The sequence below is a fragment of the Capricornis sumatraensis genome, chromosome 8, assembly GCF_032405125.1.
Source record: "Capricornis sumatraensis isolate serow.1 chromosome 8, serow.2, whole genome shotgun sequence".
Lineage (NCBI taxonomy): Eukaryota > Metazoa > Chordata > Mammalia > Artiodactyla > Bovidae > Capricornis > Capricornis sumatraensis.
The window spans coordinates 92,113,808-92,221,901 of record NC_091076.1 but is presented as its reverse complement, the minus strand read 5'-3'; the positions used below and the strand labels follow the sequence as shown (position 1 = coordinate 92,221,901).

General features: G+C 50.5%; 6 protein-coding genes across 11 annotated transcripts; 4 read left to right on the top strand and 2 right to left on the bottom strand.

Annotated features, from left to right (window-relative positions):
- Positions 1 to 4,749: 4,749 nt before the first annotated feature.
- On the top strand, positions 4,750 to 47,263 carry ACLY (ATP citrate lyase). 3 transcript variants are annotated; one of them, XM_068978278.1, is made up of 30 exons: positions 4,750 to 4,851; positions 5,408 to 5,439; positions 9,405 to 9,591; positions 10,772 to 10,894; positions 12,735 to 12,797; positions 13,231 to 13,421; positions 13,883 to 13,962; positions 14,949 to 15,079; positions 15,854 to 15,972; positions 16,761 to 16,897; positions 17,578 to 17,639; positions 19,653 to 19,770; positions 21,677 to 21,831; positions 22,301 to 22,391; positions 23,395 to 23,424; positions 26,578 to 26,719; positions 27,003 to 27,171; positions 28,853 to 28,957; positions 29,829 to 30,025; positions 33,014 to 33,095; positions 33,554 to 33,664; positions 38,867 to 38,994; positions 39,569 to 39,662; positions 41,541 to 41,695; positions 42,977 to 43,127; positions 43,323 to 43,466; positions 44,971 to 45,084; positions 45,447 to 45,529; positions 45,787 to 45,863; positions 46,361 to 47,263. In XM_068978278.1, exons 1-30 carry the CDS (start codon positions 4,750 to 4,752, stop codon positions 46,453 to 46,455), a joined length of 3,468 nt encoding a protein of 1,155 aa, XP_068834379.1. In that variant the 3' UTR covers positions 46,456 to 47,263. The 3 variants fall into 3 exon arrangements, with proteins under 3 accessions (XP_068834379.1, XP_068834380.1, XP_068834382.1); XM_068978279.1 differs by lacking the exon at positions 23,395 to 23,424; XM_068978281.1 differs by lacking the exon at positions 5,408 to 5,439 and having other exon boundaries at positions 4,769 to 4,887; positions 9,410 to 9,591.
- A 1,493-nt stretch (positions 47,264 to 48,756) lies between these two features.
- On the top strand, positions 48,757 to 55,512 carry KLHL11 (kelch like family member 11). The gene is made up of 2 exons (XM_068979085.1): positions 48,757 to 49,301; positions 53,896 to 55,512. Exons 1-2 carry the CDS (start codon positions 48,757 to 48,759, stop codon positions 55,475 to 55,477), a joined length of 2,127 nt encoding a protein of 708 aa, XP_068835186.1. The 3' UTR covers positions 55,478 to 55,512.
- A 4,145-nt stretch (positions 55,513 to 59,657) lies between these two features.
- KLHL10 (kelch like family member 10) lies at positions 59,658 to 72,393 on the bottom strand. Its single transcript, XM_068976012.1, has 5 exons — positions 72,200 to 72,393; positions 62,692 to 63,181; positions 60,681 to 61,298; positions 60,243 to 60,392; positions 59,658 to 60,032 (listed from the first exon to the last, which is right to left on the bottom strand). The coding sequence occupies exons 1-5, from the start codon at positions 72,391 to 72,393 to the stop codon at positions 59,658 to 59,660; spliced, it is 1,827 nt and encodes a 608-aa protein (XP_068832113.1).
- A 993-nt stretch (positions 72,394 to 73,386) lies between these two features.
- NT5C3B (5'-nucleotidase, cytosolic IIIB) lies at positions 73,387 to 84,037 on the top strand. Of its 3 annotated transcripts, none has more exons than XM_068976015.1 (11): positions 73,387 to 73,431; positions 73,655 to 73,748; positions 74,335 to 74,404; positions 74,491 to 74,537; positions 76,890 to 76,975; positions 77,480 to 77,569; positions 78,569 to 78,731; positions 79,854 to 80,054; positions 80,882 to 81,551; positions 81,641 to 81,726; positions 83,857 to 84,037. In XM_068976015.1, the coding sequence occupies exons 1-9, from the start codon at positions 73,415 to 73,417 to the stop codon at positions 81,014 to 81,016; spliced, it is 903 nt and encodes a 300-aa protein (XP_068832116.1). In that variant the 5' UTR covers positions 73,387 to 73,414; the 3' UTR covers positions 81,017 to 81,551; positions 81,641 to 81,726; positions 83,857 to 84,037. The 3 variants fall into 3 exon arrangements, with proteins under 3 accessions (XP_068832116.1, XP_068832115.1, XP_068832117.1); XM_068976016.1 differs by having other exon boundaries at positions 73,415 to 73,426; positions 73,650 to 73,748; XM_068976014.1 differs by lacking the exons at positions 81,641 to 81,726; positions 83,857 to 84,037 and having other exon boundaries at positions 79,854 to 81,011.
- On the bottom strand, positions 83,060 to 91,033 carry FKBP10 (FKBP prolyl isomerase 10). Of its 2 annotated transcripts, none has more exons than XM_068976010.1 (10): positions 90,731 to 91,033; positions 88,004 to 88,149; positions 87,496 to 87,685; positions 87,236 to 87,381; positions 86,303 to 86,492; positions 86,037 to 86,182; positions 85,273 to 85,465; positions 84,779 to 84,921; positions 84,372 to 84,535; positions 83,060 to 84,059 (listed from the first exon to the last, which is right to left on the bottom strand). In XM_068976010.1, the coding sequence occupies exons 1-10, from the start codon at positions 90,976 to 90,978 to the stop codon at positions 83,874 to 83,876; spliced, it is 1,752 nt and encodes a 583-aa protein (XP_068832111.1). In that variant the 5' UTR covers positions 90,979 to 91,033; the 3' UTR covers positions 83,060 to 83,873. The 2 variants fall into 2 exon arrangements, with proteins under 2 accessions (XP_068832111.1, XP_068832112.1); XM_068976011.1 differs by having other exon boundaries at positions 84,779 to 84,899; positions 85,251 to 85,462.
- Positions 91,034 to 92,151: 1,118 nt separating this feature from the next.
- On the top strand, positions 92,152 to 98,822 carry P3H4 (prolyl 3-hydroxylase family member 4 (inactive)). Its single transcript, XM_068978369.1, has 8 exons — positions 92,152 to 92,628; positions 92,760 to 92,912; positions 93,044 to 93,215; positions 94,153 to 94,281; positions 95,128 to 95,273; positions 96,113 to 96,196; positions 97,996 to 98,140; positions 98,442 to 98,822. The coding sequence occupies exons 1-8, from the start codon at positions 92,152 to 92,154 to the stop codon at positions 98,462 to 98,464; spliced, it is 1,329 nt and encodes a 442-aa protein (XP_068834470.1). The 3' UTR covers positions 98,465 to 98,822.
- Positions 98,823 to 108,094: the final 9,272 nt, after the last annotated feature.

The following is a 108,094-nucleotide window of genomic DNA, read 5'->3' as shown; positions in this document are numbered from 1 at the left end:
GATCCCAAATGCTACAATGAAGAGCGAAGATCCAGGGTGCCACAACTAAGACCCAGCACAGCCAAATAAACAAATTAAAAAAAAAAAAAAAAAGATTGGTGTCAGGGTAGAGACTGTGGCCCTGATGGAACTTGACAGCTCTTATCTGTACATCATGACCTCTGCTTCTACCTACCCTTTACATTCCCAAAACAGAACATGACAAAGAGAGACAAGAGGGAAAAATGATGAATCCGCTCAGAGATAAGGCAAAACATGGCAAGTAAAGGCTGAAGGTGAGTGATCTGTTAGGGAGAAGTTGTACAGGTTCTGTCTTGGAAAAGGAAGTGGTCAACTGCCTTCTTGGGAGAAAGTTTCCTGAAAGAAGAGGGAATGTCACAGAAAAACACCTGGTAGGGAGGAAGTGGCAGCAGTTTTTTAGACAGGGTGACGGCTTCCCTGGTGGCTCAGACTGTAAAGAATCTGCCTGCAATGTGGGAGACCTGGGTTTGATCCCTGGGTTGGGAAGATCCCCTGGAGGAGGGCATGGCAACCCACTCCAGGATTCTTGCCTGGAGAATCACATGAACAGAGGAGCCTGGCGGGCTACAGTCCATGGGGTCAAAAAGAGTAGGATACAACTGAGCGACTAAGCACATAGAGGGTGGTAAATTTGAGGATGACTAGAAAGAGGCCAGCCACGAATCAGTTGGTCTGGCTGGGAAATATTTCCTGAGCACAGATGCTGGCTCTGGTGGACCCTCCCTGGGGCACTTCCCCAGAGCACACTGGCCCTTGGTTCCAGCTGTTGTGGGGAAAAAAATGAGTGTTGCAGGAGTGAGAACTCCGCCTGGTTCTCCAGAGGGAGGAGAACAATGGGTCTCTGTGTTCAGAGACCCACGGCTGTCGTGTGATAGAAGTGGGTTAGAACCCCAGGCTCTCATAGACCCTCCTCCTGGCTTCATCTTCTCCTTCCTCCCCGCTACTGTTCCCCTACGATTCCTTTCCTTCCTTCACATAGTCAATCCAGCTGATATTCGGTCATGCATACAGTGAGTGCCTAATATGGGCCTAGCTCCCTGTGAGGCACAGGGGATGGCATAATGAACAGGCACACAGCTGAGTCTTGAGGCACATCAGCCAATGGGGAGATGCACTGGATCGGATTATCTTTCCCTCCTCTTCACCTGAAGCGGTGGTAGGGGACTGGGTTTCCCATAGTAGGTGCTCAATAAATATTAGCTAAAATGGATTAAAATCCAGGGAGGAGTCATTAGGCAGTCTAAAGCTTCTCTTTTTGTTTTTTTTTTTTTTTTTGGCTGTCCTGGGTCTTCACTGTGGCATGGGGACTTCTCTAGTTGGGGTGCCAGGGCTCCTCTTGTTATGGGTTCCAGAGAGTGCAGGCTTAGTAGTTGCCAAGCGTGGGCCTCTCTAGTTCGGGCTTAGCTGCCTTGTGGCATGTGGAATTTTAGTTTACCAGGATCTAAACCGAGTCCCCTGTATTGGAAGGCAGATTCTCAACCACTGAACCACCAAGGAAGTCTCCAGACTAAAGCTTCTGAAACTGAGAGAGGATGCCCAAAGCCTAGGCACAAAGATGGTGAGGCAGGCGGTAAATGCCTCCTCCCCCTGCCCCCAGCATAAAACAATTGGAGATTCATTCCTTGTGGACCAAAACTTTAATACAAGAATAGCAGGACAATTAAGGGAGGAGGCTGAGCCCTGCCCAGACCACGTATTTCTCATTCCCGAAGTCAGGAGACCTCCCTGACCACAGGTGCTCAGAAAGGATCCTTGGGAATCAAAGGAGGAGTGATGTCAAGGGATGCTCTACCCATAAGTCTTTGCGGTAGAATCCGTCTTGGCTAAGAGATGTGTGCACACATGGAAGGACACTGAGATATAACAAATATGGACTGTGAACCAGGAAAATCAAAATGATTGGCCAAGGGAAAACTGGAAGAATTGCCCCATTTAAGTGATTTAAACTGCCATAATGGTGCAACACAGGGACTCTTCCACTGAGTCTGCTGGTGTGCCTACCAACACATACTATACTTGCTTCATTACTTTCTGTCTTCATGGAAATTCTTTTCGTAAATCCAAAGGGCCAGGACCCTTGTCACTGACCACTAGTCTAGTGGCTAGGATCTGGTTCTTTCACTGCTGCGACCCAACCCCAACCTCTGGTTGGGAACCCAAGCCTTGCTCCAAGCTGTTGCAGCCTGAAGCCATCAACAGTACCCAGAGACAGGGACCTGTCCTCTGCCAAGCTGAGGAGGGAGGTGATTCAAATAGGAAAATCAGAAGAGTTTAAAGCTTTTAAGTCAGAGAACAGAAAGGTAAGAATAGGGGGTCCAAATTGATTCATTTGAGGCAGAGGAGCCTCTGTGGTGGCATGGTGGGGTAATGAGGGAGTCTGGGGAGTGTTGGGGGTCTGCAATGGGCCCACTGAGGGAACTGAAGAACCTCCATGATTGGCTCATGGATCCCCTGGTCAGCACCTTTCCTCTCCCACTCCTTGGATAGTAACTTTCTTGTTGTTTTGCCCAGGATTAGTCAAAACCTGGGTCCAGCAACATCGAGATGGGGAACTTAATCACTCAGCAAATACTTATTGACTAGGTGCATGCATGCTAAGTTGCTTCAGTCATGTCTGGGTCTTTGGGACACTATGGACGGTAGCCTGCCAGGCTTCTCTGTCCTTGGGATTTTGCAGGCAAGAATACTGGAGTGGGTTGCCATGCCCTCCTCCAGGGGATCTTCCTGACCCAGGGATTGAACCCGCATCTATTACATCTCCTGCCTTGGCAAGAGGGTTCTTTACCACTAACACCACCTGGCAAGCCTATTGATTAGATACTAGGCCCTATTGAAAGTGCTGGAGAGAGGCCAGAAAATACATACATCTGCAATATATTGAAGGATAAATTGTTAGAAATGGAATTGCTGGGGTTGTGGACATGTGCATTTAAAAATTTTCTCAATATTGTCAAATCGATGTACAAAGTTTATTACAGTCTGAATGCCTGTTTCTGGATGTGTAATTTTTTATTTTATTTTATTGAAGTATGGTTGATTTGCAAAGTGTTAATTTCTGCTTACAACAAAGTGATTGTTATACATATGTATTATTTTTTTTTACAGTCTTTTCCATTATGGCTTATCACAGGATATTGAATATAGTACCCTGTGATATACAGTAGGACCTTGTTTTTTGGTTGGTTGTATCTCTCTAACCAGGGGGATAATTGCTACACAGTGGATTCTCCCTGACTTCAGTCTTCCCATTAGCCCACAAAGATCCTGAGTTGCTGTCCGCTAAGGCCAGAAAAGGAGTACCTTCACAAGAGGTGTTTTCCTTAGCTCTGGAGAGGTGATCCTTCTCCAAGATGGGTGCTATTTGGGGAGATTCTGAGTAGGGGTGGAATTCATTCCATGTAGTAGTGGAAGGCTCTCTATGACCAACAGGAGAGAGGAGCTGAGGAAATGCTGTTTCGAAAAGATGCCTGTGAGGGATCGGACCAGAAACTGACATCATCAGGGATCGCTTTGTTCAGGCATGGCCAACAAGTGTAGCTTCCCTGTTCCTGGCTGTGACTGGACTGGGGGGAGAGGGATTTGACGAGGTTTTTGTGTACAGCAATGTGGTAACATTGTTACAGTGTGACCCCAGCGCATGGCAGGAACACAGACATGTGGTCTGTTTGCACACTGCGCTGACCCTTTCACCTGAGCTGCTCAGTGCATGATCCTCCTTCCTGGAGCTAGACAGCTGTTAGGGTCAGGGAGCAGCTCCAGAGACCTAGAGGACTGGGATGGACATAGGAAAGCTCCAGGATGTCTCAGCAGTAAATCTATGTCTTGGTTTCTAGGACTGTCTGATTTAAAACATTCTGTCCCACAAGTTCACCAATACCTGTCAGACCGGGTGTCCCAGATTTTGATTTGGAAAATGCACTGTTTCCCCGGTAATGGAGAAGGGGAAGACAGCAGTTCATTCATTCCTCTTGTCTAAGCGTGAGATAGTGGGGGCGGGGCGGGGAGCCCGAGCAGCAGAGATGGCCCCAGCCTTGCGCTAGAATCTCTCTGCTCTGTGCGCCCAGGTGAGTGGATGAGTGGTGGTGACTGACGCAAGGTGGTGACTGACCCCTTAGAGCCCCACCTGCTCACGCGGTCCTCCGCCCTATCCCACTCACAGTGGGAGGTCTCATCTATTAGTCTCTGCTCTCGGCCTCGCTCCACCAGCTTCAGGAAGAGGGTCCACGTACAAATGGGCAAGCAGTCTTGCAAAAAGCAGGTCTAAGCATCTAGGTTCGATGTGGCCGATTTCAAGCTGCCAGGATACGGACGTCAGTTTCTCCCAAAGCGAGATGGGAAGGAGACTCTGGGTCCCCAAGGCTGCGATACAGCCCATTCGGCCAACACCCCAGCCCCCACTCCCCAACACCCCATCGCAGCGGCTCTAGGCCCACCTCCTAAGCGATCAGGCCATGGCCCCCAGCCTCGTATGTTCTCCTCCCAGCGTAGCCCGGCCCATCTCCCCACCAGAGGCCCCGCCCCCGACCCCTCCCTGGCTCGGCAGGCTCCGGAGAGGCGGTGCCCGCCAGCCGTCCAGGACAGACGCACCAGCGGGACTACAAGTCCCAGCAAACTCTGGGGTCTGGCCTCGGGGGCGGGGCTATATCAGCCAGCGAATTGGGAGGAGCTCTGGGGCTCAGGCTAGGGAATGCGTGTGGCCAATAGCCCGGCGGCTCGCGCTGTGTGCCGATGGGGGCGGGGAGAAGCCCGCCAGCGCCCGGACAAAAGCCAGGTCCCCGGCGACTGCGGGAGGCTGGAGCGCTCCTGGCAGTGGGCGGTGACTTGGGGCCTGTAGCCTGAACGCCGCGCACAGACTTTCTCGGAGAGGTGAGTGGCGGATGGCTGTTTTCGCGAGATGGACCCCACCTGGTCCAGGAGCTTCCTGCTTCCCTCCCCCAACCCGGAACCGCCTCCCTCGAAGCCGGCTTGGGGCTCACGCGCGCTCCCTGCACCTGCTTGGAGTTTGGGGGGTCTTAGTTTTAGGTTAGCCTTCGCTGGGATCCCGGCCGGTGGCCTCGTGTCGCCCTCCCCTCCCCCGCCCCAACTCCTCCACATTCTAGTTCCCGGAGTTTGCACAAGGCTGGCCGCCGTTGTTGCTTGCCTTCCCTCCGCCGTATTACATCGCCCCCAACTGCCTCCCCTCATCCCCACCCCGGGACTAGTCGCCGAGCCTCATCGGGCTTTCTGTGGCCACTTCTTGCCCCGATCTGGGTCCCTCCACCCCCGCCATCGGATGCCGGTCAAAGGAGGTAGAGCGGTGACTAGTCTCCCCACTCCTACTCCTCACCAGTCGGTTCAGGCCCTCCCTTTTAGTTCTCTGGAGAGTCGACTGAGCCCCGCGCCAAAGTGGAAGGAGCGAGCAGGGCGCGCAGCCGCCGAGGATCGCATTGGCAGGGCCGCCCCAGGCCTCGCCACGAGGACCTATCCTTGGATGGACGGCGCAGGGAGGACCCTCCTCGCTCTGGGGGTGCCGTCAGGCCCAGCCGCTAAGCGACAGATGGTCGGGGTGCCCGTCTCTCTCCCCACCCTTGGCGTTGATGCCGAGCTTGGCCGAGACAAGGTCCTCCAGGGGCTGGAGGATGCTGCCGCCACCCTCCTGTCTGGCTTGGCAGAGGGCCAGTCCCAGCGCTTGCTGCCCTCTCCAACCTTGGCGGATAAAGGAGTTCTACCATTAGGTGGTCCTCCGGAGTCTGCCTGGAAAGAGGATTTTGCGGGGGGTGGGGGGTGGCGGGGAAGCAGTGCATAGCACTGTTCGGTCAACCAGCCCACTCCTCTCTCCACCCTTTAACTTTGCACTGTTTCAGCCAGCTCAGATCATTGGATTTCTGAAATTCTGAAATGATGGTTGAAGGACAGCTGGTAGACCCAGCTGCTCAGAGGGGTGTTTTCACTTTTTAAAGAGCTGTTGCTGCTGCTTCTTTTTTTCTTTTAATATTTAAAGAGCTGCTTAAACAGCGTGGAAGATGATAATGGGAACAGCTCTTGAGCTCAGCTGGGTGGTAGGTGTCTTCACCCCCATTCTCCACTATATTTGGTGCAGTAGAGGACCCTCAGAATTTTGTCCCTCTCTTTACTCCAGGGATTGCCTGGCCTTTCCAAAAAAAATAAAACAAAACCACTCCTGTGGATACTAACCTTAAAATAAGTGCTCTTTATCCTTCTCACAGAGACCCTACATAGCATCCCCAGTGGTTCCTCTCTACTGGCTGTGTCCCAGGGGTACAGTCCTGGGGAACAGACTCCTTTCATTCATCCCTCCCTGTGGGCTACTTCTGCCCTCCGTGGCTGCTGTGGATGAACTCAATTCTGGGTCACTTATCCTGTCTGCAGAAAAGACCCCATTCAGCTCAGAAGGGCCCTCCTTTCCATTGAGAGAATGTGTGTGTGTGTGTGTGTGTGTGTTCAGGTCCCCTGTCATGATTTTCCCCAAATTTACCTAGGTAACAGTTCCTGGGACCCCCAAAGTGGACCCCTAGGATCTTAGCTCTGTCCTGAAACCATCTCTGACCAGTCTGACAGCACATTCAGTTATTCAGTTACTGGGGAGGCAGCCCAAGACTCCGCAGTGGGGTGTGTGTGTGTGTGTTGTGTTCCCAGCCCAGACAGGTTTATACTTTAAGTGCTTTTGTCGCTTGAGCCACTGTTCTTAGCTGTGGGTCTCTGGGCTGTCAGATCATGGTCACAGGTCACCATCTTGAAGGGATAAGCAAAACTGGCTATGTGTACATTTTTCGGGGCTTTTCTTCTGGTGCTCAAAAGAGTCTGAGACCTCAAATAAGTTAAGATCCACTACCCTCAAGAGACTCCCCCGAATGATTAAACTTGTGATTTATTGCCACCCAGTCCACTCCCTGGCTTTGTGAGCCTTCTTACTCTGTCTTGGTAAATATGCAGAGGCCAGATTCTTTCCCTGTCTTTTTACTCTATCCTACAAATTCTCTGTCTTGGCCTTGAGAGGGCCTGCCCCATCTATGCCAAAGTGCTCTGGTGGCCAGTCTGTGTTTTGGTGAGCTGGCAAAGCTTTTCCATCCTGTGCCATTCCCCTGTTATCTGCTCTCCCATCCCTCTCCTGAGCACCAGACAGAGATGAGTTCTTGAATTTGAGATCTGAACCAAGGCTCATGGAAATTGTGATTTTTTTTTTTTTTTCAGTTGCAGGTCCCTTTTCTCATCCAGGTCCTTTCCAAAGTTGGGTCTTTGTATCCGGTGGGGGGGCGGTCGTTGTTCTGGGAGTGTCTCTCTGCTGGAGAGGCTTAGCCGGGGTTGAGGGGGCGGTGGGGGTGGGGGGGGCTTCCTTTCTCTTGGAATTTGTGATTAGCTTGTGAGCGACTGAACTGAACTGAACTGATGTGTCCTAACCACTGAGGGTGGTCAGCGGCTCCTCTCTCCTTTATCTGCTTGATCTGCCTTGGGTTGCACTCTGTTTGGGAGAGGGTAGGGGCGCATGTACCCATCTGATTTCAGGACCAGTTTTTCTGGTCTGAGTCAAGAAGGTTGGGAAATGGAGCTGGAGTGGGTGGGGGATGGAGGGGTATTGGGGCAGTGGGGCTGGTTGAGGCGTCTCCTTTGGAAACTCATATTGAGAAGGAGCCGGAAGTCATCCCAGGGGAAGGCGAGAAACGGGAACGTTTCCTTTGAGCCCCTTCCCAGCTACCCGCCTTTGGGCCAGACACCAGACTGAATGCACCCTTTGTGCCTTGCTGGAGGATAGCTTGGAGGCTCAGCCAGCCAGTCAAGCCAGGATTAGAACCTGAAGCCCAGCCTGGCGAATTGGAAAGGAGGTACAGAGTGGCCCTGGAAATTCTGGCCTTCCCTGAGCTGGAAATGGAGAGACCAACCTTCCTGAATATGTAAAGCAGCCAGCCCTTCAGCTCCACCCTCCTTTATTTACACTTGGCTTTTCTCTCCCAGTAAATTCAACAACCTCAATTCTGGATCTTTGTTGGAGAGACAGGAGTGACTTCCTGATCTGGCCAAGCTCTTGGCATGAATGACTTAGTTTCCTTGCCCTTCCTGTCTCCCCACCCTTTATCTTCCCAAATTGCTCCAGGCACTACCCCAAGGGAGAAGGGGTGTGTCAGGACAAAGTGACAGGGAGGGAAGGTGAAGTTGTCATCACAGACCCTTCTGTGAGGTGAACGAGGTGAACGGGGGAAATGGCCTGGCTCCTGGACAAGTGGTCTTTTCTCTCGGGCTGACTGTGGGATTTTCTGGGGACCAGGAGTGAGAGGGTTTGAGTTCAAGCCTCGGGACCCCTGCGTATTAATTAGGCTTCTTGGGCAAGTTGCCTTAACCCCTCTGAGCTTTTATTCCTCATCTAAGAAATAGGGCTGTGGGAACTTCCCTGGTGGTCCAGTGGTTGAGAATCTGTGCTTCCACTGCGGAGGGCATGGGTTTGATCTCTGGTTGAGGAACTAAGGTCCTGCGTGCCACGTGGTGTGGCCAAAAATAAAAATAAGAAATAGGACTCTCAATCTCCATGCACCTCCCAGGGCTCACCTACACGTGACCCAGGATGGCTTCTGCCTCTCTTCCCCCAGTTCTGGGTCGGTTAGAAGGGACCAGTATGGGTGGTTCCCAGAGAGGACTCTGTTTTGCTCTAAATGAGTAGCTGGATGACTCAGCGGGGTGGGTGGGATGCACTGAAGGTCACAGTTTCCCGCCCTGTGTCAGCTCTGAACTTGGGTGGGAGTCTGGTGTCCTGGGAGAAATGGGCTTTGACATAACTCTTCCTCTTCACTCCTGGGGGGGGTTGGTCCTGCGTGAGGCTAAATAGACTTGCTTACCCAGCCTTTGGGCTGGTGATGTATGTGAGTGTGTAAAATGAGTGAGTCTGAGTGTGTTGGAGACCAGACATGGAGGAGGGGTAGGGCCAATCTTACACTATTTAACTGTGTTCCCCGCAGGTCACAGAACTAGAGGGTGCATTTCAGGGTCTTTGTGCCCATCTCAGGTGGGACAGGCACTCAGGTTTGGGTCACATCCCTGCTATTCATGGTCTCCCCATCCAGCTTTCTTTGCTCCAGGGTGAATGTTTGTGAATGTGCTCTTGGGTGAGCTAGTTTGCCTGGAGAGTAGAGGCCATGAGTCCCCGGGGACGTAAATGCCACCTTTGTTTTTCTCCACCCTCTGTTCTCACCCATCATTTTCTAATCCGCTCTCTCTGTGGTCAGTGCTGTTTGAGATCTCCCTTCCATCCTTCCTTCTGGGGCAGCCCTCTTCTCCCTCTGGAGAAGCGCTGAGATCAGGTTTTATGGTCTGGGGGCAGCTGGGTGGGGGTCTGTGCCGCTGGAGAAGATAGCGCCTCCATCTCCCCGCCCCCTCTGACCAGCCCTTCTCTCCCCAACAGGTAGCACAGGGCCTTCTGTAGCCATGTCGGCCAAGGCGATTTCTGAGCAGACAGGCAAAGAACTCCTCTACAAGTACATCTGCACCACCTCAGCCATCCAGAACCGCTTCAAGTACGCCCGGGTCACCCCTGACACAGACTGGGCCCGCCTGTTGCAGGACCACCCGTGGCTGCTCAGCCAGGTGAGCCCTCCGCCCCACCAGACCCCTCCTCCAGGCCCAGATGTCCCCTCAGAACATGTGATGGCAGATGGCCTGCCTGGGTGGGCAGGGTGCAGGGGGCTGAGCGTGTTTTGTGTTCAGCCCTGTGTGCTGCACGCTGAGGTGCTGCGCCTGGACTGGAACTGGTCAGCTGGAGTCCGGGTGGCGGCTCTCTGGTTATTAACCACGTGGCCTGGGGCAAACCATTTCACCCTGTAAATTTAAGGACTAGCAATAATGCCTGGAAAGTCTTTGGTCTGCTGCCTGGCATTTGGTAAATGCTCAGTAAAAAGCACCTGCTCCATCAGGAATATGTCAGGGCCATGAGGAAATGCGAAGCTGTACTTTGTGTAGAATGGCTGATAGAACCCACCCGGAGTAGGGAATCCTCTCTGCAGATCCATTTAGACGTCTCTGGCAGGTCCCAGAGAACTAGGACCAGTGAGGGGCCGAGTGGGAGGGTGTTCAGGGATGCAGTTTTCCTTCTGCTGTGAGGCAGCCCAAACCCCGAACCACAAAGGGAGTTGGTAGACTTCCTGGTACCGGAGGTGTGTGAGCCGTGGCTAGGGGCTGCTTGTAGATCTGGTAGATGGGGCTCAAACGCAGGGATATCTTCACCAGATGTCTTCTGCGGTGCTTTGTCACCCCAGGGCTCTGTCTTTCTATTCTTTCTTTTTGGAATGTGGGTGCCAGTCCATATTCTGAGGTGTTGAATGAAGCTAAGATATCACATAGGGAGGGTAGGGAATCCTTTACTCATTCAGCAGGTATTCAGTGAGCACCTACTCTGTGCCAGACCCTATCCTGAGCCGGGACAGCTCTAGATTCCCGGTTGTCGAAGGTGTTGGCTGGGATAGGTGAAGGAAGCTTCTGGGAGCTGACCTTGAAGATGGGTGGAATTTACCCTGGGGGTGGGGTGAATTGGAAGCCACCCAGGCTATCCTGTGCTTTGGGGCCCTGGACTATTACCTCTTAACTCTTCCCTCTCCTTCTTTGCTCTAAATACAAACCCCTCTTGGAAATTCCCTGGTACTGCAGGGGTTAGGACTCCAGGCTCTCAATGCCAAGAGCCGGGGTTCAATTCCTGGTTGGAGAACTAGATCCCACAAGCCACATGGCTCAGCCAAAACACAAAACAAGCAAACCAACTCTCTTGTTCCAGAGCTTGGTGGTCAAGCCAGACCAGCTGATCAAACGGCGTGGAAAGCTGGGCCTAGTTGGGGTCAACCTCACTCTGGATGGAATCAAATCCTGGCTGAAGCCACGCCTGGGACAGGAGGCTACAGTGAGTCTGGGTGTAGGGTTGGGGTGGATGTGCTGTGGTAACAGAAGCAAACATGGTTGCTTCCAGATCTGCAACCCTATGGATCACCCCCACGACTGGTCCGATTGCAGCCTGGGGAGGGCAGGAGTCCTGCAGAGCTGGCTTATGTAGTAGGGCCAGATGGATGCTCATTCTGAGCTCCCCTGACAGGGAATGGTGAGATATGCTGTACAAGTAGAAGTATTACAGGCACTTCTGTGGTGGTCCAGTGGTTAAGAACCTGCCTTCCAATGCAGGGGATGAAGGTTCTATCCCTGGTCGGGGAAGTAAGATCCCATGTGCTACAGGGAAGCTGAGCCTGAGGAACCCGAGCCAGGCCGAAATAGTCTGTTCCTTTAACAACAGTCGTGGTGATGGGACTCTGAGACCTACTATGGGAACTCCTTTCTTTTCAATTACCAGAAAGGGTAGGGTAGCTCACCATGACCTGCATACATAAGAGGAACGATAAAGGAAAAAAAAAGAACTTGAAGGGAGATGCAGAATCATTTAGGCAGAAACGATCTTGGGCCAAGAATCTAGGAAGAGACAATTAATACTGAAGAGTCAATTCAGTTCTTGTCTTCTCCCAGTTTGTTGATTAATTTCAACTCTGTAGGTGAGAGTTGAAGTGAAATATGGCTTAGGAAGGCTAAGTAATGCCCAGAAATAAAATTGCATTTCTTTTTCTTCTCCCCAAGGGAGCTGGAGAACTGAAGGGAGGGAGTGGACCAAGGCTCGGCTTAAGCCGGGAAGCATTTGCTGTCCATACCTGGCTTTGTCCCATCTGGGGTGACTGTGGATCAGCGTTGAGCTGCTAACTTGGTCTCCCCAGAGTAGAATGAAGGTGGTGATGGAGCCATCTTCCTTTTTACCCGGGCTTCCTTAAATCAGCTCTTCTTGTTTAATTTCCCATTTCTGGCTCTCCTGGATGAAGAGGTATCCCTGAAGTTATACACGGGCTTGGGGGTGGAGGGATCTTGACCTTCATGCCCCTAGGCCTTTGGGGAGAGGACAGCAGGGTTGGGGGGCTGAGCAGTGTCCCCAGGGAGGTCCTTATGCTTCCTTCTTAGCTGGCTTTTGTCAGGGGGTGGGGGGAGACGCTGGGGACATCTGAGCTGGCAGCAGTGTCTGCCCGGGCAGGAGCGGCTCATTACCTCTGATGGATCACTGTCTGGTCCCTGACTCAGCAATGACGCACGCATGGGCGGGCGGGGGCTTCGGGACACGCAGGGAGGGAGGGTAAGGACTGTCTCGCCTCGGCTGCCGCCAGGGACCCACTCAAACTGATTAGCTCTGCAGGCCTGTTGTCGTCAGCAGGGAAAGTCTGTGCGGAAAAGTTTTCCCTGTCAAGCTCCTTTCTCTCTCCCTTCCCCAGCCTTGCGCCTGAGCCTGGGTCTCCCTGCCTGAGCTCTGGGATCGATAACCTTGATTTGTCCGAGCACGTGATCTGTGGGACAGCAGAGGGGTAGAGGCTCCAGATCGCTGCTTTGGGGGGCGGGGCCACATTACAGCTCATTTGTCACCCTCCAGAGGAGGTGGAAAAGAAAGTGTGAGACGTTTTAGAAGTGTCAAAGTGTGCTGGCACAAGGGCAGTGGGTGGAAGAGGGGGGTCTCATGCAGACTTCTTTAGTGTAAGGGTCTGTGACCCCATTGTCCTAGTTTCTGGAAAGATCTCTTTCTGGCAGGTGTTGTGGCAGTAGTGCTGGGGCCCCACCTCTGATGGATGGGTGAGGTGGAAGGAGCAGAGGGTCATCCCTCCTCTTTCCCCGCGAGCAAGGCGTGCCATCCGCCTGAGCTGTATCTCCTTCAATCTCCATAGGTTGGCAAGGCCACAGGCTTCCTCAAGAACTTCCTGATCGAACCCTTCGTCCCACACACTCAGGTATGTGTGAGGTGGCTCCCAGCTGGGTCTTTGCCCTCTGGGAGCATTGTGCCTGTTGATCCTAAAATGATGAAAGGAGAAATCAAGCTGCTGGAGAAAAGTCAGAGCAACCAAAGTCTCTGAAGCTGTGCTGTTAGTGTCTGAGGGTGGTGCCGAGCGGGGAGTTCAGAGATGAGGGGAAAGGCTTAATTTGCAGCAGAAAGGAACCAGTGCTGGCAACAGAGGGGACTTCCCAGTGCTGGAGTGAGCAGGACTTGAAGGGAGGACCTTTCCCCCAGAGCAGGTCACATTGGCCCAGGCAGGACTGTCAGGCAGCAAGGCAGTGGCCTCTTGTCCTTGAGGTCTCACCCGATAGGAGGTGTCTATGGGATTTTAGAAATGATACGACTGGGGCTGGGCCCCTCACCCATATGGTGCCCTCTTCCCTCGTAAGGAGGAGGAGTTCTACGTCTGCATCTATGCTACCCGAGAAGGGGACTATGTCCTGTTCCACCACGAGGGTGGGGTGGACGTGGGCGACGTGGATGCCAAAGCCCAGAAACTGCTCGTTGCCGTGGATGAGAAGCTGAATCCCGAGGACATCAAGAAACACCTGCTGGTCCACGCCCCCGAAGACAAGAAAGAGTTGAGTGAGAGGGATGGCAGAGCGGTGGTGGTATAGGGACGGGGCAGGCAGACAGCTCTGGGTACAGGGGGGCAAGCGGAGTGGTCTTCCCTGTCTGGGCACCGGCTGCCCGGCCCCAGCCTTTGGCTGGAAGATGGGGAGCAGCCAGCAGTCACAGCCCCTCCCTGTCCCCAGGAGGAATGCGGGGGCAGTGGGGAGCCTGGCTCAGACTGAAATGTCTGTCAGCATCCCTCACCTCCTTGCCCCCATCTGTCTGGCATGGGCCCCCCTCCTGCTCCATGCCTGACAACCTCTTTCCGCCTCAGTGGCTGAAGAGTGACATCCGGGGAGCAGAGTTTAGAGAGGAGAGGGAGGGGTCAGCAGAGTGGGTGTTGGGGAGTGGAGTTGTCAATAGCAGTGAGAGATGCTGCTGAGTCTGCTCCCTCGTGGACTGACAGTCCCTCTCTGCCTGCCCCTCTAGAATTCTGGCCAGCTTTATCTCCGGCCTCTTCAATTTCTATGAGGATCTGTACTTCACCTACCTCGAGATCAACCCCCTTGGTAACTATCTCTGCTGGGGTGGGCCCACACCCCCGCTTGCAGAGGGCAGTGCAGACAGGTGTGTGGGGGCAGAGGGATTCCCCAGGCTCCTGTTTCTGAGCTCTCAGGAGGCCATGATCATCCTTCTGTTTCACCAACTCCAGTTTCTTCTGTGATGGGGAAGTCCTGGTTATGGTTTGATTCTGTTCAGTGGCTCTTCCTGCCAGTAGATTAGGCTGTTCTCCCGGGAGCTGGGCTGCCCCTGCATCTGCCTGACCAGTCAGACCCTCCCTTCCTCTTGGTGCCTCGGAGGCCCCCTTCCCCTCCACCCACTCCAGGAGTTAGTCAATCATTGACCCCCCACAGCTGGAAACACCTTGGCGAAGGCTCTCCGGTTGTGCAAGAGGCAGGTGGTGTGGGCTGGCTCTGGCCAGAGCTTCTGAGGTCAGACTCCTGATTCAGATTCCAGCTGGGGGATGTAGCCCCTCTCGTGGACCAGATGGCTCTGTGCTAACTAAATTAGCTCAGTGGCCCTGGGTAAAGGGAAGTGGACTCCAGCGAGGCAGTAGTAAATGAATTCTGCTAGTTGGGGGCCCGGTGCACCCACAGCTCCCCTTCTTCCCACTTCTCTCTGGACCCTAGGGGACCCTGGGGTACCCACTCAGGGGCCTTAGACATTGTGCTTGAAACACTTTTTTTGTTTTTAAGTAGCAGAGTTGTGGATGGGTGAATGGGTAGTGCTTTAAAATTGCCATGGCAACCAAAACAGAGGTTTCCGCCCTAGTACCTACAGATCAGGGAGTGGGGATGGTCTTGTAGAATTTGTTTTTCCTTGAATGAGGGAAAAGCTGTGTCTCCATAAGAACCAATCTGGTTTGTCGTTGAGCTGGAGAGTCATGAGGCCTGGGGGCCTCATGGGGGTGGGTGTGGGAAAGCCTGGAGGGGGTTGGAGGTAGATGGTCACCTCTGCTGGAACCCATGTCCGATCGCCTCTTCTTTTCTTAAAGTTGTGACCAAAGATGGTGTCTACATCCTTGACTTGGCCGCCAAGGTGGATGCCACGGCCGACTACATCTGCAAAGTGAAGTGGGGTGACATAGAGTTCCCGCCCCCCTTCGGACGGGAGGCTTACCCAGAGGTAAGGCTGCTGTGGGGAGGAGACTGAGAGTGAGGGGGGCCCGGGCGGGGTGACTAATCTCAGATGAGCATTCTCCCCACCCCTTTGTGAGTTATATATTTGGCAGGAAAGGAAGGTCGAGCCATTTAATTTTCTTAAAACCCCAAAGGAGGTGGGGGTAGGAGAGAGCCAAACCTCTGAATCCTGGCCAGAAATCCTTTTAGACTCCTCTCTCAATCAACCTCCCTGGGCTCATAACTTGATTTGTTGTTTCACAGTAATTCCGAGTGGCTCCCCGTGATCCTGTCGGGAAGATAGTTGTCTTAGCCACTTGCTGAGAATTTTAATTGCTGCTTCCCACCCCATCCTCTGAGAGGTCCTCACAGCAGGATCAGGCGTGTGTGACAGAACCTAGGCCAGGGGAAGAGTCTGGGCTGGGGGTACGGATAGGGCCTGGCCAGCTGGGGGAGGGTGGGACGTAATGAGTTAAGCAGGGAGATGCTGGGGGTGGGGCCAGGGTAGAAGCAAGTGACTTAGCGGGACTTAAAATCAGAGAGAAAGGAGTTGGAAAGTTTGTTTCCAGGCAGTGACTGGCCGTAGATGGTTTTGGTACTTACAGACAGCATCCCATTTTGTCCCAGGCCCATGAGGCCCCACACAAACCCTTCTTCCGGACCCTGTGAGGACAACGGAGGCCCTTTTCCTACTGCTTCAGGGGAAAGGGAGGGGTCCTGGGGTCTGCAGCCTGGTGAAAGGGGTGCCCCCAGAGCCCACCTGTTGCTCTCTGGTCCCCAGGAAGCCTACATCGCAGATCTGGACGCCAAAAGCGGGGCAAGCTTGAAGCTGACTTTGCTGAATCCCAAGGGGAGAATCTGGACCATGGTGGCCGGAGGGGGTGCCTCTGTCGTGTACAGGTGACCGAAGGGGCTGCTGAGGGGCTGACGGTCGGGTCCCCCACAGGCTTCCCTCGTGTGGCCTGAATCAAGCCCCTCACCATGGAGCTTGACCCCCCTCTCCGGCACAGAGCAGGAACCCTCGGGGCATCCCAGAAAGGCCTACCCATGATGTCTCCAAAACTGTCTTCTTTGCTTCAAAGTTGAATTTTTAGTTTTAATTCTTACCATTAGTGATAATGTGCTCCATACAAAGGTGCCGCAGATAAGGGAAATGAGCCAGGTCGTGTCCCCACGCCTCGGCCTGGGGTGTCACCAGTGTGTCCCTCCAGGTGTTTTAGCGCCTGTATCAATAGTCATAGGCTTCCCTGGTGGCTCATCTGTGAAGAATCTGCCTGCAGTGCCGGAGTCGGGTTTGATCCCTGGGTCAGGAAACATCCCGTGGAGCACGGAACGGATACCCACTCCAGTATTCTTGGCTGGAAAATCCTGTGGGCAGAGGAGCCTGGCGGGCTACAGTCCATGAGGTCGCAAAGAGTCGGACACGACTTAGTGCCTAAACAACAGCAATAGTTATATTTTCACACTTCATAGAGATGTCACATAGGGCTGGCAGGGTGCTCCCCTAGGAGGGTCTGGTGCAGCACAGTTAACCTTCAAGTATGACTGGTGAGGGGCTTGAGGGTCTGAGGGCTGAGAGGTCGCTTCCAGAGGTGGCCTGGTCTCAAGACTTCAGGGGTTTCTGTGTGGCACCCCAGGCACCAGGCTGCTGCCTTTTGCTAGCACTGACTTACCTATCTCCCTGGCAGTGACACCATCTGCGACCTGGGGGGTGTCAACGAGCTGGCAAACTACGGGGAGTACTCGGGCGCCCCCAGCGAGCAACAGACCTATGACTACGCCAAGACGATCCTCTCCCTTATGACCCGCGAGAAGCACCCAGATGGTGAGACACACGAGCTCTTCCTTGGCCCGGCCCAGTGTCCTGGGGTGGGAAGAGCTTTGGCTGGGCTGGGAGGCACGAGGTTGTCCCAGTCCTTTGCAACCTGGGGCTCACCGTTTAACTTCTGGACCGAGGTTGCCCTGACTTTGCAGCAGGCAGTGTCAGCACCTGTCATTCCGGGGGCTCCAAGCAGGTGAGGAAGGGGTGGATACGTGAAGTCCTATGAGCAGGTGCACGGGAGGCAGCAGCGGAGGTAGTGGCAGCGACATGCTTTTGCTGACTGCTATAAATTCAGTTCTTTGTGGCCTGCTTACACGTTTACTCTTCAGGCTGTGTGGTTCCCAACTTCCCTTTACCACCTGTGCTGTGTTTTGGGACTACAGATACTGATTCCCCTTCCCATGAGCCAGACAGAGAGTCCCACCAGGGGTGTCCAGAAACCATGCTGGGTTTCTTGATGCCAGGTAGGAACGATGCAGAGATTCTGTGGGTTTGGATTAACCACCTGCTCGGTGGCGTAGGTGAGGGTTGAGCTGATGAAAGTAAGTCAAGAGAGACCAGCTTGCTCCCCACCTCTGCACTGGTATCTCCTAACAATTGGGGGTTCTCAGTTGGATTTCTGATACGATGCCTAGGTCTACCTTTCTAACCCTTTTTTGACTTCTCTCTTGCTCCAAATCCAGGCAAGATCCTCATCATCGGAGGCAGCATTGCAAACTTTACCAACGTGGCTGCCACATTCAAGGTAACCAGCTGCAGGGGAACGTGGCGGGTTGGGGGGAAGCAGGGAAGGGAAGTTTCTGTAAGAAGAGTTGGGACAGAAAAAGATCCCCAAGAGTTACCTAGGCCAGGGTGGGGGCGGTCTTGACCTAGGGATGCAGAAGACCCTGGGATGGATCTCTCTGAAGCTGTGTGTCTCTCTGGACAAGCAGCTGACCCTCTCTGAGCCGTGATTCTCCCATCTACAAATGTGAAGGTGAATTTCTGCCTTTTCTGTTTCAGTTCGTAAAGAACTGGCTTGATCGACCCCATTTCCAACATTCCGTTGTAAGACTGGGTTCTCTGCACCTCCTGGTGTTTTTTCTGCCAGTCATCTGCCCCTTCTCCAAACGGTTGGCATGACGAAGTGTTTGACGCCCTGGGGTGCAGGGCTTCTGCTTATCTAATCAGAGGCCAGTCGTCCTGGGTCTCTGTACGTAGGTCAGGGCCGTGGGCACCAGTTTAAAGAAAGTGTGACTGCCAGTAAGAAGAATGAGAGCTCACATGTCTCCAGACTCCTCCCCTTCAAGGTAGTTGCCTCAGGAGGCCACTTATTATCCCATACTGTCAGATGTTCAGGGCAGCTGTTCAAAAGAACGTCGGCCATCTGGTAGTTCCATATAAACTTGGAGAATAACACGTAGATTGAAACTTCCCTGGCAGTCCAGTGGCTTACGACTACATCCTCCCAATGCAAGGAGCCCGGGATCGATCCCTGGTTGGGGAACTAGATCCCCCATGCTGCAATAATGAAGATCAAAGATCCTTTGTGCCTCAACGAAGACCTGGCAAAGCAAAAAAAAGAAAAAATCAGAAGTGTATGTTACTTAAAAAAAGGAGAATGCCTAAATGAATGTCCGTCTTGGAAGTCTGAGCTATCAAGGGGTAGAGGACAAGGCCTTGTCAGTCTTACCTGAAACAGGTCCCTAATTGCACCTGATTCAACAAATAAATCTGACACAGCTGGATCTTGGCAGCTTTGTTTTAACTTCTAAGCAGCCCTGTCATAAAGGCAGTGCCAGTGATAAGGGCGATTATGTCTGGAGCAGGCGCCGTGTGTAGAGCTTCGCCATGAAATGCCACGAATGATGGAACTTAGACTCTCCCTTTGTCTGCCCAGACAAAACTGGTCCACACCTGGGCATGTGCCCACAGGTGCCCGTTGCAACAGCTGTTCCCAGGTCACTTAGAGAAGCTTTTGTAGAACTTTGCCAGTGAAGTAGACTTTGCCCTGATAACCCCAACAGCTCTTGCATAGGATCTTGGTGTAGAGCTTCCCCCAAAATTACAGTAAGAAAACAACAGCTGTAGATGGGGTGAGAGACCAGCAAAGCCCCACTGGCATCTGAGAACCAGTACTCAACACTGGCAATACTCTGGTCACCTGATGCAAAGAGCTGACTCATCCCTGATGCTGGGAAAGATTGAGGGCAGGAGAAGGGGGCGGTAGAGGGTGAGATGGTAATAGCATCACTGACTCAGTGGACATGAGTTTGAGCAAATTCCCAGAGATAGTGAAGGACTGGGAAGCTTGGCGTGCTGCAGCTCATGGGATCACAGAGTTGGACACGACTTAGTGACCGAACAACAGCAACATTGGAGGCCCGATACCCCATGCTCTGAGGGGTGTCACCCCGGGTGCCCCATGTTCTCACCTCAGCACCATCACCAGTGGTCACCAGTCCTGGGCCTTTGGGTTGCTTGCAGTAGTCCAGTTTACTCATGGAATTCTTGACTGCTGGGGTCTTTCTGTGCTTCATGAGAAGCAGCCCTGGGTTTTTTTGTTTTGTTTAGGGTTGCATAGCACAGCTAATGGAGTCTCAGTTCCCTGACCGGGGACTGAACCTGGGGCCCTGGCAGTGAAAGCGCTGAGTCCTAACAACTGGACCACCAGGAAACTCCCGGCAGCCCTGGGACATTTGTTTCCCATGGTTGTAAGTGCTTGCTTTCTTGCTGCCTTCTTTCTAAGCACTTGAGTGTTGTTCCTTGGTCCTTCTAGGGCATCGTGAGAGCAATTCGAGATTACCAGGGTCCCCTGAAGGAGCACGAGGTCACGATCTTTGTCCGAAGAGGTGGCCCCAACTATCAGGAGGGCTTACGGGTCATGGGAGAAGTCGGTAAGATGGGGGGATGTTTTCTGTCCCTCCTCGGGATTTCCTGAGCAGGTCAGTCTTCTAATTGTCTCCATGCTCCTCCCACCACCCGCCTCACTCCCCGGAGCTACAGCTGGCTTCCGCTGCATTTCTCTGCCCTCTGACACACGGCACCTGACCGAAACCGAAATTCAGGGTGGGCAGGAAAGCAGTTTATTCAGCTGTTCATTCAGCAATTGCCTGTGGAAGGCCTGCTCCACGCCCGGCGCTGTGCTGAGCACTGGGGTCACAGCCACACGCGACAGCTGAGTGGCTGCAGCCTCAGGCACGTGGCAGGACCAGTTGGGGAAGGGGTGGCCTCTGTGGGAAGGGACGGGGCTGTTTTAAATGAGGCAGTCAGAGAGCATTTGGCCAAAAAGGTGGCATTTGAGCAGAAATCTGAGGAGAAGAGGGAGCAGTTGGTGGTGGCTGTCTGCAGATGAAAGGGCAGGTCCCGAGGGCCTGAGGTGGGGCAAACTGAGGGGCCTGGGGCAGAGGTTGGAGGCAGAGAGGCTGAGGGAGAAGCCGTGCAGGGCTAGTACAGGTCCCGTGGGCGCTTGGCCGGGACCCTGGCAGCTGCTGGAAGACTTGAGCAGAGGTGCGACACCATTTGACTTAGGGTTGAGGGCTATTTAGGCTGCCAGGTGGAGATAGGGCCTTCAGGGCAGCCAGCTTGAAGCAAGGAGACCACCCAGGAGGCTGTGGCAGCTCCAGGACAGAGCAGGGGCCCCAGACTGAGGGGCGAGGGGAGGGAGACGGGTCAGTGTCCAGGCCTGGATGGAGGTAGGGGTCCAATAGTTGGTAAAACAGGAAGGAGTTGCCCCCTCGCTGAGCTGAGGGAAGCAAGGGCGTGGGTCCATTTTGGTTTCCTTTCTTCCTTCTCCATTTTGGGCGCCTCCTGCAGGCTCCAGAGACCTCAGACTCAGGGCTTTCAAGAACTGGGGTTCCACGTCTCATCAGTGAGGACTATGATTAGGTCTCTCTGAACTGACCTGATCAAACCAGCGGGCTTCGGTCTTGAGTGAAGCGCAGCCCTGGTGCCAAGAGCAGTTCTGTGAGGGGTCGGGGGTGAGGGGTCGGGGGGTGGGGGTGGAGGGGGATAGGGCGGGGGTTGGGGGCAGGTGACAAGACAGAGGGGAGGTGATGTGAGACGCTCCTGCTCAGTGAGCAGGCCCTCTGACTGAGAGACTGGACCTTTCTGCCTTCCCATTTTCCCCAATCTGGGATCCATGGCAAATATTGCAGCCACCTGGATCACTTGGAGTGGCATCAAGTCCTAATTCTCACCTAAAACTGAAGACCTGCTGTGGGCTCACAGCTTAGTGAATGCCACCCAGTCACTCCTGGGGCCTTAAACTCTGGGGATATTAAGACAAGTAAACAGCGGCTGGAACAAGATGCTGTCTGCCGGGGATCTCCAGGCAGGGCAGCGTGGAGGGGCACGGCTGTCAGATCAGGGAGGGCCTTACTCAGAAGGTGACACTTGAGCTGAGCTGAGTGGCAGCCAGGTGACAGCTCCGTGTGGAGGAAGGAGCAGGGCAGAGCCCTGGGGAGAGGAGAGGAGCCCAGGTGTTCGGGAACAGAGGCCAGGCCTGGGGGGTTGTGGTGCGGTGGCCACAGGTGACAGGCGGAGAAGGGGGAGGGCAGGCTCTCACAATAATGTGGTCAGTGGAGGGTGTCCATAAAGCTGCTTCATGCTCTTGCTGGCAGGTAATCTTTACAGAGATTTGTTTAGTGGTGGAGAAAATGACCACCAACTTGTCCTGGGATAATTGGGCTTGCACAGAAAGTGCCAGACACGGCCAGGGCTCAGAAGGGTCCTTGGCAGAGTCCTGCAGCCACGGGCACTTCTTAGGAGACTCAAGTGATGGATGCTTTTCCTTCCTCACAGGGAAGACCACTGGGATCCCCATTCACGTCTTCGGCACCGAGACTCACATGACGGCCATCGTGGGCATGGCCCTGGGCCATCGGCCCATCCCCAATCAGCCGCCCACAGCGGCCCACACCGCCAACTTCCTCCTCAACGCCAGCGGGAGCACTTCAGTAGGTGCCAGCCTTCCTCTGCTGCAAAGCCCGCAGAGTCATCTTTGTCGCCCCTCATACCCCATCCCATCCGGGGCCCAGTCCCCACCTTTTGCTTTTGGGGACCTTGGGGAGGTACAGGGAGAAGGCTGTATGTGGTTAGTCTCTGTATCTCTGCTGGGTTTTTTCCTGCCCTAGTCAAGGTGGTGGTGTGGAAAGATAGGGGATTTTAAAATCAGACCCGAGTTCAAATCCTGTGGAGGGAGGGACCTCAGCAGTTATCACCAAGAACCTCAGTTTGCTTGTCTATAGCTTGGGGACATTACTGATTCCTATCTCAGAGGGTAATTAGCATAGTACTTTTGAAAGCATCTTGTGGAGAACAAAGCTGTGTGTAGTTATTACCTGAGTTCTCTGGAGCCTTAAGGACCATTGGCTTTTTTCCCAGCTATTCTCTATGACCCTTACTCTCTCCCTTTTGTCCCCCCAGACTCCGGTCCCCAGCAGGACGGCATCTTTTTCTGAGTCCAGAACTGATGAGGTGGCCCCTGCCAAGAAGGCCAAGCCTGCCATGCCCCAAGGTAAGTCCAGCGTGGTTTTAGAACCCTCTGTTCCTTTCTGAGACCCCGCTGGGCCAGCAGAGGTGGACGGAAGCAGTTTGGGCTTTGCTGTGGGCGTGGCACATGGGATGGAAATGGGACACAAAGATGTGGTGGGCGGAGCCTGCTCTGCGAGCGGGGTCACTCATGCCCTCAGTTGTCTTCTCTGCCCCCTCCCACGGGGTGTGTGATCTGGGCTGGTGGGCTGCGGAGGAGTCAGAGTTTTAGGAGTACCAGGTCAGGGGAAGGTCCCGCAGGCCCTCCCCATGAGTGGACGGCAGGAGCCCAAAGCCCAGAGCCCAGGATGCCAGAAGACGCTTGTGCCCGCCTCCACCATCCTGGGTCTCACCTTCCTGGGAGCACACCGCAAGGGCACACGTCGTCTGCCCTCCCGTCTGGTTTGCCCGCTCGTCTCTCCCTCCTCTGATTCATCAGAGACCTGATCCCTGCCAGCCAGCCCTTGCCATCAGAACTAGGTGGCCCATGTCAGTTACCACTGGGTCTCCTCCTGGGATGGACAGAGTGTGCTTGACGTTTTATGAAATAGTGGCACTGGCTCCAGGCGCTCCCAATTGGAAGTCCTCAAAACGGCTGCTTTGTTCCCAGCACAGTGTCAGGTCCATCTTCTCAGCCTCATCATCTCATCGATGTCCCCTGCTTCCCGGGGACAAAACAGGATTAGGAGGGCGGGCCTGGGCCAGCTGTCCATCCAGAGGCCCTCGGCCTTTGGTATCCGGTGCACCCTCTGAGCCTCGGTGCTTTTGCTCCTCTCTCTGCGCCCGCTGGCTCTCCGCCCCTTCTTGGCTCCACTCTGCTGGTCGGGGCTCTCCCGTTGGCCGGGCCCCTGTCATGAACAGATGAGAGACGGTGAGGGTGGCAGCCCGGCGAGGCTCATCCACCAACCCCTTCCTGTTCCCACCCTCTCCCTCCAAAGCCTCCAGCCATCAACGGGTCACTCAGTCGCCTTGGTCATTTTCTTTGACAGATTCAGTCCCAAGTCCAAGACCCCTGCAAGGTAGGATGCCCCCAGCTCCGCGTGTGGCTTTCTAGTGGGTTACAGTCTTTACTCTGTGCTTCTGTCTCCCTGTCCCTGGTGGGTTGCGGTGTTGTCTGGTATCTTTTCTGTCCCTGCCTTGGTGTAGCCTGCCCCAAGTCCTGGTCTTCGCCCCATCCCTTCCCACCCCTGCTTTATTTCACGCCCCTGCTTTCCTTGCCATGGGGGTTGTCACCAGCTCATACATGGGAGGGAGTGGACAGTGCAGGAGGGGCAGGAGCCAGGCCCACGGCCTCAGAGAGGGGAGTGGAGCCCAGGAGGAGGCTGTGGAAACTGAAGAGGGCTTGGCGGAGCCAGCGGGCCAGGAGGGGAGCCACTGACCACCCGATTCTCTGCATCCCATGACGGCTTCATTTTCTTTTCCCACCTCAGTCTCACCACTGCTGACTGCATCCCAGAGCTCCCAGCACCTGGGACAAGTTCAGATTTCTCTGGGGTTTGGGAGGAAGACAGGCTGGAGAAGGAGAGAGAGACCCGGAAGGGTGCACAGTCGATCTGGACTGGGCTTTGTGTGTGTGTAAGGTCACTGTTTAGCAGGGATATGATGTGTGTGTGCTCACGCTCCCGTGCAGATGTGACTAGGTTCACTGAGGTGGATAGATGCATCAGTTCAAAGTGTCAGGTCTTCCATTTAACTTTTTGATATTCACAGCTGTGAAAAATCCGGGGAATGGTAGTCTCTTAAGGATGACCTGTGACTCCTTGCTAAGAGGAGGAAAGGGGTAACTAGGTGAGGTCAAGTAGCCCTTCCTCCCAGCCTCTGGCACCATTTGTTGTTTACGTACAAAACCAGACCTGAGGCTGAGCCCTGAATAGACTCAGTGAGAGCGCTCTTGGCCAGGATAGGGGTGGGGGTGGAGGGAGAAATGGGTTTGGTCTTATTGTCAGTCCTGAGCTATGTGGGAAAGGAGGGCAGGAGGTGGGGGCAGATTGGCCCAGGGCAGCGGAGCCAGTGGAGGAGCCTCGTGGGGGCTTAGCCCCAAAGCACAGGTTCTCTCTGGGGCCTCTGTGCTTCCAGCAGGCTGGGGATCGCCACCTTCAGCTTGTCTTCTCTGTGTGCTGAGTGCTCCAGTTCTGCCCTTTTCAAGCTAGGAGTGCACGTGGGTTGGTACAGATTCCAGACCTTGTCCTGGGATCCCCGGGAATTGGGAGCTGGGTGGGGCAGTGCTAGCTTATGTCCCTCCTCACTTGCACAGTTGAGCTGCATCTCAAGGTAGTATTTGTGTAATCCTGACTTTGATGCTAGATGACCTGCAGTTTCCATCATTTGGCATCTCTGGGCTTCAGTTTGCAGGAATTGGAAAGTGAGGGAACTGGACGAGGTGGCCTCAGTTGTTCTGTGATCTCTCATGTCTCACTGAACCCAGATGGATCCAGGGCACAGTAAATCCTGGGTGTTGGCACCATCAGGAGCCTTCTGTCATGAGAAGCTTATGGCTGTGATGGAAGAGGCGAGCCTGCATGGGGATGTGAATCCTCCATGCCTGGGGAAAGTGATCTCTAAATTTCATTAAAACAAGCTTATTTGGCTGCATCAGGTCCCAGTTGTGGCACCTGGGGTCTTCCTTGTGGCAGGCGGTATCTTGTGGCGCGCGGGCCCTGGTGTGGCGTTCGGGCTTATTGCTCCTCTGCATGTGGGATCTTAGTTCCCTGACCAGGGATCGAACCTGTGTCCCCTGCATTGCAAGGCGGATGCTTAACCACTGAACCACTAGGGAAGCTCCCTCTTAATTTAATCAGACCTTGAACTTGGTTAGCCAAGCCAGTGATAGTACAGCAGGTTAATTAATACTGAATGCCCCCTGAGCTTTCTGCATTATGTTTCTTGAGGGAGAGCTGAGGACCTCCCCTGAGGGCTACTTTCCTCCAGCTGAGAGCAGGAGGGTCAGGTGACCCGCCTGCTCTAGGTGACTGCCAGCTCCCAATCCCCTCTGCCCTTTCCTGGCCTCTGGTGAACCCCTCTAGGAGCAGGAAAGAGCCAGCTGGGAGGAGGCTGTGGGGAGAAGGTCGGGTGGAAGGCCGATGAGATAAGCCTACAACAAACCTCTTTCTTGCACCTGCACTGACCTAGAATCAAGAGGTTTAAATCCTGACATGAGCTGGCTTATGTCCAAGTTCACAGGTGGTAAGGATTGCTGGGCATCTGTTTGAAGTCTTCTAGTGAACAACAAGGTCCTACTGTATAGCACAGGGAACTATATTCAGTGTCCTGTGAGATATATATGTACTTGTGTGTGTGTGTGTGTGTGTATTTGTGTCACTTTGCTATACAGCAGAAATTAATACAGCATTGTAAATCAGCTGTGCTTCAATTAAAAAATAAAAAGTCCGCAGGACTTCTCTGGTGGTTCTGTGGTTAAGACTCCATGCTTCCACTGCAGGGAGCACAGATTCAATACTTGGACAAGGAACTAAGATCCTTCATGCTGAGCAGCATGGCCGAGCCTCCTGCCACCCCCACCTCCCCTGCCCCCACACCAAAGTTAGAAAAAAATGTATCTTTCAGTCACTCTGATTGGGAGAACTTAACTTTTTTTTTTCAGATGACTTTAAAAATAATTGATCAGGACTTCCCTGATGGTCCAGTGGTTAAGAATCTGCCTGCCAGTGCAGGGGATCCCTGGGCCAAGAACTAAGATCCTACATGCCCCGAGGCAGCTCAGGCCACGCATGGCAACTGCTGAGCCTGTGCCCTAGAGCCTATGCGCGATAAGGGAAACCATCACAATGAGAAGCCCATGCACCACAACGGAGAGTAGCTCCTGCAACTAGAGAAAGCCAGCACTCAGCAATGAAGACCTAGCACAGCCAAAAAAAAACTGATCAAGCCCTCATTTGCATATATACACCTTTCCTGTAGGAATTCTGCTGTCCATTCACTGTTGAGCCCTTTGCCAGCCAGGCAAGACTTCTCCGCTCTTTTCTCACTCTCTGCTACCTCTTTGCAGAACAAATCCAGGCGCATCGTCCCCCAGGTTGTCCGAGTTCCGTCCTCTTGCCTTCCTTTGCAGTTTTGATGAGTCACTCTCCCCGGACCTGGGGCGAGGAGGGGTCTGGCAGGGAGCCCCTAGGGGTGTGTGTACTGGGTGCACTCGCTGTGTCTCTGCCCACCAGGAAAGAGCGCCACCCTCTTCAGCCGCCACACCAAGGCCATTGTGTGGGGCATGCAGACCCGGGCTGTGCAGGGCATGCTGGACTTCGACTACGTCTGCTCCCGTGACGAGCCCTCGGTGGCTGCCATGGTCTACCCGTTCACGTGAGTCACTCAGGGCAGGGAGACTGGATGCAACCACCGAGTGGGAGGTCCTCATCGCGTCTCCTCTGACAGCAACACAGCTGGGGGGCCTTGGCTTATCCCCCCTTGCTGGGGAGGCGTCTGCCCATCTCAGATGGGGGCAGTTGATGTTTCTGGGGGATCTCTTTCCCATAAACTAAACTCTTTGAAGACGGCGACCCTGCCTTTTTACCCTCTGGGTGAAGTTCCTCCTGAGCCCGGGCAGGTTGACCATGTCCTTAGCCCTCCTCTGCCTTTTTCACAGCGGGGACCACAAACAGAAGTTTTACTGGGGTCACAAGGAGATCCTGATCCCCGTCTTCAAGAACATGGCTGATGCCATGAAGAAGCACCCGGAGGTAGACGTGCTAATCAACTTCGCCTCCCTGCGCTCAGCCTACGACAGCACCATGGAGACCATGAATTACACTCAGGTAGCTCACTGCGCCCTGGGGGTGGGAGGCCGGGCGAGTCCTGAATGGTGTCCACCGGAGACAAAGGCCTTGGGTCTCGGGACTGGCCAGTGATTTGGATGAAAGTGGTGGGAGACTTGATCTTCAGGAGGTGATGGGGTCTCTGAGGGTAGGCGGGCTGCTCACCTGGGCTGCCAGAGTGCAGGATCATCCATACCCACCAGGTGCTCTCCGTGCTGAGACTGGTTTTGAAAACAGGATCAAAAGCATTATTTTTATTGTAAGATTGTTACACATTTGTTGTCGAAAAAAATGCTGATAAGTAAGAAGAGGATAAATATCTCAAGATTAATTTCCCAGAAACACGGTTGCTGACTCTGTGTACATCCTTATCCATACCTTTTTCTGGATTTGAACAAATGGAATAACGTAACTGTTTTATAATCCATCTCTGTCAGTGATGCTTTCCACATCAGTATTTACCATTTTTGCTTTTTCAAGTCTCGGGATGAGCAGATATCTTTCATTGCTTCCCCACGTAGATGTCTAGAAGTCACACTGCTGCACCAGAATGTGCAGCTTTGAAAGCCTTTGATCCATCCTGCTTGCCAACACTGTTGATGTTGTTCAGTTGCTAAGTCGTGTCCGACTCTTTGTGACCCCATCGCCTACAGCATGCCAGGCCTCCCTGGCCAACACTGAATGCTTGGATTTAAAGAACATATATACGTGATAGAATGATAGGCATGCTATTTAATTTGCATAGCTTTGATTATTAACTAAAATGAGCTTTTGAAAATATGTGTTGGCCATTTGCACTCTATGATGTGGCCTCCCTTCTTTTTCTTCTATTGATGTGTTTATCTTTTTTGTTATTGATTTGTAAGAGCTCTTACAGATTAAGATAGTCATTTTTCTGTTTAAAATTATTGTCTGATACAGAACTGACTTGTTTCAGTTTATGACTAGAAAACATAAACTTGTTTTGATATCTAGGTGAAGCGAAAAAAAAACCCACAAAACATATCTGTTAAAAATGAGCAGCTTTTCTAGTCTGGAGTACAGATTGGTGAACTACAGCCCAAAGGGACAAACCCAGCCCCCTGCCTGTTGTTGTAAACAAAGTTTTATTGAAATACAGACAAGCTCATTCATTTACACATTGTCCATGGTAGCTTTTATGCTTCGAAGGCAAAATGTACTAGTTACCCCCGGAGACCGTATGACTAACAAACCCTCAAACACTGTCTTACACTTTATAGAAAAGGTTTGTGTGGGATCTTTCTCACTCAACCCCACCTGCTCTGGCTTTTCCCTTAGCCTACTCTCTGGTCCAAGTGTGGAAACAGCTTGTTTCCATCATGCGGCTTATTCCTATAGCTGGTTTATCATCAGGCACCTGGACAGATGGGGCTGAGTCATGTCAGTTTTTGGATGGGCGAGAATATAACAGCTTTGACTACAGCAAGTTTCCTGGAACCTTTGCTTCCGCTTGGTTACGGACTCACTGTGGTAGTAACCACTGGAGAGCAGTTTCAGGTGCCTCTCTTTTGGGGGAGGGTTGGACGACCAGAGGCTGGTGGGAAGAAGGAGGTGCATATTGTCGTGTTTACTCCTGGGAGAGGTCTGGGAGGTGGGTTCAGGAAAGGTTGCAGCCTTGTCGTCTCACGTGGTGAAACGATAACTGCCCCTCATGCTCTAGATCCGGACCATCGCCATCATAGCCGAAGGCATCCCTGAGGCCCTCACGAGGAAGCTGATCAAGAAGGCGGAGCAGAAGGGAGTGACCATCATTGGACCTGCCACCGTGAGTGTCCCTTCTGCTTCCGGGCTCTCAGAAAGCTCATTGTTGCCTCTTCTGTCTCCCGTCTGGTTTGAAAAGATTGAGAGTACCTGCTGAAAGTCAGTCTGTCCATTGCCAGTTTTTGCTTGCTTATTCTGACGGCTCCTGCAACCTGCAAAAGCCTACTTTCCCAATAAGCGATTGTACCCAGGCCCCAGCAGTGGAAGCGCTGTGTTCTAACCACTGGACCACCAGCGAGTTCCCTGTCCATTTTCAGTTAATTTTTTAAAGGGCTGTCGCCCCAGACCATATCCCCTTTATAGTTTCAAGGGACTAACAAGCTTTTTTTAAGTGTTTGTCCATCCTCATACAACCACCACAGCATGGTCTTTGATTATTCATTCCTGCAACTGTGAACCAAAGAGAAATCTACCTAGGGGCCTTATTCTTGACACAAAGCTTCCTGGTATAACAAAAAATGGCCCTGTGAATGTTTTTTGTTGTTTGTTTTTACTTAATTGTTATACTAAAAATTTGGTTGAAGCTAAGATTTTTGAGCTAAGCCAGGGACCTTTCTTCTCGGGGGTGGAGGGTGATCTTGAGCAGAGTACTCGCTTGCATTAGACACCTTTACTGGATGACATTGTCCTTTTGGAGCAAAAGAGGTTATTTAACCCTGAGTGTGCACATCTGTATCTGCAATTATAAGCCACCTCATGGCTCCTTTTTCCTGTGCAATGTCTCTTGAGGGGGAGAAGAACCTTCCTCAGCAGGAAACCACAGGTGCAGGTGCTGGCCAAGGTGGGCTGGGCGGGCGATCCTGGGCTGTGACTCGGCAGAGCTCTGTGGTCACTCAGCCTGCCCTCCTCCCTGACTGAAGTTCCCACCCTGGCAGGTTGGTGGCATCAAGCCTGGGTGCTTTAAGATCGGGAACACTGGCGGAATGCTGGACAACATCCTGGCCTCTAAGCTGTACCGCCCGGGCAGTGTGGCCTACGTCTCGCGTTCGGGAGGCATGTCCAACGAGCTCAACAATATCATCTCTCGAACCACGGATGGCGTCTACGAGGGCGTGGCCATTGGTGGGGACAGGTGACCTTTTTTAACTTTGTATTTTGTATTGGGATATAGCCAATGGTGGCTCAAATGGTAAAGAATCTGCCTGCAGTGCCAGAGACCCAGGTTCTATCTCTGATTTGGGAAGCTCACCTGGAAAAGAGAATGGATATCCACTCCAGTATTCTCACCTGGAGAATTCCATAGACAGAAGAACCTGGCAGGCTACAGTCCATGGGGTCACAAAGAGTTGGACATGACTGAGCAAGTAACACTTCCACTTTCATATCCAGTTAACAATGTTGTGATAGTTTCAGGTGAACATCAAAGGAACTCAGCCATACATATTCATGTATCCATTCTCCCCTAGACTCCTCTCCCATCTAGGCTGCCATATAACATTGAGCAGAGTTCATGTGCTATACAGTAGGTACTTGTTGGTTATCCATTTTAGACATAGATGTGTGTACATGACCATCCCAATTTCCCTAAAAAGATGTTTCAAAAGGGTTTTGGGCTTCAGGTGTAATTCTGTTGTCTGATTTGTAGCCCGAGGAAGACAGCAGAGGGCAGTGCTTAGCAGGCCCTATTCCGAAATCGGGCCCAAGGGGTTCGAATCCTAGTTTCTGTGTTTGGGGTAGCAGGGTTCGGGGATGGGGTGGCTGCTGCAATCCTGGGGAGGTTACCAGCCCTCCCTAGACCTCTATCAACCTTGTAGAGCAAATATATTCCCCACTGGGGCTTTTTGAAGTATTGGTGGTGGTGGTGGTTTAGTCTCTAAGTCATGTCCGAGTCTTGTGACCCCGTGGACTGTAGCCCGCCAGGCTCTTCTGTCCATGGGGATTCTCCAGGCAAGAATACTGAAGTGGGTTGCCATTTCCTTCTCCAGGGTTTAGAGGATTAAATGAGACTAATACAGGGCTTGATGCTTAGTAAATACTCGGTGTTAATTGCAGTTAGTAAGTATGAAAGGGAGGGGACTTCCCTGGTGGTCCAGTGGTTAGGATTCTAAGCTCTCACTGCCAAGGGCCCAGTTCAATCCCTGGAACTAAAATCCCACAAGCTATGCAGGGCAGCCAAATTTAAAAAAGAGGGAAAGAGAAAACTGTTCTTTTATTCATTAACAAATATGAGGGTAATTTTCTAGCGCAGTTTTCTGATTCTCTGCAGATACCCCCAACTCAGGGTCCTACAGTTCAATTAAATTCTGGACATTGTCTATCTGGAAATAGCATCATAGCATCGGATCCCATAGGTTTGGGGCTTGGTCCCCTAGGACTCTGCAAACTCCAGCCTCTGGTACTTCTGAACACTGGCTATAAATCAGTGGGGGATCGGAAGGGTGGTCCTGTGACTCCCTCCTCAGGTTTAATAATTTGCTAGAAAGGCTTGCAGAACTCAGGAAAAATTTACTCACAGGCTTCCTGGGTTATTACAAAAGTATGGAACGAGGTGGAAGAGGGTGATGGGTCATGGCATGGAGAGTACACGGAGCGTCTGTGCCTTCTCCGTTGAGCACATTGTACCAGCCTGCCAAGAGTTGCCTCATGAAGACAAAACACACTGCTATCCACCCCCGTGACTCAGAAAATGACAAAGGTTTTATGCGTGCTGGGTCAGGAACCAGTGCCAAAGACCAAATAGCAAAACAAAAGATGCTCTCAGTACCCTTGTCACTCAGATAGTGAGGGTTCTCAGAGCTCTGTGCCAGGAACTGGAAGCAGAGACATATATATATATATATTTTTTTTTTTTTTTTCTTACTATGTCTCAAATTGTGTTCTTATTATTTTCTGTTAGTAGGAACAATAATCAGTAGGTTATCAATTGAGTAATGTCTTAGAGCAATGCCTGGTACTTGTTACCATGATAAATGTTTGCTATTACTGTTTACTGTTATTACTACAGCTATTGTTTGGCCTAGAAACCAAAAGCTGTTAAGACTGAGTCACCTTGTCAACCCTCCTGGGCCTCCCAGATCATTCCGAATGGAACACCTGAGTGAGAAGGGACTTCCGCTGAGGTCTCTGGGGAGGTGGTCTTAGGACCCCTAGTCCCTTGGTACTCCTTGACAGAAGGCTCCAAGTCAGACAGGTCTGGGCGGTGCTACCAGTTATATTGTCCTCTTGGGATTTAATGCTCCTGAGTATATCAAAAGGACCTTGGAGATCTGAAGCCTACTTGGCCTTAAGTCCTTCTGCAAACTCATGTGACAGTAGAAAATTAAAATATTTTGGCCTGTACATAGACCTTCTAGCAATAGCCTAGGATGCAGCTTGGGATACAGTATTCATTATCTATTGCTGTGTTTCTTAAAAATCACTACCTCAAAACAAAGTGACTGCAGTGATAAACGTGTATCCTCATGGTTCCTGTGCTTTAGGAGCCAGGGCTTGGTTGGGAGGTTCTGGCAAGTGCAGGGGAGGTCTCTGTTGAGGTGGTCAGGTATGGGCAGGCTGCAGGTGCCCGGCAGATGGGCTTCTGCCCTGATGGCTGAGAATCCTTCCCCCAGCCACTACTCTTGGCTGCCTTCCCCCAAAATGAGTTAGTCAGGGGAGAGTGTTGAACGACCCAAATGCAGAAAGAGAGGCATGAATTTCCACCTTTTTAAAGGAACGTATGGACATATTGTATTTATTTATTTATTTTGGTCATGCTGCACAGCATGTGGAATCTTAGTTCCTCAACCAGGGATCAAATCTGTGTTCCCTGAAGTGGAAGCACAGAGTCTTGACCACTAGACCGCCTGGGAAGTCCCCGTGGACATATTTTACAATTACCTGCCATGTGCACCCTCCAGGTGTCTCTCACTGCCGTGGGAACGTCTCTGCGCGTATTAATTCCTCTTCTTCCCCTTCCCTTGTGTTCCATTTACTCCCTCCCCCCTCCCCGTTACTCCTGAGGCATCTCCAGACCCTCACTGAGCATCCACACCCACAAAAAACTCCAACCTGTTCTTAGTACACGTGTGTTTCCCACACCTGTACTCACACCTCACCTCACTGCACCTCCTGCTCTCACCAGGTACCCCGGCTCAACGTTTATGGATCACGTGTTACGTTATCAGGACACTCCAGGAGTCAAAATGATTGTGGTTCTCGGAGAGGTAAGTTTGTTTGGTTTTGTTTTTTTTTTTTTTTCTTTTTATAAAAGTCATGGGATTTTGGTTTTTAAGAAAGTCATGCATTTTGTTTATGTATAACTGAAAGTGACGGTCCCTGGCTGGCCCCAGTCTGTCCCTGGTGGGTGGAGTGGATAGCTGGAGTCAAAGAACCTCTCTGATATGTGCCCCTGATCAGATCTGGCCCTAAATTATCTCATACCCTTAGATCAGGAAGGGGGAGTTCTAGGAACTCTCCGAGGATACCCATCATCGTTTGAGAATACTTTGTGGCATCTCTCATCTCCATCTTTCACGCTGTTATTTGAGCAAAGCCCCTGTTCCCTCCTCTTCAAGTTGGAGCTCTGGGCTCCTGCCTGACTCAGGACAGATTTTCCTGCTGCTCTGGGAGCAGCTCAGCATGGATTCCACTGGCTCAGGGGCTTTTTCTTGTCGCCTGGCAGATAGGGGGCACGGAGGAGTATAAGATCTGCCGGGGCGTCACGGAGGGCCGCATCACCAAGCCCGTGGTCTGCTGGTGCATCGGGACCTGTGCAGCCATGTTCTCCTCCGAGGTAGGCCCGGGACTGGCCCCTGCTGGGCTGGGGTCCCAGGGAGGGCATCTCTGGGAAACCATGTGGGCCTCTTGGCAAGTGGCTGGTTTCGTCAATAAGCATGCGTTACCTGCTTGGTTACCGCAAGGGCCAGGTGGGCCCCTCCTCTCTAGAAGCTCAAGTCCAATTGCAAGAGACAAATTCATCCCCAGATTGAGGCCAGAGCAAGGCTTTGTGTCCCTCTTCAGAGTACGAGTACTGCCTGGATTAGTTGAGATGGCATCTAGAGAAGATGAAGTGCTCCTTAAGGGATGAGAAGGAGTTTTGCTGAGCAAAATGGGGGGGCGGGGAGGGAGAGGACATAACCTAGGCTCAGAGCTGGCGGGGAGCTGGTGAGAAGTCCTGTGTGGACAGGGATTGTAGAGGAAAGCCTCTGGATATGTTAATATGACCTGATAAATATGAAAGTGCCTGGGAGCAGAAGTCCAGCCTGTGGTGCATGTTAGAAGCCCTCTGAGCTCTCCCACTCCTGCCGGGTGGGACTGGCCAGACCTCAGCCCCTGGAGTCCAGCTTAGAGAATCCTCTGTCTTAAAGAAGGCCCACCCACTAATCATGAAACCAAGGAAACAACCGCTTGTCACCCATCAGTTCGTCAGCAGCTGAGTGTCAGACCTTGACCTCTGCTGTGTGTATATAAAGTAAAATTTGGTCATTAAGGCTTCCTGCAGCAGTGGTAATTCCTACACTTAAACCCTCAGTCCTTGGACTTCCCTGGTGGTCCAGTGGTTCAGAATCTATGCTACCACTGCAGGAGACACAGGTTCCGTCCTTAGATGGGAAACTGAGATCCCACACGCTGCGAGGTGCGGCCACCCTCGGTTCTTCCTTCCAGTAAGCCTGTCACACTACCCTTTCCCCTTAGGTTGACTGCCTTTCTCCTTCAGATTCCTGTCACCTCCAAATAGCACTGTTTGTCTGGATGTAAAATGTACCTCTCCTGTGAACTAGCAGCTCAGTTTCTGCTAATTTACTTGGTGGATGTGCGTGCAGAACTGTTTAGAAGTATGTGTACTTGGAGGATACTTGCTGCCATGTGGTGATGGCAAGACATGGAAACACCCAACACTGGATGGGAGGGGACTGTGTTGTGTCCTCATGGCATGACCATGTAATAGAACACTGAGTATAAGAACAAGGTGGATCTTGAGATGTCGATGTAGAAAGGGTTCATGTGGGATCCAAGAAGGGGCAAGTTGTGGCAGATGCTTACCGTAGGATCCACTTTGTGTAACTGTGAACTGGACGTGTGTGTATCTTTTTTCCGAATAAATGAAAGGGAAGGGAGCGGGTCATGTATCTTGCCCATCCTCCAGGGCTGAGCTCCACTTCCACAGGCCTTAGAGTTAGCTCCTGGTGGATCTGTATGACTGGGGCGAGTCGTTTCGCCTCTCTGTACCTCATTTTCCTGAGCTGTAGAAAGGAGATGATTCTGAGGGATTTCCCTGCTGGCCCAGTGGCTAAGACTCCATACTTCCACTGCAAAGGGGCAATAGGTTCGATACCTGTTCAGGGAACTAAGATCCCACATGCTGCCTGATGTGGCCATGAAAAAGAGGCGTTGCGGGGATGATTCGGGATTGCTGTGTGGCTAAGAAGGTAATTGTAAACTGATGTGGCCATGAAAAAGAGGCGTTGGGGGGATGATTCGGGATTGCTGTGTGGCTAAGTTAAGAAGGTAATTGTAAAGGTGTGGCACATACAGGTCTTAGCAAATACTGGTTTCCAGTCTTCAACACACCTGTTCCATGAAGCCGTTCCTTAGTCTGTTTCTTCGTGGCTGCTCTCCGTTCCACTAGAACTAGTTCTAGAACTCACACAATGCTACTTCCCAGCATCGGTCAGTCGTGTCCAACTCTCTGTGACCCCATGGACTGTAGCCTACCAGGCTCCTCTGTCCATGGGATTTTCCAGGCAATAGTACTGGAGTGGATTGCCATTTCCTTCCCCAGGGGATCTTCCCGACTCAGGGATTGAACCTGGGTCTCCCACATTGTAGACAGACGCTTTACCGTCTGAGCCACCAGGGAAGTCCGTTCCACTACAACATCTGAAAATAGTTCCTCCCACCCCTGCAGGCTTTCTGTTAATCAGCTCTGCTTTACGGCAGCCCCCAGCATGCTGAGGACCCCTCCAAGAAGGTGAGGACCCTGCTCATTTGTTTCTGGGCAGGTGCTCATCATCACCCTCGGGGTAGGGCAGGTTCTTGAAGTATTTTGCTTTTTTGGGGGGAGGGGGTTAAAAATGATTATTTTTGGCTGTCCTGGGTCTTCAGTACTGAAGGGCTTTTCCTCTAGTGGCGGTGTGTGGGCTTCTCACTGCGGGGGCTCCTCTTGTTGAGGAGCGCAGGCACTAGGGTGCGAGGGCTTCAGCAGCTGCAGCGCGTGGGCTCAGTAGTTGTGGCTTAGTTGCTCCACGGCATGTGGGAATCTTCTCGGATCAGGGATGGAACCCGTGTTTCCTGCAATGACAGGTGGATTCTTTACCCCTGAGCCGCCTGGGAAACCCTCAAGGTGTTTTATTTTTGCTTTTTATTCATTTTTTAAAAAAACTTTCTTTATGTAGTTTCAAGAATACACGAACATAGAGTAGTACCGTGATGGTCCAGCTAAGTGTTTTTTGATTCCTTGAACAGGTCTCATGACCTTGCAGAGCTCTCTGCCCCATAGAGGAGGTGAGATAGGTACACCACACAATATCCTCAGTTCAGTGCCTCGGGGAAATGGAACTGAGAACCGGGAGATGGGACTTCCCTGGTGGTACAGTGGATAGGAATCCGCCTGCCAGTGCAGCGGACACGAGTTCAATCCATCATCAGGAGAGATTCCCCATGTTGCAGAGCAACTAAGCTACAGCTGCTGAGCCTGTGCTCTTCAAAACAGAAGCCATGGCAATGAGAAGCCCGCGCATCTCAACTAGAGAGTAGCCCCCACTTGTCACAGCTAGAGAAAGCCCGCACAAAGCAACACAAGACCCAGGGCAGCCAAGAATAAATTAAAACATAGCAGGTATATTAAAAAAAGAAGAAGAATTGGGAGTAGAGATAAGAGGACAGTGGTAGGATGGCGGTGTCCCAAAACGCTGGTCCCATAGCTGCTGCTGCTGCTGCTGATTCGCTTAGTCATGTCCGACTCTATGTGACCCCATGGACTGTAGCCTGCCAGGCTCCTCTGTCCATGGGATTCTCCAGGCAGGAATGCTGGAGTGGGTTGCCATGCCCTCCTCCAGGGGATCTTCCTGATCCAAGGATTGAACCCGGGTCTCCTGCACTGCAGGTGGATTCTTAACTGCTGAGCCATCAGAGTCCTGTAGCGATGGTCCGCAAAACAAAACAAAAACCAATGAAAAGGAAGCTTCTATAAATTCTGAACATACTCAGATTTCATTATCTCCCTTTTAAAAGCTTTAGCTCTGAGAAATCTGAGTTAAACTTGCTTAACTTCTTTAAGTCTGGTGTTCGTTGAGTTTATGTGATTGCACAGTCTCTTCTTCACACCCTATCTACCCACGCAGATTAAGTTATGTACAGAAGGCCCTGGGACCTTGCTTTGAAGCATGTGTCTTCAAGCCTTGCTAACCAAAGAGTGGTTCTGGTTTACCTTTTTAACACTTCAGCTCTGGGACTTCCCTGGTAGTCCCAGTGGTTAAGACTTTGCACTTCCAATGCAGGGGCTGTGGGTTTGATCCCTGGTCAGGGAACTAAGACCCACGTGCCGTGCAGCACAGCCAAAAAAAAATGATGATAAAATTAAAAGAAGAAAACAACTTAGGCCACATTCATTGTCTGGTTTAAATGCTGCCACATACCGCCTGTGTGACCTTGGCAAGTTACTCTATTGCTCTGTGCTTCCACTTCCTTGTTGAGAGGAAACAGTTGTAGGTACCAAATGATGACATTTGTGAAGCTTTTAGAAAAGTGCCTGGAGGCAGTGTTCTTTGGGGCTTCCCTTGTAGCTCATTGTTTAAAGAGTCCGACTGCAATGCAAGAGCCTTGGGTTCAATCCCTGGGTTGGGAAGATCCCCTGGAGAAGGAAATGGCAACCCATGCTGGTATTCTTTCCTGGAGAATCCCATGGACAGAGGAGCCTGGCAGGCTACAGTCTATGGGGTCGCAAGAGTCCGAGTGAGACACGACTGAATGACTAAGCATGAGCCTACATATGAAGTGTTATTTAAACGGGGAAGATATGATTATCACACCTGCCCTGATAAGAGTTTTGCACCACATTTCATTAAGTTAATCTCTTTGATACAGTTACCACATAGCTCTTCTGATTGGTTTTTTTCTTCTCTCCCCATAACCAGCTCCCTACCCCATATTCCATTGGGTTTATAGTTTAATCTTAGTTCATGCTCAGGTGGACGGGGGCAATAGCTAATTAGCTCCCTTTGATTGTTGCTATGTGGGAATATAGGCCAAATGGTGCAAAATGTGGCTTTTCTTTTTAAAAAAGAGTGGCAATTTGGATTTTTACAGGAAATCTTCTGGGGTTCTGTTTTGTTTAGTAAGGGTACATACTTCATCCAAAGTACGTGCAGGACAGTCAGGTCACACTTACGAGCTCCGCAGCTTGGCAGGGTGTAACTTCTCACAGTTGCCCCAAACTGACTGCTACTCTGTGTCCCCTCATCTCCACCCCTACCCAGGAAGGGCCCCATGGGAAGCCAGAGGAAGGTGTTTGTGGAGCTGGACACCAGGCTCATATACTGGCTCCAGCGCCCCAGCTGTGTGACCTTGAGTAAGCTCTTGAACTTCTTGGTGCCTCAGACTCTCATCTGTGCCTGAGAGTCAGCCAGCGCACCTATTCAGTGAGCCTTCTGGGGGCCTGAAGTGATTCACGTAGAGCAAGGGTCCCCAGTCTCCAGGATCTGATGCCTGATGAGCTGAGGTGGAACTGATGTAATAATAATAGAAATAAAATGCACAGTGAATGTAATGCGCTTGAGTCATCCCGAGATTATCACCACCACGCCCCCTGCCCTGACACCCCCTGGTCTGTGGGAAAATTGTCTTCCACAAAACTGGCCCCTGGTGCCAGAAAGGTGGGGGACCGCTGACATAGAGCATTGAATGGGGTCTGGCCTGTAATCAGTGCCAACATCCTCAGGGGCCTTCTCTTAGGGGATTGACTGGCCTGCTAAAGCCGTTCTTCTTTGCATTCCAGGTCCAGTTTGGCCACGCTGGAGCTTGTGCCAATCAGGCTTCCGAAACTGCAGTTGCCAAGAACCAGGCCTTGAAGGAGGCCGGAGTGTTTGTGCCCCGGAGCTTCGATGAGCTTGGAGAAATCATCCAGTAAGTGGACCTGGGGAGGGTGGCACCTCCCTGCCCCTTTCCCAGTCCCTCGCCAGGGCAGCAGCCTTGCCTGAATACAGGTGTCCAATATGCCTGGTCTCTCTCAGGCATCTAAGGCAGCTCTTCAGATGGTCCAGAATCTTTCCTTTTTGGCTTTCTTTTTTTCTAACTTGTTTCTAAAAGCAGCAGTTACAGGCTGTTCAGACTGGGCTTAAAACATTCAGTTTCTGAGCCTACCTACTTGGTGGGCCATGAATGAGAGACAAGCGTAGGAACATTCATCCATTACATGAGCTGTTGTCTCTTCCTGTTCCTCCCCTCTGGCCTTCCTTGGCCTCCAGACTCAGCCTTCTCTAAGGTCCCGTTCAGAGGTAGTGGGGCCAGTCTTGGCTAGAACCTGTTTTCATTTAGTTTTTGGGAACCCACCTGGTAAGGGTAAGCTGCTGACAAGGGGGGATACGGGGCTGGGAATCTCTGGGGTTAGATGGACGAGCATTCGAGAGATGCCCTAGAAGAGCCCAGAAGAATGAAATCCACGTGGATGTCTCTTCTCCTCCGTTTTCCTGCCTCCCAGGTCCGTGTACGAGGATCTTGTGGCCAGAGGAGTCATTGTACCTGCTCAGGAGGTTCCGCCCCCCACGGTACCCATGGACTACTCTTGGGCCCGGGTAGGTGCCCCGCGTTGTCCCCAACCATGTGTGTGGCTGAGGTATGCTGGAGCTTGTGAGGTGGCCCCTTCTGACCAGCCAGAGAGACAGATGCAGGGCCCAGGAGGGGGCAAGGGCAGCGTGTACCTCCCACAGTGGTGTGGCCTAACCTGGAAACAGGGGCTGGGGACAGACAATGTCCTCTAGAGCTATCTGCACCTGCTAAGAGATTTCAGGCTACTAGTCTAAGGCAGGGACATAGATATAGAGCAAATTCTCTTATCTACAAGATCTCTTAGAAATCCATTTTTAAAAGACCAATAACCCATTAGAACAATGGGTAGGAGCTGTTCTTTCAACATGAAGAGTTGCTCAGCTTCACTCCTTATAAAAGAAACCAAAGTAGAAACTGCGATACCAGTTATCTCCTACAGGTCAGCCTGTAGGACCAAAAAAGACCAAAAAAAAAAATTCTCCGATATATTGTTTGTATGGGTGTGAAGAGGGTGGAGGGGCTTCCCTGGTGGTTCAGCGGTAAAGAATCTGCCAACAATGCAGGAGCCACAGGCGATGTGGGTTCAACCTTTGAGTCAGGAAGATCCCCTGGAGGAGGGCATGGCAACCCACTCCAGTATTCTTTGCCTGGACAGTCCCATGGACAGAGGAGCCTGGTGGGCTACCATCCATAGGGTTGCAAAGAGTTGGGCATGACTGAAGCGACTTGGCACGCACGATGAGGCTGGTACGTTGATTCGTTGGTGATGGGAGTAGCGTTGGCGTGACCTCTCTGAAAGGCACGTGGATAACATCAGTTCAGTATAACAGCACTCATACCGTATGACCCAGCAATTCCTTGTCTGGAAAGCTCCCTGAAGGAAATGCTTGCATGTACACATATGTTCAAGAATATTTTTTGAGCTGATGGTCATCGGTGGAGGAATGGCCGAATGTGGGGCTGTTATGAGGGGATACTCGACAGCAGTTAAACGGAATGAACTCGATCTATATATATGCTAACGTGTGTAGCACTCAGATTCATTGAATAAATAGTGCATTGTAGAACAGTGTTTCTATTATGAGTATGAAAAATGTAGGCATGCAAAATGATGTCTGTTCTCCATGTGTCCATGTGTGTACATAAAATCAGAGAAAGAAAGGTCCAGAAAAATGTTCACCAAACTAACAGACATGAAATCAGAAAACCAGGGTGGGTGGGGTGGAGGGCAAAGGCAACATGACTTCATCTGTTCTAGTGTCGATTTCTTGAAAGGAGAGTGTATTCTTGTTGCTTCTGTAATTAAAATATAATTAGAGGCATTACTTAAGTTCCGAAGGGATAACTAAAGAAACGGGCTTGGACAATTAGCTGGCACTGCCTGCCTTGTACCCCGACTTTGAAAACGGAAGATTCAGGACCTCACTGCTCTCCCTGTGGAAAAGGGCATGTTGAGGGGATTCTCCCACCTCCCCAGCCACGTGCCTCATTACATTTTGCTGGGGGACTAGCAGCTATGTGTAAAGTATTTAAAAATTGTCCCTTTGGAGTCATTCTTCCATTTCTTAGCCAGGTGACCTGGGGCTGGTTACTCTGTTGTGAGGTTAAAAGGAACTCCTGGATGCCAACAGCTAAGTGCCCTGCCTGAGTCCACAAACATTCAGTAAAGACAAGAAACAGGCCAGGCTGAGCAGATGCCATGGAGTGATTGCTCCTATTTTCTTGCCCCAAGTGATCTAGTCAAAGGGCTTTGTGATTCCTTCTCGGGAGGACTTTGAGAGTTGTTGCTTGGCCACCAGTATTTAAGACCTGGGACACTGGTTCTGGGCACAGATAGTGAGGACGTTCTGGGAGAATCGCTGGTCACCACAGCCCTGCTTGTCTCTGCCCCCATCTCTGCTCAGGAGTTGGGCTTGATCCGCAAACCTGCCTCGTTCATGACCAGCATCTGTGACGAGCGAGGACAGGAGCTTATCTACGCAGGCATGCCCATCACCGAGGTCTTCAAGGAGGAGATGGGCATTGGCGGGGTCCTCGGCCTCCTCTGGTTCCAGAAAAGGTGAGGCATGGAGGGCAGAAGAGGGTAGGGCCTTGTGATTCAGCGTTCATTTTCCTCCCCTGCCAAGGGAGTGGGAGTGGGCAGCTTTGGGGAACATGTCCAGGGCCAAGCTTTCTGGCCACAGATTAGTGGAAAGGTCAGAGGAAAGAGATACAGGTTCCTAAGTCTTCCAAGGATGGAAAGGCCAGCCTGAACCAACAGAAGTAGAAAGCAGTGACCTCATCAAGGATCTTGGATCAAGGATCTTTCCCTTGGGAACTTTTAAGGAAATGGGCCAGAGTTGAATGCAGGCCTGTTGAGAGAAAGGTCAGGGTTAGCACAGAAGGTCTGGATGCACCTAGTGGCTTAAAGAGTGCAGACCTGGTGGAGTTGCTCAACAGGCAGAAAGTACCTTATAGTGTGTCCTCTGAATCTGTGTCTTATCAGCTTGCATGGGGGGAAAAAATCAGCTTTCTCTGCAGCTCCCAAGCTCAGCCCTCCCCTGCGACTGACAGCTGGGCAAGGAGGCCAATGAATAGGTAGTCACAGAGCCCTGCCTTGGAGTGGTCCTGGGCAGAAAGCCAGGTGGAAATCTTGGTGTGTGTGCTGGTCTCACCTCCGAGAGATGGGTCTGGGTCCTGCCTTGAGCCCTTCCTGGGAAAAGTTCAAGGCTTGTAATACCTGACAGGTCTCACAGTGTGTGCTCTTGCGTCCCCACAGCTCCAGACTTGGAGGTATTTTGTTTTGTGGGGTTTCGTGTTTTTTTTTTTTTTTTTTTAATTGTGCTACACACTTTGTGGTATCTTAATTTCCCAATCTGGGATGGAACCTGCCCAAGCAGTGAAAGTGTGGAGTCCTAACCACTGGACCACCAGGGAACTCCCCAGACTTTGTTCTTAATCATCAGTGGGAGGTTGATCGCTGTGCACTGTGAAAGGGACCAGGGCCCTCACCTCCCCTGCCTGGCACGTGGAGAGTAGTAACTGCAAACACAGGTCCCACCCTGTCGCAGCAGCTCAGCTGAAAAAAACTGCCCAAAGAAGAGGTTTCAAGCCCTGCTTGCTAAGCTCAATTTTAAAAGCAGTATTTGATATCAGCAACATTCAGAGCCACTCAGGGATCAAAGAGTTCTGCCTTGGAGTTGTAAGACAGTGTTAGACCTGGATTGGGGGTTTGTTGCCCTTCTAGAGTTTGAGTGACTTGTTCAAGGAGACGGGAAACAGGAGGACCGTGGCCTTGTCAGTGTGTCTCCTGTTTTGTTCCAGTTCTCATGTCCCCTCCCCTGTCCTCGCCCTCCTCCAGGTTGCCCAAATACTCTTGCCAGTTCATAGAGATGTGCCTGATGGTGACAGCTGATCACGGGCCTGCCGTCTCTGGGGCTCATAACACCATCATCTGTGCTCGGGCCGGCAAGGACCTGGTCTCCAGCCTTACCTCGGGACTGCTCACCATCGTGAGTATTGTCATCCTAGGAGGTGAACAGCGGGGACTTTGGTTGGCATCATGCCACTTGGCTGCATTGCAGTCCTCGAGGGAGCCATGGTGTGTGAGACCCCATGCCGGGGGCTGTTGGGGGGAGCTCTGTATCATCCTGAGAAGCCGAAGGAGACTGACAGCTTGGAGTGACATGGGCTGGCTCCTCCCACAGGGCGACCGGTTCGGGGGTGCCCTGGATGCAGCAGCCAAGATGTTCAGCAAGGCCTTTGACAGTGGCATCATCCCCATGGAGTTCGTGAACAAGATGAAGAAGGAAGGAAAGCTTATCATGGGCATTGGTCACCGAGTGAAGTCGGTGAGTTGTCTTTCTCCTTCAGGCCCTGGGTCAGCGGGGTGTGGAGCACAGCCGGGCTCTTGGCTCCCAGCAGGCAAAAGCTTTGCTGACAGATGCCGACACTGAGCAGCTCTTTTTCCCATTCTAAAACAGATTGCCCCAAAACAGTGTCTATCATGTTCAGTTGTGGTGTGAAAATGTGATGAACTGGGACCTTGGTAACTTTAGCTTCCCAGGGACAGACATATCGGTCACTAGACAATGCTGCGGACTGGGGTAACAGCTCCAAAAATCTCAGTGGCTCCTGGGGCCAAGTTATGTTTAGAAATCAAAGAGAATGAGAGAAGAAGTGGCAGCTGCTTGGGCCCCCACAGGGACAGTTCAGGGTCCACGGCTCCACCGCTCCAGGAACCTCAGCGAGTTAGTCACTCTGCTGGCCTAAGTGGGGTGTATGACTCGGATTAATACAAGAGGATCCTGCGTTCATCCCGGCATCCCCATGCTGGGCCAGTGCAGAGTAAGTCCAGAGGTGGCTGGATGGCAAAGACTGAGCCGGAGACAGTGGTTTCTGCTGAGGGACATCCCATCTGGGCCTCGCAGAACTTGGGCCACCACCCCCAGCTCCCAGGCAGACGGCCCACGCACAGCACAGGGCACCTTGCCTAGCCAGCGTCGCGCCTGTGCTGCCATGCCATCTTTGGGTGCCTTCCTTCCTGGAGTCCATCCTGGCCTTGTGTGTCTTGGCCAAGGGAGGAGGTCACTGTGGTATTGGGACTTGGCACCCAGTCCGTCTCACGCCCCTGCTGATGGGACCGCCTAGTATGGGTCTCTGAACCGAGAGTTCATCTACACTCATTGCAGGTCCAGAGGGTTTCTTGGAATTTCAGGGGTGCTTTGCTGCCCCACTGCCAACATGTGCTTACTTAGTTAAAAACTAAGAACTCTGTAAAACTTGGTTACATCTTGACTAGGTTGCTGATGAGCAGTGTGGCTAGTGGCTTAGAACCTCAGACTTCCCGCTGAAAGGTGCATACTGCTTTTGGGGTTTTTTTTGTTTGTTGTTTGGTTTGGTTTTTGGCTGTGCTGCTCGGCCTGAGATTTTAGTTCCTCAACTGGGGATTGAAGCTGGGCTCCGGGCAGTGAAAGCGCAGAGTTCTAACCACTGGACCGCCAGGGAAGTCCTGCGCCCTGCTGCTTGACCCTGTAGGATCCATGGCTAATTTATTCAATATCTGCACATCTCGGGTGGTTTTGAGGCTCAAATAGGAGAGGACATCAGAAACCTTAAACCTCACAGCAGTGGATATGACACGTACAGCTGTGTCTACCTGTGACACAAGCAAGCACACGCCCCTTTTTTTGGCCTGTGTCATGCGAGGTCTTAGTTCCTCCACCAGGGATCAAACCCAGGCCCCTTGCAGTGGAAGTGCGGTGTCTTAACCACTGGACAACCAGGGAAGTCCCAGGAACATGTCTTGTAACAGCCATGTCAGAGTGGTTCCTCTAACTTTGGATCACTTCCTAGATCAACAATCCAGACATGCGCGTGCAGATTCTCAAAGATTATGTCAGACAGCACTTCCCTGCCACCCCCCTGCTCGACTACGCGCTGGAAGTAGAGAAGATTACCACCTCCAAGGTAAAAGAAAATGTTCCTAATTCCCAAATCAGGGTTTTGGGTGAATTTCTTGGAAAAAATGACTGCCAAGTCACAGTTTGATTGTGAGCTAAAATCAAACCCGGTTTTCTGAAAGATTTTTGTTTCTGTTGCTTAACTAAGTTGACACATACTCAGTGTCAACAAGAGTCCTCTGCTAGACCTTAGAAATCGAGACAGTCTCTCCTATAAACTGGGATGTGTTGGTGGGAGGTTTTAAAATAGCAGTCAGGAATTCATAGTAGTAGTTTTAGTAGTAATAGTGGAACATCATGCAGAACAAAAATGAGTAATAATGACAAATGCGTTGATTTTTTTTTTTTTTTTTTTTTTTGCCTTCCCAGAAACCAAACCTTATCCTGAATGTAGATGGTTTAATTGGAGTCGCATTTGTGGACATGCTTAGACACTGCGGGTCCTTCACTCGGTGAGCTTGCAGCTATTTTCTTCCTCCTAACGTTTATTGAGTTTTCTTGGTGATTCCTCCCAACTCCAAGAGCAATGCACGTTCATTAGAGAGCATTAAGAACTGCCTCTACGCCTACCACCCAGAACACCCTCCCTTTACTAATTAGAGTCCAAAGAGAGCTAGCTTCTCATTCCTGGGCAGAAATTATAGTGTCTGTGGGGAGGAGGGCAGTCATGTGAGCCACCTGAAAACTACAAGTGAATTGTGTGTTACAGGGAGGAAGCTGATGAATATATTGACATTGGAGCCCTCAACGGCATCTTTGTGCTGGGAAGGAGTATGGGCTTCATTGGTAAGTTAGTAGCAAGAGTCTGTTTGGTTTCGGTTTTTTGTTTGTTTGGTTTACCCCGTGGTTCAGGTATACCACTTACTTATGTGGCTAGTTTCTTTCTTTCTTAGGCTGTCCTGCACAGCTTGCAAGATCTTAGTTCCTCAAGCTGGGTCAAATCTCGGTCCTAACCACTGGACCACCAGGGAATTCCCCAGGCCAGTTTCTATCAGAGAGATGTCACATTGTTTTGATCATTGTTGCTAATTCTTCCTTTGCTAACTTCAGCTTTATCTTTGTTCCTTTTTTTCTTGGAAATGAGTTTGATTGCTAGCCTAGGAAAACAGAATGAGATCCAACAGTCCCTTTTACCAATGCAAACATCTACCTGTGGGAGGGACCTAGATGTACTTCCCCATTTTTGTGTGTATTAGTAAGATCTCCCTTCCTTGTCTTCTCTCCCTCACCAAAATTCAACACTCACCAGCTCTTAACAAAAAGATGCGTTTGCTCTGTTTTAGGACACTATCTTGATCAGAAGAGGCTGAAGCAGGGGCTCTACCGTCACCCATGGGATGATATTTCATATGTTCTTCCGGAACACATGAGCATGTAACAGCCAGGAACCCTATTACAATGAAGTGATGATGAGAACTCCTACCCTTGGGAAATAGCCACAGACATCCGGCACTGGCGCTTGCTTAAAGGATGGGCCTGGAGTATAAACAGCCCCCAGTGTACAGACATTGAAGACCAACATCCACAGGCTAACACTGTTCAGTCTACACAAAGAAGCTTAATATTTTTTTTTATAAGCATAGAAATAAGAACCCAGCCAATACTTGTGACATTTGCTCTGCTACCTGCTATATTTATTATATGGAAGCATCTAAGCACTGTCAGGATAGTGTTCTTCCTCATTGGAGGGTGTTACAAATGTTGCTTTCTTTTACTTTTTCCATTAGCTTAAAAAAAAAAGAAAAAGGTTTTCCCTTGAAGGAAGGGAATGATACTTTTAAGACCTCAAGATACTTTCCATTTAAAGGACCTCTACCCCTAATATCTTATTTTTTCTCTTTTCTTCCTCATATAACCTGAATAGCATTGTATTAATCTGATTTTTTTTTTAAGATCTTTTTGTATGTTGTGTGTTAGGAGTTTGTTTGGTATCTCCCTGTTGCAGACCAGCGTCTGCTTGTGTCAGGGGGAATGGGGCCACTGCGTCCTTAGCCATTGTTACAGAGTATGGGGAGTGGTCATTTAAAATGTAAACTTGTAACATACATATGTTTAAAATGGAAGCGCAAAGCAAAAAGCTGTGAAATGTTTTGTGTCTTATGTTCTCTGTATTTATGCACCTGACTTTTGTCTGTTATTGACTCTTCTCCAGCCAGTTTGCATCTGTAATCCACAAAGATTCCAGGCAGCTGCCACCTCAGTCTTTCCTCTGTATTATCATAGTTTGGTTTAAATAAACTCTATAGTAACACTGACTGCCATCTCATGTCATCCATATATTTTCATCTGCATTCCTTTGAAGTGTACTTACTAAGTTTTACTACATGGCAGTTTTAAAATGTTCATCCACGGACTTTGCTGATGGTACAGTAGATGGGTATCTGCCTGCCAGTGCTGCAGGAGACACAAGTTCAATCCCTGGTCTGGGAAGATTCCACATGCTGAGGAGCCCATGTCCTACAGCTACTGAACCCACGCTCCAGAGCCTGAGCCTGAGTGCCTGGAGCCTGTGTTCCGCAACAAGAAGCCACTACAGTGAGAAGCCCACGCTGCAACCAGGGAAGGCCCAAGTGCAGCAACAAAGATAGCTCGCAATCAAAAATAAATAAGATCTTAAAAAAAGTTCATACATCTCTTAAAGAAGAATCAAGGGAATTCCCCTGGCAGTCCAGTGTTTGGGACTGCCCAATCTCACTGCCAGCAACCCTGGGCTCTATCCCTGGTCCGGGAAGTAAGATCCAGCACGCCACCAGGTGCAGACAGATAAATAGATTTTAAAAAGATACTATCTTCAAAATAAACCCCAGTATCTTCTGTGAAATTGTGCCTCCCATTTCTCAGTGAATGGAAACCAAAGGTTTACTTAGATACTCAAGCCAAACACCTGGAAGGCATCCTTTCACTTCTCTGGTTGGCAAGTCCTGTGGATTTATCCTTTAAATAACTGATCTGTCCATATCGGGTCTGCTAACTCAGTGCCCTTTGTCCTAGTTTTGTCTCCTTACAGCCCACTCTCCAAGCAGCCCACTAGAGGTATTTTTAAAGGTGCATCTGATTAAGCCATTCCCTCGCCTGAAGCCTCAAAGTGGCTTTTATTCATCATTTAAACAAGTATGTATGGACCAGTAATTGTGGACCAAGCACTTTATAAAAACACCTGAAGGTTAAAAACCTCATTTAACCTTCACAGAGATCTGCCAAGTTAGTATCCCGTTTTTAAAAGAAAAATTAGTTCAAAGACAGTAAATTATTTGCTCACTCTCATCCACTTGACTGGGGCTCAGTCTCAAGTCTTTTTTCCATTTTTACTCGAAGGCCATTCTAAACCTTTAAATAAAAATCCAACGGTGCCACCCAAGACACTAATGGGTAAGGGTCTAAGGTGGTTTTTGTTGCACAAACGACCACGAAGAACACGCTGCTCTCTAGGAGGAGGAAAGAGCCATCGTCCAAATGGGCATGTGGATGGGAGGCCTCCGGGGAAGACAGTCATAACGGGAGCACAACAGTTGCCCCTTACCAGAGACAGACGCCGAAGGACACGCGCGGCGGCGCGTGCGCAGACCCAGCGGCGGCTGGCTCCGCCCCACGCCCACTCTTTATTCCCAGAATCCCTCTGTGTCGCACCAGAACGGCAGAATCGTTCGGGGACTGAGGAGTCGGGCGCGGCGACGTCAAGATGGCGGCTGCGGCTGTGGCGGCGGCGGCAGCGGCAGCGGCGGCAGCATCTCTGCAGGTGCTGGAGATGGAGAGCATGGAGACAGCCGCCGCCGGCTCCGCGGGGCTAGCCGCCGAAGTCAGAGGTAGCGGCACGGTGGACTTCGGGCCTGGGCCTGGTTTGTCTGCAATGGAGGCGAGCGGGGGCGACCCGGGCCCGGAGGCCGAGGATTTCGAGTGCAGCTCTCACTGCTCGGAGCTGTCGTGGAGGCAGAACGAACAGCGGCGCCAGGGCCTCTTCTGCGACATCACCTTGTGCTTCGGCGGTGCGGGAGGCCGAGAGTTCCGGGCCCACCGCTCGGTGCTGGCCGCCGCCACCGAGTACTTCACGCCCCTGCTCTCGGGTCAGTTCTCCGAGTCCCGCTCGGGTCGGGTGGAGATGCGCAAGTGGAGTTCCGAGCCCGGGCCCGAACCCGACACGGTGGAAGCCGTTATCGAATACATGTACACGGGGCGCATCCGCGTCAGCACGGGCAGTGTGCACGAGGTGCTGGAGTTGGCCGACAGGTAGGGGACGCAGGTGGGATGCGGAGGGCGGGGGTGGAGATGCTCGCGGACCGCGGGCCGCATCCAGGGAGGGCGCGGGAAAAGGCGAGGAGGGCAGTGCCCTGGGTAGGCTCGAGTGAGCCCTAACGAAGTGGATTCGTTTGATACTTATTGAGCGCCTGCTGCGTGTTGTGGGGCCGCCACTGCGCTGGGCACAGAGGGTGCAGCCCGCCAGTCAGGCGAGGGGTCGTGTCTCCAGGTAAAGAGACAAAGACAATGAAAAAGTCCGCCTTTAATGAGTACAGTGTTGATATTTTAAAAGGATAGTAATTGCATAAAGACCTTTCTCAGGAGGTGACATTTAAACCGACCTTTAAATGGCAAGGGAATCCTGGCCATGCAAAGATGGGGAATGACCATTCCTGGCAGATAGTGCAAAGGCCCCGCATCTCGTTTGGCTTAGAGAAGTAAAAAAGGAAAATTCAGTGATCTAGGGGGTGAACGGGAGAAGGGTGTGTGAAATGCGTTGGCTAAAGGAGTTTGGATTTTACAAGGTGATGTGAAGCTGGCTAAAGAAATGATTTGACTGAAATATTTTTAAGATGATTCTGGTACTGTGGAAAATGGGTTTTAGAGGGCCCAGATGGATATTCCAGAAACTGTTTAGGAAGCAGGTGAATGCAGTTTGGAGATGGGGAGGAGCCTTTTGGGACAGTATTCTATGTGCATATTTGTTATTTGAACAACTACCTCCTGAGTCAGCCACTGGGTTCTGAGCATCTGGGGATTTAGCAGTGAACAAAATAGACAAAAGTCCCTTTCCGCATTGCACTTACATAAGTAGATGGGTGGCAAATAAAACAGCCTGTTGGATGATTGCTCTAGCTATTTTGAAAAATAAAGGATGGTGGGTCATACAGAAAACGCTGATGTAAAGAAGTTGTTTTTTAAATTGAATGGATAGAGAAATCCTCCTGAAGAAAAAGACATTTGCAAAGAATTGAAAGAGGTGTGGTTAAGAGTGTTTCAGGTAGGGGACGTCTCAGGTGCAAGGACCCTGAGATGGAGCTTCTCTGGAGGTTGCTGCTGGTAAGTCTCTTCAGTTGTGAGAATAGCAAAAGGCCAGTGTGACTGGATCAGAGGGATGCCGGGCAAGAGAAGAGAAGTAGGAGAGGCTTGAGGGTGGTAATGGGGATGGATCCAGATCCCACAGGGCTGTGTCAGCCTGTGGAAGGACTTGGGCTCCTACTCTGAGTAACATGGGAAGGTTTAGGGTAGAGTAATGATGCATTCTGATTTGGAGAATTCTGTGTTGAGAAAAAGTATGAGGTGGTGGGGAAGGGGCTGCAAGGGCATAAGCAGAGAGACTAGGAGGTTGTTACAGAGGTGGTAGAGGCTTGGTCTGAGGAGGGAGAAGTAAAAGTGATGAGAAATGCTTTGATTCTAGATGTATTTTGAAAGCAGAGGAGAGAAATTTGCCAGTGGATTTGATGTGAGGGATGAGGGAAAAGACTGCTGGTTTTTTGACCCATTGGAAAGATGGAGTTATTATTGATTAAGATGTGGAAAAGTGCAGGAAAGTGTTTGGGAGGAAGTGTTTGGTTTTTGGTCCAGGAAACGTCTTCTACTGGATGTCTAATAGGACATTGGATGGAAGAACATTGGGAGCTAGAGATTGGGAGGAAATTAGCATATAGATGGTAATTAAAGCTTTGGGACTGGATAAACTTACTTAGGAAGAGTGTGTAGATAGAAAAGAGAAACCGAAGGACTGCGCTCTGGGGTTCTCCAGAATGTTAAAGAGACACCAGCAGAGCACCTGATCCCATGGAAGGCAAGAGTGTATCAAGGAGGGAGCAGCCAATCATGGCAACGCTGTCACTTGTAATTGATCATTGGATTTGGTGATAATAGAAGTCATTGATGGCACTGACAAGAGCCATTTACAGCTGACCATTGGGACTTGTCTGGTGGTCCAGTGGCTAAAATGCTGCACTTCCAGTGCAGGGGGCCCTGGTTCTATCCTGGTCTGGGACCTAGATCCCACGTGCCACAACTAAAGGATAACCTCAAGCAGCCAAATAATACAGTATCTTTAAAAAATAGTATTTAAGAAATAGTCTGTCAAGAGGATCAGAAAAATGATACTCATGGACCTGTGTGAGGAGTCATCCAGGGAGGTCTTTTTCCCTCTGTAAGCTAGGAGATGGGCTTCCCCGGTGATTCAGTGGTAAAGAATCCGCCTGCCAATGCAGGAGGCGCAGGAGACCTGGGTTCGATCCCTGGGTCGGGAAGATCTCTGGAGGAGGAAATGGCAACCCACTCCAGTATTCTTGTCTGGAAAATTACCTGTAGCCTGGCAGGCTACAGTCCATGGGGTCGCAAAAGAGTTGGGGACTCGACTGAGTGACTAAGCACGCACGCACACAACCTGAGAGATCCTGGAGCGTGTTTGTGTGCTGATGAAAATGAATCCGTGGAAGAGGAGAAATTGATGTTATAAGGGCCAGAGTCTTTGAAACCAAGAATGGTATAGAATCCATATTAGAAGTGGAGAAGTGGGACTGCGAAGGCAGAGTATAGGGTACAGCTGTAGGCAGACAGGTTGAATAGTGGGAGGGAATTCTCTGGTGGTCTAGGGATTAGGACTCATGGCTTTCACTGCTGGGACCCAGATTGAAGCCCTGGTTGAAGAACTAAAATCCTCCAAGCCTCTCGATGTGGCTGGAAAAATAAAAAGGATTGGATAATGGGAAAATGAGGTTTTTGCCTGATTGCTTCTGTTTTCTCAACGCATGATACTGGGTCATCTATTTGAGGGTGGGGTGGAATGTGGCAGGTGTGTGTCTGCATGGGGTGGTTTGTTGAATGGAGGTGGATGGAGAAGGGTCATTGCACTCACTCCAGCTCTGTTTTCTTCTGTCATGTGAGCGTGTGTTCTTTCAGGTTTACTGTTCTCTCCTCCTTTACTGGAGACTTGGGTGAGGAGGAGAGAACACCCCCAGACAATTTACTTAAAACTTTAACTTCTCTCCATATGTCAGTTGCTGAGTAGCCACTTTGTGTTTGACACTATGCCCTGCAACCATCACAACCAGTCTTACCCATCCGCTTTGAGGCAGGGTTCCTTTACAACCCCTCCTCCCCTATGTAGTCTGTCTGTTGATCATACCTACCTTGCAGGGCACTTACACTGTAAAGCTATAATAGGAAGTGCCCAGTATGATCCCTGTCATGTGACACATGCCTAGTATCTGACAGGCAGCTATTGTTTTCATAGAGCAGTGTTTCCAAACACCTGTCCAAGGAAATATGTGTTGGCTTACCTGGAGCACCTGCCAAAAATCACAAGTAGAAGGTGGGGAAGCCCAAGAAAGAGTGATCCTGGCACCCAGGCATATTTGAGAGCCACTAGAGCTCTTAACCACTCTGCCTTGTCTTTGTTTTATGTCTGAGATCGTGTGCTCCCTAAAGAGGGTAAAGGGAGCCTGTCTTGAAATTCATCTTCATATCACAAGTCAGTTAGTTATTAAGCACAGTAATCATAGTAGTAGTTACTGAAGTGAGAGAGGCCTGGACTGACTGGTGAAGTCATTCTTAAGTTGTTTATGTTTTCCATTCTGGAGACTTAATCCTTAGTGTGTGTGCTAAATCGCTGCAGTCGTGTCCAACTCTGCAACCCTATGGACTCTTAGCCCTCTAGGTTCCTCCGTCCATGCGATTCTCCAGGCAGGTATACTGGAGTGGTTGCCATGCCCTTACTCCTTAGCAGTAGTCTCAAATTGGCCACCCTTAGGGCTTAATTCTGCCAGATTAATTTATGTGAGCCAAGAACATCTAGTCAGCTACATACCAAACCGCTTTTCTTTTTAATGTGGACGGGCCTACACATTTTCTGTTGTTTTATTTCTTGGCTTCTTCAGATCTTTGAGTTTGCCTTGCCACTCCTGCTTTAATGAGAACCCACCTTGGGACAAAACTCCTGAGCACCACTCCTGCCTCCATCCCTGGGTTACTCAGGGAGAAAGCTCTGGTGATGAGAAGATTAAAACCTCTGACACAAAGCCTGCAGTGCCATTCCCTCTGAAATCCGACCACACAGCCTCCCAGGAGTCACAGTTTTTATACCATGTAGTTGATGTTTAAGGAAGTCTCTTCACTGAGACCCAGCCTTATCTAAGAAGAGACTGGTTGCTAGCCCAGGGACTTGGGCAGGAGGGCACAGACAAATTTGGATTGAGGTTTGCCTTTGCCAAGGGTAAATTACAGTGGAAACAGAGTGTAGGACTGTTGTTTTTTATTAAAGGATATGTTCTGAAATACCTTACATAATCAAAAACTCCATTTTGTGTGTGTATCACAAAATTTTGTATAATATATAATTACATGTAAACTAATATGAATAAAATATATAAAGATGATTTTTATATATACTTTTAAACATACTTTCCCACACAATCCTGTTTAATTTGGATTTGCTTTTTTTTTTTTTCAAGTGTGTGAATGAAATGAGATGAAACTTATATTTCAGTTTGTATAATTTAGATGTTCTCAAAGAGCATTTTCAAAGTATGCACATTTGAAAATTAATCCTTCCTCTTTTTCTTGGTTTTAGGTTCCTATTAATTCGTTTAAAAGAGTTTTGTGGAGAATTTCTCAAGAAAAAGCTTCATCTCTCTAATTGTGTGGCCATTCACAGCTTAGCTCACATGTATACCCTAAGCCAGCTTGCTCTGAAAGCGGCGGATATGATACGGAGAAACTTCCACAAAGTAATTCAGGATGAGGAATTTTATACTTTACCTTTCCACCTCATCCGAGACTGGCTGTCAGACTTGGAGATCACAGTTGATTCCGAAGAGGTTCTATTTGAAACAGTTTTGAAGTGGGTTCAGAGAAATGCTGAAGAGAGAGAGAGATACTTTGAAGAACTTTTTAAATTGCTCAGATTGTCCCAGATGAAACCTACTTACCTTACTCGTCATGTCAAACCAGAGAGGCTGGTGGCCAATAATGAAGTTTGCGTCAAGTTGGTGGCCGATGCAGTGGAGAGGCACGCTCTGAGAGCTGAGAACATACAGTCTGGCACATTCCAGCATCCTGCTTCTCATGTCTCATTATTACCTCGCTATGGGCAAAACATGGACGTGATCATGGTTATTGGAGGCGTGTCAGAAGGAGGGGACTATTTAAGTGAATGTGTGGGATATTTTGTCGATGAGGACAGATGGGTAAACCTACCCCATATCCATAATCACCTTGATGGACATGCCGTTGCAGTAACAGAATCCTATGTGTATGTTGCTGGGTCAATGGAACCAGGGTTCGCTAAAACTGTGGAAAGGTATAATCCAAATTTGAATACCTGGGAACACGTTTGTAGTCTGATGACAAGGAAGCATTCTTTTGGGCTAACAGAAGTCAAGGGGAAGCTCTACAGCATTGGCGGACATGGCAACTTCAGTCCCGGTTTTAAAGATGTGACTGTTTATAATCCCGAGCTAGATAAATGGCACAACTTGGAATCAGCACCAAAGATTCTTCGGGATGTGAAAGCGCTCGCCATTGAAGACCGGTTTGTGTACATTGCTGCCCGCACTCCTGTGGACCGGGACACTGAAGATGGATTAAAGGCTGTCATTACTTGCTATGACACGGAGACTCGACAGTGGCAAGATGTGGAATCTTTGCCGCTTATTGACAATTACTGCTTTTTCCAAATGTCTGTGGTCAACTCAAACTTTTATCAGACAGCCTCATGCTGCCCCAAGAGTTATTCTTTAGAAAACGAAGAGGCGATACGAAAAATCGCCAACCAGGTTTCCGATGAGATCCTTGAAAGTTTACCCCCGGAAGTCCTAAGCATTGAAGGAGCGGCCATCTGCTATTACAGAGATGACGTTTTCATTATTGGAGGCTGGAAAAACAGTGATGATATTGACAAACAGTATAGGAAAGAAGCCTACCGATACTGTGCTGAGAGAAAGCGGTGGATGCTTCTTCCTCCCATGCCACAACCCCGTTGTCGAGCCACTGCCTGCCACGTGAGAATCCCATACCGGTACTTGCATGGCACTCAGAGATATCCTATGCCTCAAAACTTAATGTGGCAGAAGGACAGGATCAGACAGATGCAAGAAATACATCGACATGCCCTAAACATGCGGCGAGTGCCAAGCTCTCAGATAGAATGCTAGGTTCTTTGATGCATGCTTAACACAGACCTTTTCATGAGGCTGAAGATACCCAGACTGTTACTTGAAAATGTAGGTCAATAACTTATTTTCTACATGAATGGATTATCACCCCATATAAATGAAATACAGTTAAAAACTGAAGAATGGGAAAATCAATTCAGTACGTGGTAATTTTTGTCAGTTTGCCGTCTTGATCTGTTGTTGGTTTGTGTGTATGTTGGCAAAATAAGATCTTATTAAAGATGAATGGAAAAACCAGGTGTAGTTACTTGGTTGTTTTTCTGCCAACAGTTTATAACTTCTTTGTTTTAGGGACTTATGTTTTGAACATGCTTTAAGCACCGATTTTATTTGCACGTTTATTTTGATAATCTTTTTCATTTTTTTTCCTGAATGGTTGGTTTTGACAAGATCAGAATACGTGCATTAAGCCCTCATCTGTAGGAGGAATGTGCAATAGTGAGGTTGAAGTTTGAAGGAAAAAGCACAATGTTTCAGCAAGATAATTTCACAATGTTTGCATTGCTATTTTGTTGTCTTTGTTTATCTTGCAATACTGTCTTGTTTATTTCTAGGAGACAGGACTGATGAGAAATTTGTGATTGGCATTTGTGGAATATTTTTCATTTCTTTAGCATCTCTGTTGTAAACTTCAGGCTATCACTCTGAGATAATGGTGGTTAGCAAGAGTACTGATCTTTAGCTGATGAATTGATTACAGAGGAAGTTGTATCTTTGAAATTTGTTTCTCTAAGCAGAAAAATATTACTAGTCTAGAGTAAGAAATCAAAGGCATTGAAAAATTTTAAAATGCTTTTTTCAGGAGTTACTTGAAGATAAGTCACTGAGTATAAATAATGCCTATGACAATCGACACTCAATCCCTTTAGTTTTAAATTTTGCTCTAATGCATATTATATGGAATCCTCATCATTCCTTTCTAAAAGAAACTTTTCAAAATAGGAAGGAAGGAACTAACAGTTTAGGGAAATGTTGCTAAAGAGAAGCCTTATTATTTCTCAACCTGGATTATTATAATATTTTATCCGTTTGCCGTAGACCTTCATTGAAACTTTGCCTGAGCCGAGACTACAACATTTGGGCACATAATTACGGCTCTTAAAAATTGATCACTGTGGTTATCTTTTATTTATTCTAATGCATTCTTGTGATCCTCTCACCTGTGCCCAGGCAGTATGCAAATTATCACATAGGTTGACCTTTAGCATTCAGTTAATGTAAGAAACTCCTGCTGTGGTGGTTTGAAGTGTGGGGTCCAGTATACGTTTCTTGTTTCTTTCAGAATGTTTCTACCTTCTTGGACCTTCTGGAATACTATTCTAGAAGGTAAATTCCAAGTGCAGTAATTTTTTTTTCCCCCCGTTAGTTCATTATAGTTCTTAGCAGTTGGATCAAACATCAGAAGAAAAAGCACAACCAGGAATTTTGGCTCTCAGTGTGCTGCAGGACTATTAATGCTTACCCTTGGACTCAATTCTAAGAAATTACCTGAAATTTCTAAATTGGTATCCTTGCCTAAGAACATTTTTTAAAAATGTGTTGGAAATCTACTTTAAATGCATTTAATTTAGTCCAGGGTAGGGGTGGGAAACTGCAAGTCTATTTCTATATGAGGATATATTATCCTACCCCATCTCTACCATTTCCTCAATTTTGATTTATTTGTGGCTATTTTAATAAAAGTTATTAGATTCTGAGAATTGCTGATTAGTTGTGAGAGGTCTATGCAAGACAAAAGCTCATTGAATGTATTCTCATTTCTCTCTGATAGACTGTACTAGCAAACTTCCTTTTCTTGATGGTGTTGAAATAATTTAGTAGCTCAGTAAGGTACCAGTTTCTTTCCAGGAGGGTGTGATGTCAGTTTTTTTTAACTGCCTTTTTTTTTTTTTTTTTGGTATCAGAGATGTCTTCTGAGATAGCCATTACCAAGTTACTTGTAGGGTTGTCTTTTTTTCACATGATGTAGCAGAAGCCATAACTCATAAGATTTAGGTATAATCTGGTTTTGAAAACATGATTGAAACTGTTGTTTTTTAACTCAGCAGGCAGCCTAGGCCATGGCTGGAAAGAGAGGGTAAGTCCTTCCTTGCATGATCATGTGTGCAGGGTTCCTGACCACTGAGTTCCTAATTTTCATATTTGAATTCACATGTGTGATTTCACATCGATAACCTGTGTTTCTAAAATATCCTAACTAACTTGTTAATAAGGAAAGAAACCAGATTTGCTTAAATCTGTTCAAGGCTGACATTCTGAAATTTTAAACTAGAAATAACATCCCTCAGCATTTGGAAAGGTTCTGATTATGATGACCAGCCTGTAATGGCTCTTTAGGAAAGAAATTTCCTTTTTAATGAAAACTGAAGATTACATTTGACAATTTAAGCAGTTAAAAATACAGCTTTAAACAGGCAGCTTAACATGTATTTAAGCAAACCTTTTTTGTTGTTGTTGCTTTTGTTTTGTAGAAGGAAAAGAGTGGAATTGACTATGTCAAAAAGTAAGAACTGTATATAACTTTAAGTGAGGCTGCTTAGATCTTGAAATGGATATCCTTTGAGTATAGCTACCCCACCACGGTTTAAAAAAAAAAAAAAAAGCCCAGTGTACATATTGAGAATGTCAGTCATGAGCTTAGTGTTTAAGTAATACCTCTCACTTGCAGTTGTGAGTCTGATTTGCATGATTAGTCTTGTGTATCTTGATATACAACTTTGCTTTTGCTGTGCCAATTCAAAACTATTTTGCTTAAAAAAAAAAACTAAAATTTTATGGACATCAGTTTTGTCTTGATTATTGAGTTTTGTATAGTATTTCTGGGACCAAAAAATAAATTGAAATCTTTCTTTATGTAGAACAGAGGTTTGAAGCTGGAAAGATAATGTTTATGGCAGATTTGTGTGCTTTTGTATATTAAACTCTTCAAGCTGCTGGTACAGCAGTTTCTAGAGCACACTTTTTTCCCCTTTTACGTTTCTTGACTAGTGTAGCATGTGGTATGTTTAAATACTTCATTCTCTCCTTCATAATTCTAATATGAACACTATACTATAGGTAGACAGGTAAGCTAAACTGTGCATTTTAGTTACTTGGCCTAAACAAGCATAACCAAAGGGATGTTTTTTGTATTTGCCTCAAACTAAGCTTAAAAAGGGTGTATCAGCCACATTTCATGTCTTTTCCAAATACGTAGAGTTGTGATGCAAGTCCTCTGCCAACACTAGAAAAATAGGGTGTTTATAGGTTGTCATTTAACCTTAGACTATTAAGAGAAACAATTCAGTCTCTCCTTTTTCAAATTGTTAAACATTTTGGCACAGTTTATCACTCCAGCTTGTTAATTTCTTGAGAATAGTCCATTTTTGTTTTTGTTACAATGCTTACATTATAACATGTTTTGGTCATTGGAAACAAAACAGCTCATAGCCCAGTGATGTAATACAGTAACACAATATAGTAGTCATTTTGCTTCAAGGAATTTAATTAGATAGCCAAAATAACTGCGCTTTGTTGATTACCTTTGTTGGGCTTTTGTCTTACTCTGTATGGCCATTCCTGCGAGTGTCTTGACGGTGAAGCACATACAATAGAGCGCTTGTTAACTTAATCTTCAGCCTAATGCACTTGCACTCATTGAAAAGTAGTGCTTGCTATGTGGTTGAAGCTCTTATGGTCTGTGTGCAGGGGCTCATTGAGTTACATGTAAAATAAATACTTAGTTCAAGTTGATACAGTGAGTTTTCTGGGCTAGCAGTATTGAGCCCCTGTCTTACCGCAAGTATAATCTTGACTGTCTCCCTTTAATTAAGTCAGAGATGTAGAATTTAGGACAGTCTGAGACATAACCTTGTAAAATAGCTTGTTTTATGTTCCTAAAGCTACCTTGTTCTGTGTTAGAGCTACTAATCGTCTTGATGTAAGTTTTAAATAAATGTATTTCTTTAGAGCTGACTTGCACTGTGATCTCTCGTTTTAATTATGGACCATTGAATATAACTTGCTTCCTTCTTCCCCTCGTACTCCCTTCCATCATCCAACCCTTGCTCCCTTAAGTTGAACATTTTCCAGTACTCTTACAAGTTTAAACACTGCATTTATTTTAAAAAAAGAATTAATTCTTATTGCTTAGACTTTTTATTAGCTAATATGAAGAGGCTCATACAGGTAGGGTGCTTGTCGAGGCAGAGTACTTTACTTCGTCTCGCAGTGCCAGTCCTGTGAAGTTGTCCCGTCTAGCTGCGTATTCCCCAACGTTGGCCAGCCCTGGCACCACACAGCAGCTCAGAGCACTGCGGTATATGCTCATGTCATGAGCATCATACCACTCGTCAGTCTTCTCGTCGTAGCACTCGACATTAAAGGTGGTGGTAAAGCCGTTAAAACCACCCACCACAAACAAGAGGTCGTCTACCACCTCGATGCCAAAATTGCTACGAGGGTTAAACATAGTTGGGATCGTGCGCCAAGTGTTAGCCACTGGGCTGTAGGCTTCTGCACTCCTAAGTCGATTAGCTCCGTCAAAGCCGCCTACCTGTGGACAGCAGAGGAAACAAGCCTGGCTGTTAACCGTCGCTTCTGTTCACTCAGGATCCCCTCCTTGCGGGGGACCTGTGATTTCATACCTCCCTCTTTCCACTATCTTCCATGGATAAGAAGCTTTCAAATACTTCCCACTGGTAGTATAAACCTATTTGCTACTAGAAAACCTAGGCTATCAATTTGTTCTATGAAAGAAACTCACCGCATATATGTGTTCTCCATAAGCAATTACACCTATCCCACTCCTCCTGCTTCTCATGGGTGCTATGACTGTCCACTGATTACTCTCAGCGTTGTACACTTCTGCTGTAAACAGGCATTCGTTCCCATTAAACCCACCACATATGTAGACCTGTGTGAAGAGAGTTCCAGGCTGAGTAAAATTGTTACTTCTGGGGAGTAGAAAGAAAGAGGGTGTATATGATGGTGGCTGGGGGCCGAGGACACTTCAGATGCCAGTCTGCAGTCTGAGTTTTTTCCACACATGCACACACTGCTTTTTAATAAGTAAAAGATAGTTACAAGGGGCCACTTAGTCGTGGGATGAAGGGGTTAGTATTGCAAGGTGAATGCTGCCGCTTCTGTTTTCCATCCACCTCAAAAAACAAAGTGTTATTTCTGCCTTCCCCAGGGGTCTCACCTTTCCATAGAGCGTTGTAGCACTCGCATCGCTCCTCTGCTCATGCATGGGGGCAATGAGTGTCCACTGGTTGGTCTCTGGCTCATAACGTTCAGCAGTGTTGAGACGCACATAGCCATCAAAGCCTCCCATGGCGTAGATAAAATTGCTGAGGACTGTCACACTGACGTAGCAACGCCTGGAGTGCATTGGGGCCACCTGGTGCCAGGTTTTCTTGACTGGGTCAAAACGCTTAACACTATTGAAATAGTCCACACTATCGAACCCCCCAATGATATAAACATAGCCTTTCAAATAGGCTGCCCCATGGTAGGCACGAGGACTCTCTTCCTCACAAGTGACATTCACCCATCTGTCTGCCCGAGCATCATATGCTTCAATGGCATTGGTGGGGCTCCCACCACTCCAGCCACCAATTGCAAATAGGATGGCATAGGGCAGGCGGGGCCTGGTGAGAGGGTTGGTGAAATCAGAATTAGAAGGTCCATTCATATTTAGGTCATACATGGCCTTCAGGGCGTTAATGATGACTGGCTTGCATTCCTCACTGTCTTTGACGTAGTCATTCATTTTAACATTGTTCATGAAATATTCAGCATGCATTAGGGCCAGGCGAACCTAAGAAGGAAATACAGAAAGTCATTCAGATGAGGTGAGGTGTCTGAAAAACCCATGTCCTTAAGCCCACAACTTCACAGCCTCCACTGAATGCACTAGGGTCATGTTTTATTTTTGTAACTTACATTTGGATGCTGAGAATGAGTGAAAGAGAAGCCACCTCAAGTGGTCACAGAGCTAGTCCATTCCTTGGCCCCTGGACAGGACTTTTAGACTAGAAAAAGCTGTGGTCCTTGTTCAGTGATTGGATATCTATGTCTCTGTATATAAGGTAACATGAAGTAGCACCAGATGGCTACAATTGAGTGCAGTGCTCATGACCTGGTTTCTAGTCCAACTCCTGTCCTGGTTGGGGAAACTCACAGAAGGAAAGAGGTGAAAGGAAGACCTTTTAGAATTCTTTTGAAGACCTGCCTTCTTCCCCCACTATCAGAATTTTGGTCAAAGAGAAAATAATTGGGGCAGAAGGAACTAGTCATGCCAGGGGCGAAGAAAGCTTCAAAATTCCAGAGAATGGCAGGGGATGCCTTCTACATATGTACGTCTATAAGTGACTGCATGCTAAATCATTTCAGTTATGTCCAGCTCTTTGTGACCCCATGGACCGGAGCCCACCAGGCTTCTCTGTCCATGGGACTGTCCAGGCAAGAATATTGGAGTGGGTTGCCATGCCCTCATCCAAGGGGTCTTCCCAACCCAGGGATCAAACCCAAGTCTTTTATATCTCCTGCATTGGCAGGCAGGTTCTTTACCACTAGCGCCACCTGAGAAGTCCACATATATAAGTATATTTATATATGTATTATATATAAGTATATATATAAATATAACAACAACTCTGGCATCTGTCAAACGTCTTTGAGTGTAGTCCTTGGGACAATCCCTCTGGGATTAATGAATCAAAAGTGAGCAATTAAGGGAATTCCCTGGTGGTCCAGTGGTTAGGACTCCAAGTGAACCTCCACGCTGGGGGCATGGCTTTGATCCCTGGGCACGGAACTGACTCAGTTGGTAAAGAATCCACCTGCAATGCAAGAGACCCCCATTTGATTCCTGGGTCGGGAAGATCTGCTGGAGAAGGGACAGGCTACCCACTCCAGTATTCTTGGGCTGCCCTTGTGGCTCAGCTGGTAAAGAATCCGCCTGCAATTTGAGAGACCTGGATTTGATCCCTGGGTTGGGAAGATCCCCTGGAGAAGGGAACGGCTACCCACTCCAGTATTCTGGCCTGGAGAATTTCATGAACTGTATAGTCCATGGGGTTGCAAAGAGTCAGACACAACTGAGCGACTTTCACTTCACTTCGTGGAACTAAGATCCCACAAGTCACACGGCTCAGCCAGAAAAAAAAGAGTGAACAATCAAAGCATCCCACAAAAAATAAATAAATGACCTTGGGAAGCAAAACTGAAATATGCTGCTTCCTATTTGGGGGGTCATGAGAAATCCATTTTAAAATGGCCTCAAATACAGCATCTTCTTGTTTGACGTTGAGCTCATCTTTCTCAATGATATCCTTAAGTTCAGTGACTGAGAGCTCTAAAAACTCTGCTGAGACTTTCACCATCTCCTCAAAGTTGTGCAGTATGAACATGTAGGCCTTCTGCCTCAGCTCAGGGCAGTAGTAGTAGTCTGTGAACTTGCAGATGCCGATACAGTTATCCAAACACAGCTCCGACTTGAGGAACTCACAGCAACCCCTGACAATACCCATGATGTTAAATTGGTCTGCAGCAGCCAAGAGTTTCTCCACATTATCCGGTGTGATGGGGACCGTCCGGGTGTATGCATATTCGATAATCAGCTTCATCATGTCGGGGGAAATGCCAGGGATGTTGTATACCTTCTTTTCAGTGTTGTTCCAGCCACTTGTAAACAAAGCTCTGGAAGAGAGACAAAAGCTAGCAGTCACTGAAATATTTCTCTCTGGTCTGCCATGTTTCCCCCACCCCCCCACCCTTTTCTTGTGGAGCGTTTGGACATTTTCCAAATAGCACACAGTTAGTATACCGGAAATACATTGGTGTGAGGTGAGCGGGTGGAGAGTAGGCTTTATATAGTGGGCAAAAGAACCTTTCCAAGGTCTTTGGTCACTTTTATTCCTATTTGCATGATCAGTAGCCCTTTTCCCCATTTTAGGGATGGAGAAATTGAGATCTACAGCTGGTGGTATGACCCAGGTCTTCTCTGTCTCAGCCCATTGTCTATCAAACCAATTAAAGAAGTTAAACTTGAGCAAATACACTTTTAAAACAAGTAGTATTCATATCCAGAATCTGATCACTTTGCACTGCTCCTGTTGCTGCCTTCTTAGTCTGAGCCACCGCCATCTCTTTCCTCGATTATTGCGAATAAACCCCCTAACTCGTCAGTCCTCAGCCTTTTTGGCACCATGCACCAGTTTTGTGGAAAACAGTTTTTCCATGGACTGGGAGGTAGGGATGGTTTCAGAATGATTCTCATAAGGAGCCTGCACCCTAGATCCCTCGCATGCACAGTTCACAGCAGGGTTCACGCTCCTGTGAGGATCTGATGCCGCCATGTACCTCACAGGAGGTGGAGCTCAGGCAGTCATGAGAGTGATAGGGATTGGCTGTAAATACAGGTGAAGCTGCCCACCTCTCACCTCCTGCTGTGCAGCCTGGTTCCTAATAGGCAGGTATCAGTCCGTGACCTGGAGGTTGGGGACCCCTGCCCTAACTGATCTCTCTGCCTCTGCCCTTGACATCTCCAGAGTTTACAGTCTTATCCCAACCCCCAAAGTGATCCTTATGAGTTTATGCTCCTCTTCCACTCAGAAACTTCCACTGGCTTCCCTTGTTATCTACAGAGTAAAATATGAAATCCTTACCAGGGACTACAAAAGACGCCTGAGATCTGGACCATGAATACCTCTCTAATCATATTTCCTCTCGCCTGCCTTCTCACCTTATTCCAGCCCTGCTGGCCTTGTTTTCCTTGAATACACCAGAGATGCTTCCACCTTGGGTCCTTTGCACTTTGTTTTCTACTCGGCCTGGAAGGCTCCCCACCACCCCCCAGCCCCAGATTTCCATATTTTCCAAGACCTCACCCTGTGGAAGTCTTTCCTCAAATGTCACTTTGTCAGCAAAATGGTAATCCTATTTAAAATAACCATGTCCATCTTCTTTTTCCCTAGCAATTATGATCAGGTATATATTTTATTAAATGCCTATTCCCCCTATTTGAAGGTAAACTTAATGAGAACAGGAATATTTATGTCTGTTTTTTTCCAAGTACCTGTCACAAAATAGGCACTCAATTAGAAATTATTGAATGAATAAATGACCACTATTCCACAATTATTTATTGGGTCCTTTCTAAATAGCTAGGTACTTTTCTAGGTGTTGCAGAAGTCCCTGCCCTAATATATTTTTGCATCCTTTTTCTAGGAAGTTTAAGGAAATATGGGCTCAGAGATCAAATTCTCTATCAAAGAAGTCTGCAAACCTATAGCCTCTGGGCCAAATTCAACCCAACTCCTCTATTTTTGTCCTGCCCAAGAGTTAAGAATTTTTTTACATTTTTAAATTGGGAAAAATATTGTGACACCCGGAAATTATAATAAATTCAAATTTTGATAATAAAATAATTTTTTGGAACACAGCCATGTCATTTCAGTTAGAATTGTCCATGGCTATTTTCCATTTTTTCGTGATCTCTTCTCCTACGAGGTCTCTACTGTCTCTATCCTTTATTGTGCCCATCTTTGGGGGAAATGGTCCCTTGGTATTTCCAATTTTCCTAAAGAGATCTCTAGTCTTTCCCCTTCTGTTGTTTTCCTCTATATCTTTGCATTGTTCATTGAAGAAGGCCTTCTTGTCTGTCCTTGCTATTCTGAAACTCTGTGTTTAGTTGGGCGTACTTTTCCCTTCCTCTCTTGCTTTTTCACTTCTCTTCTTTCTGCAGCTATTTGTGAAGCCTCCTCAGGTAACCACTTTGCCTTCTTGCTTTTCTTTGGGATGGTTTTGTTTGCTGGCTCCTGTACGATATTACATACCTCTGTCCGTACTTCTTCAGGCACACTGTTTACTAGTTCTAATCCCTTGAATCTATTCATCACCTCCAATGCATATTCATAGGGGATTTGATTCAAGTCATACCTGGCTGGCCTAGTGGTTTTCCCCCCTTTCTTTAGTTTAAACCTGAATTTTGTTATGAGAAGCTGATAGTCTGAGCGACAGTCAATTCCAAGTCTTGTTTTTGCTGACTGTATACAGCTTCTCTGTCTTTGACTACAAAGAGTGTAATCAATTTGATTTTGGTATTGACCATTTGGTGATGTCCATGTGTAAAGTCGTCTCTTGTGTTGTTGAAAAAGGGTGTTTGCTATGACCAGTGCATTCTCTTGGCAGAATTCTGTTAGCCTTTGCCCTGCTTCATTTTGTATTCCAAGGTCAAACTTGCCTGTTAACTTGCCTGTTAGCTTTTCTTGAATTCCTACTTTTGCATTCCAATCCCCAGTGATGAATAGCACGTCTTTTTTTGGTGTTAGTTCTAGGAGGTCTTCTACATCTTCACAGAAGTGATCAACTTCAGCTTCTTTGGCATCGGTGGTTGGGGCACAGACTTGAATTACTGTGATGTTGAAATGGTTTGCCTTGGAAATGAACCGAGATCATTCTGTCATTTTTGATGTAACATCCAAGTACTGCATTTCACACTCTTTTGTTGACTATGAGGGCTACTGCATTTATTCTATTGGATTTTTGCCTGCAGTACTAGATATAATGGTCCAACTAAATTAAATGACTACTGATGGAAGTAAAGTCTGATGCTGTAAAGAACAATATTGCATAGGAACCTGGAATGTTAGGTCCATGAATCAAGATAAATTAGAAGTGGTCAAACAGGAGATGGCAAGAGTGAACATTGACATTTTAGGAATCGGTAAACTAAAATGGACTGGAATGGGCGAATTTAATTTAGATGACCATTATATCTACTATTGTGGGCAAGAATCCCTTAGGAGAAATAGAGTAGCCCTCATAGTCAACAAGAGTCTGAAATGCAGTACTTGGGTGCAGTCTCAAAAATTACGGAATGATCTCTGTTCGTTTTCAAGGCAAACCATTCATTATCACAGAAATCCAAGTCTATGCCCCAAAGACTAACGCTGAAGAAGGTGAAATTGAATGGTTCTATGAATACCTAAAAGACCTTCTAGAACAAATGCCAAAAAAAGATGTCCTTTTCATCATATGGGACTGGAATGCCAAAGTAGCAAGTAACAGGAGTAACAGGAAAATTTGGCCTTGGAGAACAGAATGAAGCAGGGCAAAGGCTAACAGAGTTTTGGCAAGAGAATGCACTGGTCATAGCAAATGCCCTTTTCCAACAATACAAGAGAAAACTCTGCACATGAACATCACTAGTTGGTCAATACCGAAATCAGAATTGATTATATTCTTTGCAGCCAAAGATGGAGAAGCTCTATACAATCAGCAAAAACAAGACTGGGAGCTGACTGTGGCTCAGATCATGAACACCTTATTGCAAAATTCAGACTTAAATTGAAGAAAGTAAGGAAAACCACTAAGCCATTCAGGTGTGACCTAAATCAAATCCCTTATGATTTTACAGTGGAAGTGACAAGTAGATTCAAGGGATTAGATCTTATAGAGTACCTGAAGAACTATGGACGGAGGTTGGTGACATTGTACAGGAGGCAGTGATCAAGACCATCTCCAGGAAAAAGAAATGCAAAAATGCAAAATGGTTGCCTGAGGAGGCCTTACAAATAGATTAAACAAGAAGAGAAGTGAAAGGCAAAGGAGAAAAGGAAATATATACCCATTTGAATGCAGAGTTCCAAAGAATAACAAGGAGAGATAAGAAAACCTTCCTCAGTGATCAATGCAAAGAAATAGAGGAAAACAATAGAATGGGAAAGACTAGAGATCTCTTCAAGAAAATTAGAGATACCAAGGGAACATTTCAGGCAAATGTGGGCACAATAAAGGACAGAAATGGTATGGACCTAATAGCAGAAGTTATTAAGAAAAGGTGGCAAGTATACACAGAAGAACTATACAGAAAAGACCTTAATGACCCAGATAACCACGATGGTGTGATCACTCACCTAGAGCCAGACATCCTGGAATGTGAAGTCAAGTCGGCCTTAGGAAGCATCACTATGAACAAAGCTAGTGGAGGTGATGGAATTCCAGTTGAGCTATTTCAAATCCTAAAAGATGATGCTGTGAAAGTGCTGCACTCAATATGCCAGCAAATTTGGAAAACTCAGCAGTGGCCACAGGACTGGAAAAGGTCAGTTTTCATTCCAATCCCCAAGAAAAGCAATACCAAAGAATGTCCAAACTACTGCACAATTGCACTCATCTCACATGCTAGTAAGGTAATGCTCAGGGACTTCCCTGGTGGCACAGTGGTTAAGAATCCACCTGCCAGTGCAGGAGACATGGGTTCAATCCCCTAGTCTGGGAAGATCCCACATGCCATGGAGCAGTTAAGCCCCTTTGCCACAACAACTGAGCCTGCATGCTGCAACTGCTGAAGCCTGTCCACCACCCATCCCCTCTCGCTGAAGCTAGAGAAAGCCCTCACAAAGCAACAAAGACCCAGCGCAGCTGTAAATTTAAAAAAAAAAAAAAAAAGTAATGCTCAAAATTCTCCAAGCCAGGCTTCAACAGTATGTGAACTGAGAACTTCCAGATGTTCAAGCTGTATTTAGAAAAGGCAAAAGAACCAGAGATCAAATTGCCAATATATTGGATCATTGAAAAAGCAAGAGAGTTCCAGAAAAGCATCTACTTCTGCTTTATTGACTACACCAAAGCCTTTGACTGTGTGGATCACAACAAACTGTGGAAAATTCTTCAAGAGATGGGAATACCAGACCACCTTACCTGCCTCCTGAGAAATCTGTATGCAGGTCAAAAAGCAACAGTTAGAACTGGACATGGAACAATGGACTGGTTCCATATTGGGAAAGGAGTATGTTAAGGATACCCTGCTTATTTAACTTATATGCACAGTACATTATGTGAAATGCCAGGCTGGATGAAGCACAAGCTGGAATCAAGATTGCCAGGAGAAATATCAATAACCTTAGATACGTAGATGACACCACCCTTATAGCAGAAAGCAAAGAAGAACTAAAGAGCCTCTTGATGAAGGTGAACGAGGAGAGTGAAAAACCTGGCTTAAAACTCAACATTCAGAAAAAAAAACCAAAAACTCAACATTCAAAAAACTAAGATCATAGCATCTGGTCCCATCATTTCATGGCAAATAGATGGGGAAACAGTAGAAACAGTGACAGACTTTATTTTCTTGGGCTCCAAAATCACTGCAAATGGTGACTGCAGCCATGAAATTTAAAAAGATGTTTGCTCCTTGGAAGAAAAGCTATGACCACCTAACTGCTGCTGCTGCTAAGTTGCTTCAGTCGTGTTTGATTCTGAAAGCATATTAAAAAGCAGAGACATTACTTTGCCGACAATGGTCCATCTGTTCAAAGCTATGGTTTTTCCAGTAGTCATGGATGAATGTGAGAGTTGGACTATAAAGAAAGCTGAGCTCCTAAGAATTGATGCTTTTGAACTGTGATGTTGGAGAAGACTCTTGAGAGTGCCTTGGTCAGCAAGGAAATCAAACCAGTCAGTCCTAAAGGAGGTCCTGAATATTCACTGGAAGGACTGATGCTGAAGCTGAAACTCCAATACTTCGGCCACCTGATGCAAAGAACTGATTTATTTTTTGAAAAGACCCTGATACTGGGAAAGACTGAAAGCAGGAGGAGAAGGGGACGACAGAGGATGAGATGGTTGGATGGCATCACCAACTTGATGGACATGAGTTTGAGCAAGCTCTGAGAGTTGGTGATGGACAGGGAAGCCTGGCATGCTAAAGTCTGTGGGGTCAGAAAGAGTTGGACACGACTGAGCAACTGAACTGAACTGAAATTAAATTCGCCCATTTCTGTATATTTTAGTCCACTGATTCCTACAATATCGATGTTTATTCTTACCATCTCCTGCTTGACCATGTCCAATTTACCTTGATTTACGGACCTAACATTCCAGGTTCCTATGCAATACTGTTCTTTGCAGCACTGGATTTTACTTTCATCACCAAACACATCCATAACTGAGCATCATTTCCGCTTTGGCGCAGCTGCGTCATTCTTTCTGGGGCTATTAGCAGTTGTCCTTCACTCTTCCCAGTCGCATATTGGACACCTTCCGACCTGGGGACTCATCTTTCAGTATCAAATCTTTTTGTCTTTTTATACATTTCATGGGGTTCTCATGGCAAGTATACTGGGGTGGTTTGCCATTCCCTTGTTTAGTCAGAACTCTCCACTGTGATCCGTCTGTCTCGGGTGGCCCTACATGGCATGGCTCATAGCTTCATTGAGTTATGCAAGTCTCTTTACCACAGAAAGGTATCCACAGTCAGACCTTCTGGAGTGTGAGGTCAAGTGGGCCTTAGAAAGCACTGCTGTCAGTAAAGCTAGTGGGACTTCCCTGGTGGTCCAGAGGTTAAGAATCTGTTTGCCAATGTAGGAGACACAGGTTCAATCACTGGTCTGGGAAGATTCCACATATCGCAGAGTAATTAAGCCTGTGTGCCGTAGCTACGGAGCCTGAGCTTTGCAATGAGAAGCTTGTGAACTGCAACTAGAGAGTAGCCCCCACTCTCCACAACTAGAGAAAGCCCACGCGCGGCAATGAAAACCCAGCAAAGTAGTCAAAAATAAAAATATAAATTATTAAAAATAAATAAAGCTAGTCAATGTGATGGAATTCCAGTAGAGCTATTTAAAAATCCTAAAAGATGATGCTATCAAAGTGCTGCACTCAATACGTCAGCAAATCTGGAAAACCCACTAATGGCCACAGCACTGGAAAAGGTCAATCCTCATCCGAATTCCCAAGAAGGGCAGTACTAAAGAATTTTCAAACCACCAGACAATTGCACTCATCTCTCATGCTAGTAAGGTTATGCTCAAAATCCTGCATGCTAGACTTCAGCATTACGTGAACCGAGAACTTTCAGATGTTCAAGCAGGGTTTAGAAAAGGCAGAGGAACCAGAAGTCAAATTGCCAACATTCACTGGATCACAGAGAAAGCAAGGGAATTCCAGGAAAACATCTACCTCTGTTTCACCGACCACACTAAAGCCTTTGACTGTGTGGATCATAACAAACTGTGGAAAACTCTCAAAGAGATGGGGATACGAGACCATCTTACCTGTCCCCTGAGAAACCTGTATGTGGGTCAAGAAGCAACAGTTAGAACCCTGTGTGGAACAACTGACTGGTTCAGGATTGAACAAGGATTATGATAAAGCTGTTTGCTGTCACCCTGTTAATTTAACTTACATGCTGAGCGCTTTTTGAGAAATGTCAGGCTGGATGAGTTACAAGCTGGAATCAAGATTGGCAGGAGAAACATCAACAACCTCAGATAGGTGGATGATAACACTCTAATGGCAGAAAGTGAAGAGGAACTAAAGAACCTCTTGATGAGGGTAAAGGAGGAGAGTAAAAAAAGCCGGCTTAAAACTAAATATTAAAAAAAACTAAGATTATGGCGTCCTGCCCCATCACTTCATGGCAAACAGAAGGGGAAACGGTGGAAGCAGTGACAGATTGCCTCTTCTTGGGCTCTAAAATCACTGTGGACGGTGACTGCAGCCATGAAATTAGAAGACAATTGCTTCTTGGCAGGAAAGCTGTGACAAACTTAGACAGTGTGTTGAAAAGCAAAGACATTGCTTTGCCAACGAAGGCCTGTATAGTCACGGCTATGGTCTTTCCAGTAATCATGTATGGTTGTGAGAGCTGGACCATAAAGAAGGCAGAGCACCGAAGAATTGTTGTCTTCGAACTGTGGTGCTGGAGAAGACTCTTGAGAGCCCCTTGGACAGCAAGTCAACCTTAAAGGAAATCAACCCTGAATATTCATTGGAAGGACTGATGCTGAAGCTGAAGCTCTACTATGTTGGTCACCTGATACAAACGGCTGACTCATTGGAAAAGACCCTGATGCTGGGAAAGATTGGGGGCAGAAGGAGAAGAGGGCATCAGAGGATGAGATGGCTGTATGACGTCACTGATACTACGCACATGAACTTGGGCATACTCTGGGAGATGGTGAGGGACAGGGAGGCCTGGCGTGCTGCAGTCCATGGGGTCATGAAGAGTCAGACACAACTGGGCGACTGAACAACATCAAAACATGGCTGCTATCGCACTGAAAGCAGAGTGGAGTAGTTGTGACAAAGACTGTGTGGCCTGCAAAAGTCCACTTAAAATATGCGCTCTTTGACCTTTTTGTATACCTTGCTCTGGGTTTACACAAATGAGAATGTTTAAGTGGGACACACTTACCATATCTTCATTGGAACTGAGCACTCAAATATTTTCAGCTCATAAGCAAGATAGCTCTTTACCTTCCTGATTACAACACTTTTGGCTCAAACTTCCTTTTTCTTCTGATAAATATTTCCTGGGTTCTTTCCCTTCACATCCTTCTCTATCCTTGTTAATTTATCACCCTGCCTGAAACAGTCTCAGGGGCTTAAGGGGTAGCTGAGGTGGCACTGTCACCTAGGTTTAAGTAGGAAATCCAGTACAGGGGTCCAATTGTCCCAAAGGTTGGTGTGGGTGCAAATCAAAGAAAAAAAGCACCTGACCCACCAACAGCTGGTTGAAATTCAGTTGAAAACCAGAGAGGCTCTGGCCCTGGTTGGGCCTCTTCAGAAAACAAAGAAGCCAGTCTACAGAAGCCCAGGGCTTTGACAGGGTCCCTAAACTTAAGATCGTGGGGTGGGAAACATGAAATGAACCAAACCGTCTCGGAATGAGCCCAGTTCCCCCTTTGGCTTAGTTCAGCAACCCTGTTATACCTAAAGTAGGAGCTGCAGCTACAGAGGATGTTCTTGTGGGCATTGAACTCAAAGCCATTGACCTTGATGACCACGTCGCAGAGCTTGCCCTCTAGCCTAAGCTCGTTGAAGATCTCACAGGTCATCGCACTCATCTTCCTCTCCATGTGAGGCTGGTGGAACCGTGTGGAGGCCGCCGTGCTCTCCATCTCCATGGCACCCTGGGATCAGCGGAGAGAGGCTGCTCTCCTAGGGTGTCGGGGAGGATTGTGGGGGGGCCCCTTTAGCCAGCTGTCGCTCCTTTTCCCTACTACATCTTTCATATAGGGCCCATCAGGCAGCCCAAGTTCCAGAATCCTGAGGCCGCAGTGAGGTCACTCTCAGGATTGTGTTCTCAAGTTCTGGAACTCTCTCCTGTCCTTGTCCTTCTTCCTTCTCCCCTCCCCCAAGGCACCACTCAGGTTGAAGACCACACCACACCTTCCGCAACCAGAAGAACAGGGCCCCGTGACCACCACCACCACCACATCAGAGTTCTGTTTCACTCTAACTCCCATGGCCTACTTCAAGTACTCAGCTGGGCATCTCTGTAGCATCCATCTACCTTCTTCTACGGCCCGGCACTTGACTCCCAGACAGAGTTCTGGGAAGCTAAGTCAGAGAAGGCAGAGGGAAGAAGTAAAGCTGATGAGCTTTCATTCTGGTCCACCTGTCCAGGGCTTTCCTACCCTCTGGACATGAGTCACCCATCTTCTGTGATGAGGAACGAGTCCAGAGAAGGAAGCACCTTCTGGCTGTTCAACAGAACTCACTTATGTCTCCTTCACATCCCTTCCCTTCCTGCGGCCTTTTGATCATGCAAACTGTAAGCCTGGAAATGACCACTCTTGTCAGGGTTTTTGCTCTACAAGGAATGGCACCCACGTACCCTCCACTTCTTGGGACCCTCCCCGTCCTCAACACGGGGCTCTCCAGCAGGGTCTGCACGCACAGCGCCGCGCGGCCCTCCAGAGGCCACCTGCCTCTCCCGACCCTGCACCGAGCCCTCCAACCCCGGGCTCGAAGCCTGCACCCCAAACCCACCCCGCCCCCGGATCCGCCCTCCGCCCCCGGATCCGCCCTCCGCCCCCGGATCCGCCCTCCGCCCCCGGATCCGCCCCGGTCGGAAGCGGCGCCTGCGCAGTGAAGGCGCGGGGCGGTCGTTGTGTCCACGCCGCCGACCGGCCCGCGAGCGCAATGGCGGAGGAGGTGAGGTGGGAGAAGGAGACCGGCGTGGGGCTGGCCCCTAACCCCCGGGCGCTCCGAGACCCCCAGCAAGCCGTCTGGGCCCCGCCGCGCCAGTGCGGTCCGTAGACGCCCAGGCCTTGCCAGAGCCCCCACTCGCCCCCTGCGCCCCCGGCCCGGCTTCGCGGGGCTCCCCTTGGGGTCTGCCCGGTGCTGGAATCAGCGGTTCTCTCGGGTCTCGGGACAGGTGAGCACCCTGATGAAGGCCACGGTCCTGATGCGGCAGCCTGGACGGGTGCAGGAGATCGTGGGCGCCCTCCGCAAGGGCGGGGGAGACCGCTTACAGGTATCGCGGGGGGGCAAGGTCGGGCGGCTGGGTGGGATGCGGGTGGCTGGTGAGGTGGCCTGCCCTGGGCGCCTTACCAGGTTGCTGCAGACACGTGCAGGCAAGCCTTCGGCCTTTAGAAATAGCCAAGGACTTGAGGGCAAGCCTGTTTCGCCTTGAAGGAGAGCCTACCTGCCCAAAAACCTAGATTTCAGTATTCTCAAATTTCTTTAGACAGAAAGCACCCCACAGCGGGCCTCCGGGTCTTGTTGTCTTCACTAGCTGAGGTTGATGGGCTCCCCAAGAAGGTGCAGATGTGGAGATGAGCCAGAAGGAGGAGGCATCTGAAGAGAAGCCAGAGCATTGGGATGGGTGCTATTGAAAGGGTAGAAGAGGTCTTGATTCTGCAGTCCCCATCCCCACCCTCCATGAAACTGGGTCTTCTCAGGGTTGGCACAGGTACTAACTAGAATTAGTTCTTCCTTCCCTCTCCAGTCGTTTCTAACTCCCCCAGGGTTCTGCCCGCTGTGCCTATGGGCTGGGCATAGAGCTGGTTGGCTTTTCCTTTTCATATTGATGCAGGGATCATCTCTCTTTTGCATTTCAGGTCATTTCTGATTTTGACATGACCTTGAGCAGGTTTGCATATAATGGAAAGCGATGCCCTTCTTCTTACAGTAAGTCACACACAAGCTTGCTTTATTGGACTTGACAGGATGATGGCTTCTAAGGGACAAGTAAAAGGAGTTCTGTGTTTTTGCAGACATTCTGGATAACAGCAAGATCATCAGTGAGGAGTGCCGGAAAGAGGTGGGTTACTCCCTTCTTTGCTCAGAAACAGCTGGCATATACGACGTCCAGTGGTTCTTGGTTAGGACCAAAGATTCCAGGGTTGAAACCGTAGAAGGTTAATTTTTTTAAAAAATTGTTGTTATACTCAGGTGGACCTAGTCTTTGTGTGTGTGTGTGTGTGTGTGTGTGGCTTGTGGAATCATAAGGGTCTCTGACCAGGAATTGAACAGGGCCCTTGGCAATGAAAGGGAGGAGTCCTAACCACTGGGCCACCAGGGAATTCCCAGCTGGACTTAGTCTTATACACTAAGACAGCTTTTCCTTATTGGCCAAGACATGTGATAATGGATGGTTGGAACATGCTTACTGCTAGCTATAGAACTTACAGATGTTTTATTGCCTCCATTTAACAGATGGGGAAACAGAGACTTGGAGAGGTTTGAACAACTTAAGCCAAGGTCACATAGCAAGATGCAGAGCTTGGTTTTCCCATAGATCTGATTCTGTTCCCAAACTCTTTTTAACTGTATTATGCTGTTTCCTTGATAGTATAAATTTTCTTGGTGCGTTAGCAGTTACCAAGAAAGAATAAGGTGATCCCTGTAGCCTTGGAGTTCATTTTACTTTGTTCCACATTCTTCCCATCAGTGTCCTCTTTGCCAGAGCAGAGCTGTGCTAACTGCTCGTTTCTCTGCTGAGCTCTTTCTTCTGAGTAACTGTATCATTTAGTTCCACTTGATTATGAAGTTCACCCAGTTGTGTACAAAGTAGTTTGTTGGCCGGCCATGGTTGGTCAGCTCTTCCAGTACTCTGCATGATTACTGATTATTAGGATGGGCAGTGAATTATAGATAGCCTTTCTATTTCTACACCTGTGTCTCTGGAGATGGCATTTGTAGCTTAAGGTAGAGTCTGGCTCTACCACTGATCACCTTTGGGAAGTCACTCTTTTTGGTCCCTTACATCCCCAATCATAGCAACTTCCAGAGAGCTTCATTCACAAATAAAACAAAACGTTTGGGTGCCCTCTCTAGGATAAGGAAGCTAGAGAAAACTAGGATTTCTGGTGTTGATGGTTTTCATAAAAAACATCATAAAGCAAAATTTATGTAAAGCATAAAGAAATTCATAAAGCAAAATTTATGTAAAGAATTATTTTTTATTTTTAAAAATTTATGTTGTTTTACTTTCAGAAGAATGTTCTCACATTCAAATAATTAAGACTCTTTAATACATTTTAGGGGCTTCCTGTCTTTGAATTTAACCCTCTTTTGGACTGATGGTTGGGGACTCCATTTGATCTCATAATATTCTGAGACCACGCACATATTAAAATTATAATTCTTCGCCATTCCCATTTTTATTGGGCACTGTTACTGACTGAACCATGTGACACATGATCCCTGAAGCAGCCTCCCTGGAGTCTGGAGGGGTCCAGGCACGTGGAAGGGGACCTTAGCCACAGGAGGCCCATGGAGATGCTCCCGGTGAGGTTGTCCGCCTGATGTTGGCAGTGCAGTGGTTATCCCTGAACATACTACAGTATTCTGTTCTAGTCTGGTATGTTTTTTACCAGATCTATCTAAATTGCCCTGCTTTTAAGATTTAAGTGCAACTCGTAGCACTTAAATCTTTAAAAGCAGGGCAGTTGGGCTTCCCTGGTCGCTCAGACAGTTAAGAATCTGCCTGCAATGCAGGAGACCCGAGTTTGATCCCTGGGTCAGGAAGATGACCCTGGAGAAGGGAATGGCTACCCACTCCAGCATTCTTGCCTGGAGAATTCCGTGGACAGGGGAGCCTGGCAGGCTGTAGTCTGTGGAGTTACCAATAGCTGGACACAACTGAGCAAGTAACACTATGACTACTACTAAACTTGCAAAATAATCTTTGTGAAAGCAGTAGTTTGATGTGTCTGTTTTCTTTCTTTTTCTGACATAGCATTAAAATGAGTCCCAAACCACTAAAATGAAATGTGTTTTTATCCGTGTGCTTCCCTGCCCCTAAGTTATCTTGCCTCCTACCTGAGAAAGCATATCATGTTTTAGGAAATACAGCATTAACTCAGTTCTTACTGATTAAGTGCTGATGCCTGAGCTAATTTATAACGACAACAAGGGCAACAGAATTCTAGATGTTACCTCGTTACAACACTCCTTTGTGTTGTTGATGCCTAGACCTCACTCTTTGGGGCAGGGGGTGGGGGCGCTGGAATGCAGAAGGATGGCCAGCTCTGAAGCTCCTGTGACTCCCTTATAGGAATCGCATCTTCTAGGTGACTGGTGACTTTTTTTCTCATGTGGGACTATAGGACTCTGCTGGGGAACACTTGGTGTAGACTGATGACTTTTCTCTTCATTTTGGATGTCACAGCTCAAAGCGCTTCTTCACCATTATTACCCAATTGAGATTGACCCACACCGGACCATCAAAGAGAAGTTACCCCACATGGTAGAATGGTAAGCGCTAGTGGTGGTGAATGATGGCCTGGTCTGGCTTTGAAATCAGATGCAGGCTCCCTTTATTGAATGCTCAGCTGAATGCTGCACTCCCAGCTATTAGAACAGATTGTCCAGACACAGACAGGTCAGTCATGGCTGCTGCTGGATGAAGTAGGGGGCTCACTGAGAGTCCTTGGAGTAAACTAGAAGCCCCTTAGTTTGGGGGAATCAGTGCTTTGGGGCAGTAACCCGCCTCAGAAAAACCAGTATCACTGGATGGAGCCCCAAAGAAAGGGTTCAGAAGAACTTTGGCATCAGCAGCAACTCACCCAGCTGTGGTCTACGGTGTTGCTGTCTCACCCCCCTCCTTTAGGGACAACCAGGGTCCTGCAGGAAGTGGCTCTGAGGAAAACGATGAGACCTCCACTGCCAGTACTTCCAAAGGGGATTCATGCCTGCGATGGGAAAGGGTATTTTACTTAGTGGTTTGAGTTTAGGGTTTTGTGGGGTGTCTCTTTCCAGGTGGACCAAAGCACATGACCTCCTGTGTCAACAGAAGATTCAGAAGTTTCAGATAGCCCAGGTGGTAAGAGAGTCCAACGCAATGCTCAGGTGAGCTGCCTGCTCCGGAAAATGCTTCTGCCAGACTGGAATGGGTTTGCTCACAAAGAGAGGCTGGAAGGGAGTTGAAGAGGAGTTAGTTGCTCTAAGAGTCACAAGGGACCTAGCACGATGAGTAGCTGCATGAGGAGAAGGTCTTGCTTTTTCTCTCTGGACTCAGCCAGAGAATTTTCTATCCCTGGGTATGTCCAAGGACACACTGCTGGTAATGGATGTGGTGAACATGCTCCATCTTCTACAACAAACAGTGTCTTGGTAATTTTTCCCAATGGTTAAAAAGACTTATGGGATCCCCATGGTAACTGGTGTTCTTTATCCAGACATGGGAGTTGGCCGGCCTGGGACCCTTGATCATCGGTGGCCTTCAGAGCTCAGCTCTCTCTGCTGGAGCGTTCTTTACCAGAGGAGGGATGGGGGCACATATAGGAAAGAGTCAGCACGGGTGCCTTCCCTCAAGGATTGTGCACGGGTAGGTTGGGGGTGCTCTCCACTGAAGCCACCCTAGGAGAGCCACCTGGTTGTATTTTGCTCAGGCAAAATCATCTAGGAACAAACAAACAAACAAATGTATTTATATGATTTATGTGAAGTTCAGGGACACAAAAAGCAAATCAGTGGTGATGTGAAGTCAAAATGGGGGTGGTGACATCAACTGGGTAGGTATCACACGCATGTATACATGTTGTAAATATTAATTGAGCTGAACACTTAACGATTAGTGCACTTTAATGATTTATTCTATGTATTTTATACCTCAATTTAAAATGTTTTAGAGGGACTTAACTGGTAGTCCAGTGGATAAGACTCCAAGCTCTCCATGCAGGAGCACAGGTTCAGTCCCTGGTCAGGGAACTAAGATCTCGCATACAGAGCAGTGCAGCCCAAGGGGAAAAAAAAGTTTAAAGAAAAATTTTAAAGATGTAACCCAAATAGAAAAGAAAGGGCAGTAGCAGAGGCAGTGCACTTTCAGAGCCATTCATCTGGTTTCAGGGATGGATACAAGACATTCTTCAACACCCTCTCGCAGAACAACATTCCCCTTTTCATCTTTTCTGCGGGCATTGGAGATGTCCTGGAAGAGATGATCCGGCAGAGGAAAGTGTTCCACCCCAACATCCACATTGTGTCTAACTACATGGAGTTTGATGAAGATGTGAGCTGCATCTCATTAGGGCTGGGGCTGGAAGAAGGATGGGGACTGCCAGCCAGTGTGCTTCACCCTGAATGTTAACTGGGATGGGGGGCAGGAGGAGGGAGGGGAAGGCATGCTGGCTTCGTTGTCCTTGGCAGCTGTTTATTCACGCAGCTAGAGACATTTGCTTTTGAAAGACCCATTCTTGGGTGTCTGGCTGACAGTGGTCTCTCTCCGGAGGACCTAGTTTAGGGCTCAGCCAGGCCCTTGTGTCACTGTCATGGGTCATGTGCCAACCTAGGTACTCAGGGCCTTGGACTTGGACTTGTTTTGCTTGAGCCAGAGGTGGGCTACATTGACTCACCCATGTTCTGACTTCCCCTTAAGACCAAGGCTGGAATGTTCGTCCCTTTGACTTGTGGTTAGGGTGTTGCCCACAGCTGAAGTTAACACACATGTAGCCCGGGTAATGCTTGTATCCCAGCTTCTTGCTTCCCCCAGAGCAGGTGATCTACAATATTTGATGGCCTCTGTTAGTTTAAACCAGGGGCTGGAAACGTTTTTTTGGAATTCCCTAGTTGTCCTGTGGTTAAGACCCAGTGCTTCCACTTCTAAGGCCTGGATTCAGTCACCAGTTGGGGGACTAAGATCTCCTAAGCTATGTGGCATGGCCAAAAAGAACCCAACCAAACAAAAAAAGCTTTTCCTATAAAAGAACAGATCGTAAATTTTTTACTAGGATCATTTGCAACTATTCTATCACACAAAACAGCAGCCATTGAGAAGACGTAAACAAATGGGCCTATAAATTAAGTTCCAGTAGAACTTGGAGAAGGAAATGGCAACCTACTCCAGCAGTCTTGCCTAGAGAATTCATGGACAGAGGAGCCTGGTGGGCTATAGTCCATGGGGTCATACAGAATCAGATGCGACTGAATGACTAACACACACAGAACTTAATTTACAAAAATAGTCCAAATCTGGCCCACGAGCCCTAGCTTGCTGACCCCTAGTTTGGACTGCAGTGAAGTGTTGGCATTATCTGTGGCTTTCAGGATTCGGCTTCTTCCGTGGCAGACTGGAAAACTGGCCCTCGATGGGTCCCTGTAGCCCTTCTGTCTGTCTCTCGTCTTGACTACTTAGGGCTTCCTAAAGGGATTCAAGGGTCAGCTCATCCACACCTACAACAAGAACAGCTCTGTGTGCGAGAACTCTGATTACTTCCAGCAGCTTCAGGGCAAAACCAACATCCTCCTGCTGGGAGACTCCATGGGGGACCTCACTATGGCTGATGGGGTTCCTGGCGTGGAGAACATTCTCAAGATTGGCTTCCTAAATGACAAGGTAGGTATGGGACCTTGGCTCTTCATGGCTGGCTCCTTCATTCCTGTTATGGGAAGTATTGTGAAGTATGTGAAGCTGTGTAAAGTATTAGAGGCACAGAGGTCGGACGCAAGCCATAGTCTCCTAGGAAACAAGAGGTACCCAGTGGTCAGAGCTGTGTGCACAGCACAGGGCATGATCTGGAGGTCAGAGCACATCATCAGAGCTCACACTTACTGAGTGCTCACTTTGTGCCAGGAACATAAGACCAGCTAATCTGTGTAGTCATACTTTGAGGTGTAGTGACTGTTTTACCTTTTTACAAGGGTAGAAACTGAGGCAGGGGGATTAAGCAACTTGTCCAAGGTGACAGTTTAGAAAGTGGTTGGACTGATCACCAGTCCTCCCAAATCTTAACCTATAAGGGCATGATTGAGGTGGTGAATGTTGGTATTGAAGATATGGGTTTATAATTTAGAGAAGGAAAACGTAGAAACAGACAAGAGGTTAATGGATGAAACCAGGGTTGTAGAGGGGCACAGAATGGCATCAGACTCAGCCAGCAGGTACAGAAGGCTTTTGAAAATTCAGTTCTCATAGGTTAGAGGTAACATCTGGTTTTTTGTCTCTTAATCCTTGTGACTTTCCTTTTGACACTGACCCAGGGGTTAACTGTGACAGCCTGCAGCCACAGCCATGTGTGTCTCCAAAGGACAGGGCCTGGTAACCCTGAACTCCTTTTGGGGAGTCACAGCTTGAAGGCCCTCCTCCCCTGCCCCTGGTGCGCAACAGCGGTTTGGGCAGAGGGCAGGGCACTGGGGGACTCTTGCTTTCTGCTCCCCGGGCAGGTGGAGGAGCGGCGGGAGCGCTACATGGACTCATATGACATCGTGCTGGAGAGGGACGAGACGCTGGACGTGGTCAATGGGCTGCTGCAGCACATCCTGCAGCAGGGTGACTGGACAGAGATGCAGGGCTCCTGAGCGCAGGCGGGGCCTGCCGGCTGCAATGAGGAGGGGCCTTCCCAGAAGGCCGCTCTGCTCTGAGCTCTGCTCCTCCTGTGCGTGCAGAGTCCTCCAGAGAACATTCCGGGCTGCCAGTGGCCGGGAGCTGCTGGCTCACACCCCTCCCTCCTCCTCTCCCCTGCTCCTTGGTTTCGTCTTCTCCAGTGGCTCTAGGGAGCCCTGCCAGAAGGGAGGACAGCGAAAGCTATTCCAGGCGAACTGCGGACCTACGCTTGTTAGCACTTTAGGAATCAGCTAGTCCAGGGAATCTTTTTTTCCAGAATTTTTTAACATGGGAAGCTATTCTTCAAACAAGTTAAAGTCTAATATGTGAAACAGATCAAAAATTAAAAAAAAGAAAAGAAAAAATAGCTGATCTGATCTGGGGATCCGGGACGGAGCAGAGCCTGTACCTCTTGGCTCCAAGATGCTGGAATCTCCAAGACCATGGAAACCAGTTTGAAAACCACTGAATTCGCCCAGGAGACCCTCTAAGCACAGCTAGTACAGCCAGGTGTGTCTGTGAGGGCCGGGGGAGGGGCGCAGGCAGGGTTGGGAAGGTATGTTTCTGACCTAAAATGGTTTGACTTGATTCTCATGCAGCAGTTAAACTTGAGATTCTGTGGGGTCAGCTGCATCTGGCCGGCACTGCAGAGCCCCATCTTTATGGATTTCCTAAAGTGATCCATGTGAGTGTGGGTTTTCCCTGGTTCCCCTGGCTCCTGTCCCTCCTCCTCCGGGGCCACTGAAACAGATGACTTCCAGGGAGTTGAGTCTGGAGACCTGATGCTCTGGGCAGAGTCAACTTCATTCCCTCACCCGCCTGCCCAGCTGCTGGAAAGTTGTGTTTATCTGCTGCTCTTAAAGGAATGGCAGTGTTGACTGAGAGCTGGCTTCATGCTCCCAGAAGCCACAGGTGCTGTTTCATCCTCATGGTGACCCTGCAGGAGTGCAGGTCCACTGAGGAAGGACCAGTCCTTTGCCCAAAGGCTAGAGCTGGGAGCTCGAGCAGGCTTGCAGCGTTTCTGACAGAGCCTGCCTTTGCTTGCGCATCACGCTCCCTCCATGCCTTCTTAGTCAGGCTGTCCTGTCAGGCTTGGGGGAGGGTGGTTACCCTAAGGCTGGGTCTGTCAACCCTCAAGTGCTATCTGGATGCTCTGGGACCAGGGAATGTCAGTCACGGCAGCCGTGGGGGGCAGCTTCTCTCTCTCGGAGGGTCTTGGGTGAGAACTCAGTGCTTGTGGTTTTTGTGGGGGCAGTTCAGGGTGTGAGTCCAGGCTGGTGATATTCTCTCCCATGCACCTCACCCTGTCCTTAGATGGCTAGGGTCATCTCTCTCACTGGCCAGAGTCCAGCCGAGCAGATGAGGACAGATGGCCTGACTGATGGCTGACGTGACTCCTTCCTCAATGTGAGAGGTTTTGCCCAGAGGCTAAGACCCTGCATCCCCAGTGCAGGGAGCCTAGGTTAATCCCTGGTCAGGGAACTAGGTCCCACCACATGCTGCAACTAAGAGTTCACATGCCACAGTTAAGACCCATTGCAGCCAAAAAAAAAAAAAAAAAAAAAAAAACAACCCACGAGGTTTGAACTCATTTACCATTCTGACGAGAGGAAGAAGCATCAGGTAGGTGGGAACAGCTGGCAGCCAGGAGGAGGGAGAGGTGGGAATATTGTATGAGCACTGATCTATGTGAAAGGAGAATCCAAACTGGTTTAATTCAGTCGCTGAGCTTTGTACGTCGTTTGACTTCAGGGACCTTCTTTTTCATTGAACTGGGCAGTGAGACCAGGATGCTGGCCCACAGGCTCCTCTCCTCTGTGGACACTTACCCCTCATGGTGAGGGCCCCAGCTGAGCCTGAGAGAGGCAGGAAGCACAGACCCGGGGACGGCATCTGGAACTGAAGGGCCTTGGAGGCAGCCTGCTCAGCTCCCCTTCCTCTGGACGCATGGGTCGAAGGGCCCCTCCCCCAGAAAGAGCACATGCCAAGACCTCTGGTTTAGTGTTTTATTTGGCACAAAGGAGAAGGGGGGTCTGAAACCAGTTTAGTCTTTGGAGTGTGCAGAGCTTTGCCCACCGCCCGTCACCCCTCAGTCCCCAGTGAGCCCCTCTTCCAACTTTCAGCCCTAAACCAAGGGTTCCGTAGCTCTCAGATCCATCCAAGTAGCTTTCCTCATCCTCACCCTTCATTTTTTTCTTGGCCCTTGGTCCCTGGAGAAGGCAACCTTTCGGGATGAAAGGTGACACAAAGCCCAGCTCTGATGTATAGCACCCTGGGAGCACTTCGGGCACCACCACACGGTGAAGGGGGATGGGACAGGTGAAGGTGAGGTAGGGTTGCCCCCCTGGAACTGCCCCTTTTCCCTAGGAACCAGCCAGAGCTGAGGGAGGAAAGCTGGGGGTTCATGTTCTTGGGGAGATGCCAGGACAGAGGATGCAGGCTGCAGGCGGGGGTTGAAGATAGCGAGGGTAAATACAGGTAAAGGGGAAGTTGGGGGAAATGAATGTTTGGTCTTGCTCAGTGGTGACATGGAGGGGAGGTCTGAGTGAAGGGCAGCCAACCCCCACAGTGTGCCATCCCCCCGGGTGGCTCTGTAATTCCAAAACTTTTAAGGAAAGGAATTGGGGTTGGGAGAGAAAAACTGAATAGAGGTCTGTGCTGTGGATTTTACTCTCAGGCAGTGGGAAGACCAGAACTGTCCCCTCCGACCACTCTCTAGATGCTTCCAGACCTCATCCCAGCAGAGGGGAGGGTGGCTGTTGGGAATCCAGCCCCACTGCCCACTGTCCCCTTCAATGTGAGCCTTTGCATCCAGGCCCAAGCCTCTGCTCTTCAGAGTTCCTCATGGACCCGCTCCTGGTCTTCGTCCGATTTCAGCTTGAGCTCGTCGGCGGTGATCTTGCCATCCTGGTTGCGATCCTGATTCTGGAACATGTCTCCTATGGTTTTCTCAGGATCCTGGCCAGGCAGGAGGCGGCCTTTGCCCTCACTGACTTGAGCCTTGATGAAGGTGGAAAACTGCAGAGAGGGGAGAGCCGAGGGGAGGGGGAGAGAGCGTCTTGCCTGAGCAGCTGGGCTGGCCTTGGGATGCGCTCCCAAGAGGAGAGAGAGGAGCTGGTGCTGCGTCCTGGGGGGAAGGCATGGGTGGTGGCTGGGGGCAGAGGGCGTGCTCCAGGTCAGATAGCCAGAGGGAAAGGCAGGGACAAGGGGCTTAAGGCACAGTGAGCTGTAGAGGGCCAGGGATGCAGTGGGCACATGCTGTGTTCTGTCCTGAGGGCTCCTGCTGGGTGACAGTGTGCAGTTATGAGAAGGCGAGAACTTGCCACCCACCTCCTCCGCAGGGACCTCGCCATCCTTGTTAAGGTCCATGTGTTCAAACAGGTTGGCAGGAGGGTCTTCGTGCCACACAAACAGGTAGCCCGTGGGCAGCCCATCCTCCCGGTATACCAGCTCCACCTCAAACAGCAGCACAGCACTGCCAGGGACCCCCCGGGCTGCAAGAATGGGGAGCAGAGAAGAGAAGGGTCTGGGCCCCGTTTCACAGCCTGCCCAGCGCACACCTGGCCCACAGACCTCAGCTGCCCGCTGGGGTTGCTGGAGAGTTGGGCAGGGCACGTTTACAGAACCACCCAACAGAACCACCCAGAAGGCTCCCCTCACCCCTCCCACCAGCCAGCAAGGCCCCAGGCGGGCAGGGGCAGAGGGGAAAAGAGTTCAGGCCAGTCTCGACCCCTCACCTCCACTCTCTCCGTGTGCCAGGTGCGGGGGGACCACGACCTGCCGCCGCTCTCCCACGCACATGCCCTGCAGGCCCGTGTCCAGGCCTTCGATCACTTTGTGGGCCCCCAGAGTTGCCTCCTGAGGGGCCCCGTAGTCATGGCTAGTGGGGAGAGCAGATTCCCAGGTCAGCACTCGCCCTGGTCCCCGGCAGGCCCGGCTCCTGAGTCATCCCTGGAGCCACCCCACAGGGCAGGGTGCCAGGGCCCAGTGAGCAGAGGTAGGAGCAGTCCCCTTCTCGGCTGGGCCCTGTCCTGCAGCGTGGTCCCTGCTCCGGCTGCCCTCCACAGAACGGGACCAGCCGCTCCCCCTACTATCTACTTCACCCTCCCTTTGCCTCTGGAGGTAAGAATTTCAGCTTCAGCGGGAACTTAGGGGTGCTCCTAGGAGGATCCCCCCCATGCCTGGCCCATGCCCACCCACCTGCCCAGCCCTGGCCCTGCCCTGGACCCACGAGGAGAAGAGCCTGGTGCCATCCAGCAGAGAGCAGTTGTAGTGGTAGCGAACAAAGTCCCCGAGCTTGGCCGTCTCGTTGCAGGTCTCCAGGGGCCAGGACAGCGTCTTGATTTCCACTGGATCCGCAGGATTGTGGAAGTCGATCACGTGGACATCAAAGATCAGCACAGCAGAGCCAGGGATCTTGTCTCCTGGGGTCAGAATGGAGACGTGGATCAGCTGGGGTCACGGGGGGCTGCTCCAGGTTTCCAAGGAGGCCCCTAGACTTCCCCGTCCTGGGATTCTAAGCAAGGATGGGATGGGATGTTTGCCCACACGGTCAACTCTCATCATATACACTGTAGGGGTGAGGACACAGGGCAGGAGAGGGGAGGGGCACGCCAATTAGAAAGCCCTTTATAGGTATATCTTGCAACCTCCCAGTGACTGACTTTGCTGATCAATGTGATTATTTCCATTTTACAGGTGAGCACACTAAGGTATCCAGCAAAGCTGGGACTCAGATCCAGGTCTGTTTGCTTCCTAGGGCTGTACCACCCTCCCTCCCCAAGCTCAGAAGTGTGCTTCCCTTTTCCAGTGTGGAAGGGCAGAAGCAGGGGACTGCCCCTGGAGGAAAGGATAAAGTCCTTGCGGCAACAGTTGGGTGAGGAACCAGTTTTTGTGATGAGAGGGGCAGAGCAGTGGCTGGAATCCCCCCACCCCTATTAGGGGTAAGTCAGGAGGAGCTGAGGTGTTGGCTTGGGGAACTGGGAGCAAGCCTACCAGTCCCGTTCTCCCCGTAGGCAAGGTGGGGGGGGATGGTGATCCTCCGGCGCTCCCCTATGCATGAGCCTTGAAGACCTTGGTCCATCCCAGGGATGATGTAGCCCTGCCCCACATAGGTATTGTAGGTGTGGTTTCGGGAGTAGCTGCAATACAAGGCGGGGTGGGGGGCCAGCAAGGGGGTCACAGGGGCCCTGCCCTGCCAGGCAGCTCCGAGCTGCCTCAGCCCCCACCATCCTCCTCAGGACCCCCTGCCCTCCCCGGACCTGGAATCAAAGAGAGTGCCATCCATTAGGGACCCGTTGTAGTGGTAACGCATGAAGTCCCCAGCCACGGCTCTCCGGATGCAGCCAGGCGGCAGCTCAAGTGTCTCCAGCTGGACAGTGTCCTTTGGGTTGTGGACATCAATCAGTAGGACGTGGAAGACCAGCGAGGCCTGCGAGGGGATCACAGTCCCTGGGGAAGGGATAGGCTTGAACCATACAAGTGGAGAACAGAACGGGGCTTCTTGACTCAGGGAGGCCTATGTGAGCACCACCCAAAAAGGTGCCAACCCTGCTTTCCAGAGCCCTTTCTGCTTCTTCCTCTGCTTCTTCCCTTGTGATGCCGGAGCCCTGCTTCTTCCCCCTGTGAGGCTGGAGCTGGGTTTTCCCCAAGGCTACCACCAGCCCATACGAGCCTTTGTGTAAAGCAGAATAAAGCAGAATATGGGGACTTCCCTGGTGGTCCAGTGGTTAAGAATCCGGCCACCAATGCAGGTGACATAGGTGTGATCCTTGGTCCCAGAAGACTGCATGTGCTGTGAGGCAACTAAGTCCATGCTCCACAACTACTGAGCCCACCTGAGGCAACTAGAGAGAGACTGTGAACAGCAAGAAAGACCCAGCACAGCCATAAATAAATAAATAAATTTTTAAAAGAATAAAGTACTTCTCTTTTTTTGGGGGGGGCTTATGCTCCATGGCTTGCAAGATCTTAGTTCCTCCATCAGGGGTTGAACTCGGATCCCAGTAGTGAAAGAGCCACTGGACCACCAGGGAATCCTGATGCACCCCTTCTTAATGAGGCGATGATCACCCAGGGCTAGATTTCATCCCAATTTGCCTCTTTGGCTGGGTGTCCTTGTGCAGTATTCAACCTGGACAACTGTACATGGCAGCCCGCTTATAGAGAATCCCAGAGTCCCTGCCTGTCCTCACCATAGCCTTTCTCGCCATAGGCCAGGAATGGAGGGATGATGATCTTCCTTCTCTCTCCAGGACACATGCCCAGCAGCCCCAGGTCCATGCCCTTGATCAGCCAGCCAGAGCCCACGTAGGTGTCATAAGTCCCACCCTTACTGTAGCTGCAGAGAAGGAGATAGAGGTGAGGCTGCTATTGGTGTGAGAGGCAGGATGGCCCCCCACTCCCCACTGCATACCACAGTCCCCTGGATCCCAGGGCTTCTTCCAGCCCTCACCTGGTGTCGAAGGCGGTGCCATCCAGCAGCGTGCCGTTGTAGTGGTAGCGCACAAAGTCACTGTCCTGGACCATCCGGGGGCAGTGGGGTGGGCGGAGCAAGGTGCTCACCTGAACGGTGTCCTCCTTGTTCCATACATCCAGCAGGACCACATCAAAGTAGAGGGTGGCATCGGGGGGGATGAGCCCCGCTGTGAGGGTGAAGCAGCCCCCGGAGTAGGGGGTGGAATGGAGGTCTCAGCATCCAGCCTGGCCTTGCCCTCCCCCACCCGCAGGTCCCCTTCTGAGTCAAGCGAGGATCCTACCTGGGCCTGTTGCTGTCCTCCCTCCCACCCCAGGGGCAGGAGACCCAAACCTGAGTCCCAGGCTTGTTGCTATTCGGTCTGTGCATGCAATGTGACCTTGGAAGGTCACTCTCCCTCTCTGAGCTTCTGTTTTCTGGCCCTGGGGTCCCTGCTTCTGCCTCCTGATCTCCTCCATCCCCAGGCCCGGGCCCCAGCCCTCCTCACCCACGCCGATGCTGCCATAGCCCAGGTGCGGAGGCACAATGAGGCGTCGTCGTTCATTGACACACATGCCCATGAGGCCTCGGTCCATGCCAGTGATGAGGCGCCCCACGCCCACCACGATGGCCGCCAAGGTGTGGCGGTCATAGCTGGGGAGGGAGGGGACAGATGCGATACAGTGACCTCTGCTCATGATCACATACATGCCCGGGAGACACACACACACACAGTCCCCCTCCCTACACACACGTGTCGATCCACAGGCTCCTTGTCTCCTCTTCAAGCCTCCCCCCAGGTGGGCCGTGACTCCTACCTCAACAGGGTGGTCTGTGACAAAAGGAGGTCCAGAGGTCCCCGAGGAGGCCAGAGTGGGAAGTACAGACACAGGGGTTGGGGGGCGGCGGAGCAGGGGATTGGGGTTGGGGAGACCAGTTATCCAGCAGGAAGAAATGCTAAAGCTTGGCTTTTGCTGTTGTTGGTGGTGGTGGTGGTTGCACCATGGGGCATGGGGACATGGAGGGGATCCTAGTTCCCAGGCCAGGGATCAAACCCTTGCCCCCTGCATTGGGAGCTTGCAGTCTTAACCACAGGACAGCCAGGAAAGTCTCGAAATGCTTGGCATTCTGCATTCATTCTGTTATTTAATCCTGTCCCCTAAGAAGTGGGCATTATTATTATTTTTGGCAGCACCACATGCTTTGTGGGTTCTTAGTTCCCCAACAAGGGACTGAACCCTGGCCATGGCAGTGGGGAATTTCCAAAATGGGCTTTATTGATTTCATCTTTCTTAGGAGAAAAATTAGGACTTGAGAGACCAAGTGACTTGCCCAAGGTCACACAGATAATGTGTGGTCTGTTGAACTCCACAGCCCACATGTGGGCCACCAAACCATCAACTCACGGAGGAAAGTCAGGGGAAGCAGAGCTGGCCAGGGATAGGAATTGGTTTTCAATTTTGAAAAGGCCTACTCTAAAATTGCCACAGCTTTTGTTTTTGGTTACAGTTTTAACTTACAAGTTTTCCAAAATTAAGGAAGGATGAGAGATTGGCATCTTGATGGAAGGGGTCATGAGTGGTGAAAGTCTTCCAAACTCAGCACTTCGTGAACTGGGCTCAGCAGAGTCCCCAGCAGGGAGGTCAGTCCCCAACTCCCAACCCCTCTTCCACTCTGTGGCCACGGCCTCAGAACTGTACTCCTGGCTACTCCCCAGGCTGCATTTTGCCCACTGAGATGGTTGCATGTCTGGCCTGCTCACTTCACAGAGCCCTTATGAGAGCTCGAGCATGGCAGTAAGTTTCTACCAGTTAAACCAGAGCTCTCCCCAGAGTCAAGGCTAAGGTGTGCTGAAGCTGCTTGCAGACCATCAGGTCCTGTGTGAAGTTCACTTTCATTTATCATCTTGAGTCCTAACAGCAGCCTTAGGAAGTAGGGACTCATTTTTTCAGAATGCTTTTTGATCTCCATTTTTTCAGATGAGGGAAGTAAAGCTTAAAGAGGTAAAACTCCTTGTCCATGATTACAGTCTGGGTTTGAACCCAAAGTCTTGGTCTCAGGAGTTTGTGTTCTGCCTGGCTCCAAAGCCATGGCTCTTTAAAAAAAAATTAACTGATTAATTATAATTTGGGTACACTGGGTCTTAGGTGCAGCATGCAGGCTGTGGCATGTAAACACTCAGTTGCAGTGGGTGGGATCTAATTCCCTGGCCAGGGATAGAACCTGGGCCCCCAGCATTGGGAGCACGGAGTCTTAGCCACTGGACCACGAGGGAAGTTTGCATGGCTAATAATTTCTGCAGGCCAGAAATTATTCTGTTTTAGTGACATCTCTAAGAGGGACTGACTTCTTGGGGTGTGGTGTGGGGGCTTGTGTGTGTGACCACCAGGACCCTAATTTTAACTGAAGCTGACCTGGCGTATAGCCCTGCCCCCACGAAGAAAAATGAACTTGCTAGAGCAGACCCGAGGCTTGGACCAGACCAGAAGCCAGTCTCTCAAACCCCAAAAATGGGCAGCAGCACTGACCTGGTGGAGCCAAGATGGAGAGGGAGGCATGAAAACCCTCAGAGGAGCCCAGGGAGGCATGAAAACCCTCAGAGGAGCCCAGGGTGGCATGTGTGTCTGTGTGACACGTAGACAGACAGGTCCCTACACCAATCTGTGCCCTGTACTCCCTGATCCATCCTGCTGTCTTAGAAGGCCCACCTGCTTTACCCCACTGGCCGCTGAACACCGCCACCCCTTCCCAAAAAAACCTCTGCTTACTCCTTCTCTAAACACAAAGGCACTGAAACCTGGGGCTGGAACCACAAAGGGAGTGAACGTGGATGGAAAGGCAGAGGGTCCTGTGCTGAGATCCCTGGACGGTTCGCATGCAGCAGGGACCAGGCCCTTCCCCCACCTCTATGAACACGAACATCCCCTCCTTGGCTTTAAATAAAACGCTGAGTTCCTCTCAATTCTCAAGCACTTTGCGGGACGGAGGAGGCTTGTGTGAAAGCAAATGAGGTCTTTTGAGAGGCGAAAGTTTGAAACTGAAGGCAGAGATGTCCGGGGAGAGGGACGTCTAGGAGTTCTACTCAGGGTGCTGTTTGGGGCTAGGGGATCGCGGTGTGAGAAGGCGCATGCAGACACAGCTTAAAGGCGGCCACAAGGGAACCCTAAGACTGAGGGAGCCTGGCCCCAAGCTCGGGGAAGAGAAATGGTGAGTCTGGGGGCACCCAAGCCATTACCTCGAGTCAAATTTCTTGCCGTCCTCGAAAGTACCGTTGTAATGGTAGCGCACAAAATCCCCCATCTGCACTTCCCGGGGACAGGCCCTGGGGATGTGGTACCTCTCGATGACCACATCTTCCAGGGGGCCCCCGGCCGGGCTGGCGCGACCCAGCCCCCTCCCCACGGCCTGCAGCAGCAGCAGCAGCAGCAACTGCAGCTGGGGGAGCCGGAGGAGGGTGTGGCTGGGGGGGCCCGCGGGGAGCATGGTGCCTGGAGCTGGGACGGCCGGCAGTGAGGGCGAGAGAGAGCGCGGCGGCCGCCAGACTCCTTCCCCGCTTCTCCCAGAGCTGGCTCCCCCTCTTCCTGTGCTGCGTCCCCACCCCCGCCCTGGCTGGTCCACGTGGAATGGGGGCTGGGGAGGTTGAGCTGGCGGGGCGGGGGCAAGAGGGGTGGAACAGGAGGAGGGCCAGGCTGCTGGAGTCGGAGGAAAGCACCGCTAAGCCCTGCAGATTTGCGCCCACCCCCACCCTGGGGGCCCAGAGACGTGGGGCCTGGAGGGGTAGGGAAGTTCGGGAAAGTTGAGACAGCGGAGCCGACAGAAAAAAATAGAAAAGTTCCTAGTCTTTTTTTTCCTGGAGCCCCCCGGGTCCTAAAGTCGGGCTGAGGCATTCCTTGCTTGTTTGGGAGGCAAGCCCCAATTTAGGCCTCTCCAGGTGACTGGTGAGGCTCCAGAATCGGGGGCGGGGAGGCGATCTCAGTGCTCCCTCCCACCTCTCTGTCCCAGGGACAGCCGCTCCCGGAACGAGCTGCTTTGTCCTGCAAAAGCTGGACTGCCAGAGAGGACTTTCTGACGTAGGGATGGGGATCGAATAGGAGGTGGTGAGAGTGGAGGGTGTGCAGGGTAAAACCAGGGATGTGCTTCCCTGTCGCGGGCTGGAGGGTACCCTTGGGGTCACCTCTTGGGGGCTGGAGGTGGGGAGTGAGCAGAAGGACCGCTGTGATGGATGGAAGAGCAGGTTTCAGGGCTTCGGCAAACTAGAGGGAGGTGACACTTCCCTCAATTTCTCTATCTTAAGGCGGGGGCGGGGGGGGGACCGCCTTTGCGTGGAAGGGGCTTTCTGGGCTCTCCATCCTGGCCGGAAGCGTTCCCCACACTCACACCATCTGCCGAGGGGAGGACCCCTAAGGGCAGGAGGTCAGGGATTCAGGATAGTGTCGGCTCTCTGAAAAGAGCGGAGGTCCCTCGGCCCCTTGGGGGATCTGACTGAAGCCACACCCCGCCTCGCAGCCGCCCCACCCCTCCCCGCCCCTAGTGCCCGGCGCTAAGACCCAGCGGGCGCGCCGGCCAAGCCCCGGCCCCTGAGCCAGCCCGCCCTGCCAGCCCGCGGGACCCGGACGCCTGCTCGCGGCGCGGAGAGCCGGCCGGCGCGGAGCGGGCATGGCTCGGGCGGCGTGGGGGCTGTTGTGGCTGCTGCTGGGCAGCGCCGGGGCGCAGTACGAGAAGTACAGCTTTCGGGGCTTCCCGCCGGAGGACCTGATGCCCCTGGCCGCGGCCTACGGGCACGCGCTGGAGCAGTACGAGGGCGAGAGCTGGCGCGAGAGCGCGCGCTACCTCGAGGCGGCGCTGCGGCTGCACCGGCTGCTGCGGGACAGCGAGGCCTTCTGCCACGCCAACTGCAGCGGCCCCGCGCCGCCCGCCGCCGCACCCCCGGGCCCCGCGCCCCTCGGGCCCGACGGCGGCGACGAGTGGGCCCGCGAGCTGCGGCTCTTCGGCCACGTCCTGGAGCGCGCCGCCTGCCTACGGCGCTGCAAGCGTTCCCTGCCCGCCTTCCAGGTGCCCTACCCGCCGCGCCAGCTGCTGCGCGACTTCCAGAGCCGCCTGCCCTACCAGTACCTGCACTATGCTCAGTTCAAGGTGCGCGCCGGCTGCCTGGTCGGGTCGCGAAGAGCGCGGCTCTCTATTCAGCAGCCCGACCGCCGATCCCTCGCGCGCGCTCCGGGTGGCGGACTCCGGCTCTGCTGACCCGCTCCGTCCCCACCCTGCAGGCTAACCGGCTGGAGAAGGCGGTGGCCGCGGCCTACACCTTCCTCCAGAGGAACCCGAAGCATGAGCTCACCGCCAAGTATCTCAGCTACTATCGCGGACTACTGGACGCCGCCGACGAGCCTCTCACAGACTTGGAGGCCCAGCCATACGAGGTGGGATGTCTGGGGTAGGACCCGCCCCGACGTAACTCCATGAGTCCCGAGTTGCGTCCCGGTATAGCGCCTGTGGAGAAGGGGGAGGTGTTCGAATCCCCTTGACCCTCCTGCGTGTCCCCTCCCTCCAGGCGGTGTTCCTCCGGGCTGTGAAGCTCTACAACAGCGGAGATTTCCGCGGGAGCACCGAGGACATGGAGCGGGCCCTGGCTGAGTATCTGGCTGTCTTTGCCCGGTGTCTGGCTGGCTGCGAGGGGGCCCACGAGCAGGTGGATTTCAAGGACTTCTACCCAGCCATAGCAGGTACATTCCACCCAGACCCCAGTGGGCATCCCTCACACCCACAGGGCCCAGAACTGCTAAGGCCCCTTGACACAAATATTCATTCCACACACATTTCTAGAGGCCTCCTAAGTGCTTACGGCTTCTTCCCTAGTGACTCAGACGGTAAGGAATCTGCCTGCAAAGCAGGAGACCTAGGTTCGATCCCTAGGTTGGGAAGATCTCCTGGAGGAGAAACTGGCAACCCACCTCAGTATTGCCAGGAGAATTCCATGGACAGAGGAGCCTGGAGAGTTTCAGTCCATGGGGTTACAAAAAGTCAGACACAACTGAGTGACTAACACTTTCTTAAGTGCTTGGGAGGCAGACAGGCATAAGTTGTTATCCGGACCGCAGAGCCTTCAGTTGGCTGACAGAGGCTAACAGATCACCTGCCACCCTGGGTGAAGGAGACACAGCGGAGAGTGTCCAAGGTGCCAGGCATGGGTGTAGCGAGGAGTGACTTCCCAAAAGGATCAGGAGAGGCTGGGTCCATGGACCTTCAGAGGGTGATGTAGGTGCAAAGGTGCTGAGGTGGGAATCAGCCCAGCAGGTGTGTGCAGAAAGCAGTTTGCGGCCAGAAACACAGTTGGTCTGGGGATGGCTAAAGGCAGAGTCCATCAGCAGGGGCAGAAAGGACTGTCCTGAGCATCTATATTTGGGCTTTAGTCCACCTCCACACCTCACCTGCCATTCTTCCAGAGAGCCCTGGCTTCCTGTGGCTTTAGGGTGGCAGGTCAGCTGTGGGGGTGGTAAGTCCAGTCCACAGTAGTCTTCCCCAGCATATCTTGTCACTTTACTGTCTTGTGACATCAGCAGACAGATCTGGGGTTGGAGGTCATCTCTGTCATCCCTGTCTGCAGGCTGGATCTGTTCTGCACACCAACTCCTCACTGCTGCCTTCCCCCTCCCCCGCAAGATCTCTTTGCAGAATCCCTGCAGTGTAAGGTGGACTGTGAAGCCAACTTGACCCCCAATGTGGGCGGCTACTTTGTGGAGAAGTTCGTGGCCACCATGTATCACTACCTGCAGTTTGCCTACTACAAGTGTGAGCCTCCCGGTGGGCTTGGGGCGAGGGGGAGCACTGCACTAGGGGCAAAACCGAGTCAGAACTGAGGATCCCTGGCAATGGGAGGGTGGTGGGGGCAGGTGAGAAGCTGAGAGCAGCCTCTGGGGAGAATTCGAGGGCCTCTTAGGTGAAGCACGAGATAGTCGACAACTGCACAGTACTTGACAGTTTACAGAGCCCTGCCACATCTGTTTATCTCACTGGATCCTCTCACAAACCACCAGTAGCTGATGTTACTGGACCCATTTTTCAGATGAGGAAGCCAAGGCTCACAGAGGGCAAGGGGCCATGAGTCAGTCACCTGGCTCATAAAAAGTAGCACCAGGCCTTAAGGCTCTCCTCACTTGAGGGAGATTTTAGCTGGGGCTAAAAAGGTCAGTCTCCAGGGTGTCTGCAACTCAGAGATGCCAAAATTCAGACAGGCTGGAGTTGGAGAGGAAGAGCTGAAGAACAAGGGGCCAGGAGACCCTTTGGGGTCCAGTTGGCAAAGAGACTGAAGGCTGGGACAGCAGCCTCTGATTCCCCAGTGCCTTCATTCTCCAGCTGTGTGAACTTGACCAGTTTACCTAACCTCTCTGTGCCTTGGATTTGTTGTCTATAATATGAGGATGACAATAACAGTGAGGCTTAAGTGAGTTACACAGGGCAATGGTAATTGCTCAATACACTCTAGTTTGTGTTGTTATTGAGTGGGATATTCTGGGAGGCAGCTGGGGATCCAGGGGCACTGGACTAAATTGCGAGCTGGGGATGGGTCAGGTGAGGGTTATCTCTGAAGAAGGGGGACGTGCCAGGGGCCACTCCTCACTCTTGTTCTGCCTGCAGTGAACGACGTGCGCCAGGCCGCCCGCAGCGCCGCCAGCTACATGCTCTTCGACCCGGAAGACAATGTCATGCAGCAGAACCTGGTGTATTACCGCTTCCACAGGGCCCGCTGGGGCCTGGAGGAGGAGGACTTCCAGCCCCGGGAGGTGGGCATCGCCAAGACGTTCTCAGAACCTGTGATTTGATTTTTAAAAATTCCTGGCTTCGTCCAATGGCAGGATGAGAAATAAAAAGAAAGAATTTGGGTTATGGTTGGAGTCTTAGATTCAGACCCCACCAACTGTGTGGTCCTGAGAACACTACTGATCTTTTTTTTTTTTTTTTATTTACCTATTTATTTGGCTGCACCAAGTCTTGGTTGTGGAATGTGGGCTCTTTAGTTGTGGCATATGAACTCTTAGTTGTGGCATGTGGGATCTAGTTCCCTGACCAGGGATCAAACCCCAGGCCCCCTGTATGGGAAGCATGGAGTCTTAGCCACTGGACCACCAAGGAAGTCCCCCATTACCGACCTTTTCTGAATCGGTTGCCTCACCTGCAAAATGGGGGTGGTCCAGCCTACCTCTTCAGCACAGCACCTGGGATGTGGGAAGTTAAAAGTATCTGTGTGTCCCTGCCTGTTTCCTACCCACCCTCCCACCCTCACTGCTCGCCTTTACCCTTCTTCCCCAGGGACCTCCTAACCTGAACCACCTGACGAAACCCCTTGGGAGTCTGGGCATGACTGGCAAAAAAACCTCTCGGTTTCCTTGTCAGTGGCAGACGTTGCTAATCAATTGAGGCGCTCTTTCTCACTGAGCCCTCAGCATCCTTCTTAACCCAGCATCAAGCAACTGCAGTTTTTTGATCAGTTTTGTAAACTGACACCCATTTCCTGCTCCTGGAGCTGGAAAAGGACCAGAGGACTCAGAGTCTAGGAGCTCTGGCTCCTCCACTATCTGGCAGCAGGAGGCCCGGCTCACCTGTTTTTCTTCCCTCCTCCCAGGAGGCCAGACTCTACCACAACCAGACAGCTGAGCTTCGAGAGCTGCTAGACTTCGCACACGTGTACCTGCAGTCAGATGATGAGGTAAGGGGGCCTTTGCCCTACAGGCCTGGTGGGCCGCTCAGCCACAGCTGTTGTGAGGCAGGGGCATTTTACCTGTGCCTTGCTTGCACCTGCCCTCCTCTCCCTGCTCCGGGTTCCCATGCCCCACTTCTCTACACGTCTGAATCTCGCTTCTCCTGGACCCAGGTCTGGTGGTGCCTCCTCCAGGAAGCCCTCGCTACATGTCCTGGCTCTGTCTTCTGGGTTTGCCGTGCCCGTTATGACCCTCCATGCTCCCCTGGACCAGAGTTATTTGCAGCCCTCATCCTTCTCACTCCGCGCCTTTCTCCAGCCAGTCTCCTAGAGAACTGTGCTCCAGGACAGTTCAGTTCAGTCGTTCAGTTGTGTCTGACTCTGCGATCCCATGAACCACAGCACGCCAGGCCTCCCTGTCCGTCACCAACTCCCAGAGTTTACCCAAACTCACGTCCATTGAGTCAGTGATGCCATCTAACCATCTCATTCTCTGTCATCCTCTTCTCTTGTTTTCAATCTTTCCCAACATCAGGGTCTTTTCAAATGAGTCAGCTCTTCGCATCAGTTGGCCAAACTATTGGAGTTTCAGCTTCAACATCAGTCCTTCCAATGAACACCCAGGACTGATTTCCTTTAGGATGGACTAGTTGGATCTCCTTGCAGTACAAGGGACTCTCAAGAGTCTTCTCCAACACCACAGTTCAAAATCATCAATTCTTCTGCACTCAGCTTTCCTTGTAGTCCAACTCTCACGTCCATACATGACCACTGGAAAAACCATAGCTTTGACTAGCTTATTCCCAGTCCTCCCACAGCACCTGGCACACGGCTAGCTCTCAGAAACTGAATCTGAATGAACCGCTGAATGAATGAATGAACACAGTGCACCAGGAAGGAAAGACCCCCAGTGTGTTATCACACTGATTCTAAATGAGGGTTTGAGAGTCTGAATTCTGAGGCATTGCTGCCCAGTACTTATTCATCTATCCTCTCCACTGTTCACGTACCCATGCCCCCCACCCCTCATCAAACAGGGGGCTGGGTCTGCACTGTGAGTCCCCAGGCTTTGGTGCTCCCCAGACTTGGCTCCACCACATCCTAGCTGGGCAGCCTCCAGGCCAGGCTTAAGTAACCCTCAAACTTCCATTTCTTCATCCACTGAATGGGGAGAATAATGCCCATCTCACACTGCTATGGTGAGAATTCAATGAGATCCAGGATGTAAAGCACTTGGTGTACAGCTGGCACATGGTAGATCCTCAGGGGGTGGTAGCTATTTTGATTGCTGTTATTTATTGTCTGCTGTTTGCCAGACTTTGTGACTGGGGCTGAAAGGCACAGCCCCTCACCTAAGCAGCTCACAGGCAGTGTAGTGCAATGAGAGAGGTCAGCCTGGGGCCCTGGATGCTCGGGGCACTCCTGACCCAGCATCAGCATCAAGGGCCACATCCTGGCGCTGATGCCTGGTGTTGGAGGGATAAACAAGAGCACAGGGGAGTAAAGGCATTCCTGGCTGCAAAACAGCCTGAGCGGACAGTAAAAGGGGGGCTGTGGAGAGGGAGATGCTTCCACTAACCCTGAAGCTCTGCTGGTGGAGCCCATGCATCAGTTCAGGGAGGGGGCAGCTTGGGATCAGGACTTTGGGAGAAACCCTCAAGTCATTCCTGTGTGAGATGTTGAGTGAGGCTGGGAAGGGGGGGTTTGGGACTGAGATGGGATGGGAGAGCCCCTTGGCCAGGAAGGGAGCCGATATGGGTTTGTGCCTGTTGTGACCTGGTTTCTCCACCCATCCTGGGCTGCTCTAGATGGAGTTGGAGGAGACAGAACCACCCATGGAGCCTGAGAAGCCCCCATCTGATGCCGAGTTTGAAGGGGAGGGCGACTATGAGGAGAGCATCTATGCTGACTGGTGGCAGGAGCCAGATGCCAAGGGCGATGAGGCTGAGGCTGGTCAGTGACTAGTCCTGGTGGACGGGTGGTACAGCCTGGGCTGGAGGTGAGGGACAGAAGGCTCTGAGCGCTGGACTGCAGAGGGTGCTGGTACTCGTTCTTTGGGGACTTCCGGCCTGTTAGCAACCCCTGTCCCACCTGGTCGAGGGGTAGGGGAGTATCCTTCCTGAAGCAGGAGCCAGCTGAGACCTGTTCCTGAGGACCCTCGCTCCTGCCTGCACCACCTGTCCCCAGGACAGCACCCAGATGCCTGTTGACAATGGGAAGGCTAACCCCAATGCTCTCTCCTTTCATTTTTCAGAGCCAGAACCTGAATTACCATGAGAAGAGGCCCCCCTGCACCCCTCAAGAGCTTGGGAAGCATGAGTCCAACAAGAACTATTTATTAAACATGTAAAATGGACAGAGCTGACCAGGCCCCATCCTGTCCCACCTGTGAACACTGCTCCCGAGACCCCTCCTGCCTCCTCTCTGGGTCTCTGGACCACAGGATGGTGGTATTGCAGCTGCTGAAGGCCTGCCCTCCTCCCAGTGTCCTCCCCACCCAGTGGGGACAGTCTCCTGGAGAAGATTCCAGCTCTCCTGAGTTGAGTCTCAGCCTGAACTGCACACACAGCAGAGGGGCAACTGGCATCATGAAGAGCACTGGACCAGGAGTCCCGTGGTTGGTTCCTGGCACACTGGCAGTGGGTGCTCAATAAACATTTCTTGTTGAATGAATCACAGAATTAGGGTCCAGATTTCTTTGGGTGGAGTGGTAACGGTGCAGGTCCTTCCTCCCCGCTCTGCACCCATCTCACCTCATCAATAAATATGGAGACCGGTGAGGGGCCGTAATTTGGCCTCTATGGACCCTGGGTGTTTGTGACTGCCAGGAGCATCAGCCTGCGACTGTAATCTGCCGCTAGGGGGCGTAAGGATGAAGTTCTGCGTGAGTCCTGGGAAGTTGACGGTTTCAGATATCTGAGGTGGGATGTATGGTATTTTCCTAGTTCATCACTTCCCTCAGGAAGTATGGGGAAGGGGCCAAGGACATGTGCCTCCGGTTTTTACTTTCCAAGCTTTTGCTGACCCAAATTCCTTAGAGCTAGAGCAAGCATGCGCTGTCCTGCCCTCTCTGCTCACGCCGAAGGGAACTTGCCCTCTCAGTGGCCAGAGGAGCCCTAGGAACATGGCTTGACAACATGAGACTTCGTGGTGGCTGCCAGACCGTGTTGCCCAATCTTGCTTTGACTGGGAGTGGGGGGTGGCGGGTAGGGGGTAGGCAGAGAATCTGGAGGTGCCTACTACCCAGCCCTATGCGTCACCAGTGTCTCCACTCATCCATGTTTCCACGTTCCAGAGCAGGTACGTGGGGGCAAAAGGGGGTCTCTCTGGGGAGGGACCCTAGGCTGGGGCCAGCTAGGTGACACTGGGCCCCACTGCCCACATGTCTCCCAGCGGCAGGGCGGTGGAGGAGCTTTCTCCTCCTACTGGAGGGTGGAGCTGAAGCTGGTAAGCCCGGTTCTCGGCCTCCACACCCCTGCCCAGATGTGCCAGGTGACCTGGCCGGGGGTCCTGCCCATCTCGGTACCCAGGAGGATTCCCTGCCCCACCGCATGCCCTTCCCCTGGGCCTTTGGTGAAGATGAGGGTAGGAAGGCCAGAGTCTGAGTCTGGAGCTCGGGCGGGGTCAAAGCTGGAGGCGCCGGTGATCTCACTCTTCCCTCCCATAGGTGAGTCTGCAGTGGCAGCGTCTCCGGAGAGCTCCCAGGTGCCAGGGCGGCCCCGCCCCACCCCACCCTCTCAAGCTGCTGTGTTGTCAGCTTCCACCGAGACCCCGCCCCCTGTTTCTGGGAGGGGCTGGCCCAGCGGAGGGTGGGGAGCTGGGACGAGCTGGAGCGTGCCTGCAGTGACTACTAGCTCTGGAATCCGGAGGGCTGGGTGTGAGTCTGAAAGCGCCTGTGTGGCTACAGCGAGAAGCTCTGTGTCCTTGTGTGTTGTGTTACTGTGAGCGTGTGCCTGTATGCACGTGTCTGAGAGTTTCCCTGGCAGATTGAGAGCAGGCGCGGGGCGGGGAGTCGGGGGCGACTGAAGGGGTTTGCGCATGCGTCCCCGAAGGTGCGCGCATTCGCGACTGTGGTTCGAGAGGGTTTGTTCACCCCTTCATCACGTATTTGTTGAGCACCTACTGTATGCTGGATTCGCCGTAGGTGCTAAGCATATATAATAGTGGGCAAAGCCAGCCAAGCACCCTGCCTTCGTGAAGCTTGCATCCTTTCGGGAAGACAGGTAATAAACAATAAATGTTACACAAATGAGTTATCTGGCTAAGATAAATGAGATGGAAAAATAGAGCAGGGTGAGAGGATCAGGGGAACTGGGAGCGGGGAGGAGGCAATGCAGTTTAAAAAGTGTGTTGATGTGTGTGTCCGTGTGCATCGAAGGGTGGCCTCGGGGGATGAGGGGCTGTGTGTGTGTGTCCACTCATAGCAGAAAGGCGCGCCTCTCGAAGCATTCACCCCCATCCCTGCGTTAGCCCAGGCCCTCCCCTTCCAGGGGGCCTTACTCAGCTTCTCCATCCCAGGCATCCACCAGCCCCTCCCACCTCTCTCTGATGCCAGCGTCTCCCCATTGCCCAGCCAGCTTCCCAAACCGGTGAGACCGAGTTCCAGTGAGTCCTAGCGTGGGCCCTCTGGGGCCCTGCAGTTCATTCTTCCAACCCCACCCAGCCCAGACGCCCTCGCCCTTGCCTCCTCCACGTCTCTATCTCCCTCAGCCCTCTCCTTACCCGGCCCCCAACTCCCCAGGCGGGCACCTCAGCCGTCCTACCAAGTGTAGCATAATGGCTATAAGGTTAGAGACGCGGCCAAAAGGGCAGTGGGGATGACAACCTCACACAATAGGGCCAGACTCAGATGCCACAGAAGTGTCCTGGACCCAGAAAGCCCCCATCCTGAAGAGAGAATTACTGCTGCAGGGTATCAAATATCTACTGTGTGCCTGGCTCTTGGCAGGTTCTTTACAGCCTCAGAACAGTCTTGCAGGGGCTTCCCTGGTGGTTCAGTGGTAAAGAATCCGGCTGCGAGTCACAGGTTCAATTCCTGGTCCAGGAAGATCTTAGGTGCCAGAGAACAACCAAGTCTCTGTGCCAAAGCTACTGAGCCTGTGCCCTAGAGCTGGTGCTCTGAAACAAGGGAAGCCAACACAGCGAGAAGGCCGAGCACTGCAGTGAAGGGTAGCGCACTGCAACTAGAGAAAGCCCGCACAGCGATGGAGACGCAGAACATACAAAAAAAGAGTCTTGCAACATAGATAGCAATTCCCTTCTGCCACAGGCGAGGCCAAAGAGTGAGAAGCACCCTGCCCAAGATTCCCGTGGGAGAGGGGTGACTGAGCTGGGTTTGAAACTTTTCTCCCTAAATCCATGTTGCTCAGAGAAGGGAGCTAGAGAAGGAATGCTCTGGTCTCTCTATCCCTTTAGGCTGTCAGCTGAGGGAGGCAGAGAGTTCCAGAAGGGAGAGAGGGAAGGAGAGAGGGGTAGGGAGGAAGGGAGGAAGGGGAGGAAGTAGACCAACCAGCCTCCCTCTTGGGCCTGATTCCATAGCTGGGTCAGCTGGGTCACCTCCCATGGTCAGCTCCCTGCTGCTGCTGCTAAGTCGCTTCAGTCGTGTTCGACTCTGTGCGACCCCATAGACGGCAGCCCACCAGGCTCCCCCGTCCCTGGGATTCTCTAGGCAAGAACACTGGAATGGGTTGCCATTTCCTTCTCCAGTGCATGAAAGTGAAAAGTGAAAGTGAAGTCGCTCAATCGTGTCCAACTCTTCACGACCCCATGGACTGCAGCCTACCAGCCTGCCCATGAGATTTTCCAGGCAAGAGTACTGGAGTGGGGTGCCATCGCCTTCTCCGATGGTCAGCTCCCTAGATTGGACCAAATGTTAGTGGGCCTGGGATCATCACACAGACTTGCTGGGATCACTTAGAGTGTGTGTGCGCTCAGTCCCTCAGGCATGTCCAACTCTGTGACCCCCTGGACTGCAGCCTATGCTCCTCTATCCCTGGGATTTTCCAATCAAGAATATTGGAGTGGGTTGCCATTTCCTCCTCCAGGAGAGCTTCCTGACCCAGGGATCAAACCTGCAGGCAGATTCTTTACCACTAGTGCTATCCAGGGAAGCTCCGGGTCATTTAGACCAGCCTCTTTTTGAATCTGGAGAAATGATGGCCAGGGTCAGTGGGGGTGGGGAGGGGGAGTCCCATGGGATCCCCCCAAATTCTTGTAAATTCCAATGGAAAAAATTCCCTGCTTAGGTTTGAGAAATAGCTCTTGAAGTCTCGCCCTAGTGTTCCTTTTCTCTGGGAGAGTAGGGTTTCCCTGGGGACAAAGAATGACGGGTCCAAGCCCCACGCAGCTTCCCCACTCAGGGGCCTTCATGGCTCCAGCAGATGGCCCCTATTTCCTGGATGGAGGAAACTGAGGCCCAGGGAGACTAGATTGGGCTCCCAGGACTGCATGATCAAACTCCAAGATGGCTTGGGGATTAAGAATATAAACTGTGGACACATCACCCCATAAGCACTACCTGCTTGGGTCCCAGCTGGCGCCGGGGAACCTGGATAGCATTTCATTTGACCCCCAAACAGCCTTTGGGGTGGGAGCACCACTCATGCCCATGACTCAAGTGGAGAAACTGAGGTAAGAGGAGGACATAGCTTGCTTACCTCTTCCTGCCATGTACACCTGATCCTCTGTATCTGCAGAACTCACTGTGGTAGGTCCTTTGGTAAAGAAGAGGCCAACAGAACTTGACATCTTCTGTTTTGAGTCATTTTTTCAGCCCTCCTTTAACAAGGTGCTATGTTATAGTCCTGGAGCAAGATAAGTGGTGACCATTCGAAATTCCTTCCTTTTGTTTTGAACATTTGACTAAATCCTGGTGGCTTTCCTATAGGAAGAGGCTAAGAAGGAGTGAAAGTGAAAGTGAAGTCACTCAGTTGTGTCCAACTCTTTCCAACCCCATGGATTGTAGCCTACCAGGCTCCTCCATCCATGGGATTTCCCAGGCAAGAGTACTGGAGTGGGTTGCCCTTTCCTTCTCCAGGGGATCTTCCCAACCCAGGGATCGAACTCAGGTCTCCTGCAGGCAGATGCTTTACCATCTGAGCCACCAGGGAAGAAGTGAGGCTCAGTCAGTCTAGCTGAGGGGAGACTGGTCTCCTTCCCTGGCCCCAGGTGGATGTGGGGGCTGGGGGGCTATCTGGAGGCTTCACAGCCATGAAGGACATCTCATTAAAATTTTTTGTTATCTCCAAATGAGGTTGTGTACACAGAGACAGAAATCAAGTCAGGAAATGCTTATCACATAACTTTAACCTTTTGAGTTTCCCTGGTGGCTCAGATGGTAAAGAATCTGCCTACAGTGCAGGTAGATCCGGGTTCGATCCCTTGGTCGGGAAGATCCCCTGGAGAAGGGAGTGGATACCCACTCCAGTATTCTTGCCTGGAGAATTCCGTGAACAGAGGAGCCTGGCAAGCTACAGTCCATGGAGTTGCATAGAATCTGACACAACTGAGCGACTAACACTTTCCAGTTTTTTTTTTTAGACATAATTATTTTGATAACCCATTTTTTTGGTAATACCTTGAAATCCTCAAAAATGGAAATGTCCCTGGCCTTGGTGCTCTTCTCCTGCCCCCAAAACATACTCTGGGTGGAGCTGGCTTCTCAGGCACCATCATCAACGGCCGGGTCCAGGGTTCACCCGCCCCCACTCTCCCTGCCCTTCCCCCTCACCGCTTCCAGGTTCTGTGCAGGAGTCATAAATTATCCATGAGCTGTAAGTTGCATGCTTCTTCAACTGGAGGCTGAAGTGCTGATGAAATATTCAAGGATCTCAACTCTCAAATTCCCTGGTGGCTGCTGGTTGGGACTAGGGCAGCTGGCATTAATGTACCAGGCTGGGGGGCCTCCAAACCTTGGCTCTAGTTCCCAGCGAGGTGGAGTCCAGGGCTGGGAGACTGGGAAGGCCAGAGGGCTGGAGGAGGTTGGGGAAGGGTCTCTCTGCATAATCTGCATAATCGATGGCTGTGGGTCGTGGAGTCACCTGCTTAGAGGGTTTAGGGGAAGTGAGGGAGGTTACTGATTTAGACCCCTGAGGAGGGCCAGCCAGCCCTGGGCCGCCCCATTCCTCCCCCAGGGTGTCTCTCTAATCCCAAGGTTTGCCTCAAGTCCTCCTTCTCCCGCAGGACTCTTAACAGGTAGGGGAGAAACTCCTGCTGTGTGTGTGTGTGTGTGTGTGTGTGTGTTCACACACATGTATGCGTGTAGGCAGGGGAGGGGTGGTCTCTGCGTGGGAAGGGCACCTGTCAGGGCAGGCATCCCTCCTGGCTTGTTGAACGAGGGAGGGGCAGGCAGGCTGGCAGGGCGGGTGGGGCCCCAGCTGTGTCAGCCTGTGCTGGAGTCACCCAGGCCAGGAGCAGGAAGTGGGGTGACTCAAGCCTCAAGCGGCAAGGCCTCGCCCCCTCCCTTCCCCCAACCCACTCAGGACGGGGAGAGTGTTGCTCAGAGACCCAGGGAGACTCAGCTCCAGAATAGAATCCTGATGCTTGAGGCCCACCTTGTTGGGCTCCTGAAGACCTTGGGACGTTGAGGGTAGGTAATGGCTTCCCTTATAGCTCAGACGGTAAAGAAGCTGCCTGCAGTGCAGGAAACCAGTTTGATTCCTGGGTGAGCAAGATCCCCTGGAGAAAGAAATGATAATCCACTCCAGTATTCTTGCTTGGAGAATCCCATGGACAGAGGAGCCTGAGGGCTACAGTCAGACACAACTGAGCTACTAAACCACCACCAAGGGATGGAGGGAGAAGAAAGACATTCTCTGGAGAGGCCCTGACCTCTAGTCTCTCCGTTCACCACCCCGGGCCCCTGGTATCTCGCCCTGCCTTTTCTATTTCTGGGCCATCCTATCTCTGTTTTCTTGTCTCCCTGTTTTCCCTTTGACATTCCATCCCCGCCCACACGCCTTGCCGAGAAGTGTGGCGGGAGCTACGTCTGTAATTTAAGAGCCCTCTCCTGGCGCTGGGCACACACCCACTGGACCAGGCTGTGGGCAGGCTCTGGCCTCCAGGCGCCTCAAGGACAAAGGGCAGCAAAAATGACAGGAGCACCCCGCCCTCACCTCTGGGGCCTTGCGCCATCCGGCCCTACTGCCCCTCCCAGCGAGGCTTGGGCCACTCCAGCCAGAAGCATTTGGGAGGCTCTTCTGTAGCCCCTGCCCTTTCCCCAAACCTGACGGGGTCACCCTGAGCAAGTCCCCTCACCCAACGCCAGCAGACAGGGGGCAGCAGCGCACACGGATCTAAATAAGGTTCAAGGCAAGCGAACTGTTCAAAGATATACCAGCAAGGACCTCCTGTATAGCACAGGGAACTCTGCTCAATATTCTGTGATAACTTAGAAAAGAATCGGAAGAAGAATGAATATAGGTATATGTATAACTGAATCACTTTGCTGAAACAAACACAACATTGTAAATCAACTCTAATCCAATTAAAATTAAAAACAAACAAACATGGGTATGTGAAAATGCTTAGAGAAAATGCTGGAAATAGGAACAATATATGAACAGTGATTATTTTACTATGATGGAAATATAGCTGATTCTTTTTTTTTTTTTTAATACTTAACAGGTATTGTTTTGTAATAAGGAGAAGAATAAGTGTTCTTTTGTTTAAAAAAAAAAAAAAAGTACACTTTGCCAAGTATACCTCCACCCTGACCTGAAAGCTGGGATGTAATTGAGACCTCTGAGGCTTTCTCAGAACACGGCAGCCTGTGGAAAACTCCTTCCTGGCCCCCAGCCCCTGGGCCATCTCCCCTCTCCTTCATACCCCTGGCTCCTGCCACACCACCAAGGGCCTCCAGCACGTGGGTGTAGGCAACTCAGCTTGCACGTCCCCTCTGTGTGCACCCCTTTCCCATTGCTGCCCCTTTGTCATCCCGTGGCCTAGGAAGCACACACCGTGCATGGTGCTGCTGTCCGAACAGAAGGAAGAGCCCAAGCAAGAGACCCACAGGCCCAGAAGCAGGGTCAGTGCTGGACAAATACCTGGAGTGTGGTCTCTAAAGGGAGAAGCCTGAACTCTGTGTAAGCTCGTTCCCTTGGCCCTGTGTGGAGGGGCGCAACCCCAGAAGGACCAGACCCAGAGTCGAGGCCCCCTCCCTAGGTCTACAGATGGCTCTGCCCAGTTGCCTGGGACTCCAGTCTGCCACTGAGAGTGACTTTTACTTCTCTGTGCTCCTTTTCCACTGCTGGGAAGAGCTGCTGGGTGGTGGAAAGGGACGGTCATCAGCCTGAAGGTTAGTGTCCCATCTGTTCACCTGGTCTCCGTCTGTGAAGGCGGCCATCCTTGAGAGTGCTGGTGGCTGGGGTTCATGTGTCTTAATCTGTACCCGGGAGTATATGTCCCTGAGATGTGAGCATGGAAGCTTGTGTGTGTGTGCAACATGGTGTGTAGATCTAAGTGTCTTGCCTGCCTCTGTCTGGGGAAGGGGCCCCACAGAGAAAGGGCTGATTGTGAACAGACGACAGAGATTCTTGCACCTCCTTATATGGCCCAGAGGCCTCCTGGGGGTTGAGAGGAAGTGAGATGGTCACCTTCCTCCAGGAAAGCATTTCCGGATCCCCCGCCAACTCCCCTCATGGGATTCCTCTTTGCCAGTAACTCCTGTCTCTGGGGCAACTTGGGAGGGGCCACTTGATGCCCTTTCTTTCTTTACTCTGAGGTCCCAGAAATCTCCAAGTTGAATTAACCATATGTGTTCTTGGTGGCCCAAGGACTCTGCTTCCACTGAGCCCCGGGTGAGAGAAATGAGTTTAAATTGCAGGGACATGAACAGAAGCTAGATACCAGAAGGAATTTACCAGTGTTGGAATAAGGACACAAGGGTATTCATATAAGGGAGGCTGGAGAATAGCCTTTCCTGGAGATTTGTCAGAGAAATCCGTGCCTTTAAGGGCTTGGAGGTAGGGGACTGGGTAGGATGGTCTTGTGGTCTTGCCTTCAGGTTCAAGTTCCAGAAGGGACTTGACCACAGGGACTCTCATCCCTTATGCCTAGGCACCTCTCTGTTCCGTAAGACCAAATTCTCCTTACAGACAGTTGAATGTAGTAAATATTATTTTCTGATTCTTTTCTGTATCCCACAGATGAATCCTCAGTGTCAAACAGCCAGTAGTAGGTGCTTAATAAACGCACAGAAACCCACTGGATATGGGAGTCAAAGCTGCTAGCTCAGTCTTTCCTGCTGCTTGTGGTAATGCCTCCACCCAGTCCCAGCCTGAGCTTTGGGGCCAGCTTGTTGCAGCATGTTCCAGGCTGACATGCAGGGAGAATTCTGCATGGGACACACACACACAGGCTTTATTCTGAATCCTTATTTCTGCTTCTCCACCCCACTCAGGCTCCTCCACCCCTCTGCATTCAGAGAACCCTACCCTGCCTACATGCTGAAGTCAAGAGAAAGGAAAGGGTTAAGCCAGGCTTAGGTCTGGGAAGTGTGCGTGTGCGTGTGTGTTTGTGTGTTGCCTTTGTGTGGGGTGTGGGAAGTGGGCAGGGAAAGATGGCAGGTAGGAGAAGAAGGAAGTGAAACCCTGGTGGGGGTAGCAGCCTAGAATTGGGAGCTCTTTTTCTCCCAAGCTGGGGGCCAGCTGCTGGATGGCTTGGCAGGGTGGCAAGCAGGTGGGTGGGGCAGGGGGAAGGTAGACAGGAAGATGCTGAGGTAAGCTGGAAAAAGGGGAGTAAGGGAAACAGCAGACAGGGCAGTGGCCCAGACATGTGGATGGTAACTGGCTGGGGATGTTGATGTCTCCTTGGCCCATTCCAGGAAGACTTCTTTGATGGCACAAACCTCAGAAGTGGGACTGGTTTGCCACGACTCCTTTCTCTGGTGGGGAAAGTGGTCAAGGATGC

Excerpts from the sequence above, each read along its gene's own strand:
- FKBP10 (XM_068976010.1), bottom strand. The coding sequence starts at position 90,978 with ATGCTCCCCGCGGGCCCCCCCAGCCACACCCTCCTCCGGCTCCCCCAG. Across the intron at positions 87,686-88,003 it reads CTATGGCAGCATCGGCGTGG|CGGGGCTCATCCCCCCCGAT; the intron begins GTGAGGAGGGCT and ends TCACCCTCACAG. Across the intron at positions 86,493-87,235 it reads CTATGGCGAGAAAGGCTATG|GGACTGTGATCCCCTCGCAG; the intron begins GTGAGGACAGGC and ends TCCCTTCCCCAG.
- KLHL11 (XM_068979085.1), top strand. The coding sequence starts at position 48,757 with ATGGCGGCTGCGGCTGTGGCGGCGGCGGCAGCGGCAGCGGCGGCAGCA. Across the intron at positions 49,302-53,895 it reads GTGCTGGAGTTGGCCGACAG|GTTCCTATTAATTCGTTTAA; the intron begins GTAGGGGACGCA and ends TCTTGGTTTTAG.
- KLHL10 (XM_068976012.1), bottom strand. The coding sequence starts at position 72,393 with ATGGAGATGGAGAGCACGGCGGCCTCCACACGGTTCCACCAGCCTCAC. Across the intron at positions 61,299-62,691 it reads TTTCAGTTTTGCTTCCCAAG|GTTCGCCTGGCCCTAATGCA; the intron begins GTCATTTATTTA and ends TTTCCTTCTTAG. Across the intron at positions 60,033-60,242 it reads ATGGAGAACACATATATGCG|GTAGGCGGCTTTGACGGAGC; the intron begins GTGAGTTTCTTT and ends TGCTGTCCACAG.
- ACLY (XM_068978278.1), top strand. The coding sequence starts at position 4,750 with ATGGGGGCGGGGAGAAGCCCGCCAGCGCCCGGACAAAAGCCAGGTCCC. Across the intron at positions 21,832-22,300 it reads ACGCCAGCGGGAGCACTTCA|ACTCCGGTCCCCAGCAGGAC; the intron begins GTAGGTGCCAGC and ends TTGTCCCCCCAG. Across the intron at positions 30,026-33,013 it reads GTGGCCATTGGTGGGGACAG|GTACCCCGGCTCAACGTTTA; the intron begins GTGACCTTTTTT and ends TGCTCTCACCAG.
- NT5C3B (XM_068976014.1), top strand. Across the intron at positions 76,976-77,479 it reads TTACCCCACATGGTAGAATG|GTGGACCAAAGCACATGACC; the intron begins GTAAGCGCTAGT and ends GTCTCTTTCCAG. Across the intron at positions 78,732-79,853 it reads ACATGGAGTTTGATGAAGAT|GGCTTCCTAAAGGGATTCAA; the intron begins GTGAGCTGCATC and ends TTGACTACTTAG.
- P3H4 (XM_068978369.1), top strand. The coding sequence starts at position 92,152 with ATGGCTCGGGCGGCGTGGGGGCTGTTGTGGCTGCTGCTGGGCAGCGCC. Across the intron at positions 92,913-93,043 it reads TGGAGGCCCAGCCATACGAG|GCGGTGTTCCTCCGGGCTGT; the intron begins GTGGGATGTCTG and ends CCCTCCCTCCAG. Across the intron at positions 96,197-97,995 it reads ACCTGCAGTCAGATGATGAG|ATGGAGTTGGAGGAGACAGA; the intron begins GTAAGGGGGCCT and ends GGGCTGCTCTAG.